Source organism: Nannobrachium achirus, assembly GCF_963921795.1.
Source record: "Nannobrachium achirus genome assembly, chromosome: 4".
Taxonomy (NCBI): domain Eukaryota; kingdom Metazoa; phylum Chordata; class Actinopteri; order Myctophiformes; family Myctophidae; genus Nannobrachium; species Nannobrachium achirus.
Genome location: NC_137813.1, coordinates 45457072 through 45601250, shown reverse-complemented (window position 1 = coordinate 45601250; position 144179 = coordinate 45457072). Strand labels below are relative to the sequence as shown.

The window sequence follows — 144179 nt, the reverse complement described above, 5'->3', positions numbered from 1 at the left end:
ATTCCGAGGGTAAATTCAGGTGTCTTATTGGTACTATTTGGTAGTAATATTTCTGTTAAAAAATAGTCTGTTTCATAATATAAAACCACTGCATCTCACTTCAATATCTTGATAAAACCGCACAGCAGCGATGCTGGTGTTATTATGATGTGTGTGTGTGTGTGTGTGTGTGTGTGTGTGTGTGTGTGTGTGTGTGTGTGTGTGTGTGTGTGTGTGTGTGTGTGTGTGTGTGTGTGTGTGTGTGTGTGTGTGTGTGTGTGTGTGTGTGTGTGTGTGTGTGTGTGTGTGTGTGTGTGCACCCACATGATGAGAGGGAATGAAAATCATTTGCTCTCGCGCACATCACGGGAGCCTTTCCCGTTTTCTTTGGACGTCATGAATTGGAATAAATGTATGTATCGGTTCTGAATCGCATCTTGGTGAAATATCTGGCAGTGGGTGATCCCTCTTTGGTGATCGATTGTATAGTGTGAAAACCACAACGATATATGACAGCCGATTTCAACAAAGACATTTAACGCTCTGATGACTCCCCCACCACTTCCATATCGTACTGTGTGTTCCTGCCTTAACTCATTCTATGTTCCTCTTAGTCCTATGCAGAAGCATTAGCCCATCACTACCACAGGAAGAGAGGCTGGAGAAGCTTATGAAGGCTTCAGCAGAGGTGAGTGTCAAGGCAGACCTACATTATCTACAGCTGCATTAGCTGCAGAAGCTTTTTTCTTTCTTTTTTTAACTCGGGACAAGCTGTTAGTGTTCAGTTGTGGTGACTGTCACATGAATGGTCATTAGAGCAATAGTTAAGTAGTTAAACAAATAAGACAGAGTTGAGTCAGTTCATGACTTTGTGATTGCTGTCATCGCAGATATTCTTACGTTGTCCTTTAAACTTAAGCACCACTTCATACATTTACACAGTAATACCATATTATAATGAACATATTGACGAGGACCAATTATATAGGTTGAAAATCGCTGAAGTGGACCTTTAAGCATACATATGTAAATTAGCCGTTAGACTTACATGATCGAAGTTTTTGTTTCTAATCTAAATTCTCACTGCACATTATTAAAATACTTAAAAATGATCTGTCCAAACCCCTAGTTGCAAATAGAGAGAACTCGTGATTCACTGCAGTCAACAACACCAAGCGCCTCATTGGAGACATTTCAAAAACAAGGTCAGTTGTTAATAGTGGTCCTCTATATACAGTACTGTACATTTGGTGGTCTTATGTAATGTATGGGCTTTATAAAGCTCATCTTTTCAACCTCATCTTTTCTGTGAAGGAGACAATATATCTGGTTTGCATTATATTTGTCCTTTCTGTGAACTAGTCGAGGACGTGCAGAAGGAATGGTGTTGTTTGTCCAGGAATATACATGATAAGATGCAAAGATGTACAGCTAGGTAAACCTCTTTTTAAAATATATACAACATAATGGTTATACATTTCTCTCCCAAAATTGCCTTAATGTTAAATGTATCTTCCTGATTGCTTGGTTTTCACTATAGTGATCCTGCGGTACAACAGTCCATGGAGCACACTCGGCAAACAATCCACAGGTATGTTGATTGTTGTTACATTTAACACTTAGTTGACATAAATGAGACAATTTAGTATTCAAAAAAGCTTTGAATAACCCATGTGTAATTCTGCATTCACATGGCGACAATATTCTGCAGGTGACAAATGGTAAATGGTGCATTTACAGTATGTAGCGCCTTTATCCAAGGCGCTTTACAGAGATTGTGCAAACCAAGGACGTTCAAAGTTATTCAGCGAGACAGAAACCTCTGATTCCACCGGCCTGGGAATACAGCAACCACCAACCAAGCCTTCCGTCAAAAGTCGGAATCACAATCGCTTTTATTTTCACATCATGGTGTAAATCACTGCATGAAAAAAAAGGGTGGACAGAGCGAGAGAGTTTACAAGGAGAAAAACTGCAACAAATTGTCAAAGGAAAATAACATGGTACAAGTTGAATATTTGCAAGTGCGAGACACCTAACCCTTAACGTAGGAGTTGTTGGAAGTGCTGGTGCGTTCAAAATATTGGCCTAAATTGCTTAGTGAATCGGGACCATAGTTTCTTTACTCTCAAAATGTGAATGCCACATAATGCTTGTATATAATGTATTTTTTTTCCATCTTATTTTTAAGGCTACAGTTGGAGAATGAATCTTGGGAAGCACTGCTGAACAAACACCGGAGTAAAGCAGAAGCATTGACAAGGTGAACATAGAAACTGTCATCAATGGATGCTATATTGCCATTTATTAGAAGAGTAGGGGCTATCCAAGCATTACATTATTCTGTGGTCTAGATGGGCTGAAGTCTTCACTAAAACATACTTAATTTGTTTAAAACACAAATCCAATCTGTCCTGAGCAGGAAAGTGAAGAATTTAGCTGTTTTCATTTGAAAGTCTAAATACGTTTTTAATGATGACCCCATAGCTTGATGCACCAATGAAATTTCGTTTTTGTTGAACATACAAACCAATCAAAGTTGAAGCTTGGCGAAAGCCATTGATTTTGAAAGCGCCATTGAAATGTAAAATTGTCTTTGGGTGATAAATGACTACATCCTCATGGGTAGCACAGGATACAGGCGTTTAATACCTGGTCAACATTTCCAAGATCAGATAAGACAATCACCACCATCTTGATAGTGATGACAGTGGAATGTCATTTGACAGTTACCATAGAAAAATTGAGGATAAAGCCCTTTGCACACAGGCGCGTTTATCCGCACGGATAAAACTGCCAATTTTTTTTTTTTAAAGAAAACAATAATTCTCTAGTCTACGACCTTGTGCACACCGGATCCAAATTAGCCGTGCGACGAGTGGCTGCGGCAGTGCGTTCTTTTCTCGATCGAACCCAGTTCGATTTGTGCGTCTTGTCGCATGCGGTAAAAAACTCATCACTCCTTTTATGACTCCTTTTGGGATCCGCAGCGCCGATTCCGCACAGCATTGCACACCAAATCCAATGCGTTTTATTCATGCAGCAAACGAAAAAAACGCAACTGTCCTGTGTGCAAAGGGCTTTACACATGAGAGAGGGATTATGTTCCTAGATATATATATATATACACACACACACACACACACACACACACACACTGTTTATTCTAATAACGATAAATATTCTCTCCTTTGCAACAGGAAAGTAGAAGAGGCTCAGGAGAGTGGTGTAGTGTTGGACTCCACCTCTGTGGTCCGATCTTCCGTATACCAGTTCGTACAGAGTAAACCAGATTACCACGACATCCTCCGCCAACAACTACCCCGTCTGCAGACTATGGAGCTGGTGGTACGTTGGAAATATCATAGAAGTTATGAGGGCAATCAGTGAGATGGATTAGGATTAGGAAGGGGGGAAAAATTAACTTAAGATTTGCTGAAAGTCTGTTGGTTTTGTGCAAAGGACATGAAAACATGAAACTCCTGCAGAAACAAAACGTCCACAGTTGTCCATTTTATTTCTAATGTTTTTTTTATACTCACTCTTTTTAATCTCAAATTGAACCTCATCCCCCAACAGATGGACTCTCAGCGTAAAATGTCACGAGAGCTTCTCTCCATCCACGACAGGGCACAGTTATTGGTGACAGAGACCAGTAGGAGATTGAGATTAGGTATGTCATTCTTCTTCTTTTTTTGACATTTGCTATGGAGTTATTTTATTACTGAGCAATGATCTGCAAGTACTGTATTAATGCATTATTTCCTTACTCAGAGGCAGAGGCAGGATTTCAAAACCAGGCATGTGACAACATCAGACATCTAGTGACAGCAACAAAGGACTCACCGCTTATAAATAAATAAATCAAGGGGAGAAAGGTTTGGGTATGTTTCTTCTTGCCCAAGTTTGTAAATAAGTATTTTATTGTATTTTATGTTAAATTTTGATTGCCTTCTATAAAAGGTATGTACATATTATTTCTTGGTTTAGTACCTTCATAATTGTATGTTGTAAACTTGTTTCAGGAGTGTCTTGAAATGGACATTGTTAAAACTGTACAGTTTTCTTTTTATATATCCATTGGTAATGCATGGCTTTGACCACCAGGTGGCAATGCCACTCTTTCCAAAACTACCATTGGCTTAACTATGTCTACTGAAATTGTGGATTAATGCTAAAATGAACTAACAGATATTTGTTTCTCAGTGCATTTGTGCATCCTGTAAATGATCAAAGAACAGATGGAGATTAACATTTTAGTGTTATATTAATAAAAAAAAAGTTAACTTTGGATTGTTGCTCAGCTATTGATAATCCATGCAAATTTCAATTATATTGATTTCATTTAACTCAATGTTCCCAAAATGTATTGCCAACAGAAATAATTGGAATATTAGAGCAGTGAGTGGTCATAAAATGTTGGTCTAAACTCTAAAGACAATTGATTAAACCTTTTTTGCAAATATGGAAAACAATATAATTCGGATGGGTAACTTCACTTGTCATTCAAGAATAACAGGAAGAGATCCTTGTGATTTCCACAGGACTTTCATATGAAACTAATATATATGTTTAGCCCTCCTATATTGATTAGAATGACCATTTTGATCAAATAAGAAACTCAGTTTTCCCAAGCCTTAAACGGTATGTACAATGCCTGATATTTTACTCCCATGGTGTCCATGGTGCTGCATCTATCCCACCCCACCAGTGTAGTGTCCCTGACCGTTCAGAGGAGGCCCCTCCCCCACAGTGACTCACTCCCATCTCTTGCATTTGACTGGGTCACTGAGGCAGAACGAAGCTTTGACATTGTGCCAGTCAAAGCTTCGCCATCAGTCGAATTCTCTTATCATTTATTCACCAAAATAATGTTTCTGCTAATTATTTTCGGTGTAGCAAGAAAATCTGATTAAGAAAGGGAAACGGCTTGGCTGTGTTCCTCTAGTCTTAAGAAAGGTGTGGGTGAGGTTTGCTTGTAATTGTATTCATGTGTTGGGGGGGGGGGGGGGGGGGGGTTGTGGGGTGACCGTGAGCATTTGAGTAAAGGAGGATGGTTCACGGCAGGAAAGATCGATTCTTATTTAGATGAAAATGAGGCTTGATGCTCGTGTGGTGAGAGGAGGGCATCTGTAGCTTACAAACTAAGAAGTTCATAGCAGCGCCCTTTAAACCAATCATTCACCATAACGCAGAGAGGTTGCTTCAATTATTGCACCCGTGTTTTCTCAGTTTTCAACTTTTTCCAGATCACAATGTTGGATAACCAATTTGATCACCTGCTGACACTATCCTTTAACTTGAAGATTATATCTTCATGTTAAAGGATAGTGTCAGCAGGTAATTTAGTGTTTATTAATAGCCTTTCATCATACATTACTATCAAAGAAGATGATCTGTGAAAAATAAAGATCCTGGTGTCCTGTGCTACTGTAGTTGTCAGTCTATTATACTTGTATGCACATGCAAAGAGCAAAGGCTGACTGTATTCTCTAGTCTTGCTCTCTCTAACTTTAGATTGATTAGCTACAGATTGTAGTAGATGGATGTGTGGAGAGTCAGCATAAAGCACTGCCAGTTTGGTCCCACTCCCGCATGCGCACCCATCATCTCTCCAATACAGCACACCAGGCTGCACCTCTCCTCCACGTCCATTCAGCTAGCCATTCGTCTTGGGAAGCTGTCTTTCTGATCTGAGTGATAAACTACAGCAGAATTGTCCACGTTCGCAGAAAAAACCAGGACACTTGTTTTCAATCTGTGCTGTCTACATTTTCATACTGAAAGACAGATGGGATGTTTCATTCATTGGCAGCTTTGGACAGAGCAATCCAATGTAACAGATGCTGTTACACATTGGCCATGCACCTTTTTCTTTTTTTTTACCTCTGATATTACTCAATAAAATTGCCATGATCTGTGTTTTATAATAGAATGAGTAATTGTCTCTTCAATATAACTCTGAAACCAAGCTAAGTGATTCATATTGTAGGCTATATCACTTTTACAAAGATACACTTTAAGCCGATGGAGTCTCAGTGAGTTTTACTTTTACGAATGACTATTATTTTAACATGAGCATCACCATAGTTGGTGACAGCTCGGATGGTAGGGCATCACCATAGTTGGTGACAGCTAGGATGGTAGGCCAACCCTATTAAAATCTGTATGGATACTAGCAGGAGCTTGTTCTATTAAAGCATTGGGTTTTAAGGCACTTCTGACGCACCATCCTGTCTAGATACAGGAAGAGTGGGCACATAGGAACAGAGGTGAGATTGGCTATTAAGAAATACATAATTGGAAAATGAATGTAAAGTACATGATTTGAGCATGCATGGTACATCATTAACGGATCCAAATTTACCCTTACACTTTTTGTCTATGCCCAAATGACTGCATATACAGGTGTAGAAATAATAGGCCTTAACTTTTTTCCCATTGATACTCACACCATGGAGACTTGAGTTCAGATATACCTATAATGTGTCACGTCCCAAAGACAAAAAAATCATTATAGTAAATCTACCCCCATTGATTGCGGATGGGGACCTAAATGCATCCGGAATCAATTGGGGTCAATTTATTGTAATGAAATTATTGTCTTAGGAATCCGACAAAAACCCGAAAATATTATTGAACTCAAGTCTCCATGGTGAGTAATCAATAGGAAAAAAGTCATTTTAGGGGTGAACTCCTTTAAGACCATTTTAACCTCAAGGTGCCCGCTCTTCCTGTTACCCTATTACACAATACATGTTACCCTACTACACAATACGCCCCCCACCCACCCTCTACTCAGTACTCACTCACTGCAAACTTTGTTTTAAAATGTGCTCCATATCCGTAACAAATCATAAAGTCCCAGGTTAGATTTGTTTTGTATTTAGACTTTTTTTTTTTTTTTTCAGTCAACCAGGTTGATGATGGCTACGAGCAGTGGCATTGCTCACCCAATTTTGGACTGATCTCGAATGCAGGAACGCTTTTGTATAAAGTTATAGCCTATTATGTTACATTTATTTTCAGGGCGTCTGGGTGAGTCCCTCTCTTGGCATTTGGAGACCGACTTTTGTGCTCCATATGTTGAGAAACCGTGACACCCCCCCTCGCCCCCCACTGTTCAAAGGAACCATGAATAACAGCCTACTAGTAACAACAGTATAATAAGGGTCGGCTTGTTGAAAAGCCCATCTTGTTTTGTTATACGTTGCAAAATAAGTTCTCGTGTGTCACTCCTGCGCCGCTCTACTCGCTATAATACTCCCTCATATTGTTAAGTAGCTGGATGATTGGGTGTCGTTTCATGGCATACTGATTAGCCCAGTGTGAGCCCACAACACGCAAGCGCATCGCTCGCTCACTGGTGTTCAATGAGCGCACACGACAACAATGGCACTCCGTGCTAGTCTGTTTTGATGGGGTAAAACCTCTCATAATAATAACACAGCCAGGCTTCATCCATCGGGCGAGGAGTTTTTTGCTTGATGGTTTCGCGTCCTGTGCAATTTTTTAGTTTGTTGCATTATTTTAATGCACGGTAATCGCTTCTTGCATAGGAATTAAGGCATCGTGCGTTTTTCTCATCCTTTTTAGTTTTGACAATGTGCTCGGCGCTCCAGTCCGCCTGCAGCAGATCCCACATTGTGTTCATGTGTGGTGGCTGCTAGCAGGCAGGCAGGCAAGCTCCGTCACTGCTGCTTTTTTTTCCTCCAGCAGCTCCATCCACTCTGCTGGCTCTGTGTGTCTCTGTGCTGTGTTAGCTGCTACAGTTAGTTAGCTCTCTCTGCTGCCTGCACGGCGGATGGCTCCCTCCATTTGACTCTGGAGAATAAAAAAGTGGGGAAAACGCAAGCCGAATGTAGAGCGCTAAAATCCGCCTCGCCGTCTTTTTCTTTAGCGCACGACGACGGGCTGGTTGTTCCGACGCTTTTATAGCTCGCCCTTTAGGGAATCGGGGGGTAGCTTTATCGAAGAAGTGTTGTGTATATGGTTTGTATAGCAGGAGGAGGAGATACTTTGGCTGGGGCTAGCTGCTACACTGGCTAGCTGTTTGTGTGTGTTCTTCGACTGAGAGAGGAGGGAAGGAAGGGGAAAGAAAAACGACGGGGCGAGTTTTTTCTTTCTTTCTTTGAAAGTGTAATGGATGACCAGATCAGGATGATGACGGGTCTCGCAGGACTCGGGGGACAATCGCAAGCCGATGTCGGAGACCCGGACTCGGTCAGGAAACAGCTCGGTCAGCCCCAGCAAGACATCGGGGATATTCTACAGCAAATAATGGCCATCACCGACGAGAGCCTGGACGAAGCACAGGCCAGGTAAGAGCAGAATGTTTCCCCCCTCTCCCTCCCCACACACACACACAGGCAGCGATCATCGCCGATCGAGCTGCTGTTTATAAGGACACAAAAAGTTTGATTGGAATATGCACAGTAACGCTACGTTACTTATATCCACACGTTACATGATAACAAGTCGATACACACTAAACGAGCCTTTAGGCTTCAACTTGTATGGATTGGACGGAGACTTAATATACTTTGAAGACATGCTTTTCTTTCTTCTGCAGTTTCTGTCCTTTGTGTCTGGCGTTTAATCTGGATTTGTATGTTTTATTTGACTCAGGCGCACCTGAGTCTGAGATTTAAATGAAAAGGAAAAAAAAGTTTGGTCTCTTATTACAATGTTATAAAGACGATTTGGACGTAGTAGTAGCGTGCTGTCGTGCAACTCCAGTGTAAGGTTTTATAATCCAGTGCATTCCAACGAAGTGTCTTTGATATTATGGACTGTGTGGAGAACTTTTGGTTGAGGCCCCTGGAAAGCCAAGCGACTCGACTTAACTTAAGATCTTTTTGAAAATGTTGACACTCCATCATAAGTAACTATGGCAACAACCTGGCAATCAGTGTTTACTATTTTGCCGGTTGTAACCGTTCATCAACACATTTTTGGTCATGCTACAAAAGCTTTGATGTATTGATAGAAGAACACAGATTTGTATGTTTACCTGCGCGTAGTAAAATGTAGACTTACTTAGGGCTGCACGATATGGACAAAATGTCATATCTCGGTATTTATGAAAACTGTATTTATTACCGTACACATTTCATATTCAATGTTTAAGTGTTGCAACAGTGAAAAAAAACTAAGCATTATTCAAAAAAATCACACCCAATGTGAAGTGAGCGGTGGTCGTGCTTGCATAACGTCTTCAGACTAGGATTTGAGTCTAGGATGTACAGGCTATGCTATACACACACATTTTGCTATGGCAAAACGCTGAGGAAAAAGGCTACAGACACACGCACAGCCACTCTTAGGAACTGTTTACCACCGCTCAAAAACATCATAGTCAATATCACTCTTGATTTTATTTTTAAGTTATATTGGGTCACTTCTACAGTTTCACTTTTATGTTGAAATTCTCTGACCGAAAGTAGACATAAAACGCCCATATATTTATTTACAAATAAATATAGACCTATGTATTTATTAACAAATAAATATAGACCTATGTATTTATTAGCAAACAAATATATGGGCGAAAATGAACTCAGTGTTCACAAAAAGCAACGATATAGGCGATATATCGCCCATATCGTTACCTTTTGCGATAGTGATATTGTGCATAGTCATACCGCGATAACTAATAGTCTATATTGTGCAGCTCAGACTTGCTAGTTACTACAACCAAGTTACCTAATTGGGTGGATGATGTGTTGGCTATCTCAAACGTCTCTTTCTATCTAATGAGCACGCGTGTGTCGATAATGTTAGTCATTGAAATGCAAATTAGATTGGTAAATTACGGTATGGATTATTATGGATGGCCTTAAATTAGGCCATATCAGCCTGGTGGTTACTGCACACGCTGACAGCAGTCATTCTCATGGCGCTCTCTCTTCACTGGTAATAATTTGCATCAGGGTTATGTTTACATATCAGGGATTCAAGAGTGCATGCATGTATAACAATAAGCCAGTGACCCACATTCATTTGCCATGTGGCTTGGAGGAGCAGAAAGGTCATCTTAAAGAGTTGAAAAAGCGTTAGTATTTTTTAACAATAGGCCAAGCGTCCACCGCAATACTGTGGCCATAGTGTGATGTGTCATTAGCTAGTGATTTTCCACCCAACATTTGACCACCTGGTTCTCTTAATTAATTCACTCCTCTTTCACTCCCTCCCTCCCTGGTGTTCATCCTTTTCATTGTGTGCTGGGTGCAATCAATTCTCCTATAATGTGTACGCGAGTGCAGCTGTCCGCAAATCGAGTTTCTATTAATGAGATGGGGGGTGGAGGGGGGTGGGTTGTGATGCTCAACTGGCAGCTTATGAACACTGGGTTATTACCTTTTTTTCTTTTTTTGATGACTTAATGGCTCTAGATTTTAAGTGAAATGTGTTCACTGTGTTTTCCCCCCCAGCCCAGCTCCTTTAGTTTTCAGTTTCTAATTAGCTTGCCTTGTGTTGCTTTTGTCTTTTTAGGGTTGGTTTTCGTGGTGTGGTATTCATGCTAAAGATGAATACCTTTACCAAGGTAGTTGTGGGCAGTGAGATATACCATATACTTTTCATGGATGCAAAGGGCAATCCTAATCTAAGGAAGCATGTGTAATAGGCTCGTAGCAGGTTATCGTATTAGTCGATTTAAACTGTACTAAAACACTACTTAAAGGTGGCAACTTTGTTGTCTTCCTCTAGTCCCGTAGTGTAGACGAGTGTGTTGAACTAGACCCCTACTCAGCATGTCTCCTCTGTGACGTGTGTTGATGTGCGCGTTGACTCTTAACTCCACGTAGTTGACGGAAGTATGCCTACCCTGGGAGTATTTAGCACATTATTGACATCTGATAGCAAAAATAGCCTTATAGACTGCCTATAAATCAAAATAAGGATGCCAGGTGTCCCCATATTTTTTGTGATAATAGTAATTCAACTGAAAGTGCCAGGCTCTGAATAGGAGTTTTATGAGTGGACAAGTAGACAGGTTTTTCCAGCCACAGCCTACAGTTGTTGGCCTTGCATTTACCAGCATCTGGCTGTGATGCTTGTTTCCCACTCAGGTCTACCCTATCGAAAAGACACAACACATGCAGGCTTGTCATGTCAGGACGGTACGCAGCCCAGGTCTACTAAAGCTAACACTATTCTAGCAGCAGTAGTTGCAGCTGGAATTGCTTAGACATCATCACATTCACAATCATCATTCTGACAATTTTGGTATCCACAGAATATTCTTCCCCTTAGTTCCGATCAACTGATAAACATGTGTGAGGTGGCTCATGAGGGAGGATGATGCCCTTGTCGTGGACTGAGCGTGGCAGTGTGCTGGGATAGGGAGTGGTGTGGGGGCGGCACAGGGACACAGTGGTGCAGCGTATACCCTACCTGCACGTCGCCCTCCCTCATCCTCTCACCCTGTCACCATATTATGTTCAGATGCTGGCCAGAGGAGTCACCGGCGCATTCGCATTGGGGCGGATCAGACGACCCCACAGAGGGAGGGGGAGCTAGGGGGGGCACGGCAGGGGGTGGCCTGCCACTCAACTTCCAGCACAGGTCAGTACAGGACCGCATGAGCACCCCCCCTCCTCCTCCTGCTCAGTCACAATCCTCCATGATGAAGGCACCCCACCCCCCCAACTCAAATCCAGCAGTTGACTGACAACATAAAACTGATATGCAAGTGGACACAAGAACAGTCCCATCACTCTAGACACATACTCGCCATAAGAAACTATCCTTACAGATATGTCAGCACACAGTCGTTATCTCAAGGCTATACAAGCTAAATATTTCTCTAAATAATAGTTCTTATACGCACCACACGCTGTGCTGGCCGCACACGACTGGACTTGATGTTGAGGTCAGGCGTAGCCTTATCATACTCATCTGTGATTGTCTGTAATGTGTTTCTGGTGATGTGTTTTGGATAGAAGACAGTCTAAAAACAGACTGAATAGACTGAACTCTTTGTATTCATTTATTCTTTCTACTCAACTTGAATTGATTGTTGTGCATGAATTCTTGTGTTCCTTTTTCAACCATGGCTCGAAATTATAACGTAATAATAAAACATTTGGATGCAGGGTTCTGCCCTTTCATGTGCTTCTTGTAACTGGTAACACTATTGATATATCCACAGAATGGCTGCCCATGCCTTTTTGTGTAGGCTTTTATAGACAGAAGTTTACAGACCACATTAGAAATACGTCATGGTTCTCTTGTAATGTGTGTTTTTTATGTGTCTATGAGTTACAACGTTACAGACTTGAGAAATTCAATGTTGCAGACTTGAGAAATGCAATTCTGTCGTGCTCTGCTGTCTTTACTATGCAGTCATTTCATTGGCGAAATTAGCTTAAATACAAGCTCACAACGTGTTGTGTTGTAAGCCTGTGGATCGGTTAATTTCGTCAAAAATATGAAGGGAGAAATGTTGTACAGTATAGACACCAGGGAGGCCCCAGTCAACTAAGTATATAGAGTATTGAGTGGTTATAGTATTACTATGTAACTCTAGGCTCAGGCATGTGCTGTAGTTGTGAAAGAGTATTTGTTTGTATGTGCATTTTGTGCGTGTGTTGCTGTGTGTGTGCCCCCCCTCCCCTCAAGTGGACAAATCGGGGCACAATGAAGGATGAATACCATCTCTTTTTGCCTTTGGGCACATTTTTACAAATTAGATTTAACCTAATGTAGTCCCATCAGTTTGCCATGAACTGGACTGTAGATTACATCTTTCTGCAAAGGACACAAAGTTAGATTACTTTTTTATTGAATGTGGAACCAGATGCACAATAATTATGTTGTACTTGTGGCTAAACATCAGCACATACTGTAGTACAACGCCCTATAACATCTCCAAATGTTTTATACGTACAAAAGTTACGTGGCAATGGTTGTGCTGTCAAAGGCATCTAGACGTTCAAATTGTCCAATGCTATTTTGTGCTCTCTTTATTATTACGTTTCCCTGTGCACTTGAACATGATGCGATATCATAAGGCTTATGCCTCATTCACATACAGAAAAGCCAAGCTAATGGTTTGCTTGTTAATTCGATGTATTCTCTATGCAAACCAGCTTTTAAAATGTCCAAGCTGGAAAAAAAGCTTGACATTTTTAAAGCTGGTTTGCATAGAGAATACATTGAATTACCAAGCAAACCATTAGCTTGGCTTCTCTCTGTGTGAATGCAGCATTAGGCTTTATATGATTGCCAAGCAAAGGCATCATTCTCAGTATTAATATATTTGTGGGAAAACTACCACATAAAATTAGGCATAGACTGTTTGAATCAACAACTACTTTTTTCCCCCTTTTTTTTAACGGACATGGAATACCTTGTAATGGAGATCTGTTTATCCTAATCCTGCTTTCCCCTCTCTCTCTCTCCCTCTCTTCTGTTCTCTTCTCTCTTGTAGGAAACATGCCCTGAACTGTCACAGAATGAAGCCAGCCCTCTTCAGTGTTCTCTGTGAGATCAAAGAGAAGACGGGTGAGTCTCTTCTTCTCTTGCGCTCTTTGTGTTCTCACAGTCTGCTCAGCTTGCCTGTCAGTGTTTTAGATACAGTGTATCAGTGGCTGCTTTGCTCCACTAATGGATTCCTTGATGCCAGGTTGATCTTTCATTGGCCTTGAAGTGAACTTTATTGATTACATATCGATCCCATTGGGTCGTAGCACTGATTTAGCTGCAGGGGATTGAAACCGAATCATCAGGTCACGCTTATCCTTCTTAATTATTCCTGTATACAGTTTTGGCCATGTCATTTTAGAAACTTGACCTATGTTAGACCTCTATCATGACTTCACACTGACAACTCGGACTAATCTTATTTGACTTAACCCCATTGAAACAGCTAGGGCTTGTAGAAAATACTGCTTTTGGTTGTTTATACAACCATGTTGAGCTGCATTATTTTCATTTTTCATTTGGGCATAGAAAACCAGATGAATTGGGAAATATAACCTGCAGTGGAGACAGAGATGGTTATGTGAAGTTCGGTCTATTTCCAGTTTAAAATGAATTCCCCCAAAATATCAAAATCCAACAAATTGTCAAATCTTCCCACACTTGTTTAAGAAACGTATGTTTTCAGGTCAACCGTACCTTGCTGACAGTGAATAGTGGACATGCACATGGTGGCAGCTGTTAAGTTTTTATGTTAATACATTGTTTAATGAACCCCGAACTATGTTGGATAATTTCTTTTGGCTAATCATTTATCGGTGATAATGCATTTTGGCATCAGTTGAATACCTCTGATCTTTTGTAGAGCAATTTGAACTTGTCTTAGTTGGAATATTCTTCTAATTACACTTATATATTGAAATTATCCAGTGAATAGTCTAATATACTGAATGTGAAGTAACATTTTAAATGAACACTTGCATAGAAGCCTTATTCAGAGTAAACTAGATGCTTATTCTTATCTTGTTAGCTATTCCAGTCAGCTAGCTGACAGATTTCTAGTATGGTTCAAAGGCAGAGGGCAGGAGTAGATGGCAGATTGATGGTTATGGTGTGAATGGGGCGGGGTTTTGGAATTCTCTCCCGCTCTCCATTCCCTTCTACATCTTTCCACTGTATCTCCTCTCGCAGCAAATCTCCCCAGTTCAAATACAATTTGAAAGTGCACCACTGGTTCCACTTGTGACCCTCCTGTCAATACATTATTATTGCTCTCCCGCGATTGGAGGAAAGTAAAGGGTAGGCTTGAGTGAGCGGGGCAGGCTACCGTGTTTCCCAGGCAACCAGTGGTCTTATTTACACTAATGCCATTCACTTTGATTTTTCACATTTACTCTCCCAGCAAATACGAGAAAGCGCCTATGAGTACACAGACCGTAGGCCAGAAGAGAGAGGGAAAAAATTATGTTAATGTCACTATCATGGTGGGTGTTTCCTTGCTTTGTGGCTGAATATGCCAGCCATAACGGCTGTGGTGTGAGGAGATCCTAGCTGCCTGCCATGTGGTACCCTCCTACTAGCAGCATCATGTATGTACCTGACATTTCTCTGCTTCCCCAGTAGACCCCCTGCAGGCTCCATTATGTGCCTCTGGAATGTGAATTGACTTCTGCTGTGCCACTCATGGAAGGCTCAATCAGTAGTATCTCTGCAGATACCCCCCCCCCCCCCCCCCCCCAGGAATACAGACTCTCAAGGCAAACACACACACACACACACACACACACACACATTGAACAAGGGATAAAAGCAACCTCGGTCTTGGGTCTACTCCTGCTGCTTCGGTCTTGTCCCCCCCCACCCCCGCCGCCCCAACTCCCCCACCCACCCCTTTGCCTCACTCCCGTTCTTGAAAGAGAAGACTTGCTCTGAACTCGGGGCTTTGATATGGTAATGTAATGGTGGCGGGGGAGTGGGGGAGGGGAGGTGAATTCCTCTGAGTGCTGCAGTTGGTTAGATTGTTTTCATTGTAAAGGAAATGTTCTGCGCAAATGCCAGCAACTCCCCCCCCCCCCCCCCCCCCCACACACACACACACACACACACTCCTTTTCCACTACTCTGCTACAGTGCTTGTGTTGTCCTGAGCTTTCACATTTTAAACGTGACCTTGATTTGCGTTGAATTTTTCAGTTTTGTTAATTCGTTGTCAAAGAATCTCCGGGAAAAAATGTGAGCCTCTGTAACTGGAGGGAGAGAGAGGCAAATGATCAAAGTTGAAGAGACAATGGCTTTGCTTCAGCTCGAGTTCTTTTCCCCCTCACTCTCATGGGTATTTGCTGTAAAAATAGCTCTTGGTGCAGTGGGACAGCTTATGCCAAAATCTTTCAAAAGCCACTGCAGTTCTTCTCAGGCAGAAGTTTTTGATTTGGTTTGGTGGCGTTCTTCTTCTTTTTTTTCTCGCTCTCTTTTTTTTAAAGGTATTTCTCCCCTTCTTTTGTCCTTGTTGACAATTTATTGGACAAATGTCCACACTGGATCTGTCAATCTACTTTTCTTCCATCATGCAACTCCACCTTTTTGGGATTTTTTCCAAATCTGATTATGATGATGAAGTGTGGTATTATGTAACCTCAAATATACCTATTGTTTCCTGACTGAAACATTCCAGGACAAGGCTTTGTTGGAATCGAGTTCAGCCAACTTAAAAACCTGAAAAAACATAAGACAGCAAGCTTTGGCAACAAACAAGAACAATTCTTGAAAGAGCTTGCTATACAAGCTTTAAATGGCTGTAATTTTTAAGGTTAGGCAAACTATAAGTAACTTGTAATTAATTGCCTTTTTCCTTAGACAGTTTTACCGTAAACAAGAAACCCAGAAAATAACACTATCACTGCATTGTCTACAAGTGAATAGTTTTGGAACTCACACATTGTTTTCCTGAACTTTATTTCCAACTGAGCATAACTTTAGTTGAATATACTCGTCGTATCCCCTGAAAAATATGCATGCCTTTTCTCACAGCCCCCCCTTTCCATCTTTTCTAAATGTTTTGTTTATGCATGTTACATATCAGTATAATATCATGGGGCATGAGACAGGGTAAATGTTTCTCCTCTATATAATTATCTGGTCGTAGTGAATGTGCACTGAACCACATGAACCCTAGCATCCCTATTTTGATGACAACATTTTACATCTACAAGCTCACTATGTATTAAAGCAAAATGCATTGTGAGCTTGTAGATCGTCTATTTTTGGTGAAGAGATTTGTTGTAGAGAGGGAAAAGGAGGGGCCATGGATGTAGCCCTGGGGGACCTCGTCAACTAAGTATAGGGTTTAAAAGGGATAAGTGAATCTTATGGGTGACTTTCTGTTTTGTCTGTCCTTAGATTTCACTTCTTGATGGAACTAAACTTGCTTTAGCCAATGGCTTTCTGTCATATAGAATGGAACCTCCTTTACATTAGCAGTAACTTTTGATTGTCATGCTTGCAAACAGAAACATTTACAAACTAGTTTTATTATAATGTTATAGTTTAGAATCAGAGGAAAATCATCATGCTTTTGCCAGAATGGAGCCCTGGGGACCCTGGTCAACAAAGTATATAACACTATTTCCCAAACAGTGTTTTGTTAAAATGCTATTTTCACTACTTTGAGTCCCGGGCAAACATCTAATTTCTTTTGGGGATTTTGAGCTAAAAGGTTTGGGAACCACTGGTACACAGGGTGAACCACTGGTACACAGGGTGAAGTGTCACTGTCTTACGGGTAGGAATAACATGGAAAAGCCCACATGCTGTGTGCTTTGACTTTTGTCCTCTTTTTACGATGTAAACAGAGTTTCAATTTAAGAACCAAATATCCCCAATTACTTGTTAAGTGAGTTGCAGCTGTAAAAAAACAACAAAAACAAGTGCTGCTAAGAGTAACATGCTGTAGTTGACATTTGCTTGTTCAAAGTCAACAAACACTCAAATTGGAAACGCCATTGAAAATCCTAATTATCATTTTAAACCCCCCACATTAGAGCCTATGTGTGAGTTTTAACAAAAGGCACCTTGGTGAAGGTTCTTTCGGTGACAAAGCTAACAAGTTGGAAACTCATGATCAATAAGAGCATGTTTCACAGCTCTGCGTTGTTAATTGCTAAACAATCTTTGCTCTACAGCAGTGGTTCTCAACCTGTGGGTCGGGACCCCCAGTGTCCCCAGATGACAATGAAGTGACAAGTTAAGGAATTTTAGTTAAAGGGGAGGACCACCCATTTTCAACATTGAACATCATCACGGTGTGATTTACAATACAAAGCCCAAAATCAGGGGGGAACTTTTTATTTATTTCCACAACAACTTTTAATTACTAAAAGAAAAAAAGAGAGAGACCATTACTGTCTAAAAAATAACCAACACACTATAGAGTAAAATGTGGTCAAACATTGGCCAAATTGTTAAATAATATAAAAAGAATAGGCAAAATGTATGAAATAGACAATCTACAAGCTCACAACGCCTCGTATGCTACTATGCATGTAGATCTGGGAATTTGACAATATTTATCTGTGGCACCGACTGGGTGGGTCCCCAGTTCGAATATGATTATTTTTTGGGGGTCGTGGGGTCACGACCTGAAAAGGTTGTGAACCACTTTGATCAACAATACTCTACTGCACCTCATCTGAGATCCATCTCGCAGACACATGACCACTTGCTTTGGTGATAATCTTCCTGAGTTTATTATAATCTCCAAATTCCATTTACTATATGTCTGTGTTGATATATGATTCTCCCCCCCCCCCGATGCCATGTCAATATTTTCGCCATTGTAAAATCATAGAGCCCTACATCACACAACAATCAGAGGCAGCCCTGACTGCTCTACATCTGGCCAAACCATTGGGATGGTCTAATTGTGGGTTGAATTGCCCATTTTATCGCCATGTATAAATACGACTTTATCTGCCCTTTACTCTATCAAAGCCAGGAGCCTCGGCCATCCTGGCTTTGATGGAGTAAAGGGCCTGAAGTCCAGTGAATGACGAGCTGTATTAAAGCATGTTAATTATTATTCATTTTCAAAGAGCTTCGTTTTGAGCTCAGGCGTAAAGTTTTATGAGTTGTTGGAAACCTCAGACTTTTATTATATAGTTTAACGAGGGGAAAGCCTGCTGTGCCTGTTAACTGAAGAGCGGTAAAAAGGTTTCAGAAGAGAAGAAAAAAAAAAGGTTTGAGACGTTACCAGCCCTGGCAGGACAGACTGAAGAAGACGAGGGTTTAGGGATGTCACGATTATGACATTTTACATGACGATTAATTGTCGCTCAAATAATTGCGATCAACGATTTAATTGTGTATTTGTCGTTGACAATTACATTTCTGTTTGGCTTTTAGGCTTTTGAAGTTGCTCATTGCAGATATGACACATTACCTAAATATACCAAGACATGACTGACATATTTGACAACTTTATATACTTAAAAAATAACATCGATAGTGGAAATAGCCGATGAAAGTGTTTGAAACTATATTGACATTTCTCAACATTATCTCAAAACGATTATGACGATTATGCTAAACAATTGCGACAGCCCTACAAGGGGTCTCGTTCCATCACGGAGGGGTCTCGAATCTAGACTCGTGGATAGAACTACAGCAAGCGCCTCTAATTTGATCAAGTGTTCCCCCATACTGTACAGAGGAGGCACACCGTCATCCACGCTTCTTCTTCTTACATGGCAAAAATCCCAGAGCGGTATATCGTCGCTGTCCGGTGGAAACCTTGTATCTCCAAGTTTCAAATGTGTAGGTTCTTTCGCAAAGTAAAGCCCTGCTTCATACAAGGCCGGCGCACAAAAGTAGTGAAAACAGCCGATCTACAAGCACACAACGCCTCGCACCGCGAGGCGTTGTGTGCTTGTAGATCGGCTGTTTTCACTAGTTTAAATCATTTTTAAAATGATAAATGTAAAACGAACGGTTTTGGACATACAAGGTTTTCACCCGACAACGACGATATATATCAGTGAGTTCATACACGTCTCTCCGTTCTATTTACATTCAATCTTTATGCAGTCCGAGCCGGGTCATTTCATTGCTTTTTGCAGGCATCTCTGTTGTGGTTTGTGGTGCCCTGCCACTCAATCCGTTTTTTTTCCCCCTCTCCTCCTTTGCAGAAGAGAATGAAAAAAGATAGAGTGGGGGGGATGGGGGGTGGTGGGGGGGCGCTGGACCGATAGAGGGAGATTGATGAGCCAGTAAGAGCAGCAGTAATTACTCGGTGTCCATTCGCGAAGCCAGATTGGCAGACGGCTAATATCACACAGACCCCTGGCCCTGACAGACACCCCTCCCCCCTCCCACAGCCCCCCCAACGCAAGCCCTCCAACTGTGGGGAGGCAGGAGCAGCACCCCAACCCTTAGCTCAGGCCTAATGGTGTGTGGGCTGACTGCTTTTCCCATGTGGCATTATTCCTGTAGGAATTGGGCCTCTGTATGTACTGTTGGGGAGGGAAATGTTGCATGGCGGTATGGTAGGGTCATGACAGTGGAATGACTTTGCTTAAGAGCACGGCATTGCGATTTTTGGATAGGATTCACCAAGTGTGGACCAAACATAATACTTTCAATAATTTGTTTACATTCTAATAAGGTATTTAGCTGACGCCCTAGTCCTAATTGTACGAAATTACTTGACGGTGCCATGGCATTGGTCCGAACCCTAACCACAGTAACTCTAACTAAATTCGGACTAATGAGATGTAGGACTAATGATCCTTCGGACTTATGGGCAGTCCCCTTACTGGACATACTAAAAAACATGCTTGGACTCACTGTTGGTGTTTTTCATATTGAATTGTGTCTTAATAATGTGTTTACAACACACACAAAATCTACTAAACTGTACAGTAAATATTTAAAGTCCCAAAGTTATTGAAATAGAATGTAAAGTAGAAAAGCATGGGAACAAGTCAAAGTGACATTCTTATTTCTTGCAGTAGCTAGCTGCACATAATTCATGTCGTACCGAGTGACCCATCAGTATGGTTCCACGATCACCCACAGAGCTGTGAAGGTCCGAGGGTTGTCGCCTCCCTCTTCATCTCACCGGCCCTCCCTCTCAGCATGTCTCTGCCGCTACACACCGCTTTGAGCTTAAAGCTTTAAAGGCGAACCAACGTCTCTTTAATTAAAGATATGTAAATGTGGCCTCAGCTGGATTGCATTAGTTTGGTGGTGGTGGTGGTGGGGGTTTAAGAGTGTCATAGCACAGCTCCTAATCCTGACTAATTAAGGATTAATTACAATTGATGGGAGCCTTCCACCCCGGTCCCAGACAGGATGTTTGGATGTTTCACACCATGCCACGCCACGCCACGGGGAGATGGAGATATCAGGGCTGGTGGGGTGAGGGGTGGGGGCCAGACACAGGCCACCCTGGGATCCAGAGCATGTTTGGGTTTTATTGAAGACACCCAGGGGTGTCGCACCAAATTCTGGGCCCTGGGTACAAGGATTCACTGTGAGGCACCCCATGAATGTTCTTCAGAGGGGATGGGGGTTTAACCCGTTTAGACTGGGAACGCATTATTACGCTTTGTTTTGTGCTTTAAAACTATTGAGAAAGAGCAGATATACAATTGCACTGCGAGCTTGTAGATCTGCTATTTTTGAAAAATCAAGAGAATATTTTTGATCTGCTATTTTAGAAAAATCTAGAGAATATTTTTGATCTGCTATTTTAGAAAAATCTAGAGAATTTGTGCAAGTCTTTGAATATATATATATTTTTTTTTTGAAAAACCCATGTTTCTATGTCAGTGGTGCTGAAACTTTTTCATGTCAAGGACCAAAATGATATGTATTTTGCCACGGATCCCCATCTCAAAACATTTAGTTCCAGGGGCCCCCAGAAGCAAAATTTGAGTTACAAATGTTCACTTAAAAAATACATATATTGAAAGATTTGCACACATTGTCACGACTTCTCAAAGTGCTGCGCTGTGAGCTTGTATATCTGCTATTTTTCAATAGCTAAAGCATAAAATAATTAAGGCCCTCCACCTTGGGCCCTGGTAACTCAGTCCCACGTTTCCCCCCCTTGTGACGCCCCTGAAGACACAGGGGGACCCCGCTCTCATTCTAAGCCTGTGGAGATCTCGGTCATTGAGCGAGTCTAGATGGATGACAGTAGGACTGACGTATTAGGGCTAGCTGCTAATCTAGAATAAGCTGTATGTCTCACGCAAAGGTGTGAACACACATACAATGCAGCCTTATCACTTGTCTGGAGGATGAGTTGCGAAGAGCTGCTGCTGTTTCTGTCAGCCTGTCTCTATGTGGCTTCTGTCATGTGTGGTTGTGTTACCTTAAGCCTTAAGGGTTCTTGCACACTTTACATTTTTGGCCGTCCAAATATGTGAATTACATGTCATTGTCAACACTAAGGGATGGGACGATATGAAAATTTAATATCACGATTATTGTGACAAAATAAATTGTGATTTACAATATTATCGCGATAATCACAATCCATTATCCTGGGCGGAACATTTGCCAAAAAATAGCAGATCTATAATCTACGAGCTTGTAGATCGGCTATTTCTTGGCAAAGACATTTGATAGAGAGGGAAAAAAAGACTATCAAGTATGTATAAGTACCTTTTACCAATTATAGAGGGTTTAAGTGGTACCGGGTATGCAACTCGGCAAATAAAAGGTCAATTGATGATCCCAGTGTATGACAAGAGGACGATATCACGATAAATGAAATCTCCACAATACGATTATCGCGAGTGTTTTTTTATCACGATAAACGATAATATCGCGTATCAGCCCATCCCTAGTCAACGCACATGCACTGTGTGGGGGAAAAACTAAAAGGTTACAGTTGTGATTATCCACGTTGTCAGACTGTGTAAATTGATGAGTCTGCCTGTCACGTTGTGCATTGAAACTACAGGACCGACGTATGCCTGGGCAATGTTTTACCACAAGAAAAGACAAAAGGGAAAGAAGGGAAAATGTTGACCCAGTCTTGGCGTGACAGAAGAGGACAACATGGGTTGGCAGTTCTCCAAAGGGAGCTGGTAATACCTCCAGACGTGTTTCACCAAACTGTCTGCACACGGAGCTGCTCAGATAGTCATTAATTCTGCATGCTTTACGGGGCTGGGAAATTAACCGAAAATATTTCAAATCAGACATTTAGAACCTCTCAACGGTTAGAGTCTAACCAAATGAATCGAATAATCGAGAAGCAGAGTTTTTTTCCCCCCATGTTCATTTTTCATCTCTTACATATCGTCGTTGTCGGGTGGAAACCTCGCATCTCCAAGTTTCAAATGTGTACGTTCTTTCGCAAAGTAATGCCCCGCTTCATCATACAAGGCCGTCACACAAAGGTAGTGAAAACAGCAGATCTACAAGCACACAACGCCTTGCGGTGCGAGGCGTTGTAATTCACATATTCACTAGTTTAAATCATTTTTAAAATGAGAAATGCAAAACGAACGTTTTTTGGACATACAAGGTTTTCACCCGACAACGACGATATGAATGAATCGATAAAAAAATAATATTGGATTTTTTTTTTTAAACTAAATTGAACAGATTGACCAATTAAGCCCTGTATTAAACAGCATGACTTCTGGTAGAATGTTCCTCACATTTGGCTTGGCACTGCGTAGGCATCAGCACCGTGTTCCTAAAATAGTTGATGGATACAGAGGATGTGTGCTGGACTTGTGCAGAGCAAAAAATCTGTCGGCCCAGCGCGCTCTCTCTCCGCTAACATCTGACTGTGTCATAATGCTTGTTCACTTGTTATAAATGTGCGCTGCTCTTCTGATCTATTGCTTAATTGCCACCTAATTTGCATAACAGTGCAAATTAACGACCTCTCAAATGAGCGTTCATTTTTCACAAAGTCTTTAGGAGCTCCTTAAGAGTCTGTGCTAATGAGCACAGGAGGCAGCTGGCCTGATGAGAGTTGGAGAGATGAGGATAGCAAGGGACTGGGGGGGGGGGTGGGTGGGGGGGGGGGGAGATCCTAACAAAACCTTATCCTCTCTCTTCCTGACTATGAAATTACACACTTCCATTTCCTCTGTCTCGGGCTTTACTTACTGCTAGCTATAGGGATGTTGATGTCTTTACAAGTTCAGGTACAGGTGCTCAACTAACCCGCAGAATACGAGTCATCTCATCTCTCTCTCTGCTAGTAGTTTGTCTTCACTCTTAAAGCTTGGTTCTCTTGCGATGCAAAAATGACATTGCCACTACTATGGCATGTGTGTTTCGGTAGATCATTTAGTTCTTGTCTAAGATTTGGTAGCCATTTCTGAATGGTTAGGCCTACTGTACTGTTTGTTGGACTAGGTGTAGGTTCAAAATACTGTATATAAATGAAGATTGTTGATCATATGTCATAATATACTTTATAATGTTTTTCTGTAAACACACATACACACACACACACACACACACACACACACACACACACACACACACACACACACACACACACACAGTGTTATACCGTTCATTTTCATTCAATATTATATTTGTTTGGGGGAAGACCATGTATAGTAATTTGAGGAAAACTTCATCTCAAGAAAGGGTTTAGCTTTAAAAAAAAAGACAACAATCTGGTGGAAGGAAGTTTGATAGTGTGCTGGATTGTTGTCGGTGAACTGACACCACACAGATAAGACGCCTCCATGTGCACATTGTGCAGTCAGCGATCCCATTTTATCAGAGCCCATCTCAGTATAAACCCAGGTGTATTCATGTGTGTGTGTGCGCGCACACGACAGACTGCTGTGTGTGGCGTACCCTAAAAAAAAAGTGGGTATGCAACAGTCACCGCGCCGGTCTCGATCTCTGCTGTTAATTAAGGGCTGATTAATGATGTGTTGGATTGAAGTGTTTGCCCAAGGTGCGAGTTCCACAATTCATGTCTTAATCAGGTCACACCGTGTTTACCCTGACTGCTCACTACTCTCTCTGTGTGTGTGTGTGCGTGCGTGTGTGCGTGTGTGCGTGCGTGCGCGCGCGCAGGAGGATGCAAGCAACAACAAGGTTGTGGGCATATAGACGTACAGATGCTGAGAATGGACATGGATTGTGCTTAATGCTTTAACCAGTGAAAAATAGCAGATATACAAGCTCACAGCGCGGCACTCGTAGATCTGCTATTTTTGGAAAAAGTCGTGAAAATGTGTGCAAATCTTTTAAATATATGTATTTTCAAAGCGAACGTTTGTAACTCAAATTTAGCTTCAGGGTGGTCCCTGGAACTAGATATTTTAAGATGCGGGTCCGTGGCCAAATAAATATAATTTTGGGGGTCCTTCACATGAAAAGGTTTGAGAACCACTGACATAGTAGTCTCTCAAGAACAGACTAACTGAGCTCCAGTTAAGTGAAAAGGACCTTTTCTTTGACGATGGCTGGCCAGATTGCTGACATAGAAACATGGGTTTTTCAAAAAACCTTAGAAGGATTCTCTTTTGAATCCTTCGCTTATAGAATCGGGTCAAAAGTCTAATTTTCACGATTTTTCAAAAATAGCAGATCTACACTGTGAGCTGATCTGCTATTTTTCAATAGTTAAAGCATAAAATAATGATACACAATAATGTGTACCCGTTCTAAATGGGTTAAGTTCACTGTCCTGTACAATAAAACATATTTGAAGTAGAATGGGTCCATAATTATTCCCAAGTCAAATTCACAGCACCCGTGTGCCAATGTCTATTGGTTAAAAGGCCATTAGCTTCATGTTCTATTTCTTTCATGGCCCTCAGAATCCTTCCTCCTTTAAGCTGCGATTTGGATGGAAACCTTAAAGTTGTCCTTCCCAAAAACAAGTGCTGAATTTTCCAGTGTTCATGACGCTGGAAAATATAATTATAAACACTATAATCAGTATCAAAAACCTAATTGTTTGATGAGATGGACATAAGTTAGTAAGTTAGTAGGAAAATCATGCTTGGTATGACCTTTTTTAGTTCCAGTCACTGTTTCCAAATTGACACAAGATATGTGAGCTGTATGGGGTATGTTTATTCACTTTATTGTTTTCAGAAAGTAGAGCACGCACAGCCGATCTGGTAATCAGATGCAGGACAGACTGAGAAGGGTAGAATCTCAATCTGTACTCTGTTAAGACTTGTTCCCTTTTGTGTTTATTGACAATCAACATATATTTTCCATCCTCAAATTTGAAAATAAAGGTAGTCACCAGGGGAGAAAATGCAACAGCAACTGTATGCACGTACTATTTTATCTTAGGTTTGTAGTCAAATGCAGTAGTGCTTGAAATGCAACTTACATCAGTTAATGTCAATACCATTTCATAAAGTTTGTCATCCAAAGTTTACAATTCATTGTTTAAAAAAAATCAAAAGCAGATGCTATTTTGCATATTGTCATTGTCGGGTTGAAACCTTGTATGTCCAAAACCGTTCGTTTTCATCATTTAAAAAGATGAACCAAACCAAACAGCACATCTACAAGCACACCGCGAGGCGTTGTGTGCTTGTAGATCTGCTGTTTTCACTACAGTTGTGCGACAGCCTTTTCTGATGAAGCAGGGCTTTACTTCGCGAAAAAACGTACACCTTTGAGACTTGGAGATACGAGGTTTCTGCCTGACAGATAGACGATATTCAGGCTAGAACAACTACCCAGAACCTGTGTGCACACTTTGTCTGAGCCTGGCACAATCTGGTCCCATACCATTGCTGCATTGTTGGGACCATGTTGATATTGTTTATTATTAGTGTGGTTGCCCCTCAGGGCTGCAGGCTGCATTTTTGTTCTGCACTACTCCTCCCACAATTGTGGTGGCACGAACTTGGGCCATATGTCAAATCAACTTCATCGGGACACCAATGCGTGCATTTTGCTAAGAGATACGTTATACTGTATATATAGTTTAATTTATATACATTTATTTATATCCATTGACTTATATGGCCATTAATTTATTAGTGAATTACTTTTCCCCTTTGACTAGAATGGGAAAATTCAAATGGTAAGATGAAATTAATTTGTGAAATTTGCGTCACGGCAACCACACTTGCAATTTCCAATTGCATCTGTCTAGTTTCATTGTGTAATTGTTTTATAATTTATGCTGTAACTTAACTGTAACTTATACATACCTGTATAACATTATGATTATCAGCATATAGCGTAACCCCAACCCCCCAAAACATGCTATGTTTATATACCCTGAGACCGGCCTGACTCGGGCCCGAGGGCACATGGAGGGAAATTCCTTCCTACCCAATCCCCTGGCTGGTCTGCTCTCTGGTTCGGTCAGAGAATCAAACCCCTAGTTCAGGCATATGGAATCTGAATCAGTGTTGTTTTTGACAGCAAAGTTTGATTTAGTTTTAGTCATCGTCTTTTGAATAAAATGTCATTTAGTTTTAGTCATAATTTAGTCACCTGAAAAGATTTAGTCTAATTTTAGTCGACTAAATATCATAAGATTTTAGGCGACTAAATCTACAGTTGATTTAGTCAACTGAAATGTATTTTGGCAGTCCTTGATGGCATAGTAATGACTGATTTTACACTTGGTTGCGTGCTGAAAATAGCCGATCTACAAGCTCACAACGCGTCGCGCTGCAACGTGGTGTGGGCTTGTAGTTCTGCTATTTTCAGCACGCAACTCCTGAGAGCAACCAAACATAAAATGACTCCCTAAAGTTTTAGTCTAGTTTTTATTTTGTTGACGAAATTGTCAATATATTTAGTCTTAGTTTTAGTCATCACAGCTTAGTTTTTATTTCGTTTTCGTCAGTGAAAAAAACGTAGACGACAAACATTTTTCGTCATAGTTTTAGTCGACAAAATCAACACTGGTCTGCTCTCTGAGAATCAAACCTCTAGTTCAGGCATATGGATCCGGATTGACCCTCTGGGTTTGAAAGTAAAGTTGCTGTATCACCTGAATTTTTTTAGGCCATCTGAAAACACACACCCAAAACTCCTTGTGTGTCTTAAGCCTGGTATTGACAAAAACAAGTTGTGCTGCTGCTATACGCGCGGTGAGCTTGTAGATTAGCTATTTGTAGCGAGCGACACGGTGCACAAACGCGAGTATGAATCAGACATCATATCATCCCACCCGCGGCCACCATTTATCTGTACAGTCGGTAGCTCACAGGAGTTGTGTGGAAAAAAACATAAATCTGATTACATCCAACCAGGCTCAGGCATGAAGTCAAACTCCACCTGTTGTCCTTGAGTAAAAGCCACCGAGTCGTCCGCAGCCACATTATTCAGACCTTCATGATCATTTATTATCAAGACAGAGGAGAGGGATTATCCCCCTGCAGTAGATCTTTGTGACTACAGGCAGACACAGTATGGTATGGATGGGTTTAATCCAAATGCTTTCATGTTGTACGCTCTCATGTTGCTAGGAGACGAGCCAAAAAACCCTTGGACACATCCGGTTTGGCTGTTGGTCGGTTCATCTTCTCTTGCGGTTACTGTTAAAGGGATATTTCACTTTTCAAACATTAAGCAACATTTTAAGCAACTTAAACACTGCCTGGGGTGCTCGCAAAAGCCAGAGTAGACGTTAAAAAGCCCCCCAAAAACGGCTTTGAAGTTGCTTCGGCATTTAGACATTTGATTTATTTTGATACATTTTAACAGACACGCCCCCTTCCTACATAAACCCATTGTAACTTAAAATTCCATTTTAGCCATGTTAGATTCATTGAAAACACCCGTCCTTGGTTCCGATGATATTGCCATTTTCCCCCCAAACTAATAATAATGAAGGAAAATACGTCCCCTCATTAGGGATGGGACGATAAGCGATATTATCGTTTATCGTGATAATAAAACACTCATGATAATCGTATCGTGGAGATTTAATTTATCGTGATATCGTCCTCCGTCATGCACTGGGATCAATTCATCTTTTATTTGCCAAGCTGCATATCCGGTACCACTTAAACCCTCTATAATTGGTAAAAGGTACTTATACTAAAAGGTTCTTATAATATACATATTTTTTTCAATCAAATGTCTTTGCCAAAAAATAGCTGATCTTCAAGCTCACAACGCGTCGTGTTGCAACGCATTGTGAGCTTGTAGATCTGCTATTTTTTGGCAAAAGTTATAATGGATAATGGATGTTGGGGATATTTTGATTATCGCGATAATATCGTACATCGCGATTTCTTTGGTCATAATAATCGTGATATGACATTTTCATATCGTCCCATCTCTACTCCTCATGCAGGACAATGTCAGCCACCAGAACCAAGAAGGGGTGTTTTCAATGAATCCATCCAACATGTTTAAAGAGTTTGAAGTTATAGGAAGGGGGCGTGTCTGTTAAAATTAATATCTAAATACTGAATCAAGAAACTGTCTGGGGTGCTCAAAAAAGCCCAAGTAGGGGGCGCCTACTGGCCTAGCGGTCCAAGCGCATACCACATAGGCTCTGATGCCTGACAGCGTGTCGTGGGTTCGAGTCCTTTGCTGCGTGTCACTCCCCATCTCTCTCCCCATTTCCTGTCAGTCTACTGTCCTATCAAATAAAGGCATAAAAGCCCCAAAAATGAAATATCCCTTTAAGCATTGGCTTAGCAATAGCGTATCTTGCCTCAGCCAGTTTAGCATAACGTTAGCTATGCTAGTTATTACCGCATGTTGGAGTGAAGCCCTTAAGATAATTTATCCCTGTATCATAGTTTCTCAAAATAACTTGGTATTCACCATTGGTTGGAACACTCACTGTTGTCAGTTTGAAAACTGCCTGCAGTGTTGCCTGGAGGATAGTTTCAACCTGTGGATTCCGAATCTGTCTCCGGTGCTCCAAAAACATTTCTCTTCTCCTAGGTACATCAAATAAACTATTTTAATTCCCTGTGAAGAGTTAACTTCTTGTTTTGAAATGGTGCAGCTGTAGTTTTTACTAGTTTAGTTTTTGTTTTTTAAGGTGGTTTGTACCCAGCTGTCTTTTTTTTGCTGACCAATGTTGTATCGTCCACCCTTGTTTATATCCATCTGGCTACGAATTTAAGGCCAATGCAGCCACAGCCAATGTGTTTACTTATCATATTCTTTAGTGGTGTGGTTGAGATTTATTTGTACAGCGATTTCTTTTCCTTCTCCCCGTGGCATATTTGCATATTTATGTGCATATTTCTATTATGAAAAACCCATCTCTCTCTGTCTCTGACCCATTCTCTTTATCTGAATTCTCTGCCTGTAATGAAAGGAAAACCTCTGATGTTTTCACAGTCCTATCTTTTTTTTCCCCCTCTCTCGCTCTCTGGCACTTCTGCACTCTGAATTCTGTATATTTCTGTAGTGCCCCTCTCTCTCTCTCTCTCTCCTCTCTTGCTTGCTCTCACACACACATCTCATGTGACTCCCTTTTTTTTCCAATTCTCCTTGGTTCTCCTTCCACCCGCTCTCTCTCTCCTTACCTTTTTTCTTCTCCTCTCTCTCTCTCTCTTTCTCTCGCTCCCTCTCTCGCTCCCTTGCTCTCTCCCAGTGAAAGGCTGAGAATACCCAAGGGAGCTGATGCAATTAAAATGCTAATCCTGTCTGTCTACAGAGAGAGGGAGAGAGGGGGGGGGGCTGACAGCATGAGGGATTGCGGCTCACATGGAGAACTCGACTGAAATGGAGAACAGAGGGGGGAGGAGGAGGGGGGGGGGGGGGGGAGTGGGAGAATAGGGGGGTGCCGGGAGGGGGGAGGGTTCTTGGGGTGGGGTGGTGGGGCAGAGACGAGAGGCCAGAGTGAAAAAGGGGATGCATGCAGGAGGAGGAGAGAGAGAGAGAGAGAGAGAGAGAGAAGACAGACCGGGACAGAGCAATGTGCTGCGAGCTGAGCGGTGATATACTGACTACGTTTAAAGGAGCATCTCTCCCGATGTGTGGAAGATATTACAGCTAATGTACAGCGCTATACGCCGTCGCTCAGGTCGTTCGCCCTCACCTAACTCCACTCCACCGTGCTCTGCTGCTGCTCCCCATGTTGTGTCTGCGCGTGGCGGCACGGCCGTGTTTTCCATATCAGTCGAGTCGTGTGTGCAGAGAAATGAGAATGATTATGTATGCAGTGGAAAACCCAGCAGGATTCCCTGAATATTTCATAGTGTGGGGCTGCTGCTTGCGCCGTCTCTCAACGCCACACACTCCTAGCCAGGATGGAGAGCAGGGTGTGCATTATGGTGTGGTTTTTAAAGAGCGGCTTCGGGATGCCGCTATGTGGGCCTTGAGCCTAATTCATACTCTGTTGAACGGCCGTGGTGTCAAACGGGGAAAAAGATGCTTAAAAAAAAAGGTTTAAGCATTTCCGTTTTTTTCGTTTTCGCTGTTAAGTATAAATTAGGCTTTAGGCTGGCTCCATAAATTTGATGTGAAGCGAATTTTCTGCATCACAATTTACAGTACAGTGTACAGTATTCCATGTTTGCTCTGTGCAGTGAAACAGCCCAGTGCCGCCGGCAAAACCCGCTTGATAAGAAATGGAAACCAAACTGGTTTGATTTAAAGCAAAACAGCCAGTTCAGGCCTGCAGGGCCTTTCTTTTCTTTTGGCCCAACGGTTGCTTGGTTGAGTAGAAGAATTCAGATTTCTTTAATGCTCTTATCCATGTCATGTGTTCTTTATTCGGTACAGTATTCTTAACTCATCATCTCAACAGTCACCGTAGCCTCTCTAGGCCCTCCTTTTAGACTGTGTGTATGAATGCAGTTGTGGGTAATCACGGCTTAATTGGAGTAATTAGAAGAATGTGAGGGCATTAGGCTACAGCTGGGGGCCATAATGAGGAGCGTGAGGGGGTGTGTGGGGGTGGTGAGAAGCCTTGAGAGGCCTCGTCACCCTCTTGGCTGTAGGTCGGGTGTCCTCCGCAGTGTATAAAAATGCGTATGAACTATGAATAAATACATAGTCTGCATGTCTCAATGGAAGATGGACCTCTTCCTCCACCACTAATGGCTCCAGGAGGAACAGGGTGGCCCCGGGATTGGCCGCGGCCGAGGACAACCCAGACTGAAGGTCTGAAAGCTCGAAAAGTCCACGCCAAAATGAGAGCGCAGCAGTGTTGATTTCGTTGACTAAAACTATGACAAACTGTTGTTTTCACTGATGAAAATGAAATAAAAACTAAGCGGTCATGACTAAAACTAAGACTAAATATATAGACAATTGGGTCAACAAAATAAAAACTAGACTAAAACGTTACGGAGGGACTAGTGGAGAAGAGAGTGATTTTGTTTGGTTGCACTCAGGTGTTGCGTGCTGAAAATAGAAGATCTACAAGCTCACAATTGTGAGCTTGTAGATCTGCTATTTTCAGCATGCAACCGAGTGTAAAATCACCCATTACGATGTCACCAAGGCCCGCCAAAATACATTTTAGTCGACTAAATCAACTGCAGATTTAGTCGCCTAAAATCGTATGATATTTAGTCGACGAAAATTAGACTAAAACTAAAACCTTTCAGGTGACTAAATTATGACTAAACCTAAAAGACATTTTATTCAAAAGACTATGACTGAAACTAAATCAAAATGTGCTGGGGAAAAACGACACTGGAGCGCAGGCATGTCACCCTGCTAGCTTTATGTGTTCGACAGGACGGCAAAACCGCTGAGGCCCCGATGAGTCTGTGAATCGTAAACTATCACCACTAGTATGTACCTATATGTGGTAAATGGGTATACTGTCAGCGACTGAGGGGTTAGAGAGAGGAGGGAGTGGTGTTGGTGGGCGCATCGGGGTCATTAGTTCAGTCGGCTGGGTCTGCTGCATTCCTGAGCCCTGAGAAGGGGGAGCAAGAGAAAAGGAATGTGACTCGGAGCGAACGAAGACCTAAGTGGAGGGAGAGAAACAGGCAAGAAAGAACAAGAAAAAAAAAAAAAAAAAAACAGCCAGCCGAGGTGGAGAAAGAAAAACTTTGAATCTTAACAGGAGACTCTGAAAAAGAGGGAAAGAGAAAGTGGACATTGTGGTACAGTTTGAACGTGAAGAATGCATACATTTCACAGCTGTTATTTGTTATAAACTACATGTTGTATTCCTTGGCTGCCATTCTCTTCTCATTGGTGGGTTTTACAGTACAGCAAAGATACTGTAAAACCCTCCTTGGTTGGCAAAGTATTTTTGAATGCGAGCAAGCACTCTCAATGGTGAACCTTTCGTTATCATCTTGAAGACAGCTCAGGTTGTTGATGGTGTGTAACCAGCAAAGCTGCTAAATAAGTAATTCACCTGACTCTGGGTTATGCCTCTTGGTCAAAGCCCAGGGGGTGTACTCAAAGGCTTTGAGTTTCCATTAGGATTAATCTCATCATCCATATTCGTCTGTCTGATTTAACTGTTTGAGATTTCATATTTTATTGATCAACGAGACTGATGAATGCTATGATGCAAAGTATCTTTTTCTCCTTCCTATTAGCTTTGTAAATAGTGAGAAAAGAAAAGAACTGGCATGAGTGAAGAAAGGGTAGTGATAACTTAAATGTCTACAGCAAAGAAAGACTTGAAACTTTTCAGCGTAGGAGTGGTTTGTGTGCAAGGTATTGTGTGTTGTGTGTGTGTGTGTGTGTGTGTGTGTGTGTGTGTGTGTGTCTGTAAGTGTAAGAGAGAGATGAGCACATGGCTGCAGGCTGACAGAGGTCTTGGTTTAATACAGTGGTGGAGTGGAGCGGCTGAAAGCTATACTTATGGCCAGCGGGGCTCATAGTGACAGCACATGCACTCCCATTACTAGTGCCATGCCTCATGTGACGCTCTCCCTGGCAGCCTGCCACTGAGGGGCCACACTGCCCTCTGCTGTTTGGAATATAACGGGAGCTAACGGTATAAACTAAGCTCATTGAGGATTCAGCCTGACTCTGCCGTGACTCAGGACAGGCGGGAACGTTGCCTGGGTTTTGACAGGTCCGCACAATTTTAGCATTGATAAGGTGTCCTCCCATGCACCCTTTTAGACTTAGAGAGCCCACAGAATTAGCCTGCTCTTTTGGTCTGAGGGCGAAGAAAGGAAGAAAAAAAGAAAAAAAAAACCTTGGCTGGCATTTCTGCTTTCAAAGTACTTTATCCACTTTAACCCTGGCATCCTTATTTTGGGCACATTTTCAAAACTTAAAACAAAGAAATAAAATCATTCACAAAGCGACGCTTCGTGAGCTTGTAGATCTGCTATTTTTGGCAATTTGTCATATGTTTTTTGGATCGGCTAAAGGCAGCATCATACTTGTAATGTCAAATGTGGTATGAAAGGTCAAAGGTGGAACGTCAGTGTCTATAACAGTGGTTCTCAAAGTGGGACTCAGGGACTCTAGGTTCCTTTTATGGGGGTCTAAATCTGTAACTTTGACAGTGTACAAATGGAAATAAATGGACCTGTGGTTCAATTTGTACACTGTCAAAGTTAAGGGGAGACCTTCAAATTTCAAAGTTTGAGAACTTTGATCTATAATATACCGTACTCATATTTAAAGCCCCTTTCCTCTCTCCTCTCCTAGTGCTAAGTATCCGAGGCGTGCAGGAGGAGGACCCCCCGGACCCTCAGATCATGCGTCTGGACAACATGCTGCTGGCAGAGGGTGTGTCGGGACCAGAGAAGGGCGGAGGCTCGGCGGCGGCGGCAGCTGCTGCAGCGGCGGCCGGGGGCTCGCCCAACGACGGCAGCATCGAGCACTCTGACTACAGGGCCAAGCTGGCCCAGATCCGCCAGATATACCACTCTGAGTTGGAGAAATACGAGCAGGTACGGAGCTTCTACAACTACATGCTATGCTATACCAGTGGTTCTCAACCTGTGGGTCCCAAAATTATTTTGGGGGGGCTCCCCAGATTAACTTAATGTGCAACGTTGTTTTCTCACTCAACAGTAAACAAACCAACATAAAGTTTAAGTGTATAGAGGCTATCTGCACATTTCTAAAGTGACAATTTAAGGACTTTTTAATACCTCTAAAATGACAATTTAAACCTTGGCCAAATTGTCTAATATTAGAGGCAGACATTGTGAAAATAACCGATCTACATGCTCACAATGCCTCTCAACACGAGGCGTTGTGAGCATGTAGATCTACAATTTTCACAATAGAACCGTGTAATACAAAATGTAATGCCTCAACACTTAGTGCTTGTCAGGGTGGGGGGTCCCAGTAAATCTGTGTATTTTTGGTAAGGTTGGTTGGTGGCTGTCTTTATTGGGTGTTATGGAAACAAATCTTATCGCACAATGTTTTTGACCAAATACCTCTATCGAAATTGTGATAATATCACAATATCGATAGATAACTAGTAAGACGCCCTAAGGGTGAGAAGCGCGTGCACATGGGCATGTTTATGCATTCGCCTGGGTGACGACAGACTGCCGTCTCATATCACAATATCAATATAATATTGATATCTTGCCCAGCCCTCCTTGTCTTCTCCATAACAAAGTCCCTCTCGCTACCTTGTCACTCCAGGCATGCAGTGAGTTCACCAACCACGTGATGAACTTGCTGAGGGAGCAGTCTCGCACACGGCCCATCTCTCCAAAGGAAATTGAGCGAATGGTGGCCATCATCCATCGCAAGTTCAGCTCCATCCAAATGCAGCTCAAGCAAAGCACCTGCGAGGCCGTCATGATCCTGCGTTCCCGCTTCCTAGATGCCAGGTTTGTCCGTGTGCCTGGATGAATGGTGGCGACGTCTGTTTCCACTGCCTGTGGGGGTTGGATCGGTAGTTTTCAAAGTGGGGTTCTCGAGTCAGATTCTTAACCACGTGAACCCTAGCGTCCCATTCGGGAACATTTTGTGAAAATGGCTACAAGCTCACAAGGCGGCGCAACACGTTATGAGCTTTTAAATCGGCTTGAGGTTTGGTGTAGAGGGCCCTCTGGAGGACCCTGGTTAATTAAGAACCTGGGGTTTAATTGGTAAATTTCCCATCATTTAATTCACTTCAACTAATTACAATACAAAAAAGCATGAGTGACTTGATACTAAAATTATTGTATAATTATGACTTTTAGACAATATTTTATAATAATACATAAAATAAACTCATCTGACAGAATCATTTTAAATGGGGGCATTGTCCTGATATTTAAAAGCAAATTAATAAAAATATTTGAAACGGGGGGGGGGGGGGAGGGGGGAAATAGAGATCATGGCCAAATGAAAGCCAAAATGCGGATCAGTGACATGAAAAGCCCCTGTTAAGCCTGATTTAGACATTGTCGTAAACCAGTGATGTAGGCAGAACCACAAGGCCTGCTATTTTGGCTCTCAAGAAACACATCTGTGTGTCTGTCAGTAATTAGAGGCAGTGCTAAAAACGCTGTCAGTTCTGCGCCACAGCTCCAAAGGATGTGAACACGTTGAGGTGGCCAAAGTTTATACAGCAGATAGCGTTTCATGCTTGTCGGTCATTTGCATCTTGTCTTTTTTTTGTTTGTCAGGCGTAAGAGACGTAACTTCAACAAGCAAGCGACGGAGGTGCTAAACGAGTACTTCTACTCCCACCTGTCCAATCCTTATCCCAGTGAGGAGGCCAAAGAGGAGCTGGCCAAAAAGTGTGCGATCACAGTCTCTCAGGTGAGCAGCACAGCCAATACACTCTGGATCACTGGTTTTTTATTATTTCCAGGGTTCCCACAGTCATGAAATTCCTGGAGATATTACTTATTTAAAAGATATTTTTGAATGTTTTGGAATTGATCAAGGGTCCTGGAAGGTCCTGGAAAAATACCTATGCATTGTCTTTGGTTATCTGAAATGACAAATTAAACATTGGCCAAATTGTCAAATATTAGAGACAGAAATTGTGAAAATAGCAGATCTACACGCTCACAACGCCTCGCAATTTTCACAATAAAACCAACCGTGTTATACAAAATTCCTCTACTCTTTGTGCTCGTCAGGGTTTCAATCTCGTCAGTCTTTCAATCTGGTGTCCCTATTTAGAGCAATTCATAGGCGAATGTTTTCTAAAATACCTGATCTCCAAGCTCACAAATAAGTGATTATATAAAATAAAATGACCTTTTCCCACTCAAAATAGTGGTCAAAACATCAGTCTAGGACACTTAATTGTTAAAGTTGTACCATGTAACTTTTTTTATAAAACAAATCTTAAAATTGTCCTAACTGTTAAATCGCTAAAGTTTTAGAACACCCACTCCGTTATTTTCAGCTTCTGAAGCCTTCTCTTTATATGTTTTCTATGATCCTGGCCGTGGACCGGATTTCGCGCAAAATTGACGTAATCTGCATCATCTGTATACGTTGTGTATACGTTGCCCAATCACATCGCCGATCATGCACACATGGTACACTACCGGCCAATCACAGCGCATCTTGAAGTGGGGTCGCCATATTTGTAGTCGCCCGTGTGTCTCTTTACTCAAAAGGTAATCTCGCCTACCAGGCAGGGTGAAGTAGTCCGTTTCTCCGGAATGCCTGAACGCACAGGAACCAGGGACCCCTCCAAAGATAGCTCTCGGCGTTGTGGAGGCAGACGCGGGGGTGTGAAGGTACGAAAAACGGGCGAAAGACGCGAACGCGACCGCGGTTTGCTATATGGCTACTGACCACTAGTTGAGAATCTTACACAGTATAGCTTTAAGTGTAAAATTGTCTACATCTGGGGCACTCGGATGGCACAGTGGTTATGTTCCTGCCCACTACAGCGGAGACTAATGGTTTGAATTAGTTTGGCCAGGCATTCCACAATAGGGGAGTCTCACTGGGCGGGGAGGGTGGTCTTTGTCACTGTACTACAGAGTCCTACTGGTTGCTCAGGGCACCTGTTAATCAGGAAGCAGAACTGTGAACAATGGCGTGTTCCCCTGCTTGCATTGCTGGGGCGGTATGGATTTTTAGTCACTGTTTATCGACAGTATGACGGTATCTCTGTATCTTCCCCAAAAAGTTGTTTTGAACGAGAAAAAAACTAAACAAAATACAGCAGTATGCATTACACAACGAATGTGTTGCGGTTATTGCACCCAGTTGAAAAGCTCCATTGAAAGCTTCTTGCAACAGCTATTGGGGATAATGGTTGCAAGTAGTTGCATGCAACAGTTTTGTTGCAAAGAGTTGCGACTAGTTGCATTGGTGTGGACTGGTCTCAAGGGAAGTTCACACCCAGCACTATAACGATAACTGTCGTCATAGTTCTGGTGTCATCCACAAAGCTAGAAAGTGTTTTTAAATAATATCTTTAGTTATAAAAATAATCGCGGATTTGAACTCGACACTGCGATATGCATTACACAACCGCGATATTGGTTATTGCACCCAGCCCTATAACCATGTAACACAAAACAACAAAGATAAAACATGAGGTCACCACTGTACAGAGAAAACCATTCTATCGACTGGGGCCGGGCAGTTTGTTTAATGCAGCAATGGCTGAGGGGACAAAACTCTGCTAAAACTAACCTTTTTCCACTTCAGGGTTCTGTATCTTCGCCCTGATGGCATGAGGTCGAAGTAGCGATACAGGGGGTGATCAGTGTAATTTGTTATTGAAAGCGTGTGATGGCATTATTGTTCATTTAAGCAGGTGTGGGAAGTCTGATGATCTTGGAAGCAAAACGGGTATTCGGGTAATACTGTAAATACTATGTGTTGGAGGTGGAAGTGACAATAGACTAGAATACATGGGGAATATGGAATTGGCATGATGACTAAATTAGCCAGTAGCTATGCCCCTCCCCTAAAAGCTTTTGTCCAATGCTAGCTTAGCAACCAGCAGCTTGCCAAGGCTGTTGCCAAGGCAAACCTTGGCAAGCAGGAAGTTATTCTAAGCTAGCATTGGACAAAAGCTTTTTGGGAGGGGCATAGCTACTGGCTAATTGGGAGGAGAAGAAGAAAAAAAGAATGTCTACATCTCATCTCTGTCTTCCTCAGGTTTCTAATTGGTTCGGCAACAAGAGAATACGCTACAAGAAGAACATTGGTAAGTTCCAGGAGGAAGCGAACCTCTACGCAGTTAAAACAGCGGTGGATGCTGCCAATGTGTCGGCGCAGGCTAGCCAGGCAAACTCTCCAGCGACGCCCAACTCAGGTACCACGTGTTCCATTAGTCTCTCATAGCCCTCCCCTTGTTATTGGACCTCAGTGCCTCTACACACACGCACACACACACACACACACACACACACACACACACACGCACACACGCACACGCACTCTCACACACAAACTCACACATTCACACGCTCAATACTTTAGTTCACCGTTTCCCAAACACTGGGACACGGACCAATTTTTATGGGTCACAAAAATCCCATTTTCTTTTCATACAAAAATAAAATGTAAATTTCACAAGATGGAAAACCTTTTGAAATGTATCATTTTATTTTTTAGAAATAAAAATAATTTGGGAATTTTATACATTTTCAAACAAAAAACAAACACAATTAAGAACATTCCATATATGAAATATAATATTAAATAAGAAGTAGTGAAAGCTGATCATCTACAAGCTCACAACGTGGCGCAAAGCGACAGGGTTGTGAGCTTGCAGATCTGCTGTTTTCACTAGTTTGGGTCCCGGGGCAAATGTCTCTTTTTGGGTCACAGGCTAAAAAAGTTTGGGAACCACTGCTTTTAGTTCATATTAGACTGATGAAACACATGTGATCAGAGTCCCTTCCTGCCCTGAGGCGACCCCACACTGCACAAGAAACTGGATCTTGCGGCCCGGCTGGCCAGCTGGCACACAACATGCATGTGTGAAGCCGGGTTGACTCATCCTATTTCATGTCACGTCAACTGACTGGCAATGAGCGATTTGCACTGGCCAACAACGTGAAGCAGAGCAGGCCTTAGTAACTATGCTAACTAGGACGATATGTGGACAAAATCAAATATCACTATTTCTTTACCAAATACCTCAATAATTGTGGGGGTGACTGTTGCTGCTTTCACAAAATATCGATGTAATGTCGATATATTGTCCTAACATGGACATAATGCATAATGTCACCACATCCTTTCTTCATGACTTTGAATGACAGCTGGGTAGCTCCAGAGCTGGGCTTAACTTTGCACCTTTTACGCCATTATTTGATATATTTGATCTGCTGTCTGTGTTCTTGCTTAATACAATTAACATAATTCCAAAGGTTCTCCTGCCTGACTGCTTTTCTTTTTACTGACCGCACAATATGTTTTGACACAATTATCTACTCTAGTTATTACAATATGGTTCTGTTGCTCAGAACTGTGATGTTTTTCAGAACCTTATCTTGGCTTCCTATTCAAAGATGTAGTGTCAACAATGAACACACCAAGATGGCAGAAATGTGCTCAAAGATTTTGTTGGCATTTTTAACCTGCTGGCCATTAAGATCACCTATTTGAGCATGATCATTCAAAATTTGACCACGATCATTCAAGACATGCAAGGAAGGATTTGATTGGTGATTTGACCCATTCGAATTGTAAACTAATCATACATTAAATGCCAAATTGTTTTTTAAATAATTGTGATATAAACACACAATTTGTATCCATTGTACTCGTCAGAGAAAGTGAAAACTAAAAAAGATTAACCAACATTGACTAAAACAGCGATTGGCTATGATTGTCTCTGTTAAAGTAGCTTACTACTATTAATGTGGTTCAGAAGAGACTTCACTCAAAGTATAGCTAACCTATTGTGCAGTCTGGGGTACCTTAAGTCTATGCTTGCATGTGAGTTTAGTAGTACATCGAACCTGTGATGTGTGTTTTGTCTCTTGGTTTGTTGTTTCCCTAAGTGTATGTTCAGAACATTGTGAATGCAGCTTGACCCATATTGATTGAACATTTTGGATGTAGCTTAGCCCATATTGATCTTCATGGATTTTACAACCAATTGCTAAAATCCATAAATAATACTTGGCCATACATTTCATTGATTACTTATCCATTTCATCCTTAGTCCATTATCCATTTAATCCTTAATAGGGATGTGTTAGATGTTAGTCAGTATCGGTCCGATACTGGGCAAAAACAATGTATCAGTTGTCGATTTAAAAATAAATACATTTTAAGTTATAATCTGACAAGATCGATTGACAAATCTAGCCTGAAACATCCCCAAAGTGTTTTAGCCACTCTTACAGTGACATGCTATAACGAGAAGTACCGTTGCAGCATATGTCACTTGATAACTGTAGCTAGTCATTAGCACAGTCGTTTGTCCTGTCAGTTGTGTGGACTGGTCTTTTAAGCTTAGAGTGGAGTAAAGCTAAACCTATTCAATGAGTGCTTTTAGGATTGACAGCAGTATTTCGGCTTATTAACAGCTTGCTTGTTGTTTTAAGAGGAAGGAAAAAAGGTATTGGATTGCCATCCGGTATTGGCAGATACTCAAGGTTGTGTTACAGAAATCAGAAATTAAAAACGGCATCCTTGGTTATTGATTGCTGTCTGTCAATCATCCTCATTGCTCATTTTGCTATGTGTAATGATGTGTCACCCTGCTTGCTATTTGTAGTGCAATGTCGGGTCTTTACATCCTCGCGCACACACAAGCTAAGAATGGTAACACGCACACAGAAGCTGATAATAGTAACACTTACACACACAAGCTGATAATGGTAACACTTACACACACAAGCTGATAATGGTAACACGCACACACAAGCTGATAATGGTAACACGCACACACACAAGCTGATAATAGTAACCTCTATTTGCTAAGTTGCAGATAGGAGCAGGTAGGTGCTCACTCAGTTTATTTTACTCATAGATGGAGCATGTTGTGATCAGTTTATGTCCACGGTTAAATCCCCATTGTCTTCCATAACTGTCAGTCAAACACCTGAGCACAATATCGACCTCTGATGATGGAGGAACTTCACCAAGTCAGTGGAGTCAACATTTGACTAGAATATTCACTCAAAACCGTCAAAATAAAAACAAAAGTGTTACTCTGCCACGAAAATTGAAATGTTGATACCTGAGTAAATGTGCTTGGTTAATCTGTGGAAATGCACTTGAAGAGTTTATGTGAGCATGTACATATTGATTGATAAGCTGGAAGGCTTCAAAATGAGACGTGCCTAATGGCTCCCGTTGGTGCCGGGAGACATTGGTGACGCATTAGTGGCTCTCAGGCATTTCATTAATCTGGGTCAGTTGGCTTTGGACCGCTTGGTTTTCATGGATGTTTTGGTTCATTATCCCAGTATTGTAAATAAGACACAGACATGATCGATATCTCATGTTGAAGCCGTGGCGGAGGTCGTGAGGTGTGACTGTATTATTGGCAATCAGTGCCCGTGACCACCGGTGACCTTTGACCCCAGGGCACCATGACATGCCTGATTGGCTGCATGTATTGCCCCACAGGGTCATCGGGGTCATATAACTTGTCTCACACAGGTGACACCTACCTTGGCCTGCGTTCACTCAACGGGGAGGGTCTCAACATGGCCCCCTCTCTGCAGCCGCAGGTACGCAACAAGGACATCTGCAGAACCTACCCCAATGCCCTCAACTCAGCCCCCCCCGGTGTCCCCGGACACTTGGCCCCTAGCATAGCACCCTCTTGCCCCGACCTCACCCCATGTGTTGCCCTTTAATTACCGTTATCCCCTTCCTGCGTTTTGTGGTTCCCTGACCCGTCTACGTCTAGCCAGTGTAGTAGTGACCCTCCGAGGAACATGGTAGCCCATCACAACTACTGGTGCATGTGTTTATCTTTCCCTTCAGACCATCTCAAAACCATTCCATCTCTGCACATTATATTTCCTCAGATATGACCACCTTTGTGTTTGTACCCTGTGTTTGTGGTGCCCTGTGCGGTGTGTTTGTGGTACTCTGCACCCTGTGTTTGTGGTACCCTGTGCCCCTTGTTTGTGGTACCCTGACATCCTTTTAGTGTGTATAGTTGCAATGTTGATTGATTGTAGATTTGTTGATATTATATTAGACTGATTATGTTTAGACTGATGATAGATTCTTGTTTACCTATGATCCTAGATTACGATGTAGATGCATTTGATGTGTTACCTAGTGTTTTCCTTGCTTACTGTAAGTTGTTCTGTTAAGAAAGTCTGCTAAATGCCACCCTAAATTGTAAATTGTACCCTGTTCTGTGTTAGTGGTACCCTGGCCTTTACGGTGTGTTCGTTGTACCCATGGCCTGTACTAGAGCTCTGCATCAGGAGCGGGATGCTGTGAGAGCTGTGGATATTATTTCGGTAGTTTTTAAATATCTTTGGGCCGGTAAGAAATTATAATAAAAAACCTTCGCCCCCCCAAAGTCCTGCACCGGCAAGCAATAAACCGGTTATAGCACACCTGACGCATGTGTGGCTTACTTTAGCTAAATATGAACACATTTATCTTATGGCTAAATACAGAAGAATTTGTCATTTCAAAACATTGTTGCATAAGGTATATATAATAACCTATTGTCAGGCAGTTGTCCAGACAAGCCCTTATCTTGCTCTCTCTCTCTCTCTCATTCTATGTTTTGGTTTGTAATGTTTTGCGGTCCCAAAGGAATCACTACAGGATATTTTGGTACTAGATGGTAATATTGCAGGATTATACTGCAGTAAACGGCACTGAAATTTACGGCGGGTGGGAGTGGCGGGCAGAAATTTATTGAGTTTTCAGAAATGAAACCATTGGGAGCGTGGGTAGGAATGGTCCGAAATTTAGCGAGAGTGGGATTAAGTAAACAACTCTGTACCCTGTGGAAGTACACTGTTTTGTAGTGTCTGGGGGAACCAGTAATCTGATGTTGTGTTTTACGGCTCAGTGTTCCCACTGATGGCTATAATATAATCCTGACCTGTCCTGTGGCCTGCTGGCTTCAAATGCAGTAATTGATTCCATGGGAATAAGAGCAGAGCAGGCAAAGTGGAGAATCATGATGTTTAGTGGGCATCCATGGTGTCAAGCAGCAGCAGCAGTGACCCGATGAGTGAAAATAGATGACTGAGCTTGCTAGTGGAGAAACCTTCACGGGGTAACGTGGATGGGCATTAATGGATGCAGCATGAGCTTTGTGGAAGCTGTCAATTCTCTGCCCAGCCAATGTCTGTGTGTATTCTGAAAGAAGACTGTATGTGGTGACCAGTGCTTTGTGTTCCAACATAAAGATGTTTAATAGTGGTAAAATGTCCTGTTTTATTTTTACCTGATAGGTGGATACCCTGCACCGTGCTACACACCTGACGGGCGGCTATGAGGAGCTGTCAGGTAGCGGCCTCTACACCCCTCACCACCTGGACGTGAGTACTAACTTGAGAGCAGTGATTCCCAGATGATTCAGTGGGTCGGGACTTTTTTCCACCCCGTTTCCTATACAAAAAATATTTTGAAATGAGATATATTTTTTTTAAGTTTCACCAAAAATGTTTCATCAATTAAAAACAATTAAAACTTTTTTCTAAAATATAAAAAAAATAAAATGAGAAAATCGAAACATTTTTATAAGTAAAAAAAAAAAAAGTTTTAGAAGTACTGAAAATAGACGATTTACAAGCGACGCGTTGTGAGCTTTATAGATCTGCTAGTTTCACTAGTTTGGGTCATGGTTAAACATCTAATTTCTCTTTCTTTGGGTCTCGAGCTAAACATTTTGGGAACCACGGCTTTAGAGTGTTCTCTTTGAGTAGTAACTTGATAACAAAGCTCTGAGACGAGCCAAGATGTCTGCCTTTGTGTGCGCTGCAGACTACAGCCTGGAAAGTTCCGTCATCAGTTGGCTTAAGTTAAAACAGCTGTCGTAATGTTACCATAGTTGGCCTGAGATAAAACAGCTGTTGTAGTATTGTTACCATAGTTACAATGTGATTTTGCACCCCGTTTTTTTTAAGACTTCCGTATCCTTCCACCAGAAATTAATTATAGCAATAACTTAATAAACTGAATGTTTTGACAGACAACCTAAGCAAGTGTTTTCTCTGTCTGTTGCTTGCAGGCTAACAACAGCTGGCAGGATGCCACCAACCCCCCGTCAGTCAGTTCTCCTCTTGGTCCTCCTGGCAGCGTCCATTCTGACACCTCTAACTGAGCTGGCACCCCTCCTTAACACTATACCACCTCGCCACCATCACCTCCACTGACCACTACCGTCTGTCCCCACCTTCTGCTGACCACCCACCTCCAGAGACTCACCAAGTTGTAATACACATCCTCATATGCACACATCTTACTGGAGTGCAGGAATGGACAACTGGACACTAGCCAGGAGGAATCTGTGCTTCGTAACTCTTTGACATGGAAGAGAAAGGGCCAGGACGGACAGATGTCAAAACAGATAACACCATCTTCGGGTTCTAATAAACCTGTTGAGTATCACTTGACCTGGCTGTGTGAGACGACCACGATGTCTGTACATTATTTGTGTATATGCACGTCTTGACTCCCCACAATGTATCCACACGACCTGCCCATGTCCTAATTGACCTCTGCTCTCTTCCCTCGGTAGAGGAGCCTGGCCCCTTTGCTCTGGAAAACCGTGTGATACCTGTACAAGGCGTTGGCATTTGATTAGAGCTCTACCGACAAGGATCACTACTAGGGAGCTCTGCTCACCTTGCTTGTACCAAAGTGCTGCCCAACTAGTTGTCACCACTTGTGTTTCTCCCAAGAACCACCACTGGCAACTAAACACCAATAACACCATTGTATCTTCCATCCTTCAATGCTTGATGTAATTGCTATGGTGGGGCTTCTCTAACGTGAATACGTATATCGATAGTTCAGATTTGCACATTATGTGCGTGCACCCCAACCAACACGAGCACACTCTCACACACACTCTCACACACAAACCTCTCCACTTTTTCCAACTCTTTTCCAGGAAAGGAAACATATGAGATCTGTCAAGCACAAACTGTTGCACCTTTATCATGGGTGCCTCTACCTGGTAACTGTAGTTATGGGAGTCACTGCTATAGCCAGTTCTGAATCTGGTCCAGACACGACACATTAGGGCTGCGGAAGGAGGGAAATGATCCTCTGTGGATGTAACTAACAGCCCTTTTCTTTGCTAACCAATAGAGGTTGTAGTAGATGGCTTGTAGACTTTACTTCTTGCTTTCTTTCAACAAGTTTTATTTGATTGTAGCTTGTTTTCTAATGCTGTTTCACCAAGAATGCACCAGCCACCAAAAAAAGAGTAGTTCAATAACAGGTTAGGGGAGAGAGAGAGAGATTCTGGGGGCAGTGGTTATATAACTGAGACAAATGTGACATGACTTTAGAAACGTGACCGTCTTCCATGCATGTAGGATTTTTAGGTGTGATAATATGGTTTTCATTTAATCTTCAAGTTTTTTAGCTTCTCTTTTTATTAACAAAAGAAAGGGTATTATGATATCAGACAGACCAAAAAAAAGGAATAAATGCATCACGCACTGCGATGATGTGTGTTTCTGCGTGTGCGCGTGTACAGTGTTCCCCGGAACGACTCAGTCAAACTGGTTGGTGCACCAATACATTTCAATGGGAATGTAGTCGACGGGTGCTTCCGCCAACCAATGAGAAACTAGACGGGGATGGATGGGGGGACTGGGATCTCCTCATAACTTGAAACCTGTAAGCTCACACAGGCCCAAGGCAACACGCTCCAACCTTCTATAGTACCAAAAATATCATGATCAACAATGTAATTATGACTCTGTCTCACTAAAGTAGGTGTGCAGCCACCTTTTTTCTGTTTGAGGAGAGGAGGGAATTCTATTTGTAACTGTGTCTTTCTGTGTGTGGTGTTGTCATTCCTCAAGTTCATTTTAATTTTGGGGGTGGGTGGGTGGGGTGTGGGTACTTTGTAGGACGATGGGTGGATTGAGGACTTGTCATATCACACCTGTGATTTGATTGTATCGTGTGCAGTTGAGCACCCATTCCGTGAGAAGGCATGTTCTCTCACATACCTATATTTGAACAGATTCTGGTCAACCAGAGTGTTTTTTTTAATTTTTTTATTTGATTTGGCCAATTGGCAAGGGCTCCTCTCTCTGTTACCAAAAAGGCAGCATTGGGTGTATTCAAATCTAAACAGGTGTACAAGACCCCCGCAGCCGATGTTCTTGGATTTCAACCCTTTGAACTATTTTATACATCCAACTATTATGTGAATAACAAAGCATTTTGATAAGATAAAGCCTTATGGAAGACTCCCAATGTAAACCCAGACTTTGTTGAAACGATGTTACAGAACAAAACTTAGGTCCATCACATGTATATCCCAGATTTAAGTATTTGTTTGCTGTTACGTACATTTCATATGGCTATATCTTACAAATAGTGTTATCACCACACCAAATTATCTTTAGCCCATTTTTCTACCAGTTGTAATGGATGTCACTGTACAGTTTGTGGAATGTTTCAGTATTTTTTTTCCCCTCTTTTATAAACCTTTTTGATGTTTTGTTTGGGTGAGATTTGTTTGGCCTTTATTGTCTCGCAGGGGTCACAATTACTCTGTTTTTATCATTCTTTTTGGATATAATTTGGGTCTTTTTGTTACATAACTGGGTTACAATATGGGGTTTACATGTATAAAATGTTTGATGCTGTGGAAAGATCAATTAGACGTTTCTCATATGCATTTGATTTGTTACTCAGTGGACTGATTATCTTACTGGTACTTTTCAATTCTTACCTTTCACTTTTGTTAATCTCTCTCCCTACCTCCATAAATACCTTGTAATTAAAATAGTTTATCAAATATTCTTAATTGCTTTTCAGGAGGGAAGTTTGTTTACAAAAGGGCCATTTGACATTAAGGCAGTAGCTGGAGCAGCCCACCATAACAGCCTGAAGGTATAGATGGCTCTTTGGTTCTCTGAGTTTGATTAGACTTCACCATGGATTCCAGTGCAAATTAAAAAAAAAATGTGTCAATCACCATGTAATTGGATATAATTGTAACGGTGCCAATACGTTTGGCACCATGAAATGAGGGGACCATGCACAAAAAGGGCTTTAGTTATAAACATCCTTCAGATCAAATGTCAGCACCGTAAGTGTACACTTTGATCAAATTATTTTCCAACATTCATGCAGTCCTAAAGAAAAGGACATAATTTTTGCAGGGATTGATTTTGTACTAAACAAATTACACATTTTTATAAGTGTCTTCAGCATTGACCGTTGTCCACTCATGACTAATTTATGCTCCATCTTACAAGATGTCGTGCCGAAAATGGCACATCTATAAGCTCAATGCATTATGCATTGCACCTGCAGCATGAATTTGTAGATCGGACATTTTTGTCATGTGACATTGTTGTATGACGAGGTATAAGTCGGGCTGTACTTATGAATGACTTCCACAGCACCAAATGTTATTTAATTACTTTGTTTTATTAGTATATTTGTATCTCCCCTCTTCTTCACTTTCCCTTGTATTTACCCCTCTCTCTACCTCTGTCTTTCCATTTCTCTTGTATATAATCCCCACTGTTTTCAGACTTGTGAGTCTGTATGAACTCCTTTTATACCTCAACTTTAGAATTGTTCTAGAAAGAGTTAAAAGGAAGAATATGACAAATTGTAGTGTTCTTATTAGAAAACTAATAAAAATGATTTAGTGTGATATTTTCTTTCTTCAGTATTTGTTTTGTTCTTACTTAGGAGCCTACCTGCATTGACTGTCCAATCAATGGCCCTCAAAGATGCCTTAATGAACAACAAACACGTTTGCTACACTGGTAGCGATGTTGAATTCATATATATATATTTTTTATGTAGGGGTGCCACGGTTCAGTCAGCCCACGGTTCGGTTCGTATCTCGTTTTTTGGCTCACGGTTTCGGTACGTTTTGGTACAGTAAAAATTGAAAATGAAAAAAAAAAAAAGAATCCAAAATGTTCAGTTAATTTTAAAGATGGGGTGCAATCATTTGTTTCCCCCCTAAAACATGATAATCAGTTATTATGATTATACTAGGAGGAAGACTTTCTCAAAAAAAGTGTACAGAAAGAGTTAAAAGTATGTTTTTATGTGGCCACACCCTAAAAAATAAAGACATTTGGTTCATTCGGTATGGGCTGTTCGGTTCGGTACAGGCCATTCGGTTCAGTATTGTGGCACCCCTAATTTTATGTGAATGTACATTTTGTCATTCAGACCAGTGTAAAACTATCCATCAGTAGTTTCATTTCAATCACTACAATCACAGGTGACAACCAAACTGATTCTTTTGTCAAAATTTGACTTATTCATTTGAAGTACTGATAGATACCTTTTATGATGCATGGCAAGTGGCAGGATTCATAATCGATATTTGTGGGGTTGAGATTGAGAATACATTAGATTAGAAATGTATAGCCCAGATTTAACCATTAACCCATTGAAACCGGGAAAGCATGTGTCACTTGAGATTTTAACCACTTTATTTTAAACTTTGGCTATTCGAAAACAGCAGATATACATTTAATAATGTGTCACTTTGTGCAGCGCTATGAGCTTGTAGAATGTGTCATATGGTCCATGGGTTAAACAAGCTCCATATGATGCAATGCAAAAAAAGTTCCTATTGTCAGTAGTACACTGATGAATGTGTTTTTTGTTTTAGCATACATTACCCAAACCGTGAGGTCACATTTGAAAACGTTTTGAATTTTCATGAAACCTGCTATGCTGGGACTGGGAGCGATCAAATATTACATTCGTTTTCATATTGAAAGCTTACTGAAATTTTACAGACCTTATTACATACAATATACATCATGATCAAAGAATGCATGCTTTCTGTTTAAATAAGCCTTCATACTGCCTTATATCAAGTCTTAAGTTATAATGCATTATGGATGTTATATTAAGATGTGCATATCTAATACATTATACATATGGGTTTCATAAGTACCAAATATGCCCCCTGAAAAAAGGTAAATTCTAAAGGTCTATTAGTGTACATGTTTCAAGTACATTTATTAAACAAAACAAATCTCAACACACTTATTCAAACTTTGGGTTGTAGATATTGACACCAAATTTAGAAGTGTCCTCCAACCATTTCAGTCCCAAAGGCTTTTGATATTCAAATGTATTTTAAAAAAAGATTTATGCACAATGTATAATATCTTAATCTAGAAAACGAGTTAAACATTGCAATAATCAAGTATCCTGAAATGACTATTTCACCAAAACAAATATTAATTTAAATTCAGTGCATGTTTATATTCTCACATTTCAGTTCATTGCAAATACAAGTATGTCAAATGGAATAGTTTAACAAGCTGTGGTAATTGCCAGACAGAATCACATTGAGGTGAAAGAGCAACACAGAGACCTCAATGAAAGGAGACACTCTTAATCACCATGGTGGATAAGAAGAAGCATAAGAAGTTATTCCTTTTCTAGAAACCTAGAGGTCATCCTAGCTTAGTCCAAATTTGCTTGTCATTTGTGTGCTGTTGCAGATAGATGCCGGTGTCTTCTGTTTTCTGGACAAAACCAATACGTTCCTGTAAAAGTAAACAGAATTAATTATGGCAAATGATATTGAAACAATATTCTGTGCCAAGCGTACTGTACTGCACACAATAATGTTATGTTCTACTATTCGTTTCCAAGCAAAATATTGTTTACCTTTAGTGACTACAAATAACACTATCATTATGAACTTTGAATGTGTGGAGAGATTGGAGTCAGGGGACCAAATTCATGAGTAACAAGATGAAAGGAAGGAATTGAGGAATGTTCCTGGTTCCTGCTGGCGCCTGGTACCAATAATATGTTTTTCTTTTGATCCGTTTCACTTTAAAAAAGGAGTAATTCTTTTTTTTAAAAAGGACATCCGAGTAATTCACACTCACCGACAACTAAAAGGAGAAACTAGATGCCGTGTGTTGAAACAAAACGTAATTTTTTTAAACATCACTTCTCTATTAACATCACTTCTCCTTCTCTTCCTGACCAAGACCATAAGTATCAATGTTAATGATGACAATGCCACCCGACATGAATAAAATAAGGAATTTTCATGTTCTAACACAAGGTTTATTGTGCAAGTCTGACCTGACTTGCACTCCTTGTACCCAATCTACCCATCCCTAATGTGTATGCGGGCATTACCTCTAACTGCGGTGCATCGTACGGGACAGTAGATGGCCCCCTCTGATTGTCCTCTGAACCTCTCCTACAAATCCAGCACAGGATACTCCTGAACGTCCTCCGCATCTCATCGTCCCGTAAGGAATAGATGATAGGGTTGACCAAAGAGTTGCATTCCGCTATCACCAAACAGTACTTCTCATATTTGACGGCGTTACCGTCTTTACCCAACACACCGTCCAGTAAGAGAACAATAAGGCCGGGAGTCCAGCAGATGATGAAGGCTCCTATACAGATGGGAACAGTAAGATGTGAGTTATTGTTGAGGTTAGGGCTGTCACGATATGACATTTTACATGACGATTAATTGTCACTCAAATAATTGGCGATTAACGATTTAATTGTGTATTTGTCGTTGATAATTACATTTCTGTTTGGCTTTTAGGCTTTGAAGTTGCATATGGTAGATATGACACACAACCTAAATATACAAATACATTACTGACATATTTGACAACTTACTGCTTAAAAAATAACATTGATAGTGTTATAATAGATCTGCTATTTCCACTATTTTTGACATGGAAACGATTATGACGATTATGAAAAATAATCACGATTATGTCAAATAATCACGATTAGACGATTATGTAATAATTGTGACAGCCCTAGTTGAGGTTTGCCATCAGTTAGTGAATCACTGACTTGAAATGAAGGACAATTCCAGCAAATTCTATGTTGATTTCAATGATTAGGCAATTACAGTTCAAATGCTGATGTTATTTGTCATCTGTTTGTTCCACTGATAATCAGCCTTCGGCTATATGAGTAAACAACCTTGGACAGGGATCATCATTTATGACGGGAATTATGTTGTAAATATGGGTGTAACACAGAAGCATCATAGACTTCATGGCATTTCTTAAGCTTCTTTCGTGGAGACATTTTATGACAGATAATGAACCAGACAAGGCAGAACAAACCCAATAGTGCAGTTGTAGGTTGAAAAACCTGTTCAAAGTAAGGAAGTGGGACACAAGCAGCTACCAGTCTGTTGAGTTTTGAATAATGCTGTGTGCTGCTTGCTCAACATTACCTGATGTCACAAGCAGAGAGGAAAGCAAGCGTGCCATCGTTGGTATGTGGCAACCAGCAAAACTCTGTGATACGTTAGGAACAACATACACTGGAACTGTTGTTGATGCTGAGCATCTGCACTGATGTCATTATACAAAAATGTGCTGTGCTCCTTACCCAGAACCATAGAGATGGTTTTCATCAGATTGACAACCGCCTGGCCACGCCAAATCTCTGTAGTGTGCCGAGAGCTTCGCTGGGCCTTGCGTCTCACGTAGATAAAGATGCGCGTGTACATGGCCACCATGACAAAGAAGGTGAGCAGGTTGAGAATTGCCCAGAAGATGAGGAATTTCCTACTGTAGAGAGGCGCAATGGTGGAGCAGTCCGTGTGATCACACTCACAGTTCCAGAAGATGGAGGGCACCAGTCCCATGGCGATGCCAGTGACCCAGATACAAATGATGAGAACCAGCACACGCCGCTTGGTCATTCGGCTGTGAAGCTGCATGGTGATGATCGTCTGGTGGCGCTCCACCGCCACAGCCAGCAGGTTGGCCACCGAGGACGTCAGGCTGATGTCAATCAGGGCCCCGCGCACAAACCACTGCTGCTTGGTGAGGTTTCTGGTCCAGGGGCCCGTGTTCAGGATCAGATTGGTGTAGGCTATGCCTGCAAACAGGTCAACTACAGCCATGTTGCCCAGTAGATAGTAGATGGGGTAGTGGAAGCGACGGTTTTTAAAGATGGCCAACATCACCATCAGATTTGCCAGGACCACTATGAGGCAAAGTGTCAGACCCACTACAAGCACCGCAAACTCCCGGGTTGTCCATCCGTCAGGGATTTTCTTATCCACCAGTTCGTAGAAGAAAGTAACATTGTGGCTGTAGTCACACACGTTCTTCCCACTACTTTCCATAGCCATGACTAGGAACAGAGAAACAGAAAAATAGTCAAACTGTAAATATTGTACACATCACATATTGTCATCAACATCGTTACTGATATTATATGAACTCATCTATTAGTAGCCATGGATATAACTCTACATTGCTTGTTTCATGATACCCTTGACTGTGTGCAATCTCTGTATACCAATTTAAATCATTTTTAGTACAATAAGCATACATTCAGAATTGAAATCAGATTTACTGTCCCATCACAGGTTTAATTAAGTAATTACCCATGGTGCAAATGGGGTACATAAAAAAGGTGTGCAATGAACTAACTCCATACAGTTTTAGTGATCAAATCTATTGCAGTCTAAGTCTAAGTATACTGTGTTAGTGCACATACTAATCTCTTTCCATCATCTACAGTTGACTAGATAAATCCCTCATTCCTAACAAGATGAAGAGATATCATAGTCCCTTGAGATTGTAATCCAAATTCTTGTTACAACATGTTTCAGAACTCATTGTTTCAGAACTCAGTGAATTTGTGTGGTCTGCCTCAACTGTGTTGCAATACTATTATTTCTGTCCAGTGCCCAGTCTGCTCTGCCCACTATTCTGGCCATGAACTTGTCAGCCACCTGCTGCGGTTCCACGGTAACGGATGTCCTTCATCATCAACGGATGTTATGTTATTATTCATGTAATGTGAAAGTTGTTTATTAAAACTTAACTTACCTCGAATTTAAGAGTCGTCTCCATCCAAAGCGACTCCTTGAAGAACTCGAAGTTTTACCAGACGATAAAATTCATTGTCCAGTTGCGGTATCATATTTTGAAGCGGTGTGTATGCGGCTCGAAAATAATCGTCTTCACTCAACTCAGCTGGTCTTCATTTGGAACCAAAGTCCGTCTGATGGGCGGAGTTGTAACTTTAGGCACTCTCTGTTATATTCTATTTGTAAAATCCATAACTCCAAAATCAAACGCGTTGATTACGATAAGGTCTGGGTCTGCACACAAGAGTATTATGAGCCTGTATTAAAGTAGAAGTATGTAAAGTAGCCAAATGGGAAAACTGTATACTACCTAAAGAAGACAAGTCAACTATGGTGTAATCACAGCCAGCACAAGGGTTTTGGTGGCCCTAAAAAAGGTGTGGCCTTGCATACGCACGCACGCACAGTCACACCGACACGCTAACAAAAGCTGGAAGGTGATAACAGAACAGGATTTAGGGGTAGCTGGCTGCCTGAGGGGAGTGCTTCAGGCTTGTAGAGGCTTTGCAAAGTTTGCATGCTGAAACACAGATATAGTAGACCAACTATGTTTGTGCTCATAAAACATAACGCCTCGGCTGCATTTCTAGGAAGCTAATGTCCCTCCATTGATCACAATATGATCTATTGTTAGGTAAAATCTTCAAAGCCTTAACTGTTTTATTACAGAAGTAACAGAACAAAATGAAAGCTCCACCGTTTCTGTTGAGGTAAGGCACCGTTTATTTATAAAGCACCTTTCTAAAACAATGATAGTCATACAGTGCAACAAAGAATACAAACTTTGTTATAGTTATTTAAAGAATTAAAGTAGGCCTAACACAAGGAACCTAGTTTTGGGGACTTGAGGGCCTTGGTCAGAAGACCTGAGCAGCAATAGTTCTGCTAGGCTAAGTAGCCTAATTTGGGGCCAGTGAAATAGTTACCCTCGAGATGTTATAGTAAACTGACAGGATTATACTATGGCCTATGGAAAACCAACAGTGACGCACCTAGTTCCTTAAACATTTGCACTAATTTCAATTAAAAATAAATCGCCTACATTTATACCTGTTTTTTACAATCAGTTTTAGTGTTATTGAACAACTTTAACAGGTTTATTTGTGTAAGGTTTTGCAGTCCTCCAGGGGGCGCGACAAACCATTTATTTCTCAGTTGTAACTTTCCTCATGTATTTTGCGAACAATATTGTGCATTTTTACTACATTCATTTGTTGTTCTCTGAACCCAACTTTCAGAACTCTAGTGACTTTTAGACATGTTTTACTTAGATTACAAAAAAATATATTTGAATGTAAAGTAATCATAGATATTAGGCTACATCACCCTGTGTCACCGCCAGGCTTGCTGCGGTACCTGAGGAAAGCCTTGGTTTCGGTTCCAAAGTCACCAGCATGCTCCGGTCTGGAGCCAGAATACTGTATCCGGTCAATTTGCACTCAATTCAGTGGTATGAGAAAACATACGTTTACATTGCCAAGCCACACACACACACACACACACACACACACACACACACACACACACACACACACACACACACGGGGTATAAAGCTTTTTGGAACAATTAGCAGTATTTCTTTTTTTTTCTCAATACTTTTTAAATATTATATTACTATTTTTTTAATGCATTTGCAGCTCTGTTTATGTGCAGTAGGTCCAGTAGTTCACACATGTTTTCAAACTCACTTTGGGTGTGTGTAATCTGTGTGGGAAGTATCAAGTAGGCCTATGTGTCTCTGATGACTTGGGCACTGCTGGGCAGGTGGTTAGAAAGTGTAGATCTGTTTATTATAACTCTATGGTTTTTGGTTTCCATCACATTTTGTGTGCCGTACACACACGCGCCGTTTCCGTATCCGCTCTCTAGACGCGGACCGGAACATCGACCAGGGAAGCTAATCGCTCCCAGTCCAGTCGACGGCTCTCTTTACGTGCCCTACGCTACTTCTGCGCGTGACGTAATCGGCAACGAGAGGTGTTCAGGATCCTTGGAAAGAAAAAGATCCCGCGCGCCCCTGACAACATATTAAACCAAGGTAAACGTTGTCGTTTCGAAAACTAATTTTTGCTAGTCATGTTGTCCGAGCGAACCGTGCGACCGGGCGGCGGTAATCCACGCTCGCGCCGGTCTAAACGGAGTGCGCCACCAAACCGAGACTCCTCATTATGATGAACGACGGCGGCCTGCTCTTTGCTAGCTAAACGAGCTAGCTTAAAAGCTACTTGGCTGTTCTCTCTTACCAAAGAGGAGACAATGATAAACAACAGTACATTGCATGTGCATATAAACACCCATTCTCTGTGTCATCAAATAGCAGGCCTGTGTACACAAGTACAACTTGTCCGACGTTACGGGACACAAAGAGGGGGTCTTAAATGCTGCTGCCTGCTAGCCTCCGTCTCGTCGACTGGCTTGTGTGTTGTGTTGTGGAGGACGGTGATGATGAAGGTTCGTTAATTTAGACATTCTTCGCTCGTCTTTTCCCAGTACTACATTAAAAAAAAAGCCGTAACGTTATTTTCCCCAACCCTGAAACAAGTGTCCATGCGACTGGTGTTGTCGACACGACGGTGTCGGGCGTGATAGTGAAGAGAGTTAGCGACGAACTCACTTCACAATGTTACGCCCGACACACCGTCACAGTGATGATGGCGCACACTCGGGATGGGACTATTTACTGAGGAGTGGAATCACTCTGAAACTGAAACCAGACAGACCAACAGCTTGGCGTTCATCTGTCGAAATGGTTGTCCAACTAACTACCCTGAGTTACCCACAACACTAAATTGAGCTTGTTGGTGCGCTTATTACACGTTACTTATAACGGGGGGTTTCAGTCCTTTTCATATCAAGGTTCATTTCATATTTATTCTGCATTTGAGCCGCGGGCCACCATTTGATCTCAGACCGCAAACTTTAGTTTGAATGTTATTTTTTGGATGAGATTTTGTCCACAATTCGTATTGTGGAATTCTTGTAAATTAAGTAATGCAGATGTTTTATAAAAATGTAACTCTTGAGAGTTTAAAATGAAATCAAATGAACCCGTAAGGGTCATTTGACTCTCAAGAGTTAAAGATCTAATAAGGGTCCATTTAGCTGGGGACCACTGGTTGAAAACCACCGTTATAACACGATTGCTCTGCCTCTGAAGTTCACTAGACAACCTTTCCCCGACCCTCTAGCATCCATTCCAGGCAATAACCCGAGCCCCAGTGGGCAGAAGTACTCGCATATTTTCCGTTTTTGGTCGATGCCTCCTTGATACAAAGTGACAATTTTGCCTACTGGTAGTTTCACACAGAGTTAAATGTTACAGTTTGTCGTAAAGGCGTACGTGACTTTGTTGTTGTGTGGCGATGGCGATATGTGTGCGACCGAACGATACTGCTGCTTGTAGACACAAAGCGATAGAGTTGAGCTCTGACTGGTATTCTCAAACAGATTACGCATAATGTTAGTCTATGTGAGCCCGCTATCTAACGTTACCTCACTTGCCCTGTTGTTGCGTCTCTCTCACTACTCGTGTTTATTCTGTGTGGCTTATTGTTTTGAAGTGGAACCATGTTATTGCTTTCGTGTTGTTAGCATTAGCCACGGTAGTACAAGTAAGATAAATGGTTCAAACATGATTTCAACATGGGTCTCACGCTCTATGTTAGCCCTGAATGCTCTATGTATATATATTTTTACATTTATTATCTTTGCTCTAGGAAAGAATTCAGGTTACTTATGGCTAAATACAAATAAAATTATCGTCTTGGACATTTTTTTCTATGTATGACAATAACAAACGTTATTAAAATAATAACTCCTTAAAAGGCTAAACACTATGCAAAGAAAACATTGCAATTAGTTTACTTTCATGCCTAAAGTGGATTGGCCAGCTAGCTTGATTTCTTACCTTTAACATTAGCCCTTATTATTTTCATAATATTGAACACAAACTGCAGAAGTTGACACAGGGTTCCCACAGTCATGAAATTCCTGGAAATATTTTTTCTCAGTACTGGAAAGTTTTGTAATTGACCAAGGGTCCTGGAAGGTCCTGGAAAAATAGCCATGCATTGTTTTTGGTTATTGATTTTGTTGACTCGCTTACTGCCACCATAAATCGACTTTGAGGGTTCCCTGCCACGATTCTCTTACCTTTTTGACGTGGGCATGTCACACGTGCGTGTCCGTGTCCGTGCGTGCAGTGCAAATTAGGTCTATTTCACTATGCAGTGCATATAGAGGTTCTAACTCTAAGCTATGTGGTTAAACTGAAGTGATATAATAATAATAATAATACATCTAACTTATATAGCGCTTTTCAAGATACTCAAAGTCGCTTTACAAATAAAATAAAATAAAACAACTTTATTAGGACAAAGATTAAAAGGATAAAATCTAAGTACGTTAGCAGGCACACAGGGAAGAAAATAAAAACTGAAAGGCGGGTGGAGAAAAGTTACACTCTAAAAACTGCTGGGTCAAAAACAACTCAACTTGGGTCATTTTTGATCCAACTCACGGGTCAAATAGGGACCGATGCCCAGTTTGGTTATTTTAACGCAAGAAATTTGGTTATGAATGTTGACCCATAATTTGGGTCAAATAAATAACCAAATTATTTGTTTAAAATGACCCAAGATTGTAGTCAATATAACCCAAGTCTTGGGTTGAGTGGGCTAAATGAATACAACCTACATATGCATGGTCTGGAGAATGTCAATGCCAATATTATCTGACATTAACATAATATCAGAAATGTTTCAGGGTTTCTTCTCAGATGATTTGTTCAAAGTTTAGTAATGTCATCATAAAAGTGCATAATTAAATATATATTCAACAATGTTGATAATACTATAATCCGAATAGTTTAGAGAAGATAAACAAAATAATCTCAAGATTACCATGAGTTCTTCTCTTTCAAACTAGCTGGGTGAGGGAGCTCAACCCTAAGCTAGCAGCCAAGCACTTACGGTTAGGATTTAGGCTGAAATACTGACAAATCAAATTCAGACATATGACTGTCAGCTTGCAGAGACAGACACATAGATATGACATATTTAGCATTTTTAGCTCCCAACAGCTTAGAAAATGTCTCTGGAAACCTAGACAAATGCTTTTCCCAGCATGCTTTGCAAACAGGTTTATGGTGCCTGTCCCCTGATTGGCCCAAAGCTAGACCACTGACCCAAGTATATGGGTTACCACTAACCCCAAAAGATATTGATGCATTCCAAGTATATGGGTTACCACTAACCCCAAAAGATATTGATGCATTCTAAATATTATCAAGGTATCCAGGCACCCCTGGGCCCTGGACTGGCATCACTGTGCAGTGTGCACCCTAGGGTGGCAAGGCACCCACTTTGCAAAATACCTGCACTAGGACAAGGACACTATGACCTCATCAGTTTTCAGGGATGACCATTGTTTGCATTTCAGACATGTTTCAGAGCTTTTTACTATGGTTAACCTAGGACTGGTGGTGTGTAGTCTAGTGTGTGGGTAATAGGCTGCCACAAATTGCCCAAAAGAAACTAAAATCGGATGCTTGTTATAAGTATGTTACATTAATTTATTTGTTCTCTCTCTCGGCCCGTCTGTCCTTTGTTGTAAATACTCATCCTGTGCTAGAGCATATTTTCCTTGTCCTTGAACATCTTTGATTGTTCTCTCTGGTTTGGTTGCCATGGTAACTACAGCCTTGGCCTAGTTGTGAATGACCTCTGAAAGATGACTTACAGTAAGTCACTTACTAGATTGAACAAAGTCTATTTTAGTATAGTGATGGGCAATATATCTTATAATGATGTGAGACTAGATATCTTCTGGGATTTGGGTTATTGTAATATTGTGATACAGGCTAGCTTGGTCTTAAAGATTGCGTTATAGAAACTAGCCCTTACCCGTTCAAAGATATGAGCTCCAAAATGATGTGCAGTGTGTGGGTTATGGGATGTGCACTGTGCATACAGTATATGAGGGATGGAAAGTAACTTTAACTGGTGCTTGCATGATAATATGTAGGAGCAGCAATGTAAGAAATACCCGTTTCGTTTAATGGCTACCCCCCCCCCCCCCATCCCCCCCCCCCCCCCCCCCCCACCCACCCGCCTGCCTGCGCACACACACACACACACACACACACACACACACACACACACACACACACAGAGAGAGCTGGTTAAACATGTTGCCTCATGCTAGATGCAGAATAGATGTGCCTCATGCTAGATGCAGAATAGATAGTAGATACACCATAAAAATGCTAATATACAGTATATGATTTGTGAAAGTGACAAACGGGCTTCACAGTTATGTTAGGTGTGTTCATATGCTAATGGTGATGCGATTTCAGATCAATTGCTCCAGCCACTGAGGAGAAACGCTGTTTCAGACAGACAAAAAAAAATTATAGTATAGATGTTATAACATTTTCTAAGCTAAATTAACAACAAATGCCTCTACACGGTTCTCAGTGTTTAAATGTCTTCTGAAACCACCTATATAGTCACCCCTAATACCTGTACCATAATATCGCCACATTATTGTTATAGATTTTGGTATTCAACAACTGCACTAGTGCTTTTGAGATATTAGGCCATTGTGTGATATGTATGATCATGTTGAGCGCTGCTAATAAGAGCAAAACATTATTCATTATTAGATCTAATGAAACCAAAGTTGCTATGTCCATGAATGTATGAGCCATACCATTATGTATTTAGGGATGTCCTAAATACCTTTTCACCAACAATCACAACATCCAAACACGAAGATGCACTGGGTAGTCTCTACGCAAGACTTGCAGGTAAAACAATATTTGGACTGGATAATCAATGCAAAAAGGGATAAACTCTCCCAGACACTAGTCACACTAGCAGTGACTGTCATAGCCAGACTATATACTAATGCAGCTAACTGCAGTATGCATTCCCACTGTGTGTTTACATGGGTGGATTGTTTAGCTGTGCTAGGCTATGACTGATTACCCCACCCAGTCACTCTACCGGAAGATTAACATTAAAATCAAATGCGCTTCTCATCAGCTCTGCATGCATACAAGGCTTGTAGCAAGGTTGAGTATGTATAATGGTCCCATAGTGTGGGACCATAACAGAATACATACATACGTACTGTAGGCATATGAAATGCAGTATAAAAACATAACATCCTCGGTGTGTAACAGTTAGTCCACTAACTACCCTAGAGGGCATACCGGTTTCCGGTTCCTGTTCAGTTTCACATTGCTTTGCTTGAATGGTGCGCCAGCAGATTTAAACCTCACATCAGGTGTCATATTTGTTTCCTGTTTAAATCTGCGGCTACAACGATCAAGAAAAGTTACGGGAAAATGAACCGGAAAGTAAACGGCTATGCCTGCTGTACTACAGTAATGCACACAAAGCCTACAAGTAACAAGTGTACTTCTGACCAAAATCTCCTAATTTGATTTTTAAAGTAATCCATTACTTAAAAAAGTAATGGATTTAGTTGAATAACACCAGTGATAATATTGGACAGTTGGTTAGACCTGTTTTATTTGATATTGTGGTGAGGGCAGATGCCATGCTTATATAAGGGCTGTAGAGTGTAGTGCTGTTTGAATTGGAAGCAATTGGAAGCACCCCCCCCCCCCCCCCACAGGCACCCCTCACCCCCCCACACCCCCCCCCCCACACACACACAGGCACCCCTCCCCCCCCCCCCCCCCACAGGCACCCCTCCTCCCCCCCCCCCCCCCCCCCCACGACCACCGCTCAGTTCACACGGGTGTGATTTTTTAAATTAATTTTAATTAACTTTAATTAATTAATTTTAATAACATTTAGATATCAGAGCCAGAGGTTAGTTTCAGAAATTTGGGGGGCAAGGACTGGTCCGAAGTTCAGAGAGGGGATTTGTCTTTTTTGACTACCATATTTATCACCCGCCCTACTATTTTCCCATCCCCTATTTATCCACATGCCGGGTGCACTCAAAACGCGCGTGTGTGTGCGCACACACACACACACACACACACACACACACACACACACACACACACACACACACACACACACACACACACAAAGTTGGCATATTGCCGGTCCCCTCTCTCTCCTGCTCAGTGTCCCTGTTGGTTTTGGCTGCGCCGGTGTGCAGATGATTAATGGGAGCGCCTTCAGACTTCCTTACTGAGTCTCATCACCGTGTGCACTTGCTGCCTCTTCCAGTGACCCCAACCCCCCAGCCTAATGCGTACCCCTCACCCTCCTCCCATCCATGACTCCCTGTCTGAAAATGCCCCCTCCCACCCGTCCAGTAACAGGGCCATCGGTTGAACCTCCTCTGAGTTGCTGAGGGTTGGATCTTTGTCACTCTGGCAGCTGCGGCATTGTCTCTGGGAAGGGTGCATATGGCACTGTCCTGGATAACAGTGTCTTGTGTCTGGCTACAGTACACTGGAGCTCTTATTGGTTTCATCGGGGAAATCAGATATGGCACAGAGCTCACTGGTCACCACATGAGTATAAACTAAAGAGAGAAGGCCTCTTTACTATCCTGATCTCTTGGGGAATATGCATAATATTGTGGAAATTGAGGAGACTTGTGTGCACTCCCAGCTTTGTGTACGTGTGTAATGTATTTTGAATTGATTGAGATTCTTGGCATGAGGTCAGTTTTCAGCTTGCCTTTGGCAGTTTGTTCACTACCTAACCATGTGTGCTGGCTTTGAGCTGTGGTTGAGATTTTGAGAAGACTAAAAGAGGCAATGAGTGAAAGGTATTTCATGACAAATTATATAAAGACAATGTCAGAAATTGACTTTTTGGCTTACCTGCCAATTCTACCTGTTTATAGAAAGTCCACCAGAAAAGCATATTCTCTTCAACAGTCAAAATAATAAATTTACTTTTTGTTTTTATTCCTTGTAAATCTTGACACATAACTATTTAATTAAGCTGGCAGGAGACCGGCAGCAAGTATCAGAGCTGTGATGTAGCTGGTGTTGTCTATGTATTTTCATTGTTATTTTAATAAACTATTCGGACTCATGACCAATCCACCCCTTATATGGTTTGCTTCAGGTGCCTGGTCCCATAGCTAATCAAATATATTGATTATAAAAAAAATCAATTATCCCAGTCTGCTATTCAACTGCATGCCGGAACACGCACAAAATGACACATTTGTGTAATAATAAATAAAAATAAGAAAATAAGAACTACCAATAGGCTTCTCATAAAAACGTCTAAATGAATGTATTCAACTTCCTTTGAAAACTATTCTTCAAAATGTGAATTAAAAAAAGGAGTGAGAGATGGGGAGAGAGACATGCAGTAATGTGCCTGTACTGCTGGACCACGGCCATGTTAAGATTATTGAACTGAACTGCAACACACACATGTTCCCCTATGATGCAGCGCAAGTTCTTTAGATCCCATAGCCTGACAGGGCATTCGAATGAACATGCTGCGCTGCCTGATTCAGACTGGACATGAACTGCCAGTTCAGTGAGTGACATCGCAACGCAGGCAGAAATAGTACTGAAGGAACTGGTGAACAAGCCAATAGAAGGAAACTGTAATGATTCGGTACACTGAAAGGAACAATATCAATTCTCATAACTAACCAGCTCACAACAGCTTGTATATCAGCTAATTTCGGCAATGAGGTTTGGCGTAGAGGGGGAAAAAGGGCAGACTAAAGGTCGTTGCACACTGCCGTGTTTTTCGTCCGAATATAGGAGCGAATTTCAGAGCACGTAAATAAAGAAATCAACCTCACGTTGTGTCAATCGTGTTTGCACCCAGCTGCCCATTTTGTATTTTCGGACAACTGGGTCCCTTGCTCTCTCTCTCTCTCCTTGCCCTGAAAAACGCATTTCGAAACGAAAAAACGCAGCAGTGCAACCAGCTTAAAGGACCAGGTCACCTCTGGGACAACCAGATCTTATTTTATTGTTGTGTGGGACACGATCAACACAATCCTGAATAATCTTTTGTGTTCAATCTGTGTTTTTAGATATGTTAGTATTTCGGGAAAATCCCAGTTGTCCTACGCCCAGTTGTCCTACTGTGTCCCAGTTGTCCTACGACCAGTTGTAGCATGCTGAAATCGGCTGAAATACTAAAATATCTAAAAACACAGATTGAACACAAAAAATAACTCAGGATTGTGTTGATCGTGTCCCACACAACAATAAAATAAGATCTGGTTGTCCCAGAGGTGACCTGGTCCTTTAAGTAGAGTGAAAGGTCTAGTTTACTAAGTATTGAGGGTTTAAGTGGTTAATGTCTGAAAATACATAACATGAATCCAATACAACGTCCTCAAGGGCTGTCAAACCAATGAAGCTATCTGTGAAATCGATGACAACGTTGATCTGCAACGCAATTTTATACAATATGTAATAGGTCCCTGCTTCATCTCTCTCTCTCAGCTAAGGGGTCCTTGGCCTGAAACAATGTTGAAGACCCCTGGAGTAGGTGAACCAGAGGTTAAATGTTTTTTGCAGCGGTTAAGCACATTACAATTCAAAGGAGCTTTATTGGCATGAGAAAACATTCATTTACATTGCCAAAGCAAGACATTACAGGACTGGGAGAAAGGGAGTGTGTGTGTGTGTGTGGGGGGGGGGGGGGGTAAATTTTCAACACATCTGTTTGTGATTGCTGTTACTTCTATAGACAGACCCTGGATTTGTGACCCTTTTGTCATGTAGCACTAGGTAGTTGTCTGTGGGGAAATCGCGCTCTTTCGAACGACCATCATTTCGACCGGAGGGTTAGCAACTCACTCCACGGAGGTTAGCGTTAGGGTGAGGGTTACAGCGACACGCTCCCGTTGTATGTTTCCTCAGTGATTTTGTGTTTTCCGAATCGAATCACTTTCAACCTGGCATCTGTATTTTATGATGAGTAGCTAAAATAACCCATCCACAAGTTAATATGTATGTAATATGTGATGTTTTGTAGAGCTTCTGTTTTTGCTATTTTTGACAGTTTGGCCATTAGAAAAGAAAATAGACCAAAATAGGGACACAAAGTTGAAAGTGTTTTAAGACATTTGCTTTACTTTGGACTGGAGTCTCCTGCCCCCTGTGAAGTTTTGGCACGTACCATCATGTTTATTGCAGGCTACTCCGCCTGACATGGGCACAATGGGTGGTCTCTCAGTCTTTTTTCCCCACCCTTTTTTTTCCTCATTTCTCACTTACCACATTTGTCCCCTTATGTCTGCATTCTTGTCCCTGCTGTCAACCATCACAATGTCCTGCTCTCTATTCTCCGAACGCTTCAGAGAAGATGGGACTTTCTTTCTGAGACATTACATCGCCAGTGTTTCAGGTGTGTGTGCTAATATTAACGCACGCTAATTAGCGTAATGAGTAATTATGCCGTGAACTGGTGTTGTTTCTGTAGACAGATGGTGTGATACTTTATGGTAAAGGGGGAAGGTAAATTACTTTCTTAACCACATGACCCCTAGCATCCCTAGTAGGCAAACATTCAGTGAAAATGGTAGTCAATTTTTGTTACTAGGACCTTGCCCGGGGGTGTGTGTACAGTATATGAATGAGAGATAGAATGTAGGAGTCGAGGAGACTCAGAAGTATTGTTGGAGAACCCAGACGTATCAGTGATGTCTTTCATCTCCAAATTTGGGCATTGTTTCAGCTTGCAGATGCTACCAGGGTTAGGGTATTTGCTACCAGGATGTCAGATATTTGGGCAAGGTTTCACCCGTTTATGCCCACATATCATCGTGTCCTGTGTCCTATACCCATATATGATGTGTATATAACACTGGGGGCTCCAGTCAACAAAGTTTATGGTTTAAGTTATGAGGAATTATGCACTCACTAATACTGTACATGTAGCCACCATTAATATCATGCAAGATTGCATTATTATGCAATCTTAATCTTAAGTGTTTGGCAACAGTAAATGGGATATTTCCAGCTTTCTTGGAAGTTTCGAGCAATGATATGGTCATGTGTCGTGTCGTGTTGCTTTTGTACGACAGACCCAAGTGTTTTTGATCTTTTTTTAATTTTTTATGTTGTGGGATGGGGGTGGCGGAAGTAAGCACTCATACCTGGCCTGATTAATACTAATTGGACTCAGAGCTAAGTGTGACTACTGACTACACACATCTGTTGTCCATTGAGTTATCAAATCGATGCACACGTGACAGGATACATCAGTCATCCCCACAAACATTAAGAGAGGGACAGCCATTGTCACAGCAGATTAGGTATCTGCCTTTTTCTATTTTGTCGCTCTTCTTGTAGCTATCTATTACTATCTTTTCACCAGAGGCATGGCAAGCAGTGTGTGGTCATGTGGTTCTAAACATAATTTGACCTGAAACCTTGGCTGTCATCTGTTTCATAGGCTAGCGCTGTAGTGCATATGACAGTGTGTGTTTCATACGAGTACAGAAGTATTGGCTATTGGGTGTCCAGCCACAACATGTAATGTGGGAGTGAGGAGTGCTGGAGATAAGGGAACACTTGGAGGAGCCAAGATCAGTCTGAGGGACGAGTGAGTGGGGGATGGAGCAGGGTGAAATAGAAGGAAGAAGGGGGTAGGGGTGCAATAGGTGTAAGAGTGAGAGCGAGAGAGAGAGGGAGTGCACAAGGGACCTCCGGGCTATTGATGCCGGGGAAAGACGGGAGGGGTGGAGAAAGAGAGAGAGAGAGAGAGCGTAACAGAGCAAGAGGGAGGGGTGTGTGAGTGTGGGCTGAGGCTCCGGTGAATAAGGAAGCGGCAGAGCCATTTTTACTGTTGAGCAACTGCATGCTGCTCTCTCTGTCCGGGGCTCAGGAGAGAGACAGAGAGAGACAACTGGAGAAAGAAAGTGAGCCACCTGGATCTCACCGGAGCCCTCTTGCCCTATCCCTCCCCCCCCCCCCCCCCTCTCTCTTATGGAGCCGGTGTCCGTTTGAGTGGGGGAGGCCCAGAGAGGAGACAGACACACAATGGAGCGAAGAGCCAGTGGCAACTGGGCTGTTGTACTGCCGAGAGGGGGAAGGGGTAGAGAGGAGAGCCGTGCTCACAGCTAACAGCCTGCCGGCGACCGGCCTCTACAGCCTCCCCACGTTCTGCCTGGATCCACTCTGTTCCCCCGGCTCCGTTCTGGGGCCTTTTCTTGTAACAACCACCAAACTAGGTTCAGACTGGGCTAAGGATTACAAAACGTGTCCCGCGCTGGATTTTCTTTTTTTTACACACTGGAGTCCTCAGTCCTGGGAGTAGCGAGATAAAAGGAATAACAAACTTCTCTTTTATTCATTTGATCCTTGTTAGTTTTGGTTTCTGTTCAGTGGAGTTCATAAATGGATTACAAGATGCATGCCAAGTCCAATGATTTGCTGGATTTTCAGAAACTGGATGCGCTCCTGGAAAAAATTGCACATTCGGTCTCTGTGAAAAGGTAATTCTTGTTTTGTAGAACTGGAATATATTGATGATGAGAACATTGACGACGGTGTAAACATAATTCACTGAGGCATATGGGGAAATGCTAGAATGAAGGCTAAATTCAAGACAAACTTCAGTCGTTGTGCTTAGGACCAACACGTTACTGGTATATTGTCAGTTTTAAATAACCCCTGAAGCATAATGATTTAACTTAAAAGTGTTCAGTGTTAGGACTGTATTGTTAGTCAGGATACTACCAGAAGCCACGAACAAGCAACCTCCTGGTGAGAGAGGAGCGTGTGTGGGAAGGGGGAAGGGGGGGTTCACAGAGGAAGGGGGTTGTGTGTGTGTGTGTTTGAGAGAGAGATGTATTGTGGCAGCAGTAGCCTCTAGGTTTTGAAACATCTCCTGTTCCTGGCAGGGCTTGGCTTGCTTACTAAGAAGCTCGAAGGAAAAATATAAAAAAAAGCGGGTTCACTCTGGCTGTTTCCTGTTACAATGTGACTGAGTCATGCTTGGTCTCTGTGTCGGGGCATGTTGTCATCCTCTGACTCACCGTTGATGTTGGCATAACCAAAATGATCTTCCATTTCACTCTGCCAACCACCCACACACATGTCCAGTTCCAAATAAGTTATGATTCCAACAGTATCAGATGATGTGTGTAATTTTTAGAGCCTGGAAGTCTGTCGGCTTCATTTCTTGGTCCAGGTCTCTCACACAGCTTTGTGGATCTTTGCCATTCGTCATGTCATGAAAGTTCAGCTCATGGTGTTAAGGCTGAAGCTAGGCATGAAGACCATTAACACAGTTAAATACAGTGTATTACTAGGAAGTGTAGGGGTGTTGTCATAGAAACTGTGGCTACCATCTCTACATTGTATTTTTGTCTGTCTTATTTTGGAGTACACTGCATAGCATGGTGATGGAAGAGTCAAATAGTGCATGCAAGCAGTTAAAGGTCGGGTTATTTGACTATTTGCCTGCAATATCAGCATTACATCCCAAAGAAGACCAAATACAGGTTTTAGGCAATGATTGATTATCATGGTCATGTGTACATCCGGTTCGGTTGTGATTGGCTTTCTTATGCAATGGAAAACTGCATTGTTCCCACTGTTAAATGTATGTCCTGTCAAGTAGTTGTCTATGCCGCTTACATTGCACTCGTGATTTTTAGTCAAAAGCGAGACATGGCATGTTAATTACATTTCAGATATTGCATAGTGAACTGCATAGTGAACAACATAGCTATCAGCACAGCACGACAATATCCTTACATCTCCCTTCATCGTGTCTAGTAAATGTGTTCATGAGTGGTGACCTGACCTGGCCTGTTCTTCACAAGTGAGCCATATAATCTCTGTCAATTTAATGGGAATGTTATCCCTACTGTGCTTGCCTTCTGTAAGATGTCATAATGTCTCCTAGGCTAATGGATGAAATTGATTGGGTAAATAGCCCCCCCTGTTCGAAGGCATGTGCGCACACACACTCAGGAGGGGCGGAAGAACAAAATTATCGCTGTGTCAGAGCAAATCAATATGTCACTTTTGTGTATTAGCAGGCAATGCAGCGTTTTTTGGAGATGCTGCTCCCTGGAGGTGGTGCTGAAGGGGGTGGCATGAAAGAGGAGAGGAGTGTTGTTCTTTGCCATGTTACTGTAGCGCAGTGGTTCCCAAACTTCTTGGCTCACGACCAAAAAAGAGAAATTAGACGTTTGCCTGGGACCCAAACTAGTGAAAACAGCAGATCTACAAGCTCACAATGCGTGGCATCACGCCATGTGAGCTTGTAGATCGGCTATTTTCAGTACTTCTTAAACAAACATTTGTTTTCTAATTGAAGCAATTTCTTCTATGTTTCTTTTATTTATTATTTAAATTACTTTGTTTTTTGTTTTTATTCGTGAAAATCTTTTTGGGCAATAGTTTTTGAAAACAAGATGATGAAAACAAAAATTAAGGGACCCATAAAAATGTGTCTGTGGCCCACAAATGGGTCCCCACCCCTGTTTGGGAAACAGTGCTGTAGTGGCATAAATTATTTATTTATTTGCTTTCAGGCAACAACAAAAAACACACCCTCACTCTGACCCTGGGAGCTTCAAGTGGAATCTGTGTGCCTGCGACCATCTTCACCCTCTTTGTACATGAATGATTTATAGTTTACTTTCAGGCGGGATACAGATGTTTCACCATCACCCCCTCTCCCCCCTTAATGTAGGGCAGGCATTGAGTGGCTATAACATAGAAACACATTTCCTGGTGTGAGCTGTCTACCCCCCTCCCAGTAACCAGAGCTACTTCCTCTTCTCCAAACATTCCACAGCAGTCTGGGGTGATCTATGTCCTGGTCAGAGGTCAACTGTTATTCCAGAGAAGGATAGAGCACATGGAGACTGGGAGAAGCTCAATTGTTAACTCTGAAGTCTGAGACACACTCTCAAGGCTAGTATGACTCACTGAAAGCGTCACTGACACGAGCAAAGTTAGGTTCAGAATTTGAAGCGTCAAATTGTCAATATTTTCAGCTGCACCGCAATTTATAATCCGAACCGCACCTACCCGAATGAAAAGAGACGTACCATAGCACACTTGCAAGCGCACTGGGACTGTAACTTATGTTAACGTATGTTATATCCCTCTGTCGTCCCATTCAGTCTTTTGCTCTCCTTTCTACTTGCACTCCAATCGGCAAAGCAGTCTTGAACTTAAACATTGGATGCTACTTTTGTAAGATGTTTCTCCTCTTCCATATTTGCCTGTTTAAAGCACTGCCATTGGCTAAATATGTGCAAAGAGGGTCAGGACTAATGTATTTTTACAGCGAGGAGTGGATTCGCTGCAGGTTGTTGCCAAAGGTCACGCCCCCCCAGTCACTGCGTCAGACCCAAGGCGGAGGTGCCGAAAGTCGGGGACGAAGATTTACTATTCTGTGTGTTTTGGTGGTCTGTGTTGTCAAAAAATAACCAAACTAGAACCGCACTCTGTCGAAGAGCCAACTTGCACAAGGAGGCCATGTAGGGCCATGTAGGGCCAGCAGAGCGCGCCATTAGGTGCGCTCACCACTGGCGTCACCAGGAATGCTGGTCCCTCTTTGGCTGTTTGCTGGTCCCTGATTGGGCTACGGGCTTAAACACACACACACTTGCATATGTACGTACGCAGTCAAATGCAGTACTTGCACGCTCTGCTGGCGCAATTAATAAATGGGACCATACTCTGAAAGACGGGTCAACAGATTTTGACTTGCCCAGTTGACACCTCCAGTGTGCCTACAGCCGTTGCAAACAATGGCTGCGTTTGATGGTGCGAGCATCTGACGCTTTCAGTGTGTCAGGACCTTCAGAGTTATAAATGAACAATGAATATTATTTTACAGTGTAGCCTTTTGATTTACAGCTGTTTGAAGCTGCTGCTGTCGACGTATGTGTTGATATTGCTCTGACATGGTCACAGTTCATCATAGCCTTAGGCTATCATATGGAATGATTTGTCATCCATGACACCTGATTGCATTTGTCATTGAATATGATGTCATCAAGAGTCGGCCTAATTTAAAACAAAGACTCTGGATAGATGCAGAACTCTCTATTCCAAGCCTGATTGTCCACTGTTCTCCAGACTATCAGTAAAAACTGTTTTTGTCAAGTAAAACCAGACCATAAGTGATTAATGGACTTGAACCCTAGCTTTCCTATTCATACGCTGCAATGTGTTGTTGAACGCTTGTAGATCTGAGATTTGGTGTAGATGGTAAAAAAGCAGACCAAGTACAGAGCCAACCCTGGTCAAGTTTAGTACAGGCTGTTTCAGGCTGTTGTGTGACAGTGAGAAAAGGCAGATGGTGTCATCATCATTATCATAAACTTGGTGAAGTGATTCATCATGAGGTCAGATTCTTGGCCAAGTGAGCTAATCATTCCAGCCTTGATAGGTTGCATTTGTGTTCAAAGAAAATAACAGTCTTCTCCTGTGTCAGGGAAAGTGGTGCAATGCTGAGATGGATATTGTACTTAACAGCACATTTTGAAGAAAGATTGCTATAGGTGGCTCACTTACATTACCGTTGTAATTCAAATAATTGTTTGTAATTGCATGCAATGTCCATCAGGTGAGAAAATCCTAAAGTAGTGTCGGTTGTATACTAGCCTAGTACAGTACTTAACAGGTTCAGTCATACACCATTGATATGTAGACAGACATGTTAATTTTTGCCACACCTCTCCACTATGCGAATTGTTGGTTTTCACATTCAAGGCCTCAGCCTGAGTGTGATTTTCTTTTGTTGGATAGTGAGAATGGTTGTTTTTGATTGACTCGATGGCCTGTCAAGATTGTCTGGTTGTTTGAAAAGACCCTCCTCTCATTTACACCTTCCATGGACCCATTACTTTAGTATCAATGACTTCCGCCATGCCACAGCGCAACGCGTAGTGAGCTTGTGCGACACCACCCGCAAGTTAGTATCAAGCCCTTTAGGAGCTGTTGTTGACCATATGGTAGCCTTGTATTTATTTACGTATGTTGAGAATTGAGGTCTGCTCTACGTATCGCTGTAGGACAGCTGTGGACCAGGCTCATATTGTTGCTAACAGCTTCTGATTGAACCCTGTGGAGGGTTTTGGTGTCTGGTCTCAACCGGGATGGTGTTTTCTGCTGGTGTTTCAGTCCGAGTGTATCAAAGGGTGCGTTCGGAAATGCGCACCGGGTGTGTGTGCTCAGTGTAGTGAGTGCCTAAACCTAACCCTAATCCTAACCTCAGTAAAACTATGCCTAACCCTAACCCTAACCTTAACCTCTGTAAAACTATGCCTAAACCTAACCATAACCCATAACCCTAACCACACCCGGTGCGCATTTACGAACGCACCCTTTGATACACTCGGACTGAATCACCAGCAGAAAACACTCTCCCGGTCTCAACCATCTGCATGATACCTTTCTCTGTTTCAAGGAGATGCTGTTGACTCAGAATGACTGCTGCGTGCTGCCGTTTCCCCATGTATTGACCTTTTGGTTTTGGTAAATATTGTCGGATTTGACTACAAACAAAGCTAAACCAAGGGCCAGCATCCTTCAGATCTTTATTGACATTCCCAGTGTTTTTAACATTACGTAATAATAATAATACGTATGTCGTATGACCTTGGCATAGGAATGTGTTCTTCACATTTGACCATGATGATGAGGCTACTTGTGACAAAACAATAGAACATCTAAGATTTTTTGGGGGTCTTTTTTTTGCCTTTCATTGTTAATGATTGGAGTGGAGTAATGACAGGAAAGGGGGAAGAGTTGGGGAGAGACGCAGCAAACGTCCGCCGAGCTCAGGAATCGAACTCTCGACACTACTAGGCCTAGTAGGTTATCAAACAAGATTTTGACATTTGACAGTAAAGCCTGATGCATATCTGCCAGAACAACAGACATGAGTTTTAGTTTGGCTGGGCTCCCTGAACCGATAAAACAGTACACAGACAAATGTCATTTCATACCTACAGTAAGTGTTCTGGAAGTTTGCTCTGACTGAAGCAGTGTGCACTACAGCCAGCAGCACTGCTGCAGCTGATGGTTAAGTCGTGTTTATGAATGGTCAGTGGTCACCACTAGATTTTGCTAACTTTTCATATGCTTCACTGGTGACAGAATGAACTTGTAGCTGGGCTGAATGAATGCGGAAATGATGTGGAGCGCTTGACCAACGTCTGACCAATCACAGTAGCCGAACTAGTAGGATAGTTGCAACATTTCGGAGTTGCCAAACACCCAAGAACAATTCTGATCCCGTCCACTTGAACCTCTGAATGACTGAATTGTAGTCTGACTTTGCTGGACCCAACCGAACTGAATACGGCTGTAGTATGCATTGGGCTTAAAACAATCTGTTCTCCATCCCCGGCCTAGACTCATGATATTTGGTCATTTTGTACAGAAAATATCTCCTTGTATATTTGTGTCAAATTAATATGTAGAAATCTATTTCTTTGCACTAATATGAGTGAGATTTAGTATAATCAGAGAAGCAATTCTGAAAACATATTTTATATACAATTGATACGCATTTTAATTACATTATAGAGACAAAATATTTTTAATTCCCAGATAATTAGGCTGGTATCCAACATCGATCTTGTCCCGCTGCTCATGTTTTTGCCTCTGACGCTAAAGGTCTGAATCTTGGTTTTAAACTATGTCATTAAGTAAACATCTGACGCTTATCATTGGCTCTGTCTGTCAACAAGATTTTGTGCCTCAGGTGATTCTCAGCCCAAACTCATTGACCATCTCTAGACAGTTTAGGCTGTCATTGTATACAGTGCAAACATGAGCCTGTGACTTAAATTAGTCTCAACGTCTTCTTGTTACCTATATGGTACTTAATTAGATCAATGGATTCATTATGTGAACCCTGCCTGTAACACTAGACGCATGTAATGATTCTTGTGATAATGAGTGGTCTAAAATTGATTGGTGTTGACTTGGCATTCATTTTATTTTTCCAAGATCTTAAAGCATAGTATGAGATGGGCAAGGTAACCCTAGCACCTGCAAGTCACCTAGGGTCATACCATGCTACTCCTGAATATGACCCTGGTGTGTTAATGAATGTTTATTATACATTCTCTTTTCAACTTTACATTTTGAGTTTTTGAAGATATACTCGGAATTTACAACCAGACCCCAGTGAATTATAAAACCTCCACCGGCTGTCAGTTAGTCAGTCTGTCCCTCACACGTCATGTCACACTTTTGCTCTACTCATATCTCCGCCACAGTTGCCCCTATCTTTGCACACACACTCCTTGGCTGCCAAACCACAACCTCCACCCCTCATTTCTCACATTTATGGACACTGCTCCTACAGATTTTGCTAAAACAGATTTCCCTAAAATCATGCAAAGCGGTACACATTATCTCTAAAGTCATGTCATCAACATGGATCTGTCCCATTTCCCATATTCCCTCCCGATTGGCTACCATTGCCTTCTAAAGTTTCTGTATGCGACCTGATGGTCTCTTATCTCCCGATTAGGGAGTCTTACTGGTCTTCCCCTGCTGTCATTCCACGTGTTGGTTTGCCCGTCATTCTCACGTCAGTCTCTGGTGTGAGTGCCTCCGGGAGGCTGTAGCAGAAATCATGTGGTGCGGTGCAAACTGCTTTTCCTCTTCTCAGAAAGTGACTCACCAAGAATGTGATTAGTCACACAGATTCATGCAGTGGTGTGTTTATCTTGTAAGGGCCTTTGCGTGGGTGTGTTTCTGTGTGTGCGACTGAGTGACTGCATTGACTTTTATTAGTAGTTTAGTTTTTTTCTTTTTACTAGTAAAAATAAATCCTATTTTTTCTTGTTATTGTTTTCAAACTCAGAATATGGAATGAGAGAATGCTAGGGTATTTTTGAACCAGTGTTCGGAAATAGTGTCTGAACCATATGCTGCACAGTACTAAAGAAAGTCCTCAGTGTTCATTTAACCGAGACTGTAAAAAGTCACCAAACACATTATGATGCAATATTTTATGCTTTAAATATCAAAAAATAGCAGATATACAAGCTCACAGCGCGGCACCGAGTGCCGCGCTGCAAGCTTGTAGATCTGCTATTTTTGAAAAATCGTGAAAATTAGAATTTTGACCCGATTCTATAAGTGTCTTTTGAATCCTTCTAAGATTTTTGGAAAAAAAAACTATGTTTCTGTGTCAGCAATCTGGCCAGCCATCGTCAAAGAAAAGGTACTTTTCACTTAACTGGAGCTCAGTTAGTCTGTTCTTGAGAGACTACTATGTCAGTGGTTCTCAAACTTTTTCATGTGAAGGACCCCCAAATGATATTTATTTGGCCACGGACCCGCATCTCAAAATATCTAGTTCCAGTGACCACCCAGAAGCAAAATTCGAGTTACAACCGTTCGCTTTGAAAATACATATATTCAAAGATTTGCACACATTTTCATGAGTTTTTCAAAAATAGCAGATCTACAAGCTCGCAGCGCGGCACTCGGTGCCGCGCTGTGAGCTTGTATATCTGCTATTTTTCACTGGTTAAAGCATTCAATCATTTCTAGGCCTAAATGGGTTAATACTGGGGATTTGACTGTGTGCAGACCGTCCCCAGGGCCTCAGTGTTCCTCACACAGACGCAATGTCCCTGCCATGTTAGCCTGAGGAGAGGACACGAGTAGGGACGGGGGTGGGCAATAATAGGCTGTGGAACAAGTTCCTCGGCAGCCAGATGACGCCAGATGACGCCAAACATTCCCATTCCCGTCCGCCCACATCCCCTAAGCCTAAACACTCCCAGGTCCTGAGACTGAGTGGGAAGACAAAGGTCCACAATAAAGAACACAGCCATCTGAGCCAAAACCCAGACCCAACCCACTTGTGAACTCACACTGACACGGAGCCGCGTGTTTAATGGGTGGTCTTTTGTGAATTAACTGTTATTTTGTCTAGTCCTTAGGCCTGAGTTATAACTGATTTCCCCCCATGGGATAATAAAGGCATCTCGTTGAGCTTGTAGATCTGCCATTTTTGTTGTGCGTCACTGACACAGCTAAGAATAAATCGGGCTTTAGAAACTCCCAGGTAACTTTCCTGTGGAAACATTTGAGGTCAAACGTGGCACTGTTTGATCTGCGTTTGTGAAATCACACGTTTCACCCAAGAAGAGTGACCTTTGAAAAATTCTCCATCGTCTGTATCATTGCCTCCCTGTAGGAAACATGTAGGTCTCTTGTTACCTTCTCATCTCAGTTGAGGAAACATGAGCGTACATATCATAATCTTTATCCAAGATGTGTCTGTTTATTGTATGATATGACTATTATTTTCTATAACTGATCAGCAAGATATGTGACTATGTATAGTTTCCACTTATTGAGTTTGTATTTCTGTGTATGTGGTGTGTAATATAGAGTTGAGTTAACTGGTATAACAAAAGCTTGATATTTGATATCAAACATCTGATATCTTGTTTGATTCAGTCCACTACTGGGACAACCAGGCCCATATACAGTATACACAAGAGTTCCTCTAGCATACAACATATAGAAGGTAGCGGAATTTTCCAGCAAAGCATGACACAACCAAATAAACAGCCTAGTTTACTTATGTTTACAACATGACACACATCCCTTGCACTGAAAGCAGGGAAGGAGTGAGTGTGCATTCATTGTGTACATTGTTAGATGTCCTACGTTACTGGCATGGAGGTTAAACATCTCCTCAGAAGGAGCTGCATGGGGGTGTATGTAGGGGGCTGTGTGGGGGGTGGGTATATAAGGGGCTTTTGGGTAGGAAGGTGATGCGAAAATTGAGGTATTTTTGGGGGGGTTATCATGAGGTCACGGGAATTTGGCTTGGACTTCAACTCACTTGTCAGTTGGGGTTGGATTATAATTGCCAGGCCTGTTGAACTCTGCGGTTGACATTTTCATGTAAAGGATCCCCAAATTGACCCCTATATGAGAAGAGATTTGTGTTTAATAACTTTAATTGTAATCATTTGAGGGAACCCCCTCAAGAACCCCAGGGGGTCCCAGGGACACCGCTGTGAGAAACACTGCTCTAAAGATGACAATTACAAAAAATATAATTTAAATCCTATATTATACAACTGCAGAATTCAAGAAAACTGAAGACTGTAGTTTGTTATTACCTAAGAACAAATTGCAGCTTAGAAAACATTGGTGAATGTCAGAAAATCCTTCTGAAAATGTGTGGGTCTTAAGAAGAAATGTCTTCTCAAGAATGGTTGCTGAATGAGGCCCATTGTTCCTATAGATAGAAAAGGATTGCCACTGTTCTACAGTCTTCATTTGGGATATTATTTGAATGGAACTTAATGTTGGATAGTAAGTGACTACATGTTATAGGGGGGAAATAACTGCATTTTCTACTAAGACATGCTGTCGTGTGTCAGACATACACACAGTAGAGAGCATTTTGTAGTTGTAGCGTAGAACAAGGATCAAAAGAAGCGCACACCCATTTTCTATTTCATGGCAGGTTCTGAAACTACAAAACGTCGCTCGGCCCACTCAGGTGGTACTGGTACCAAAAATAAACATGCAAAGTAGTTGTAGCCAAGCACAGGTAGCCATCAATGATAAGTTGTCCCCTCAATCATTTCAAACCGAAACAGACAGCCAGCTCACAGCATTGTTAGCTATGTTAATGTCTATATAACCCCCTGTTAAGTCTCTATATGTCAAAATGTATGTATGTTTGTTTATGTAGGAGAGAGCACACTGTTAATATGAGTACAGCAAAGTAAAGCAGATTTGGCCCATTAAAAGTAAACAAACATGTCGTAGTCCACTTTAATGGTCACAGACAATGACTAACCACACATCCTTCAAATAGGCAAGTTGTGTGCTTGAATATTTGTTTTATTAAAATGCCATACAGCTGATACAATCTTTTGCGGTTCAGATTATAGTAGTATCTTCATAACCAGCTTGACCCTGGGCAGATGTGGCTCGGGATGTAGGGTGGCTGTTTGGACTGTGTCTTTTCTTGGCTGACACTCTTTTACAATTTACAAGTTAGGCATTTTGCAGATATTCTTAATCCAGAGTGATTTACAGTAAGCATGGTAAATGGTAATACATAAAATCTATAGAAATGGTCATCTGGGATTATAGGTAAACACCGAACCTATTATGAGTCTAACTCTAAACAGTATAATAAATGTTTACAAAATAATCTGTACATTGAAACTATAGGATAAATAAACCTGCAAGGTCATCATGGTTGGGGCAAGTGCTAAGGTGGAGTCATAGAGGGGAGTCCTCAGATTACGGTGGAAGATTGGGTGAGAGTCTGTATTTCTAACAGTTTGGGAGCCTTAAAGCTATACTGTGTAAGTTGCTCAACTAGTGGGCAGTAGCGGTAGAGCAAACCGCGGTCGCGTCTGCTTTTTTCGGCCGTTTTTCGCCGCGGACCGGGCTTTCAGACCACCGCGTCCGCCTCGCCTCGCCGAGACCTATCCATAGAGGTCTTTCGTGTCCCTCTACGAGCCTCGGTTGGGGAGTTACATGCTAAACTCCTAGCCCAGTGTAAACACAGCAGTGTACTTCCTGAAGAGCTCGGCAGTGTATGATCTGGGCTTTGATTGGCCGGTAGGGAGACACGTGTACAGAATGATGCATATGACGTAATTTTGCCGGGAAAAACAGCCCCGGTCACGGCCACCAGGGCTCAGTAGAACACATATAAAGAAAAGGCTTTGGGAGCTGAAATGAACAGAGTGGGTGTTCTAAAACTTTAGCGATGTAATAATTAGGACAATTTTAAGATTTGTTTTATTAAAAAAGTTACATAGTATAGCTTTAAGGGAGAAGAGTCTGGGACATGTGGAACGTCCTGGATGTTTTAGGGAAGGTTCTGACAGCTTCCCTGTGATGGCTGATCTTTTCAGATTGGTGCTATTGAGGTAATCAGTTGAGTTGATTAAAAAAACACCCATTCATGCTATTCTACAAAAAACAAGCACACTCAAGCTTTCTTTATTGGTAAATGGTGCGCGGCAGCGCCTTTATCCCAAACTTAATCTCTTTACAATGTGTATTGCATTCATCCATTCACACACAGACGACATGGTGCCTTGCAAGGCACCATCCTGCTCATCAAGAGCAGTTAGGGGTTCAGTGTGTACTAGGGCAGGGGTTTTCAAAGTGGGTGACGGGGCACCCTGGGGTGCTGTGACGGCAGTCCAGGGGTGCCGCGAGATAATTCGATAATATTTGGAATTTATTTGGACACTTAAAAAAAATGTAGTATCATTTTAAACTTGAAGTACAAAGTTATTTATTTTCCAGTCAGTTCTAACCAAAATGGCTATTATCTCAACGTTTTCCTCACAAAATAATCTCTAAAATATGCTATAAATATAAGATGCTGGGAGTGAAAATTATGAATACCACTGGCAAAAACCTTGTATCTCCAAAGTTTCAAAAAGCCCTACATCATATACAAAAGTGTCACACAAGTAGTGAAAATAGCAGATCTACAAGCACACATCGCGAGGCGTTGTGTGCTTGTAGATCGGCTATTTTCACTATTTTAAATAACACAAAAAGAGACGTTTTTGGACATACAAGGTTTCCACCCGACAACGACGATAATTATAATGTAGTGGTGCCTCGGATGAAAAAAATATTTATGGGGTGCCCTGAGACAAAAAAGTTTGGGAACCCCTGTACTAGGGGAGATTGGGATCAAACCAGGAACCTTCAGTCCCCAAGTAGCCACTCTAACCCACTGAGCCACTGCCATCCCATCATTTGTTATAGCTTGTGTACGGGTAGACATGAGTAACATTGTTCTGGTTCCTCAGATATTGTAGCAACAATAATAATAATAAACGTATATACAACAACAAGGAAAAGGGAATAATCAAGAATAACAGCAGTATTAAGAAAAGAACAGTTTGTCCGTTGTTGAGCACAAGATGCTGTGTGCAAAATCAACTTGATTTCAGACAGAATAGGTCCATATAAAACAGTGATACAAAACGGACAATTCTGTCTGGTACTCAGATAGCCCGAATACCAGACTGATTTCACTCCATTAAGCCCGGATCAGTTAAAACACAAACATTGCCTTGTATGACTCTGTGTGATCCCTGTCAAGGCAATTATTAACACATTATATAGACTTCCATCAGTCTACACATACTGTAGATGTAATATTCGAAATGCATCATTATATGCCACCTGCATGGTTTTCATTTGTGCTTGTGCATTACTATAACAACACCACAAGTGGGATGTATATAGTGGAGTACAATTTGTTTTAAAAAGTGCTATTTTATTTTGTGCCAGCATGTTTGCTTGCCCATAGAGCACAACACTGGTGCTGCACATCACTGTGATCATCCCTGATCCTAGCTTATGTATGTCTGTCTGTGTGTGTACAAGCTTTATAATTGGCTTGAATTTAGTTAAAGCTTTAAAACCAAATGCTCTGTACATCATGCATTAGGATTTGCCTGTTTTAACCACGTTACATATAAGATAGCATGACATGGTTGCCACCACTCAGTGAATGTCTTCAGTTTCATATACTTATATTTTCATTTTCATATATTCTATACTCTAGTTTTAAAACTGAGGTTGGGCATTGCTAACACGTCTGTGGGCTGCTGGCTGTTTGAACCGGTTTGAATGGGAGTGGGAGGGGAGGGGGACTGTGTGAGCTTGCTGTTTATGTATGCATGTACATTCAGTTTCTCCTGAAAAGGATGTCCTTCTCCCCCACCTTTCATGTCCCAGGCATCACCCATGTGATTATGTGGGCCCCCCACCCCCTAAATCACGCCTCTGCTAGGCTGGTCATTTGAATATGAAACCCAACCGATCATAAGAGGAGCAAATTAACATCAATGGCCATGCAATGGCCATGCATATCAATGCTGGGCGGAGGCCTATACCTACTTAAGTAGGCTACTGTACCAGCTACAGCACAACTACTTTTAAACCACCGTGAGCCAGAAGCCAGTCAGTCAGCAGAATGGGAAGATGCGTTGAATGGAAAAGAGTATTTCTCTCTTGCAGCCAAGCCGGTCAGTGTAGTTAAGAGACCACTGCAGCATTATATAGTGTTTGCTGTAGTGTTTGCGCCAAGAAGTCACGTCGTCGAGGTGACCACTGGCGAGAGAAAGTTACAGTAGTACGTTTGCATGACACGCAGCGGCTGGTGGTGGAATTTACAGCTGCAAGGTAAAATTTACAATTCTGTGTTGTATGCTTTTTGATCAAATCAGATGGAATGCACAATCGCTTCTAAGCAAAGCAGTATTTTGGTATTTTTTAAAACATTTGATTGAATTTCGAATATGAAAATGGTAACGTTAGTTTGCGAGTATCTACTCTGACCATTTGTAAATTAACTCATCATGGCACTCAAAACATTGAATTCTGAGCATGTTCTCTTCTGTCTCTCTTACCTCTCTTGTAAACAAACGGGTAGTACCCAAAGTGTCTACATAATTGGGTAGATCAATTGCTAATACGTTTTGCCAAAATCTTGCGTCTAATCTGTCTGTTTGAAAAGCATCAACATTACTTCAGTATAATACAGAAGTCCTGACATCACTTCCCTTACCCTCTGGGTCACAGAGTTTGTTTTTCTCCATTCAATATCACGTCACATAACTGTTCCAAAAATAAAACTAGTCTGACTCAGACTACTCTGTCAGTTAGACTCTGTCATTTATTTAGTACCGTATCTGATCATGTCTGTGTTTGGAGAAAATTGAATTGATTATGGCCGTCTGGCGATAGCCAGAAGTAAGCTCTGTAAACGACAGTAGGAAATCACGTGATTCAATGTCCTCACTGAAGCACACATCATGCTCCCTTAAAACATTCCTGAGATTCCTTTCTGAGATTTTGTGACATTTATTAGTGGGTGTTGTGATTTAGTTCAGGGGGTCAGACGCACATTTTGGGGGCCAAATGCAGCCCCCAAAGCGGTCCAATGCAGCCACGCCCCCCCTCCCCTCCCCCTCATTGCCTGTTAATGGCCCTATCTGCTCTGTCTCTACTGCTGCTGTCTGTGACCAGCCTAGAACAATACACTGATCATTGGTGCAACTTGCGATTGGCTTAATTCAACAATCAGAGGTGTAGCCTACTCTTTGCAGGCATTGTGTGTTGCTCACATAGGAATAACACGGATAGGTAAAGGACCACCATTTTTACAGCTGAAAGTGCTGGTTTCCAGACCGAACCAAGGGATATACAGACTGTTTTTTTCCAAATCAGAAGAGCATGGTAACGTTGTGTAGTCCTTTATCATTTTTTTAAATTATAGTTTTGTTTTTACAAAGTTTCACTTACTAAATATCATGTTGAATTGTTGTTTATTGGGGCTAACAATATCCTGCCTCATACCAAATGTCATGTAGCCTGCAAGTGTAGTTTCAATAAATAAAGTAGCCATTCTTCTTGGTGATAAACACAATGTGTATACTTTAGTTATTACTGTGACAAACTACATTTTTGTTTGTTGGATGAAACAACAGAACTGACAACGCTACTGTCTCACAGAAAGAAAAGCATATTTCTGTAAGAGAATACCCATTTATGTTTGTGAATGGACTGAGGGGTCTCTACTGGAATTGTAGATTTGTGGGCAGCTCCAGTGCCCTGGTCTTGTGCCCATTTTGCCTGTGCGTCCACCTTCAGGCCTACAACTTCAACAAAACATAGACAATTATGCCAAACTCGTGTTGTGTATGGGGCTTTAAAACCAGGGTTTTCCCATTTTCCAGCTTTGAAAAGCACACACACACACACACACACACACACACACACACACACACACACACACACACACACACAGAGAAGACAGTTAAAAGCTGAGCATTTCCCCTCACCCTAAATTGTTTGCATTGACCCTGTTGTCAATGTCAACAAGATGGCATGACATGGTTGCTTGTTGCTACCAATGAATACCTTCAAAGGTCACCTAGTTCCATAAGATATATACTTTCCTATCTTCACTCTAGCTTTAAAACTGAGTTTGAACATTGCTAATGATTCTGTGAGCAGCTGAGATGGGGGATGGGGAGGGGGATGTGTGTGTGTGGGGTGGGGGAGGGGGGGGGGTCTTGTAGTATCTCCAGAGAAGAGTGGGTGGGACTGTCCACCCACAGTTTCTGGTCCTGGACATGTGCCCTGTATCTTCCCCTGAACTAAACACCCCCCTTCCAGCAATAGGTTTTTGAATGAAAGCATTAGCAGTGTAATATGCTTAATCTATGGCCGAAATGTTGTCAAATAAACATCTTGATAACAATACAACTGTCTTATTTCTTTAGTAATCTTGAAAACGAAGTACACAACATTTTATTTGTATATGAAATCATCATTTTCTGTCCCTAAATTTCAAGTGTCCCACCATTATTGTTTGGCATGCATTACATCTGTATCCCCAGATGGCCAGAATGTATTATTCATATGACATCGTCTCATTCTTTTTATTACATTATTGAAATTGACTGTATTATTCTTACTACATAAACGCAAGTAGTTTTCACTGTCTGGCACTTGCCTTGGAAAACAGCCAAGTAATGATGTGCTTAAAAACGGCAACTGCTCCCGATGAGGAGCTTGCGTGCTCGCCTACACGGACGGTGTGTGAATGTGTACATGAATGGGTGAATCAAATGCACACTGTAAAGCACTGATAAAGGCACTATGGAAATGCAGACTGTTAATATGGATTATTGACATCCAGCAGGGATGGTAATTTAGCAGGAAGAACTAATGGCTAAGCTACTGGAGTGATGAAGACTACCTTCAAATTAGCAAAACGTCCGTTAACCGGAAATGGGTTAAAATATCCTTGTGACCAAACCCTGGATCCATAGTCCCATTGTCGGGTGATTTGTGAGGTTACAGATAGGGATAGGAAAACCAGGGATATGGCAACAACAGTTACAATGTTCTGTTGCTCAGATCAGAACTCACTTTCATGTCATATGGGTATTTGATAGCTCACCATAGTCAATATTGGTACGCCATATTTGGGCGTGGTTGATCTAGAGCTCCATATGTATAGAGCCGAGGGAGACGTCTCTAGTGCTGACGTCATGCTAAGATAAAACTCCATATATGGATATATCGTGACATCATCAGTGAGATGACATGAGTATCCAGTCAAGCACTTTATAGGGTCACACCTTCACACCGTGGGTTGAGATGCAAGCAGTATTTCTTCCACTTCTCTGTCTCCACTCTTCCACTCTATAAAACATCTCTTCTCCAGGCTATAGTTGCATTCAGCCTTCAAGTTCCTTGACCAGCTCTCCCCAGGATAGACCTCAGCATCTTCTGTACGAATCAGGCTATTTGACCTTAAAACCATTTTGTGCATTATAAACTCTTAATAACATTACACTCTTATTAATCATCAGGATTGACCTCTCTGTTTAGTTACCGGACACCACTCGGGCAGGTCCTAGACTCGGACAACCAGTTGTATCAACCAGTATTTTATATTTATTTGTTTGTTGTTGTCTTTCATTTTTATTAAATAATTGTAGCTATGTGGGTTAAACTTACAATAGATTATACATTGCTCATGAGTGTTTTCCCTTCCTTACCCCAGAGAGTCCGGTGAGGAGTGCAATGGGATCAGCAGTACTCTGTCAGTGGAGTCCGTGCCAGGGCCAAGACTGAACTGGTGTCCTGCCAGCACCGCCACCCCTGCTCCAGTTCCCGCGCCGGGACCCTTGCCCACGCCCAGCCGTGCTAGCATGGGGGACGGCCTGGACGCAGCGCAGATGTCGGGCAGCAGCAGCCAGGGGCAGCAGCCCCCCGCCCAGCCCCCCAACATCGTGATCCCAGAGTACATCAACCCCAGCAGGCCCAAGCGTCAGACCAATCAGCTGCAGTTCCTGCTGAAGGTGGTGCTGAAGACTCTGTGGAAGCACCATTTCTCCTGGCCCTTTCAGTCTCCAGTTGATGCGGCCAAGCTCAACCTGCCGGTGAGTGCTTTCTCTATCTCGAAGTGTTTCTCAAACTTTCAAATTTCACGGTCTCCCCATAACTCTGACAGTGTACATTTGTACACTGTCAGAGTTACAGACTTGTATGGGTCAATTTAGACCCCCCTAAAGGAATCCACAGAGTCCCTGAAACACTGCTCTATCTGGTTCTTGGTTCACAGAACCACACAACTCAGGATTGTCAGTGTGCGGTGCACAGTATAGTCAACAGATGTGTTATTGCCTGTGTGTCCTTACTGTGCATCATTTAATCACACAATGATTTAAAATGAAGAATGCATTATAGCTGCATCATTACTTTATAAATTGTTAAAGTTAAATTATTAGAGCAGCAGTTGCTCAGGAGGTTGAGCAGGCCTTTTGATCATAGGCACAGAGTTACTGTCAAGGTGTCCTTGAGCAAGACGGTGAACCCATAACTGCTCCTTATGAGCACTTTGGTGCCGTGCTTGGTTTCCTCTGTCATCAATGTATGAATGAGTATGTGAACGTAATGGGTGAATTTTATGCTCATCGTAAAGCGCTTTGGAGAAAAGCGCTATATAAATGCACCATTTACCATTTATTGGCCTTACTTTACTGATGCATTGATAATGAACAGGTGAATGAAATGGAATCCGTTTACCCAGTTATTTTTGCATCCCCTGTGAAGGTTTTATAAATGAAACAAATCTCATCAATGAATCACAGTTGCAATCAAAATGTACAATAGAAGTTCTGCTCTAATCAGGTGTGTTTCAACAAGTTTAATTATTTCATAGTGGTCTGATGACTGGCAACAATGTTAATTTGATAGAGAGGGCTGTCTCAGTTAAGTTTTCTCCTCACATTTATGTGGCTTAATAGCACAGCTTATGGTACAACCAACTTTCAGTTTTCTTCGTCTAGTTAGACTTTAAAACCCAAATAGCATACACCTGTCTTGCATTTACATGATAAACCTTGAGAAGTCTCAGATCATCCAGGACCAGCCTAATGTTAAAACAAAACATTGTGAGGCTGTGTTTAGTTATTCTGCCAAACATAGTTGGAGCAAACTCTGGTCTATGAACAGAGTTTAAGCCAACTCTTGACTACTTTTAGATCCTGCCTAAAAGGCTTTTATGTCTTTGAATGTTTCTGTATGCCTTGATTTGCCCGTGTGAATGAAATTTATACTGAACTTGCTTTCATTCTTTTAGGACTATTACTCAATAATCAAAACGCCTATGGACATGGGAACAATCAAGAAAAGGCTTGAGAACAGCTACTACATTAATGCCCAAGAATGTATCCAAGACTTCAACGCCATGTTTACCAACTGCTACATCTACAACAAGGTATGAACTGAACTTTTAAAACCAAATCTCCACATTGTATGTCAAATAGATAGATGTTATAGATGCTGATGGGTGCTGATTCATGCACTCTGTCTCCCCCTACAGCCCGGAGATGACATAGTCTTAATGGCTGAGGCACTGGAGAAGCTTTTCCTCCAAAAGGTCTCAGAAATGCCTCAGCAAGAGACTGAAATCGTTGTCATGACGGGCAAGGGACGAGGTCGGGGCAGACGAGACGCAGGTATTGCGACACCCTCCTTCTATTAATTTGTTTAGCAGTAGCACATTTAACCCATTCAGAACGGGTACACATTATTGTGTATCATTATTTTATGCTTTAACTATTGAAAAATAGCAGATATACAAGCTCACAGCGCGGCACCGAGTGCTGCGCTGCGAGCTTGTAGATCTGCTATTTTTGAAAAATCGTGAAAATTGGAATTTTGACCCGATTCTATAAGTGTCTTTTGAATCCTTCTAAGATTTTTTTGAAAAACCTACGTTTCTATGTCAGCAATCTGGCCATCCATCGTCAAAGAAAAGGTCCTTTTCACTTAACTGGAGCTCAGTTAGTCTGTTCTTGAGAGACTAACTATGGCAGTGGTTCTCATGTGAAGGACCCCCAAAATGATATGTATTTGGCCACGGACCCCCATCTCAAAATATCTAGTTCCAGGGACCACCCAGAAGCAAAATTTGAGTTACAAACGTTCGCTTTGAAAATACATATATTCAAAGATCTGCACACATTTTCACGACTTTTTCCAAAAATAGCAGATCTACAAGCTTGTGAGCTTGTATATCTGCTATTTTTCACTGGTTAAAGCATTCAATAATTCTAGGCCTAAATGGGTTAATGTTATGCTACCGTCATTGACGAGACAGTGTTTTTCATCTTATTGTCTGCCGTGTCTTCCATCAAGGAGTGAGCTTGAAACCTGGACCCATTGTTGATTCTCCGTCCACAACGCCACACACCCGTGGCTTAATGTCCAACCTCCCGGCAGCACCGCAGGCCAGACCGGCAGCACAGCAGGCCAGAGGACCAGTGCAGGGCCCGCCTTCTCTACCTCCCCAGCCCGTCATGCAGAGCCTGCCCCCTCGCGTGCCCCCTATATTACCAAGCCATGCACCACAGCTCGGACCGCCATACTCCCTGGGCCCGTCAGACTGCACCCCTCAAGTCCCCATCATGACCTCTGTGCCTCCTCCACCCACCCAGATCAGCCATCCTCCCCCATCCATGCAGAGCACTGCCCCCATGCTGCAGGTCCCCGTAACAATGACCAAAGTGAGTGCCATTGACATTGAGCTTATTGTTCAGCATCCTGGACAACGGTTGTTCTGTTTTTTGGCATCTGATCTAATCATTTTCTTTTTGTGTTCTCCCGTCTCTCTGCTTTCTTTCGTGTTCACCTGTCTCCAGCAGAGAAAGAGCCAGAAAAGGAAAGCGGACACTACAACGCCCACAGCGAATGACCAATTAAGCGAGTCCTCTCCCGTTGAGTCAAAGTCTGGGAAGACGCTGCCCAGGCGCGAGAGCGCCGCCCGGCCCAGCAAACAGATGAAGAAGGAGGCCCCAGACTCCCAGCATCATATGGGACTGGGGGGACCAAGTGCAGGCCATAGCCCCAAGCCGCAGGATCAGCTGGGCTACTGTGCTAGCCTTGTTAAGGACATGCTCTCTAAGAAGCACGCTGCTTATGCCTGGCCCTTCTATAAACCTGTGGATGTGGCCGCTTTGGGACTGCACGATTACCACGACATCATCAAACACCCCATGGACCTCAATACCATCAAGGTGAGCAAAAGAGGACAAAATGTGCCACAGAGGCACAAAAATACAGGTCCAGGCACTCAGGTGGATTTAGAAATAAAAGTCCTTTATTTGAGCAACGGGCTAGAACATTAAAAAACACACCAAGGTGTGTTGGAAGTAGTGTTGGCCTTGTTACTTTAGAAAAGTTATATACAACATGTTACTTTTTGGTTATTAATTTACTCCTGGAGAATCTTGGACTGCTAACCAGCTCAGTTGATAGAGCATTAGCTTTTGGACCACAAGGCCATGGGTTCCCCAAAAGAATTATGTTCAGTAACATGTTTCTTTGTAAAGCAATTACTGACAACTCGTCAGGTTGGACGACCTGCATAGTTTTCCAAAGCGGTACCATGAGACTGTTCATTATTTGGGAGGGGGGGATTTTGTACCATAGCTCACTGTTGATGTTCTTGATGTGTTTGTAGGGCAAGCTGGAGAACAGGCAATATAGAGAAGCCCAGGAGTTTGCTGCTGATGTACGGTTAATGTTTTCCAACTGCTACAAGTATAATCCACCAGACCATGAGGTGGTAGCCATGGCCCGCAAACTGCAGGTAAAGTTGTTTTAACATGGATATAATTTCAGTAAGATTGCAAAGTGTTTTTCACCATCTAATTTAAACTCGTAGCTCAAATACCTTAACTTGTGCTCTGATTGTTCATCTGTGTGTATTTTCTAGGATGTTTTTGAGATGCGTTTCGCCAAGATGCCGGATGAGCCTGATACCAAACCGCTGGTCTCTGCGACCAAGTCGCTGGTCTCTGCGACCAAGTCGCTGGTCTCTGCTCCACCTCCCCCCCTGCATCACCCTGCCCCTGTCAAACCCCAGCCGCCTTTGGGCCGCGTTGCCCCGTTGCCCGTCATCGCCTCCTCCGACAGCTCCAGTGACTCGTCCTCTGAGTCCGAGTCTTCCACAGATGACTCTGAGGAAGAGAGGGCCCAGAGACTGGCAGAGCTCCAGGAGCAGGTTAGATGCTTAGATACCTATTTTTGTTGTTGTTTTGTTCATAATGTGTTTTTATTGATGTCTTTATGAAGTCACTACCCACCTAGGTCAGTGAGCATAGTGTCGTCCAGTTTTGTATTCCTTTTCTGACACCTTTTCTCCTCTCTCGACACAGCTCAAGGCTGTCCATGAGCAGCTTGCTGCACTGTCCACGCCGCAAACCAGCAAACCAAAGAGAAAAGAGAAGGAGAAGAAAGAGAAAAAGAAGGACAAGCATAAGAAGAAAGGAGCAATGCCTTGCCCGGTAGATGAGAACCTGGATCCCACATCGGTGTCCCATCTCCCTAAGAAGACAAAGAACAATAACAATGCCAACAAGGAAGTTGTTCCCAAGAAGAAGTCTAGGTTAGTCAATTCATATTACCCAACAAACACCTCAATGCAGAAGTAGGACTTCTGTACAATGCCCTGAGGTTCCATGATGGATGCTCCTGTTCATTTGTCTGTTAATTACAAAAACAATGTATTTTCTCTACAATCTGTTAAAGCTATGTTTGCATTTTCTGACCCCATAGCAAAAAGGACGTGGTGAAAAACAACCATCCGGTGAACATACAGTCTGTTCCCAGCCTGGAGGATGACCTTGGGGCGGCTGGGTCGTCGGCCTCGGGGGAAAAGTGCAAGCCAATGTCGTACGAGGAGAAGAGACAGCTAAGCCTAGACATTAACAAGCTTCCTGGAAACAAGCTGGGGCGAGTCGTGCACATCATCCAGTCCCGAGAGCCTTCGCTCAAAAACACCAACCCTGATGAGATCGAGATCGACTTCGAGACGCTGAAGCCTTCAACTCTGCGCGAACTGGAGAGATACGTGTCGTCCTGCCTCCGCAAGAAGAAGAAGGCTCCTGGTGGGTAACCGTAGAGAGAGAATGATCTATTAGAACTGGTCTCTCGCCTAGGTGTTCATTTTGTTCTTTTATGCTATTATTTCAGCCTGAACATGGTACATGATCATATGTTGCTCTTTCCTGTCTGCAGTTGTTGACAAGCCGATGGAGACCATGACTTCCTCCAAAAAGGCTGGGTCCTCCTCAGAAAGCACTGGCTCCAGCTCAGACAGTGAGCGTGAGGAGACGGGTAAGGCATAATAATCATAAACTGAAAAACAATGTACAAAGTACAGAATAAAATAGAGTGCAACAAGGTAAAACAACAACAACCATTATAAAAACTGAAAGTGAAAGCCTAGAATTAATTTTAAAACTCGCCAGCAGCCAGTGGTTCTTTGACCAGTGGAGACCTCAGAATTAATAATGAGCGAAACGGGTAACTAAATTGTTCTTCCTTTTAGGAGTGGCCCCAAAACAACAGAAGAAGAAAGGCCAGTCTGTGAAGGAAGGGAGGAAAACCCATCCAACTCACGTTCAGGGCGGTCCTCCAGCGCAGGCTGGGCCTCGCTCCCAGGCACAGGGTCTCCATCCTGGCATCCAGCTGAAGCAGCAGCATCAGCCTCCCCCCACAGCCTTCATTGCTCCCCCTGTAGCACCTCTGGAGTCTTCCCAGATGCTGGAGAACAGCTTTGACTCCCTGACGACGCACTTTGGCCCGCCCCTCATGCATCTGCCCCACCATGCTGGCAACGCCTCCTCACCTGCACCCCCTCACCCACTCAACGCTCACCCTGCCGCTGTGCCAGTGTCTCCGGAGACTCACCCCTTCCTCAACCCTGTCCTCCCTTCTCCAGGTAGGGCTCTACAGATTTGTAAGTAATCATTTAAATAGGGGTTATGTTTTTCCTATATCCCAACCATTACCATAATAACTAGATGTGGATGGTTGGATATTAATAAAACTTGGTGTGAATTATATATTTTTGGGGGTTTAAAAGCATATATGTGGACAATTGCATAGTATTTGAGGGTATGCACACTATTGAGGGCAGTCTTTCTAGTTGTTGATCGACTTCTTCTTTTTCATTCCCCATCTTTCTTTGACCACACTTTAGCCTTGCACAACGCCCTGCCCCAGCAGCCTTCTCGGCCCAGCCACAAGGCTGCAGCGCTACCTCCCAAGCCCCCCCAGCAGCAGCCAGCACCGCCTCCACCACCTCAGCAGCAGCAGCAGCAGCAGCAGCAGCAGCAGCTTCCGCCACAAATCCAACAGCAGCTGCAGCCCCAGCCATCAGGCCCTCCACAGCATCAGCTTCCCTCTCACTTGATCCACCCTCCTCAGCCTGTACGCCCGCCTCGGCCTCTGTCCCCTCCAACACTTACCCCCCAGGGCTTGCTCTCCTCCCAGCCACCCCAGATACTGCTGGAGGAGGACGAGGAGCCGGGACCCGCGTTGCCCCTAAGCCAAGTACAGCTCTACCTGCAGCAGCTCCAAGGCCGCCAGTCCCATCCGACCCAGCAGTCCCAACAACTCATGCAGACTCTCCAGGCCCAGGCACGTCAGCAGCAGCATCAGCAGCAACAGCAACAACATCAACACCAACAACAGCCGCAACAGCAGCAGCCGCAACCAAGCCAGGCTCCTCTCTTGCAGTCTGTCCAAGTGCAGTCTCAGTTATCCGCTCAGACCTCCCTGCCTCCTCCCCAACTCTCGGCCCAGTCTCAGGCTCAGCCTGCCCCGTCACATCAAGCCCCGCCCCAACCGATGCACTCGAACCCAGCCCGCCATATGCAACACACACAGCAGATGGGTTACCAGCATGGCCCAGGTCAGACCGCTCAGTCCCAGGCCACGCAACACAAGGTAACCCTGCCCACCACCAAAGCACAGCACATTATCCAGCCGCAGCAACCCTCCCCACGCCAGATCAAACCTGATCCTTATAACACTGGTAAGTTCATTTATTTTAAAATAATGGCCTTATAATTATTTGTAGCATTCACTGTGCTGTGGATGAAGCGGGCTGTAGTGTTAAGGACTTTATTTCTGATTTACAGGTCACATGAGGGAGAACCCTTCCCCTCTCATGATGCACTCCCCACAGCTACCCCAGTACCCACCTGTCAGTCACCAGTCTCCACCTCAGATCATGCAACCTAAAAAGGTGAGTAACTTTTCTTTGCGATCTGATGAGTGAAACAAATAGCAGCAGGAGGCTGCCCTAAGCGAATGAGGATGTATTGTCGGTGTCAACAAAATGCAGCACGTATCTGGAGCAATCCATTTTCTGTCACAGTACAGAGTGAGTCTTGAAAGACCAGGCTCAGAGACAGGTTGTTCTCTGGGTGGACACATTGTTAACTATCCCGTTAGCTACAGTAATGTTACCAAATTGATATTCTTGTAACTACATAACCTAGCTCTAACATTAGCAGAAAGTGTCCAGAGTGCTGCCGTTTTTGTGAGCTGCATCCTGACTCAAATCATCCTATTGATCTAAGCCGTGTCTCTAACAGAACAGAGCCTACTTCACAAAAATGAAAACTCTACTGTTACTTGGCACTTGTGACTGTATACCCTATTCAGAATCGGAGCCATGAGATTTAACCACAACTAATATATATCACCATTTGCTACCATGTGCAGCAGAGGCCCCCTCCAAGTCACGCTGTGTTGAAGGAGGAGAAGCCGCTCCCCACACCGGTGATGAGAGGAGAAGCCTTCAACCCTGCCATGAGACCGGACCATCACAAACATCCTGACAACAAGTCCTCTCTACCTGGCCACGGCCAACAGAGTGAGTAACGAGACTACTTCCTGTTTGTTCTGTTGTTCTGTGTGACAAAGTCTGTGGTCAAGAGTTTATGGAGGATGCTGAGACTGTGTGTGCTTGTGTTGTGCAGATGTGAAGTCCATGGACACCTCCCGCCCTGTCATCCGCTCCTCAGAGCCCACTGGGCCATCCCCATTACTGCAAGACAAGGAGAAGTTCAAACAAGAGCCCAAGGTGCCTGTTGCCCCCAAAAAGGTACAGGTGGGTGTTAGTCAACAGATTTCCAGACATTAGTGTATTATGTTACCTTGATTTGAAAGTTAAAACCGACTGCTGGCAAGGCAAAAAAACTAAAACATTTAGAACTGGCAACAATTAATTTCACGATATTCAGATAAAATATTATCATACTCTAGATGTGACTGTTTTACTCCACATTTGCCACCAACTGCTTTTTGCCTATTCAAAGCAGTCACTTTTGTGATTAAGTCAACACGTGATACAGGATGGATCAATGATGATTAACTCTCTTCCTCTTGTTACTGTCTCTTTTGTTACAGGACGTGAAACTAAAGAACATGGGCTCATGGGCCAGCCTGGCACAGAAGTCCACGTCGGCCCCTTCATCTGCGGGGAAGTCCTCCAATGACAGCTTTGAGCAGTTCCGCCGTGCTGCCCGGGAGAAGGAAGAGCGGGAGAAGGCGCTGAAAGCCCAGGCAGAGCAGGCAGAGAAAGACCGGCTCCGCCGAGAGCAAGAAAAACTACGGTAAATCAGCGGAAATGTTATGCAATCCGTCTTTGGAGTGATATAAACGATGTATAGTTTTAAATTGTATTAAATTGTCTGCTATTTATTGAACACTTATGCACACTTGCAAGACATTGTGTCCAGACCGTATGAGACGCGTCTAGCAGATTACCAAGCATGTTTAGGAGTAGAGCGCTCGCCAGCTCGCCAGCGTTGGCAGGTTACTGTCAGAATACAATAGTTAGATGTCAGTTATTGTCCACGACATTGCAAGCGGCGCGAAGGCCAGCGGACCTTGCCGCGCGAGTTACAAAGCCGTGGTGAATGCAATCGTTACGGCCTGGGCATGCCCACGATAAACGCATTCTATTCACCTCCTCTGCCGCGGTCCAAGTGACTACAATGGAGCGCTCCCTACCTCCGGTTCAGCCAATCACAAGCTTGGGTCCTAAACCATGTCCTTAAACAAGCTTGGTAATCCACTAGACACGTATGAGACGGTATGGCTGTAACCATTTTGATTTCACCTGGGTATTAATTCACCTTTCTGTCTTCCCAGGGGTCGGGATGAGGAGGATGTAATGGAGCCCAGCAGAAGGCTGCACGAGGAACCTCGCAGTAGGCGGCACGAGCAGCAGCAGCAGCACATCCAGGCCCCTTCGCAGCAGCAGCAGGAGCCCCCACCCGCCGCTGTCCAGCAGCCGCCCCAGCCCCCCACGCCACCTCAGGCCTCAGCACAGAGCGCACTGGACCAACAGAGGGAGCTAGCACGCCGCCGAGAGCAAGAGAGGAGGAGGAGAGAAGCGGTGAGATTTCCCTGTGTTTCTTTTAATGTTTTCATCTTGTTAGCTTCTATAGAGAATTGGGAAAGATACACAAAAAAGACAACACAACAAAGGTCATGAGCTGGCTCTGAACTCATGTACGACTCTTAATTTACACTAACATTTGACAGAAATATGTATTTTTGTCAAGTGCCATGTCCATAGGACGGAGTACAAATTAGGCAAAGATGTTTCTTGTTTTCATTCTCTCGCGTCATTTCAACCCATTTAACCCATTGCTCTTTTTCTTCCCCAGATGACGGCAACCATTGACATGAACTTCCAAAGTGACTTAATGGCTATCTTTGAAGAGAATCTCTTTTAAGGTGGCACTCAACAGAAACGTTAACTGCAAAAAAAAAAGAGAGAAAAAAGACAGGATCTTCCTCTGAAAAGAGATAGTGATCATGTACTACAGAGGGACACAGGAGTCTTATGTAGACATGTCATGGCCCTCAGAGACTGAATTAAAAAGCTGGACTGGCCCACAGTGAAGTCACGTGCGGTCATCAGCTACCAGCCCTGTGGACCAAAAGGACATGGCGACCAGGGAATACAGCAATGTACTGACTGTAACAAGAGAGAAAGGACTCCTGTTGACACAAATACTGTTGTCACATGTCTCTTAAAAAGGCGTGTGCGGGAGCAAAGCCGAACAATAATTGTAAAAGGAAAAAGACGTCCCAACAACTATGAAATGCTCTGAAAAAGTACTGACGGACTGCAGAGGTGTTGTGAAACTGCCAGATGTCTGAGGTGGTAAAGAAGACTGGTCTTTTTATGTTCTGTTCTGTTGTTTGTTTTGTTTTGTTGTACGTTGAACACATACAAGGGTGGGTTCCATGAGAGGGATAAGAAGAAGAAAAGAGGAAAACAAAAAAAAAAACTTCCATACTGTAAAACGTATTTCTCTGCAGAGAAGGTACAGTTTGCCTTACACACTATTTCCTATACAGACATTATGTTCTGTGGCCTGGGCAGACATGAGCAAACCAATAACAACCGTTAAAACCAGGAGTGGGAGCAGTGCAGATCTTTTTCATCACGTAGGATCTACTGAAAGAAGTATTTTCTTATAATACTATAACTGTTTATTTTGGATCTTTTTTTGTTTCGTTTTTATCTTCTCACCAATACACTCCGCCACCAATGTCTATGCCAAACTATCCATTATCTTTTTATGCTTAAAAAAAAAGGTCCTGGTCCCAAAACATGTAGGTAGCTAGCAAAAACTCCCCTAATATATGCATTATTGTTATTCCAGCAAGTATTTATCAAAAACAGAATCATTTGAAGTTTTTTGTATTACCTTGTCTGTTTGTGTGAAAGAGCAGGATCTTGCTGGTGGAGAGTGTGGGGAGGGGGAGTCCAGCTGTTTCTGAGCTTGAGTTAGATGTATGGTTTCATAATGACAGTAACACCATTATGTGTATTACACCTGGCGGTGGGAACACTTCTTTCATTGGCCTCTTTGCAACCAGCACCCATCTCACACTACTGAACCTGTTTATTTAAATGAAAAAGGTGACACGCTCCTTGTCCTTTGTTCCCTCAATTGGCGAGGAATTTATTCTGCTCGGAGCTGACATGACCACTTGAACCCTAGGCATCGCAATTCTGGGGGTCGAACATTCGGCGAAAATAGAAGATCTAGGATCTAGAGATTTGGTGGAGTGGGAAATGCTAGAGGATCCGGTATTGAGCCCTGGGGGACCCCAGTCAACTAAGTAGACAGGGTTTAAGTGGTTAACTGTCTTGATTTAATAGCAATATGCAAAGAGGTGAGAACAATCAAGGAGATAAAACACTGAACAACTTAATTTCCCTGTTAACAGAGACACTTCCAGTATAGTTTTCCGTACTTGTTGCAGGGATTGGGATGAGGCAATGAGTACTCGATTAGTCTTTACAACACATTTTCCTAATTTATTGAGGGCGCGCCGTTGATAGTGCAAGGATTAAAAAAACTGACAGAAGTTATAAAAATGAAAACATTAAAAAAACAAAAAGTCTTGATTTATATCATTGTTATTTCGATAATAGTGGATGCGAGTTCTGATTCTGTTATGAGACATTGTTAGGATTGGGGATTATTGAAATCTAACTTTAAACGCATCCTCTTGACTTGTCTGTTATGGTGTTTTCTCCAGTGCCTGTATTGTATTGCGATTCTAGGTGACTTATTACACTTGGGGTAGGAAGGGGTGGTGTAATATTTGATGGGGAGGGAGATTTTTGGAAGTTTGTGTACAAAGGAAAGTCAACATTTTATATTTTACCCATTATCCATAATCAGGTTTTAAATTTAGTTTTAGCTGGACTTCTATGAGTGTACACACTTGACAACTACTTTTTCATTTTGTTCAATCATGCAATTTTAGGTAGATCTGTTTCCGCATTGCCACATTAGCATTTGTGTGTAAGTCTAGGGACCCAGCATTTGTGTGTAAATCTAGGTGTGTGAATGTGTATATTTGGATGGCTGTGCGACTGTAAGTTTGTGTTTTTTGTTTGTGGTGCAGGGAGACATGTTCCCCATTGTAGATAAGCATTCGGTTGGTGAGGAGATTAAATGATGCTTCAGGAGAACTTGTTTCTCTGCTTACGTCACCTTTTTATTTCTATGAAGTCCACCATATATGAATATATATAATTTTTATTATTAGAATGGTTTAAAAAAAAAAAAAAGAAATAAGGGGTTAAAGAGAAAAACTTCATTCCTTTAAAGCCTGATTTATGCTTCGGCGAAAAGTGCTGTGCAACAAAAATATGATTTTCAACCGAAAAAAAGCAACGCGTTACAGCAATGTGACAGCTTGACAAAAGTTATGTATTTTCAACTGAAAATACTATTTGTCAATCAACACTTTGCATATAATACCTAATTTATGCTCCGTCGTACACTGTCGTATGACAAAGTACAATTTAGGCTTAAATGGGTTATGCCTTTGTTTATTTTTTCACAATAAGTGTTGGACATGTAATGTGCCATGGGTTCTACAGAGAATGTGCTGACCTGCAGCTCAGCCCAGAGTTTGCTTTATTCAGGTATTTTATTTTGTTACACTTTTTTTTTTTGGGAGGGGGGTTGTGTTCAGACATTTTCCTCGATTATTGTTTGGTATGTGAGTGGTCTATCGAGGTCTTCAATCTGTTATGATCATTGAATAAACTCATCTCTTTTATAGAAAATAAAAAAATGAAATAAATATTGTTGGTATTGTTTTTATTCATGTATCCAAAAGATAAGGATTGATGATCCATCAGCTGCTGCCGGACCAGTTTTTAAGACATTGAAAGATGTATTGATCAAGGGAATTGGCACCCGATCTATGTGAATGTTCATAAATCTGTTTATAAAACTAATCGTTTCATATTGTCCTCCTCAGGGCTGGTTTCTGCTATAAGCAATATAAGTGGTCGCTTAGGGCCACAAACACTAGGGGGCCACATCTGGTTGTGCTGGGAGTTTTGGGTATAACTGCTAAAATGCAGTTTTCTATGCATTTTGGGGAGTTTGACCCCCCAAAGATTTTTGGCCCTGGATATACAGTAGGTTTGCGCACCTGTTCGGATGAAGTATTTCTGCTTTTATGTAAATCAGGGGTCTTCGATGTTTTTCCTGCCAAGGACCCCTTAGCTGATAGAGAGATGAAGCAGAGACCCCAAGAATGCTTTCCATTCTGTCATTCAGACACATGAATGGTGCTTGCATTGTATAGCCTTGCATGGAACCTTAACATTCTGTGCAGCTCACAACCCTGTGCAGCTCACAACCCAGACTTCGTCAATGAAATTGTCAGACAGCTCTGTGCAGTTAATTTGGAGAAGTAAAAACTCCTGACTAGATACATAATTAAAAAATGTGTGACAATGTAAAATCCATCAAGCCCCAGAATGGTGAAGTAGAGCAGTGTGTTCTTCACAGCTTTCATGACATTTGACAATTCAGCACTAATTTCTTTGGCAGCGACTGACTCCCTAGTCCCTGTGTAGCATGCAGTTTAACCTGTGTAGCATGCATTGCCTCCATCAGGTGCACATATTGTAGGGGATTTAATGGATCCCCATTAGCTGACGTTGGAGCGACAGCTATAACTTTCCTGGAGTCCATATAAGAAACATACAAATATCCTATAAAAATATGTAAATACATAATTACAAATGCATAATAAAGAAGTCATTGTCTGTCTTGTTGAACCACAGTTGCTCTCCACCCTGCTTTCATTCAATACAATGTCTGTAGGTTAGGTCTCTTTGTTTTCTCATCCTGATAAGTCTGAAAATGTTTTAGTTGAGCATGGCAGTCTCCATGTTTCTTGTTAAAACCAGAGGGCACGAAAATATCAAATTAAGTTTTCAGTAGGCTACTTGCTATGCAACACTTTTAAAAACACACAGCAGAAGGAAATGTTAGAGTTTCTCAGACATATTTGGGTGTGAAGTGTGGTTTACATAGGATATTATGCAAGTAACACTGTGTGAACTTGTTACTGTAGGTTCTTTTGACAGGCTTTTTAACAGATTAAACTATCAAAATGATTAGGGCTTATCTGTGTATCACTATCATTCATTTTCATATTTCATGGTTTTTATTCAACCGCGGCCAAGAGGTGTCCCTGATTTTCATCTCCGGGAGTTCCAGCAAGAACATCAAGCCACTTTCACCCCTGGTTTTGGGGGGCCACCAAAAGAAATCTAGTTTAGGGCCATCAGAATCCTGGAACCAGCCCTGGTCCTCCTGTCTATATAGTTGTTTCCACTAGATTGACTAGAATCTACGTTGTCTGATCCAGGATTGGCGCATCTTGGAATCAAAACATACAAAATGTTCCCATTAAAATTGATTTTGCACAAGATTTTTTTATGTGAGCGTTCCACCCCAGTTCCATTCCATTTTTACATGTAGACCAAATTTGATTCTGTGAACCCACATTGATCCATGGCATGGCTCCAGAATGTTCCCCATTGAAGAAGATGACGTGGCCTCGGTGGGTGAATGTGGCCTCTGTGATCATCAGGATTAGATTCAGTGCAGCTCCAGTTTGCAGAAGAGCAGACTGCTAACATTACAAGACCTAGAGATGTAAAGGGTTCTTAGAACAGCTGTTGGTCCTTGGGGCCACTTCAGAGACTATTGGTTACATTTTATTTAACCTCTCTGGAGATTTTCAATGAAAGATTATTAGTAAAAATGATATTAATATTAATAATATGAATAATAATAACAAACAGGTTCCCAGGTAGCTTTTATGTGGGCACAGTGTTTTTCAAAGTCTTTATCATAATTTTTATCATTTTGTAAACAACTTCACTTCAGTGTGTGCCTTTTCCTTGTAGCTTGTCCGTGATTGGTCCTTTTCATGATGACGCAAGATTCTGGTGAAGTTAATCCGGAAGTAGCGTGAAGGTTGTCAACTGAACTGAACCAAGCTCTATGTTGTGAACATCATGGCAGGTGTTAAATTAGAGGTGTTTCGAGTAAGTGGGAATAATAGATGGTTAGATTATGATGGTTTCTGATAGAAGTATTGTGCGTTGTTAGTACATCTTTTAGATTTTAATCGACAGGGAATACAATAGTGTATTTCCACTTGAACTAGCCATTAGCCTTAGCTAGCCATGGTCATGATGTAACGAATCCCAAGAGCAGATTGATTCCGATTCCCAGGTTGTGATGTAACTAAGTTATCATTACCATGTTTCTTTCTCAACAGATGATGCTGTATCTGACCTTTCCAGTTGCCATGTTCTGGATCTCAAATCAAGCTGAATACTTTGAAGAATACATAGTGAAGAGAAAGGTCGGAATTCATTCAGTTCATGTCATTCCATTGGCCTTCCTGGCAACACAATGGTTTTTAGATTAGGTTGCTTATACCAGTATTAGAGCTTGTGTATAACATGTGTATTACCCTACTGTTTATTATTTTAATTAACAAATCTCTCTCTCTCCATGTATTGTCTTGTGTGTCTGTCTCTCTCTGTGGTGATGTTATGACGTCCAGAGGGAAATATTCCCTCCTGATGAGAACACGAATGTAAGTTCATTGGCCATTCTTTCCTTTTAAAATTCATAATGAATAAACCAATAAGACGCCTCAGGGCGACATGCGACGTCGCGCCAATTCTTGCCAGTGATGTACTGTATATCGACCAGTTAGTTACCCATATATGGAGTCCCCTGGTACCCATGGAGATCCATGTACTGTATATGGAGTTATGCTGCTATTGACACATGCTTACTCAGTTATGCGTTATGCGAAAGACGAAAGTCCTATGATGTCTATGACATCTGACATCATTCCCTTTTATGCCCATACATGCAGATCACTGTCTGTAGAACCAGCCGTTAGTGTGGTATCTGGTATGTGGCCTATATGGGCTCCATATATGGTCATTCCCATATGAAGTCTTGTTAGATATGGGCTTAATATTGATGACATCAGGAAACTCCATATATGGGCATAAAAGGGATTCTGTTGGTGTGACATCACAGTGAAGCCAGAGCATGATGTCAGAGCGACAAACCCATAGAACCACAGTGTCAGGCCTGACAGAGACACATACATACGGACAAGCTGTGACCGGACGTTCACATACTAAACTTGCGATCTACGGTCGCAATAATGATGTAAGCCTTGGACCCTATAAAAACCAATGTGTAGGTGTTCGAGATTTTTCATGACTCATGACTTTTTTAAATTATGTCTATGTATTTATTTGTTGCCCCGCTCCCTCCATAAATGACGGGTTATACAACTACAGGGTGTATTTCAAATTCCTGAACTTTTTTGTTGTCCATTTATTTTTTATTTTATCTGTTGCTTCATAGGTTAGTTGATTAAGATTACGTCATCTTTGTTGCAGAGGCAAGAGCTAGCGGACTTCAAAGAGCGAATGCGACGTCGCAAGGAGCAGCGGATGTTAAAAGAAATGGAGTCTGAGAACTGAGGATTACATTTAGGGTTGGGATCCGGAACCGGAGGAACCGGGGGAACCGGATCCAACATTCAGGAACTGGTTTCATCACACTGTCAGAGCTGGTATGGTGTATGACATGTGGACTTCATGTCTGCTATACAATTACTATACCGGAGGGCTGCGAACTTGGGTCCCTTTGGTCCCGGAATCGGAACCAAAGGGAACGGAATTTAATGAAATCCCAACCCTGAACATTGTGGAAGTAACAATGGAGGTCCCCAGAGAAACGCACTGGAGCGTCTGATAAAACAGAGATTGGACTGGCAGCCACTGGACTGATGCTGGTCTGGAGCATGAAGACTTCTGCAGATTCTGCACTTTGCGGTGCAACACAATATAAAAGAAAAGGCACAAGATGAATAAGAACATTTTAACTCTCAAATACCTGGAACGCGCCCGAGTCGCGTTAGATTTGAACCACTTTAACCATTATTTTATGCTTTAACTATTGAAAAATAGCAGATATACAAGCTCACAGCGCGGCACCGAGTGCCGCGCTGCGAGCTTGTAGATCTGCTATTTTTGGAAAACACTGAATAGAACTAGGTTCACATCCCAGACGTGTGTTTGTGTTCCAGGGAGGAGGAGTTTCAGTTTAATCTCTGAGACTGCTTACATTTCAGCTCTGTGGGTGTTTTGCTTTGTTCGGCTGCAATCGTGTGGGTGTCCCCCAAAATATCTGATTGCATCAGATATATTATTGTGTTGTAAATTATGTTTTGTATTGGGCACTTTCCTCTGCAGCATATAAATGCTTGTCTTTCATTAAATGTGTTGTTTGCTTTGCTTGATCTTACTTAATCATTGCATTTCAAAGGATCTGTTTATCAAAACAAACACAACCGTGACATGATTTCCTTCCAAAATATATATGTATGTATGTGTGCCATTTCATGTCATCAGATGACAACATTCAACGGGATAAAAGTTATGTGGAGGATATTGAGAAGATTAGGGCAGGCAGGTTCGTAGATCGCCTACAGATTTGTACAGTGCTTAGATACTATGGAGCGCCAGAAGTGGAAAAAGTGTTTATTTTTTTAAGTCGTGGACATGACGTAGGTTCCCATGACTTGGAAAAATAAATGACAATATTTCATTCTGGAGCTCCCTAGCTGGATGTTTTTGTGAGGAGAGGTGATCAGTCATAAATAAATCAAGAGGTGATTTTTTTACTTTTTGGTTAAAAGTAACTTCTGTCTATAAAACATTTTGAATGCCAAATCGTAACATCTACAACTAGAATTTCAAAGAAGTGTATCTATTCTGTAGAGATTGTCATTCTGCAAGGTCAGGTATATATTTTTTGAAATAAATTGTATTTCCACTTCATGGTGATGTCAAACAAGTGGCTTTCATAACGTTATTCATCTTAGGATGAATGTTACATTTAGTAATGGACTGGGTAATTCTACATTTAGTATTGCGTAAGCACATTATAGTATTTTACAATGATCATTCATTGTTGCTTCATATTAGCCTACTTTGAAGCCTTGTGTGCCTCAGTGAAGACACCGGCCCTCATGAGGAAATGAAGACAGACTTAATGAAGCAGTTTTAAGCAACAACTGACGACCGGTATCTATTCAACTGACTGGCTTTTCATTGATAAAACTGCAATGATTTCCATGTTGCCCTACATAAAATGTAAAGTCTAAAAGCAATATAAAGCCAAAAGTATCTACCTTGAAAAAAGTATGTGACAAACATTTGTTTTGGTACAAGAGCAAGAGGTCTTGACTCTTTCCCTTAGGACACTTTCAGGGAAAAATGTGATTTTAACTTGCAGTCTATGCAATACCAACATCAGCCGCTGTGCGGTAATGTTTAGCCTCAAAAGTGTCATGAATGGAATGGACTCACAGTCACACCACACAGGGGAACAAATCAACAAGGAAGTGAGAGACTCACAAGTTGTCAAGATGGCACCGAGTGGGTTGAAGGCAGTAGTTGGAGAAAGTAAGTTACCTTTTCTTTGTGACATTTAATATCCTCAAAAAATATAGAGTGACCAAAGTGACGTTTTATTCTAAACACATCGTGTATGTATCTAGCTGGGTCTATTTTGATAGCGTGTGTTTGAATAGCAAAAGGTGAATGACGTCAGTCGGTCGCTCGAGTAAATTTCTCACCCCCCAAAGATAAACTAACCGTGTTTTGGCTTGGAAATGAGCCCTGTGTGCCATGTAAAAACGGTGTAGTTGCGGATATGTGGTAGTCGTTTACATTGACCAGGGATATATTAGTTAATTATTAATACACATAGAATTGACAGAGCATAACCGAGCGTTAGCCTGCTGTTGTTGACAGGTGTCAGCTAAGGAAGTTACAGTTCACCTGCCTTGTTTGAAATGGTTGGAAACACTCTTACAGTGGTGGAAAAAGTACTCGAATGTTTTACTTCAGTAAAAGTAGCAATACTGCAATATACTGTAGAAATACTTTGTTAGTACGTCTGCAAGTCTAAATTAACTTGAGTAAAAGTACATAAGTATTGGTATCAAAATGTAATTGAAGTACCAGATGTAGAAAGTACTCATTATACAGAATTTCCCATTTCACAAGTTTTCAAATGTATAAAAATCTTTGAAAATAGCAGAATTTCAATTGGCTGAAATCATGAAATGTATAGGGCTGAAGTGGTTAATCATGTATGTTTTGTTATAATAATCAAAATCTACAAAGTAACTAGTATGAAAAGTTTTCAAATAAATGTAGTGATTTAAAAGTACTAGGTTTGGATCCGAGATGGAGTAGAAGTAAAAGTATTGGAAACGCTCAAGTAAAGTACAAAAACCTCAAAATTGTGCTTACAGTAAGTACAGTACTTATGTAAATGTTCTTACTTTACACCACTGATGAATTGAAATTTAAAGAAAATGTATACGTTGCTCAGCTGTCTCTGTTTGGGACTTGGTAGAATCTATAAATCATAGTAATGTTGTTAATACACCCACATTTCATCCTGCACAGCGATGAGCATTTGTTTTCTAATTATAACTCAGTGTGGTGACTGGTGAGTGTGACTGGTGACTAATTGTCTGCCTTGAAGCCAATCACTAAAACGATCTTAAGCTGGTCATTGTGATGCATATAGTTGCTATATAGCCTAAAATACTATTCTTATCTTTTCACCTGTTGTTGAAAGCAGAATCCTTTATTTACACCAAACTTATCCTTTTAAGTTTTAACATACAAGGAATGTGCCATGGTGATGTTGTGGGTCATCATCATTGATTGATTGATTGATTGATTGATTGATTGATTATATTATTAGACAAAAAATGGAGAACAGTACAAGTATAGTCAATACAATAGAAATGTAGTACAGTTAAACACCTTGACTAAAAGGAACATCCCAAATAAGTCCGTGTACGGTCTTTTTTACGTTGGAAGTCCTTGGTATTCAATTCATGGACATCCATCACACTAGTAAAACCACAGCTAATCATATCAAGTATTTACAGAGGACTATTTATTTGGCTGTCTAGAAACATCTACTGTATGTGTTTAAATAATCATTGAAAAATGTACTATCTTTACCATTATACATCTATCACATTAAGCTAGATGTTTATCTGAATGTTGCTAAACGTGCCAAGTAATGATGTCAAACGAGGAAATACTGTAATAACATTGGTTCCTTCCTTCCATTTCCTCATTTCTCACAATTACTTGTGTGACATACCTTGCTGCTCTCCCTCTGTCACTCTAGTGATGACATGTCAGGGGTTTTCAAGTAGAGATGTTGTACGGAGTACCATTTTCTTTCCTTCCCGATTTCGATTCCCACAACTTTGTTCGATACAGAGTACCGATCCGATACCACCAGTGTGGAATTTAGACAAATCTAGGACAGTGACTACTGACTAGTGGGGTCCAGGGACTCTCAGGGTTCCTTGAGGGGGTTCCAAATGGACCCCTTACAGGCCTGTAACTCTGAGAGTGTACAAATGGACCACTCTGACCATCTCAGAGTTATGGGGGTCATCGAAATTAAAACATTTGAGACCCACTGATCTAGGCACGAATACAAATTCCATTAATAATTGTTAAAATGCAGCTACAAGTTAGTAAAATAATAATGTAAATAGTACAGTAAGAATGAAAACAGTAGTACAACATCAACTATGAAATATCATCATTATGATTGGCAGGCATTGACACTAAGGCTTGCCCACCTGCCCCCGGCAGGTAAATAAAACGTCAGGGCAGGTGAAGTTGGCTTTCAGATTGCCCGACCGGGCAAGTGCTCATTTGAGAGGGGACACAAATGTCTATAAACACACCACAAGATATCTGTCTAAACACCTGAACGTGGCCAGTGCGCTGTGTCTTCTGGTCTGTGGAATGTAAAATAAGGGCTCTATTTAGCTATAATGTGCTGTTTTTACTGTTGCTACATTTAAAAATATAAAATAAGTGTGAAACCATAGACGTATTCAATCATAGCTAAAGTATTTGGTATTTGGATTTGGAGGTATGACATTTTAATCGCACAGCCCCAGAAAGTAAAGGAATAAGTGTTAAATTGAGCGTTAATTAAAATCGTACCTATCATTTTATAATGGACGATATACTTTTCGGGCAAGTGGGCATTACCTTCGGGCAAGTAGAACATGACCTGTACTTGCTGATGGGCAAGTGCCTCTGAGACCTTAGTGTCAACCCCTGTGATTGGTATCGGACTGACACAGAGCTTTTCCAATGTTGGAACTCTAGTTTCAAGACATAAAATGCAACTTACTATATAATACTATATTGTTGATTATATCTTTAATTGATCCACTATAGATTTTAGCATGACCTCCACAATTATACCACAAGTATTGTGCCAGTAAAATCTCATCTAATCAGAAATCAACAGGTTTAATATGTTGTATCATATTATTAAACATACATTACAAACAAGCTCAAAGCTGCAGGTCACAGCGTGTCATCAGTGTGTCATTGAAGTGAAGAACAGAGGTTGTCTGTGGGAGATAACAAACACCCAAGACCACATTCCAGATTCTCCAGATCGACGTCTTCTCCCCCTTATGGCCTATAAGTTAACTGCACAGCACACACAGTTCAAATTTTGGCTCTCTCTCAACAGATTGACTGGAGTCTGAGCTGTTAACATACAAACCAACATTGATTGGCTACATGATTCGTGTGATTAACTTACTGTAAAGGGCTGTTCACACTGAGGACTATAACCATAACTATAACTATATTGTTCACCTATTTATTTTTTTGTTACAGTCCACTTGACTTGGAACGATTTTTAAAACTATATTTTTATAGTTATAGTGCTTAGTCTGAACAGCCCTGGCCCCTTAAAAGTGCAGACAGAGCAAGGAAGCTGCAAGAACATTTAAGTGGTAAAATATGACTTGAACTCCACTGAATCCTCAGGGCCAACGCCTGCATGGATATCATTTACAAAAATAGAAAACAAATATGATCCATTGCTTATGTATTCCCACGAAGGGGAGAAACTGAGAAAGGCATTGTAAAGTTGTATGTCACTTGCTTGTTTTACTAGAGCAGTTAGAAGGGTTTCTTCCCCTCGCATTATGTATATTACTTAATCCACATTGGTCTCTTGTTCCCTCACAGAAATTCTGAATGGAGTCATTAAAAGCATCAAGAAGGATGGCGAGTGGAAGGTAAGAGTTTAAAGAATGACCTCTCCTCACTCGGATCCACTTTGTATCATTCCATTTGATGTACTTGTCTTGTTCTGTGTGTTACTCCGGTATTCATTTTGTTTGATTTACCTGTTCTGTGTTACTCAGGTCCTCATTGTGGATCACATGAGTATGCGAATTCTGTCATCTTGCTGCAAGATGTCAGACATTTTGGCAGAAGGGGTGACCAGTAAGTATGGAGGCAATCTATTGTGAAGTTGTTGCAGCATTAATAGATACAGTGCCATACTTGAAGAATCAATGCTTTATGAAGTACTGAATATTTATTTAGTCATACTGTAATAATAACTATAAACCCATTCATGCGTGATCTTCTTCTCCACATTTCATTAACCCGTTTAGATTTGAGGACGATAAAAATGCCTTCTAAATCCTAACCTAAAGGCCAGACCGCACCAATGCAACTAGTCGCAACTCCTTGCAACAAAACTGTCGTAAGGCCACCACACTGATGCAATTTCTGGCAACTGCCATTGGGGATAATGGTTGTAAGTAGTTGCATGTTGCAAGGAATTGCATTGGTGTGGACTGGCCTTTGGTTTTCAGAAAATGTTCTCTTTTTCATTAAAAAATAAATTCCTGTTGCTATATACTGTGGCAAGTGTCCTCTTTTTTGGTATAACATGTTGGGGTGGCAACAACAGAGCAGGTGACACGTTTAACCTAAACAGACTGGTGAAGAAAGCAGGCTCTGTCGTCGGGTCCTCTCTGCAGGGGGTGGAGGAAGTAACCAGTGTGCGCACAGCGAGGAAGCTGGATTCCATCTTGGAGAACTCCTCCCACCCCCTCCATCTAGAGATCACCAGTTACTGGAGTAAGAGAGGAAACGACCGCTTTACCTACCCAGGACGGAGATGTGAGAGATTAGGAAAATCTTTTGTACCGGCTGCCCTTAAGCTGTACAACGAGACACATAACGGACGCTTGAAAAGGTCTCCCTTCCTAACTTAGACTGACGGAACCTTTGCTGTATTGACATTGACCTCTAAGGAACTATTGCTGTATTGACTTTGACCCAAAAGGACCGTCCAGGAAGAGTGCTCATGTGCGTCTTGCGGTGACACGCTTCCTAGTTTCTTCTTTTTTCGCACTGATTTTTTTTTTACTTTGCACTATTAGTTTGTGTTGGTAGTTTCTGAGTATTTTTGCTTTGTTTAACAATGACAGTGAGATACTTGTTTGCACTAACTAGCATTGACTGCTATGGTCTTTTTTGCAAGACACTTTATGTATATATACTTATATATTATTCGCCCCCTCTATTGATGCACCTTCTCTTTATTGGTACTGTACTGCTCTTTTTTTTTGTTCTCTTGTTTCTTTCCCTCTTATCTATTTTTTCTTACGTCTCTGTAACTTTGTAAATAACTGTATACTGCTGTGCTACTACTGGACAACTGAATTTCCCCCTTGGGATAATAAAGGTATCTATCTATCTATCTATCTACATAGCAACATAGCATCTAAAATTAAAGGATGCTTTCTCAGTCTTAATGGGTTAATGAAAATAGGACTTCACATCTTTGAAGGATTGCGCTGTGGCCTTTGCAGTATTTAATTGAATTTCTTCTTCCACCACACAGTTGTGGAGGATATCAATAAACGCAGGGAGCCCATCTCTAGTCTGGAGGCCATTTATCTGATTACTCCAGTGGAGAAGGTGAGATGTGTTACTTTACCTGTTCACAATGTCACTATCATAACCATTATATGGGTTAATTTTTCATTTCTAAATGTTTTTTGCCTTCTATTTGAATTTCAGTCGGTCCGTGCTCTGATCAATGACTTCAAAGATACTGCCTTTACTTACAAAGCAGCACATATCTTCTTCACCGAGTGTAAGTTGTTTAATAGATTTTAATATACAGAATTATTAGCATGCACGTTTTTTGGAAAAAACATGTTTCAGCTTCTGGTGTTTATTAATGTGAATCTAAATGTTGCTGTTTTGTCTCTCGTCTGTAGCTTGTCCAGATGGTCTCTTTGCTGAACTTGGGAGATCTAGGGTTGCCAAGGTCATCAAGACTTTGAAAGAGATCAATGTTTCTTTCTTGCCATATGAGTCTCAGGTGGGTGAGGACTGAGGAGGATACTGTATATGTTTCCTACCTTTGCTCAAGCTGGTTCATTCTGTAGAGCCAGTTCCAACCAGCTGATATGAACCTCACCTCCTTCCCTCTCCCCTCAGGTATTCACCCTGGACGACCCCACCTCCATGCACTGCTTCTATAGCCCTGTTGCATCCGCAGAAAAGGGCAAAATGATGGAGAAACTGGCTGAGCAGATTGCCACTCTCTGTGACACGCTGAAGGAGTACCCTGCTATCCGCTACCGCAGGTATAGTTACCTGACATGTATATATATTCTTTATTAGCATTCCATCGTATTCACCTGCTGGGTTCAAAGTACCACAACCACCCTGTCTCCACTCTCCAGGGGCCCAGAGGAAAATGCAAAACTAGCAGAGGAGGTGTACCAGCGCCTCAATGCTCACAAAGCAGACAACCCAAGCATGGGAGAGGTGACAATCTACTTCAGTACTCCACTTCAGTATTTCGGATATATATTTTTTAATGATGTCAAGACGCATGAACAAAGTTCTTGTGGTGTGAGATCCATTTTATCTAAAGAAGTTTATTATATATTTTTTATAATACAGGTTAACTGTAACAGCCCAACTGAAATTATGCTTCTCTATGGATTTCAACGTTTATGGGAGTTTCTGGGTTTTATTTCCTGTTAATTATTTTTCTACTTGTTGGACCTTGCTCTCTGTCTTCTCTTCTTCATTTCTGTTTTTCATAGCTGACATCTTGCGTCTGAGATGAGTCTCTACAGGCATGTATTACCTTTCCCTCTTTGCCCATACCATCCTGAAATATACGTATGTCAATTGTCAACATATCGTGTAATCTTTCAGTTTTTTGTGGGCTTTTTACCTATTTCAACTCTTGCTTCTTTCTGAGCTTGTGTGATTTTCTCTTAATCTCCTTTATTCTCATCTCAAAGATGGTAACACTTATTTGTGATGCTATGTAACACACCACAGATGCATTTTGATTGCATCACAATTATATTTGTGAGAACACCCAAGATATGCTAATACAGTATACCAATACCAAGAGAAAGATGGCTGTTTTGTATTTATCGTACAATATTCCTCTTTGCTTTGGTTTCACGACAATTTGGCCAGCCTAGGTCAAAGATTCTATCCAGAGGAAACACTGCTTTGCATTATTTGATGTATTTTGTTTTACCAAAATTCTTAATTCTTAGGGTGCTGATAAAGCACGCTCACAATTACTGATTGTTGACCGTGGATTTGACCCTGTGACGCCCATCCTACACGAGTTGACCTTCCAGGCCATGGCCTACGACTTACTAGACATCCAGCAGGACATCTACCAGTGAGTCTCTACATCAGTAGTTCTCAAACCTTTTCATGTCGAGGACCCCCAGAACTTATACTTATTCGCCCCATCTGGACCCCCGTTTGAAAAGATATGCCGGGCCAGGGCCCCTCCTATAAGAGACTTTTACAGCTCTAGCAGTGATTTTCAACCATTTTAATTTCAGAGACCCCCAGTTTGACATTCATTAGGCTATGGAACCCCATGTAATATGGCATTTCAATCTCTGGGACCCCAATTTATATTGTGAAATCATTGTTAATTTAACTCTGAGAGTGTACAAATGGGCCCGTTAGGTCCATTTGGTTCCATTTGTACACTCTGAGTTACAGACCCATAAGGGTCATATGGTTCCTAAATATTATTTAGCTGGGGACCCCCTGGAACTCCCCCAAGTACCCCTGGGGGTTCCAGCACCCCACTTTCTGGGACCCAATTTGAGAACTAAATCAATCAATGCTCTAGATGATTTGACTTTTCTCATTGATGTGGCCAATAGACCAGATACATTGTGCATCAGTGCTGTGGTATATGCTGTGCCCCAAGTTCTTGTTGTTTTGTACTCCTGCCGTGACCAGGTATCAGACAACTGGGATTGGAGACTCAAAGCAGCGGGAAGTGTTACTGGATGAAGATGACGATCTGTGGGTTCAGCTGAGGCACATGCACATAGCAGATGTCAGCAAGTAAGTCTACACTTAATACTAGCACAGTTAGATGAAGCCTGTCCATGGGGTCAACCTGTCGAAACCAGTGTTGGGGAAGATGGTTTCATAAAATATATTTGTCTTTGCACAATTATGTCCAGTATTATAATATTATTACAATAATAGCTTAGCTTTGAAGATTTGTATATTGTCACTGTCAGGCGGACATCTTATGATTGTTCCTAAATTAATGCCTATTTTATAACACGTATTACAGTGTTGTGCAAAAGTTGTGAAAATAGTCGATCTACAAGCTCACAACTAGATGCACTGTGAGCTTGTAGATCTGCTATTTATGCTATTCTTGACTTAGAAGGTTTCTGCCCAACAGCAACAGTAAATATAAAATAATATCCTGGTAGAATTCCAATTGTGACAATATCTTATGTATTGAATGATTACGTTTAAAAGTCATGTTTCATACTTATAATTAAAAAGTATTGTAACTCATGATTATATAAGGATTTACCATGATGAATGATACCTCCAAAGTAACTCCCAAATGCTTTACGCTTCCTTACAGAAAAGTGACAGAACTTCTCCGCACCTTTTGTGAGAGTAAGAGGATGTCGACTGATAAAGTAAGTTAACATTATGTCCATGTTGCAGCGTGTTCACTGTCTAGTCAGTGGTAATTATGTGTTGGTCTATTTCAAACATCCACATTTGTGCTTTCGGTATCCTGTGTTTTGGTTCTGAACATGTGTATTTCTCTTCAGGCCAACATCAAAGATCTCTCTCAAATGGTAAAGAAAATGCCACAGTACCAGAAGGAGTTGAGCACGGTGAGTTCTCTTTTGGTATCTTATTATAAATGGATGATTCTTCATCTCTAGTATCACCTCATGATTCTCAGTTTAAGTGACAAGTCACCCCGAAATAACTACGTACCTACATCATAGTCCTAGTCCTTCAATGCCATTAATATTTTATTTTATTCACATTCCATTATATTTTGATTAAATGTAGTAAACTATTACTCATTACAGTGATACTGTACTAGTCCTAACCTTTACCCTTTTGGATTCACAGTACTCCACTCATCTGCATCTAGCTGATGCTTGCATGAAGAAATTCAAGGCCTCTTCTGATAAGCTTTGTGAGGTGGAACAGGTCAGTGTCACTAGACTAGATGTGTGTTTGTGGCCTTTTCTTACTGAAGACAGAGAGTCTATATTATAAGTCCTTATTCAAATGAAAGTTTTGGGAGAGTTTTGGCATTCCTATTTTGGGTATTCTATTATCATATTGTCATTATTATAGGCAAAATATTTCTAAAATATTTAAAATAATTTACAAAATGACAATTTATTTCCAAAATATGGACAGCACCGCATTGTGTGCGGTGCTCACAATGCATTGCATCATAATGTGTTGTTAGATTGTAGATCTGCTATTTAAAAAAAATATTGGACTAGGGTTTAACCCATTTATTTTGACCTGTTACACATACACAATGTTGTCACTGTATACCTTTCAAGCCGGTAACATCTCTGTAATTTTAGTTTCTGCTATGTCTAGAGCAACATCATTTTTGATTATTTATTAAGTTCAGGGTTTAGAAGCTGTTTTTAGAATCAACCTCTAAATGGCTTGAGTGGTTCAGTAGGAAGGTGGATTGGCAAGTTTCTCACAGTTTTACGTTTCTGTGAAGAAAGTGGGTGGAGTTGTGAGTTATTTTTTGTCACTTGCTTTACAAACTAGTCATTAGGGATGAAGGGGACAATATAAGCAAGGCATTGCTCAATAGGTAGGCAACCAAAGATGACAAAACAAGAAATATTTGCATTTGATATGATCAAATATTTTTGTCTCATAATTAAAGGACAACTTCATATTATAGATTGTAATTAGAGAAAAGGAGAAATGAGTGTTAGACAAAATAAGCCCATTCCCAAGGTGCACCACAATCCTTCATGGGCAGATGTGGCCTTAAAGTTGTCCTTTAAGGCCAATCCACACCAATGCAACTGCCAATGGCTGTTGCGACTTGTTGCATTGGTGCGGTCTGGCCTTTTGTAACTTAGTGGTGAAGTGGACTGCAACAACTGTAGTCATCTTGTTTTTGAATGCAAGCATAAATAGTTATGTTTCTGAGTAAAGGGTTTACAGCATAAATAATCACTTTCCATCCACTATCCTAACATGGTAACCACTAGCCACTGACTTGAGAGTGTGCACTGCTATAGCCATTATACTCATGCACTCAATCCACGCAGTATAAAGGAAAGCCATGCTAGCATCTCTATTAATAAAGTAATCTGGGTTTAAGTGGCACTGGCACAGCGTTGTGACGTTTATCAATCTTAATGGCAATATTGCATAATATATAATATTGCATTGAGACAGGATATCCTCCCGTCTTAAATGCATAGTAATGCACAGCTGTTATGTCACTAGTGAGAATAATACCTTCAGCATGACGGACTGCTGTCCAGCTCCACCATCCTGAAATCCCCCTCCATCAGCTTGAGCCTGGGGTAAAACTGTGACTCAGACCACTTCCAAGACCAAGTAAATTGTCTGGATATCACAGCCCTGCCTTTTCTTCTTCCCTCACGGTGTGTTTGGCAAATATCTGTGGGAGATTTTTTTTTAAATCTGTATCTACCATCCACTTTGAATGGAAAAATATCTGGAGAAAGAGATTTTTTTATCTGTTATCTGGCCCAGTGGGAATGGGCCTTTAGGCTTATATCAGATGAGTCACGGGCATTTTTGCATGATTGTGGTATTATAATGCGATAGACGTGTTAATGGGCTACTTGTTTGAGTGACTCTCTCCGTCCATTAATGGATCATCGGCATGTCTGAAAGCTGTCTCTATAATCATACAGGCATGTGTTGGCTCTGTGATGGACAGCCGGAGCCGGGCAGCCAGCCACAGCTCTTAACTGTCGGCTGTCCTCGTATGAATGCGCCGCTGCATTGTTCTGTGCGGCTCAGTCCAAATCTCCCTCTGTAACTGTATTAAGGATGACTCCCACCAGTTGAAGAGTTTTGATGTTAATTGGCTTAGCTTTTTGCTAGATTTATTTGGGTTGGGGATTCCTGGGAAGATTACGCACTTTTGCAGCTTTCTATTTTAGAAAGAACAACCCCCTACCCCCACACCACCCCCAGTATTTAGCCATACGCTTAGCAATACGCATAGAACTAATGTGGCCAATATTTGTCACTGGTTTTCTTTCTTAATGATGCATCATACTGTAATTTATTTATGGGGGAATGTTTTGCTTAGGCTGTACCTGTCAGACAGTATCTGCATTATATTTTGCTTAATGTAATATTTAAATAGATTTCTTTCACTTTATATTGAGATTAGATTAGATTAGAGTTTATTTGTCATTGTAACAATACAGTACAGGTACACAGGCACAGTTTCATTTGTCAACGATCAACTCATTTTCAAAGAACAGTACACATACAAGTACATTCACAGTACAACGAAATGTATTTGTGCATTTAAGGGAGCACGCTGCTGCCATACAGTACATACAGGATACCACATACATACAGGATACCACATACCACATTGGATACCACAATGAATGGCTGACCTGCATCATTAGCTGTTCTTGCAAATGATCACTGTTGTTCTTATTTTTTCCTTGCACCTAATTTCCATGATCTTGTTTGTGTAAATAAATACCTTTGGTAAGTAACTGGCTCCCAATCTCAGGACGGACACTCTAACCACAAGGCCACTGATCTGGTTTTGTACGTGGGGTAGCCATGGCTAATGGTTGACCGCTCCTGAAAATTCTTTTGTGTGTTTTCAAAAATGTAATATACTCTCCCAAACTGGAATGCCTCTTTAATGTGTCACTCTTGCCAAAACTAACAGTGAACTTTAAGACACGCTCAATGACAATGATCTACGGATGCTTTCCACAGGACTTGGCCATGGGCTCCGATGCAGAGGGAGAGGCTCTAAAAGATGCCATGAAAAGCATTGTCCCTGTGCTCCTCAACCCTGACGTCCAGGCCTATGAAAAGATCCGCATCATTCTGCTCTACATATTCCACAAGAAGAAGGGTGGGTCCTTCTCACTACAAGACTTTCTGTCTTAAACTAAAGCATGATGACTTTTTTCAATCCTGGTTGTCTTGTTGTCTATAAGCGCATATCTGTCTACTTAAAACTGCCACTGAGGACTAATTTAATGTTTTTAAAATTCTGTAGTAGAGTTCCACCAAGAGTTTTTAACCCATTTAACCAGTGAAAAATAGCAGATATACAAGCTTGCAAGCTTGTAGATCTGCTATTTTTGAAAAAGTCGTGAAAATGTGTGCAAATCTTTGAATATATGTATTTTTAAAGCGAACATTTGTAACTCCAATTTTGCTTCTGGGTGGTCCCTGGAACTAAATATTTTGAGATGGGGGTCCGTGCCCAAATACATATCATTTTGGGGGTCCTTCACATGAAAAGGTTTGAGAACCACTGACATAGTAGTCTCTCAAGAACCGACTAACTGAGCTCCAGTTAAGTGAAAAGGACCTTTTCTTTCACGGTGGCTTGCCAGATTGCTGACATAGAAACAAAGGTTTTTCAAAAAAATCTTAGAAGGATTCAAAAGACACTTATGGAATCGGGTCAAAATTCTAATTTTCACGATTTTTCAAAAATAGCAGATCTACAAGCTCGCAGCGCGGCACTCGGTGCCGCGCTGTGAGCTTGTATATCTGCTATTTTTCAATAGTTAAAGCATAAAATAATGATACACAAAATGTGTACCCGTTCTAAATGGGTTAAAGATGCAGATCTTCATGGCTAGTTCTCCATAAAGAGTGTGTGATTCTCTCCATATAGGCATCGCAGAGGAGAACCTGACAAAGCTCATCCAGCATGCCAACATACATGCTGACAGCAACATCATTACCAACCTGCAGCATCTGGGCTGTAACATCACCTCTGGGGTAAATACTCAACTGCAGTTTCTTTTGTCACATTCTCCCCTTGCTTTCAGCCTAGCATTCCTTGTGATACCGTTTATTCCCCCCCCCCCTCTCCCCCCCTTCTGTCAGGGTCCCAATACAGGGAAAACACTTCCAGAGAAGAAGGAACGCACAGAAAGCACCTACCAGCTCTCCAGATGGACACCCACCATTAAAGACGTGATGGAGGTATGCACGTCGGAGATTTAATTTGTTGTGATATCGTCCTCCGTCATGCGCTGGGTTCAATTCACCTTTTATTTGCCAAGCTGCATATCCGGTACCACTTAAACCCTCTATAACTGGTATAAGGTACTTATAATATATGTACTTGATACTGTCTTTTTTATACTCTATCAAATGTCTTTGCCAAAAAATAGCAGAGCTACAAGCTCACAATGTGTTGCAGCTTGTAGATTGGCTATTTTTTGGCAAACATTCCGCCCCAGGATGATGGATTTTGATTATCGCGGTAATGTAGTAAATCACGATAATGTCACAATAATCGTAATATGAAATTTTCATATCGTCCCATCCCTAGTTTAGACTTAGCCCTTTAGATTATTCTCATTCTGACTTAAACCTTTCCATGTGTTGCAGAACATCATTGAAGACAAACTGGACAAAAAGCAGTGGCCATTCATCTCTGAGCCTGCTCAGATCAATACAACCCAGACAGCAGTCAGGTTTGTACTATTGAGAAATTTCATTATTGTCTGAGCAATAATATAAATATACTGAAGGTAGATTAATCTATTTAGACCTGGGAACGCCTATACGTTTTTATACATTTCAAGCCGGGAACACCTTTTTAGAATGAAAACGTGAAGTTTTTTCAGAAAACTCTGGTCAGGATTTAGAAGGCGTTTTTAGAATCAGACTCGGGTCTAAATGACAAGCCATTTAAACCGTTTGGAAAGAGTAACAAATGTGTTATGTGTAAAAGGTACTTTTGAAAAAGTTCAACTTTTGGTTAACCACACAGCTAGTGGTCGTGGATTGTTGTTGTCAAAAGATTGCTTTTATTTCATCGAACTTTGAACCAAGATTTTTTTTAAAGTGAGACAGTTTTACTTTGAATAAATCCCCCCATAATCCCAAAGGTTTTCCAACATGATTGTGGCGCTTACACAAACCACTATCATGAACTTGGGAAGATCGTAAGCTGCATTTGCTAATGGACAACACTTTGTCTCCTTCCTGCTTGTCATAGTATTATTTCAGTTTAAATCTGAGGTGTTATTAATGTCAACACTGATATTCCATTATTATGACGCTAAATCTGTCATTATATGGTCAACATCTGTCATTACGTCTGTCTGCCACGTGTTTAAAATCAGTTAAGATTTTAAAATCCTTTATATAAATGTATGCATTTACATACAGATAACAGTTATCTAAATATAATGACAGCAACTGTTAACCGTATTATACTGTACAGTATGTACTGTATACAGATATAGACTATGTTTAATATTTTAGTCATGAGAACACAAACACCAGATGTTTCAGTTTTGACGCAGGACAACACACTTGGTGATTAAACAATTTCATAATAGAGATTCATTCCAGGGACTTGAGGTCCCGCAAAGAAACTTTACTTCAGAGTGAAGTGTTTCTCCATACAGATGTCTACCGGCTGTCAGTCTGTCTGTCAGTCACACTTTTACCCTACTCGTATCTCTGCCACCGTTGCCCCGATCCATGCCAAACTTTGTACACACTGTCACTCCTTGGTTGCCAAACCACAACCCCTCATTTCTCACATGGCCCTCTTCTAGTGCCACCATGAGGCAGATTCTTGCAAAATATTTTTTTTGGACACTGCTCCTACAGATTTTGCCCTAAAATCACGCAAAGCGGTTCACAGTATCTCTAAAGTCATGTCATCAACATGGATCTGTCCCATTTCCCATATTCCCTCCTGATTGGCTACCATTGCCTTCTAATGTTTGTGTATGCGACCTGACAGTCGTTTATCTCCCGATTAGGGAGTCTTACTGGTATCTATAATGAAAACATTTGGGTCGAATTCTACATACCCAACATTTTATGCAATCATCTGGCAAGAGGTATTTTATTTTCATTCACATCTGCTATAACACGTCAGGGGTCATTTGGTTAAAATCGAGTACTTTATTGTGTGTGTATTGAAGTTCTGAGTTCACCAAAATGACCTCTAACGTGTTATAACAGATGTGATTCCCTGTGATAAAATGGACTGGAGGAAATAACCAGATTTTCAGTGACGAGGTGAATGACAGTCAAGTAGGCTATTTTTAGACTAGTTTTCCACAGCTCGCTATTTCTGCACAATATTCTATTGTTGCTTTCACACTACAGGATTTAGTCATAATTGTGAAACATTTTTCATATTTTTAGATTGGGGAGGGTTCAATCCAGTTAGTGACGTGTCTTTGAACCCCCTTACTACTGGATAATTAAAGGAGCTATAGTCAACTTTTTCTTGAAAAACGGATGCTAAAATAAAAATAATGTTTCGAAAATATTTTATTAAAAAATAAGCTTCATATATGTAGCCTAGTTCCAGACCCTGAATCGCTAGCCACACCCCTTTAATTTTTTTGTTTCGAAATGTCAATTCAGGCTGAGTGTCAGGCTATCATATATGTGTTTCTATTCAAAAATGACCACAAAAAGCGTAAAATAATGATAAAATAATCATTTGGGCCATTGTCAGACCGACACTTTGTTTACATTCTAGTCTATAGACTAGGATGTAAACAAAGTGTCGGCCCTACAATGAAAAAGTTGACTATAGCTCCTTTAAATCGGTTCTGACAAGCCTCAAATAGGGAATGCCCCTGCAATTGTCGGGAGGGCGAATCAATGAGAACCTAAATTTGACAAATTATCTGTTGTGTGGTCAGCTTCAGATCTGACATTGACATTTGTCCCCACGCTTGCCTGCCATCATTATTATTTGCCCCACTTTCTTTGTAGCAGGGAAGACCAAGTTGTCTGATTGTTTTTCTTTTGTTGTTTGTATGTTTTTAAACAGCAGTGCACGATATGGCCACTGGCACAAAAATAAAAACCCGACGGAGTATCGCTCAGGTCCTCGTCTCATCATCTTTGTGATCGGTGGGGTGTCACACTCGGAGATGCGCTCTGCCTATGAGCTGACTCGAGCCACTGAAGGGAAGTGGGAGGTTCTGATCGGTAAGCAAGAGAACCCAAATAGTGAAGTCCAGATTGGTGCACATTAGGGCATTAACGACTTGTGATTTTTGCAAGTCGACTCGACTCAGTAAAAAGTTGAGTTGAAGTCGACTTTATCGTTTGATGAGGTCATCACATCACACACGACCCCCCCAATTATTTTGGGGGGTCCCCAGATGATTAACTTAATGTGAAACATTGTTTTCTCACTCAACAGTAAACAAACCAACATAAAGTTTAAGTGTATAGAGGGTATCTTCACATTTCTAAAGTGACAATATAAGGACTTTTTAATACCTCTAAAATGGCAAATTAAACATTGTCCAAATTGTCAAATATATAGAGGCAGAAATTGTGAAAATAGCCAATCTACATGCTCACAACGCATCGCGAGGCGTTGTGAGCATGTAGATCTGCTATAGAAAGTTTTTTTTTTTTTTTTCAACTTCAACTTTCTCTGGTGGTAGTCGACTTGCGACTTGTGTAATGAAGTCGACTGAGTCGACTTGTGGACCTTTCCGTTAATGCCCTAGTGCACATCCTTGTTTAAATGGAGACAAGAGAGATGATAGATTGTGCCCTGACCCTCTCTGTTCTCCTCTGCAGGCTCATCTCACGTCCTGACCCCCAACAGCTTCCTGGATGACCTGAAGAGACTGGACCAGGTGCTTGCTCCTCCTGATTGTTAGGTACAGTCCATGGGGGAGGACCACGAGCACGGGAGAGTGTTTTCTGCTGGTGATTCAGTCCGAGTGTATCAAAGGGTGCGTTCGTAAATGCGCACCGGGTGTGGTTAGGGTTAGGGGTTATGGTTAGGTTTAGGCATAGTTTTACTGAGGTTAAGGTTAGGGTTAGGGTTGGGGTTAGGCATAGTTTTACTGAGGTTAGGGTTAGGATTACCGTTAGGTTTAGGCACTCACTACACTGAGCACACACCCTAACCCTTTGATGCACTCGGAACGGAAACACCAGCAGAAAACACCATCCCCGACGAGCACACTGGGATTATGCCTCAAGTCTTTCCAATTCGACATGATTCAGCACAATCTCTGAAGTAGAAAATGAAGATGTCAGAATCAATCGTATAACCAAACTTAAGGGCAAGATATACTTTGTTGCGCGGGGTGTCGCGCAATGGAACAAGTAAAAAAAAAGTGCATTACACTGCAACACGTGAGCTAGCAAGTGTGCTGTTTTCGTTGTGCGACACTGGCGGTAATCTTTTTATTGCAATGCTTGGTGTAAAATGGTTAATGTACTGTATATACTGCTGCTGTGATTGAAATTGTATTCATAATATTTAATTTAAGCACAGAACTTTATGAAGATGATTTGATTAATGTACCGTGTAATAGCATCAAAGTTCAAATTGGTTTTTATGTTACTATAATTTTCTTTTCCTTTGTATTATACCTATTAAGAAATGTCTTAATCCCAACAGAGCTGGATAATCCTACTGCAAATCTGCAACATGAGTCAAATGTTATACATGCATACATATTGACTGTTTTAATCTTTGTTTATTCTTTATGTCTGAAGGGCTGTGTGAGAAATGTGTCTGACATCGAATGTTTGTTACCATTGAAGTGAAGGTGCCATCTTTTGATGCTCATCTTGGAACTTTCAGTCAGACTCCCAAGTCCTGTTTTATTTTAAAACAATGCACTTTTACCATGTATTTGTACAGTATGTAGGATTGGGACTGAGTGTAGTATGTTTTTTGTCATTCCTTGTTACCCCTGGTTAAAACTATAAATAAAAGAAACACTGTATAAACATGTTGTGCTTTAGTAAGTGCATTGTTTCTTAGAAGATGGGACCTTAGAACTGATGACCTCTTAGTCACTCAAAACCTCTTTACAGCATTATGACTGTAAGCTTTGCAGAAGCCTTCTTTTAGCTTATTGCAACATCAGCTTCTCCAATTCTCAAATGGGTTATTTTAAACTTTGATTAATTTCACCCACTTTCTAAGAAGGAATTCTAGGAAAGACTTAATAAAGCATAGTTGTTGAGTCGGACAAGCTGTGATGTAACTTAAATGGGAATACCACTCATTTTCAACATTGAACTTTGTCATTAATATACCTTCAATAAGAAAAAAGTCCCCCCTTCTGTGTTGCCTAGAACTGGATGATTGATTGTGGGGTTATTAAGCCAAAGAGTAAGCCAAAGAGTATCATTTAGGGGGTGAAATACTCCTTTAAACATTAATTGTCAACAGAGTAGGTCCAGAATAGATCAAACTGCAGCAGCAGTTTTCCACAGATATATACAAGTCACATGCAAGTGTTAAGTCCTGGCGGTAAGAAAAAGTACTGAACGAATCTTGTGTGTCAATTGGAACAAAATCATGTTATTACACACAGATATTGGGAAATGTGTAACAGACCAGAATAAATAATGCCAGTTTCTAAAGCAACATTTTTATAAAGGTGTTATTCGAATAATACCTGCCACCATTAATGTATATTCATTACCAGCATTGTGGTTTTACTGATCATAGCAAGACTATTGCAAGTGATTCCAGAACAGTAGAAGATAGCTCCATTTGACTTAGGGGTTTATACAGTAGGTCAGGCATGGGGAAAGTAAATTAATGACTGACCATACTGTTAGTGACATACCATCCGATGCTCATGATCAACTCCTTACAAACCTTTATAAGAAAATAAGAATTGAAATTGATGGGACGTACTATTTTTGCTCCTAGTGGAGGAATTTTCCTCACCCTCTTTGTAATGAGGCATTCAGCTTAAAAGTGTGTGATACTTTATGGTTCAGAGAATTACTTGCAGATCATTTACCATAATATGACATTAATCAACCGCATAGGCCTACAGATGAATGGTTCCTATGGCCCCGCAACCGCCACCACCAGTCCAGCCCTTTCAATTCTAGGTGGAGTATTGTGCAAACTCTACAGAAGAATAACACGAAAATAACTGGATTAAGTAAAGCTAATTATTTTGTTAATTACTTTCTCTCTCACTTATTCATAGGGGTGGCCTGCCCCCGCTGGCCCTCAAGACCTTAAATCTGGAAACGGCTGATCTGAATGACGCTAAAGGAAACTATACCGTTAGGCTTGTGTCTCTGAATACATCAACTTTGACCTGACATACGTCTGTTTGCAAAACGCCAACGTAGAGTGTAAGTGATGTCAGCATTTGCTCAGTTGAGAGCATACCTTACTACCAGTGAAAAGATCATCCCTCTCCACGCTGAGGATTATGTTTTCATCTGGGATTACAGATGGCAATATTAAGAGGGGGGCAGCAGTTCGGGTCTTAATGGCAATGGGTTAATACTAAGAGCTTAAGTCTATTTAAAGTGCTCGCAAGCTACAGTACCACCAGTACACATTTGGAGCGAAATCAAGCTGGATCACATTGTTGACCGGGCGTTGAATGTTTTGAAATCTAACGATATATCACTAACTATATATTACAAGGATTGCTATCTCAAGTTTGCTGGAGAATACTTTGTTGGACCACCTATTTTGTCTTAGTTGATGATGACAAGGACCACATCTGGAGTAGAGACAACAATGGAAGCTGACAGCGGTGTGATGGTAGGATGAGGAAGAACCTCAGTGAAGTGTTATTAGTGCATTGTTTGATGTAATTTCAAAGTCAAAGTTTTTCTGGTTTTGCTTTTTATTGCAGTTTTGTAACTGCTAAAGAAGCTAGAGAGAAATAATTTTCAGTAACACTGAAATGAGACGTGTACTTGTTTTGCATTTGATAAGTCTCATATGCTATCTCTCTTATGGTGATTGTTAACTACCAATTTCTTTTAGGTGGACTATAACATTGTGATTAATAGCAATAAATTCACCCCAATCTTATTTCCACCAGGGAACCAAAGACCAAGAGAAGATCATGACCATTATGAATTACTCTCAGCGTGGGCGCATGGAGGATCAACGTTGTACTTTGGGTGGTTCACGCAGTGCCCCTGTTACACCTGTACAAATGAGAACTGCACCCTCAGGTTGGAACAGTACTGTAGTAGTGCACATCTTTTCAAAGTGGGGGCAGAGGGGGGCCAACTGGAAAGCAGAGGAAAACAAACAAATGAGAGAAAACATTTATACACAGTATATACGGTTTTATTGTGCCAGTTTTAGCACTTTCAACCTGGTGTCCCCATCTTGGGCATTATTGTTTGTCAATATGTTCCAAAAACAGCAGATGTAGTGATGTGACACATTGATTTTGAGCTTGTAGATAAGCAATAGTGTTGTGGTGTTTGGCAAGGAACAGTTCTTGGTACACACACACATTCTGTCTAAGAACAACAACACTACATAGATAGATAGATAGATAGATAGATAGATACCTTTATTATCCCAAGGGGGAAAATTTGTTGCCCAGAGGCAGCACAGCAGTATAAGGTTATTTACAAAGTTACAGAGAAGTATGAAAAAGATAAAAAGAAAAAACAAGAACAGAGTACAGTAAGTACAGTAAGAGCAAGGTACAACAGGAAAGAGAACGAATAATATATATACATAAAGTGTCTTAAAGCACGACTATCAAAATAATACAGTGCCCATATCAAAGTGACCATAACAGTCAATGCTAGTTAGTGCAACAAGTATCTCTACATCATGTCAAACACAAGCAGAAATACAAAAAAAAACTACTAACACAACCTAATAGTGCAGTGTCCAAAGGTCAGAGCGATAAAAACAACTAGCAAAAAAGAATAAAAAAATAAATAAACAAGATCATTGCTTGTTATAGAGATTCTTCTGCTCTCCACAGGCCAGAGCAGTGAGGACTTCTTTCATACCCTGGCCAATGTCCAGAGGCATCGACTTGATGACCAACGCGTTGCACTAGCATCGCTGCCAGGGTTTGGCCAACAGGTAAGTGATTAGACAGTGTCAGGGACGTGCTGGCCATTAGGAAAAAATAATAAAAATAAAATGTCGGCCTTCGTTCCATTTTGGGTAAATCGTCACTGTCGGGCAGAAACCTCGTATCTCCAAGTTTCAAATTTTTTTTTTTTCCCAAAGCAAAGCCCTGCTTCATCCTATAAGGCCGTTGCACAAAAGTAGTGAAAACAGCAGATCTACAAGCACACAAGGCCTCGCGGTGCGAGGCGTTGTGTGCTTGTAGATCGGCTGTTTTCACTAGTTTAAATCATTTTAAAAATGATAAATACAAAACAAACGGTTTTGGACATACAAGGTTTCCAGGGCCTCTCCAACTCTTTTTCCCGGGCTGAATCAGGGGCCCAGCACGTCCCTGTTAGACAGTGTTCATCTCGAGGTTCATGTATCTTCAGAATTTGCATTATGAATGTACGTACCACTGGTATCTACTGTAAGATGTGACTTTTTATGTTCTCCTAGAGCAAAACGATGGAAAAGCATGGCAACTCTGCACCTCAGATCATTTTGACTGAGAGTACTCCAGAAGCATCAAGAAGACATACCAATCCAGTACATACTCTATCCCGTCCAGTCTCTTCCACGCCCATTCAGGTTTTGGCAGTCTACTTCAGCTCTTCTAAAATCATTGGTTCTCTAAGTGGGTTCCAGGGACCCTAAGGGGTCTTTGAGGGGATTCAAAGACCCCTTAGGGATTCCAGATTCCGCTAAATTAGCTAATGAGTATAGCATCAAGATTTGACCACTTTAACCCTATTTTATTTATACTTAGGCTATTTGAAACTATAGATATACAAGCTCACAACGCGTCGCGATACGACTCTTTGTGTGATTTGCCACTTTAAAAATTGTTTATCTTGAAAAATTGTGAAGAGTTTGGAATAATTTTGAAAGATCAGTCGGTGTGGATGATAGAAGCACTTCTCTTCTCAAGTCAAAATGAAAGCACCCTACTGCCTCCCCTGGTCAGCCGGGGCGCCTGATGGAGGGGAAAGGAACTGGTTGGAATAACGCGCTCCTTCCAAGCGCTACAGTACAACCAACTGGGGAAACTCCCCCCTGTCAGGTGATAAGAAGCGGCCGGCTCACTCCTCATGCACTGAAGGAATCATGAGCTCAGTTCGGGGCCCTACCCAGGTTGGCAGAGGGAGAGTAGTGCCCAGAATTACAGTTTAGGCATTGGCACTGGGTGAAAAATGGGTTACAAACTCGTGGGATAAAGATTTGAGAAAAAACTGAAAAACATTAGGTTTACCACAGTGAAATTAATCAGTTATACCTCTGTAAACTATTCCAGAAAAGTGGTCCAAGTCAAGATCCTGATCAGTTCTTCAGCCTCTTGTCCAACACTCAAAGTCGCCGGCTTGATGACCAGCGAGTGGCGCTTCCTTCTTTGCCGGGGCTACAGAATAAAAGCCCCTCATCAACTGCTGGAGGAGAATCAAGTTACTTGTGTTACATGGTCTCCAAAGTACAAGTTAGTATATCCCAATGTCTTGTTCACTAATAGGCCTGAAAAGCAGGTGTGTAAAGTAACTAAGGTCAAGTACTGTACTTTTTTTAAGATATTTTTATTTTCTTCAGTATTTACAATTTTCAATACTTTTACTTATACCACACAACATATCAGAGGCTGTTGTACTTTTACTCCACTACAAGTATTTGAAAACTTTGGTTACTATAGGTATTTTGTAGATTTTGATTATTATTATTACAAAACAAAACATACATTAACCACTTCAACCTATACATTTCAGCCATTAAAAAAAGAAGAAGAAAAAAAGCTGAACTACAGATATCTTGAAGATTTTCTATTTTCACATGATTTTTATAAATGTTATATGTAACGGAGGTTATCCAAACCTCCCCATCCGGCTTCGAACCCGGGTCGCCTGCGTGAAAGTCCAATATCTTAACCATCACTCCAAAGGGAAATCCCTATGGAATGAGAGCAGATACTAGACTTTTGAGGCTTCAGGCTGGGGCTGCGACTCTCTCCGCCACACTCACCCCCCTTTGACCTCCTCCTACGGGGAAGCCCGGATCCGGGTCACGGCACCAATGTAACGGAGGTGATCCGAACCTCCCCACCCGGCTTCAAACCCGGGTCTCCCGCGTGACAGTCCAATATCTTAACCATCACTCCAAAGGGAAATCCCTATGGAACGAGAGCAGATAGACTTTTGAGGCTTCAGGCTGGGGCTGCGACTCTCTCCGCCACATATATATTTAGTACCTTTATTGGAAGGATGAAACCCCTTGAGATGAATCATCTTATTTTAGATGGGGTCCTCTAAAAACATAACATTTGCAAACCTGTGAAATGGGACATTCTGCATAATGTAATTTCTTTCAGGGTTCCAGAATGGAGGAACAAAGGTGCTCCTTACCCCAAATCCAACCTTCCCAAAGAAAGGATTTGTCTGAACCCGGCTCAGAGCGTCCACGTTCAGCATCTGCGTCCTACACCTCAGATACAGTGCGGCCAAAGATCAACGATAAAACATCCCCAAAACAGGTATGTTCTCTGATATTCTCCTAGTCTGGGTGCTCTTTCCTATAGATATGTAATGACGAATTGAGTAAAGTCTAGAGCTTTTACTGTAAATTCACCTGGCTGCTTGGTATTCAATTATGTGGATTCTACATAAATTGTGCCTTTATAAAGTGCCTTTACAATGTGTATTACATTCTCACGCATGGCAGAGGAAACCATGCAAGGCACCAACCTGCTGTACTTATCGAGAGTAATCAGGGGTTCATTATAAATGCATTATCTGTATCAAACCAATTTTCACTGATATTGACCGATTTTTCACCGTTATTGATGCAATAATAATATGACCATTAATGGCTTTGGAAAAAAAAATCACCAATGAGCTCAATTTAAATATAATATATTATATAATATTATCGGACAATTTGACCCTGCATATTATCGGATATTGGCCAAATTTTAAATATTGTGCATCTGTAGTTTATGTGGTTATTAATTAGTCTTGTACATTTTGGTTTATTTGTCTGTACAATACAGGAGATATCTGCAGCTGAGCAGGACAAGTTCGTTTCATTAATGAGCCATGCCGGGCGTGGTAGAATGGATGATCAGCGCTGTGTCTTATCACCCATCACCAGCACGTCTGCAGCCAGAAACACTGAAAGAAGGCATAGTACTGTACCCACAGGTGAGTACAGATTCCTACTCCTATACCGGTAGATTAGTTAAATAAATACTAGTAAGACTCCCTAATCGGGAGATAAGCGACCGTCAGGTCGCATGCAAAAATGGGCCTGATGGTGGCGCTAAATGGGACAGATCCATGTTGATGACATGACTGTAGACATACTGTGTACCGCTTTGCGTGATTTTAGGGCAACATCTGTTGGAGCAGTGTCCAAAAATGTGTTTGAAAAAATCGGCCTGAAGGTGACGCTAAATACAGACCACTTGGACCACAGCATGTCTATTCTGGGGGGAATAGTCAAGCTCTGACACAAGGTTTGGTGTGGATGGAAAAAAAGGGTAACAGTACAGTAACTCAAGTCTGTTTCACTAAGACTAGAGGGATTAAGTGGTTAAAAAAAAAGCTTTTTCTCAATTTCCTCGGTTCTGTGAATCATCATGTAGCTATTATAGTAATATATGCCTGTATTTACCCCTCCTAGGTCCAGAGTCTGATAAGTTCTTCAGCCTCTTGGCTAACTCTCAGGGGAACCGCCTTGACGATCAGAGAGTAGCTCTCCGTACACTACCAGGGATACAGAACGGGGGGTCCACGTCAGCTACTGGAGGAAAGGATGATTTGTGTTACATGGTTTCCAAGGTCCAGGTGAGCCCCGTATCTTTCACCACGTCAGAAACCTCAGCGTAAATTTAACCCATTCAGAACGGGTACACATTATGGTGTATCATTATTTCATGATTTAACGATTGAAAAATAGCAGATATACAAGCTCACAGAGCTTGTAGATCTGCTATTTTTGAAAAATCATGAAAATTAGAATTTTGACCCGATTCTATAAGTGTCTTTTGAATCCTTCTAAGGTTTTTTGAAAAACCTATGTTTCTATGTCAGCAATCTGGCCAGCCATCTTCAAAGAAAAGGTCCTTTTCACTTAACTGGAGCTCAGTAGTCTGTTCTTGAGAGACTACTATCTACTATGCCAGTGGTTCTCAAATGTTACTCCAAACATTTCTGCAGCAATGACTTTGCATCGGCCTGTTAGATCACCATTTATTCGTCTGTCATTCAATGTTATATGAGATACTTAAATGGTTTCCTGTGGAAATAAGCTTAGTCTTTTCTAGGATCTCCTTTTAGTAGACCTTCAGTGAACTGTACCGTCATGAAACTGTACCTTTCTTATGCAAACTCCTAATAAAGTCTTCGATCAATCAATCAATCAATCAATCAATCAATCAATCAATCAATCAATCAAAGAATGACAAATTACATTTCAGGGCTCCAGGATGGATGAACAGAGATGTTCAGCACCCCATATCCTCCAGAACCTGGGCACCCCGTCAGGTCAAGCTGACCTCCCATTGAGGTCTGCCTCCTTCAACCAAATCCACACTGACCAGCCTCGGCAGGTTTGCGATGATGCAGAACATGCAGCCTATATTTATTTATTTTATTTATATTTAACGTACACCAAAAAGCGTGATCATATCACTCCTGTCTTGATGTCACTTCACTGGCTCCCGGTCGTTTTTAGAACTGATTTTACATTTATTGTAAATAACCCTTTTGGTTTTCATGGACTTTTTGCCTATATGTTGTTTTAATTATTTTTCTTGAATGCATGGTTATTTCTTGTTGTAATTATGATAGATCATCTTATTTTCCTTTGTTTTTCTTAGAAAATTCTTGTTTTTATTATCCTGTCACTTGTTGTGCAGCACTTTGTCGCTCATGTCTAGAAAGGTGCTATATAAATAAAGTTATTATTATTAGGCCTGTATTGATTTCCTTCATTTTATTTTATTTTATTTTTTAGGGTTAGGGGATAACTTTTTATTTATCGCTTTTGCAGGAAGTCTCTCAAGCTGAGCAAGACAGGTTCTATACCATGATGCGACACGCTCAACGTGGACGCATGGACGACCAACGTTGTACTTTACAGCCTAGCAGGAGCACACCGGCCACACCCAAACACAACGGTGCTGTTGGACATGCAGTACCGGCATCTAAAGGTCAGAGCCAAGCACTGGCATTTATGATCTGCTATGTACAGTATCTTCAGTAGAACCTGGCCGATATATATTGCCCACTATTTGACTTTTTGGCGACATATATATAATTGGGGTAGTTACTACCAAAACCTCCACCGTCTGTCTGTCAGTCAGTCAGTCAGTCAGTCAGTCAGTCAGTCAGTCAGTCAGTCTGTCAGTCAGTCTGTCATGTCACACTTTTCCCCAACTCATATCTCCGCCACTGTTGCCCCGATCCATGCCAAACTTTGCACACACACTCCTTGCCTGCCAATCCACAACCTCCACCCCACCAGGGACCCCCGGAGCTCCAGGGACCCCCAGGGACCCCCTTCCGCCGCTGCCAAAAAGTGCAAAAATGACCACCCAAACAGGGCTGTTCACGGGGAATTCCCTGGGACCACCAACCAGCGCCAAGACAGACGTCAACATGAATCTGTCCCATATAGGGCCACCATCAGGCCAATTTTTTCAAACACATTTTTGGACACTGCTCCTACAGATTTTGCCCTAAAATCACACAAATCGGTACACAGTATGTCTACACTCATGTCATCATCATGGATCTGTCCCATATAGCCCCACCATCAGGCCGATTTTTTCAAAAACATTTTTGGACACTGCTCCTACAGATTTTGCCGTAAAATCACGCAAATCGGTACACAGTATGTCTATACACTCATGTCATCAACATGGATCTGTCCCATATAGCGCCACCATCTGGCCGATTTTTTCAAACACATTTTTGGACACTGCTCCTACACATTTTGCCCTAAAATCACGCTGCGACCTGACGGTCGCTTATCTCCCGATTAGAGAGTCTTACTGGTATATAACATATATTACACACCACTTTTCAAAATGACTCCCCTATTATGGGCATGGCATCATATATTTTCTAAGTTTTTCAAACATTTTAAATAATGTTGTGCTGTGTTGTCAGCTTTTCTGAATAGGGCTTATATGGTTAAATATATGTTTATTTACTTGTTTGCTTGGTCATTGTATAATCAAAGTGAAATGTTATTTTTATATATTGAACTTTAATATACTGTATAAAGTTTATACTTACAGTAATACAAAAATATATATATCAAAAAGTTATTTGTGTTATTTGCTTATAACTAAACGTATTTACTTTACTTCAAAAATATCGTTCAAAACATCAATGATCTGTGGGATAGGACTCGGGATTGGACCCAACAATCTGGCATCGGTATTACTTACGTTTTCGGTGCCTCTGGCAGGATGTTCAGACACCTCATCCTCCACTCATTTACAGGTCCTGAAACTGATGACTTCTTCAGAATCCTGTCCCACAGTCAAGGCCGACGGCTGGATGATCAGCGTGTTAGCCTTCCTGCCTTGCCAGGGATAAGTGGGAGACAGCAAAATGGGAGTCATACAAAAACTGGAGCTCAGGTTAGTTAGTTACCCACAGATTATCATTTGCTGTGGTCACACGTGTTATTGCCAACTTGAAGACAATTTTCTTTTGTTTGTTTTCTGCCAGAGTCCTTCCAAGGCCTGTCCAAGGACTACCACTCTGCCTCAAATGTCGCCGTATGCAGAGTCTGGTGCCCTAAAAGCTCCACCCAGATCTGCCTCGTTCAGCCCCGACTCCAAACATCAGAAACTGCAACCTTCCCCACCCCAGGTAAATACTCCCCTTAAAATGTCGTAGTTTGGTTACTCCTATTATACCTTTTTCATTTGTATTGAACTTTTTACCAAGCATGATGACTATGCCTGGCTTAGACAATCTGTTGGCAGTCTTTCATAAATGAATAAATGCAAGAATTACTATATCAAGACTTTACAAACAACACTGAAATATTGCTTCCACACAGTTGACCTTGAGCGTCACCATGAGCGTCACACCACAACAGGTAATCTTTCCTTACATGTTGTCAGGGGATTAATAACCCATTCAGAACGGGTACACATTATTGCGTATCATTATTTTATGCTTTAACTATTGAAAAATAGCAGATATACAAGCTCACAGCGCGGCACCGAGTGCCGCGCTGTGAGCTTGTAGATCTGCTATTTTTGAACATTCGTGAAAATTAGAATTTTGACCCGATTCTTTTTTTTTATTTGTCAAAGGGACGTAAGAACACCGGTCAACCATGTGTATTCCCAGAGGTCTTCCTCACTCTGGGATCTCCAGGAGAGAGCCTGGTGGTTCCTCTGAGCCCGACTCCAGGCAGACCCCTTTCCCTCAACCTGAATCTGGTCCCAAAAGAGGGACCTAGGAATGCCCACTCCAGACCCTCCTCCCCTAACCCAGGAGCACGTACTAGGCCATGTTCTGTACCGGCAAGCCCTCACCGGGACGCACAGAGGAGCCCTCACCGGGACGCACAGAGGAGCCCTCACCGGGACGCACAGAGGAGACATGCAACCGGTCATATCAGCCCGGACCTCTACGCCATCCAAATGGCTCACGCAGCCCAGCAGCAGCAGAGGGGGACGAGTCACGGGGGAGAAAAAGGGAGGGGAGACCCAGGAAAGGGGAAGGGAAAGACGGAGCATGGGAAGGGGAAGGGGAAGGGTGGCGGAAAGAAAGACAAGAAAAGGTAGCTTCTAGGCTTTGTTGGGAATTAAAGCACAAGGGAATGACAGAAAATGCAATCGTTTGTGCTGAGCTTTACTGTTTACTGTTTTTATTATTTAACTGATTTGGTCACATACCTAACAAGACAAAAAAATCAATTACACCTTTAATCAAATGCCTTCTAAATCAGTAGTCCTTTTGAATTTCAAGATTTTTCTAAAATATACAAGCTCACAATGTGAGCTTGTATATCTGCTATTTTTGAGTAGCCAATGCAAACATGAGATGCTTTCCCGGTTTTAATTGGTTCATTCATTAATTCATTAATTTTAACATCAATTAACTGCCACCATGAGCATGTTAAAGACTCATTGTTGTGAAATGTCAATAGCTGTATGGAAATGTTCATAAATTAAGTAAATACATTTACAGTAATTCATAGTAATTGTATTTATCCAATGAAATTTGACATTTGTCATTTGTATATATACACAGTCCCTACATTATAAAACTAACAAGCTACAACAAACTGAACAAAGCATCAGAAACAAACCCTACGAGACTGGATGTTCTTTTCTTTTTTTTTGTGATTTGTATTCCCTGCTTCCATTCTTGGCCAGATATGGTTTGAAAAATATATTTTTGTGGCACTCTACTCAACTAAAAGCTGTCTAAATTACTGATTATTATTTTTTATCATTTGAAATATAGGCCACCGTACATTGACTAAACATTAAACACTTACTTTTGGATACACAGTCAAATGTAATTTGTAAAATATTATTGCACCAACAAAGCATTCATCTCATATTTCTGCAGCAAAATACACTTGTGGTAAAGGTTGTTAAAGACATCTACAATTAGACCAGGAGGGGCATCTATTGTATGAAAAACCCAGTGGCATCCATTCTTGATGCATAACATTTTTCTCCATAGTCAGAATTTATTTTGACTTTATTTCTGTATTAATATAAAATGTATTATCTTTTCCCCCCTCTGTTCTTTATGCTGATTAGCATACGATAATAAAACTTAAAAGTGGTGGTTATTTTCACTGTTAGCTTGGCTGGTGATGGTACAGTAGTACTCTCCAACCTTGTAAAAGGCAAAGTACATCACATGCTCACAAATGTTCCCCACCCGCTGTCAGTACATAATATATCCAGTAGGGGTTATGAGACACTGAATAACTAATGCTCATCTCTGTGCTAATGCAACAGTAGGCCTACATGTACTATGATCCATACTATAGCTTGTAATAAAAGCTGGGATATTTAACATTTACCAACAAACTGACTGCTTTTCATAAATATGTTTCTTTAATTTGTAGTTACATTTGGTTTTTCTTATTTCTTACAAGAATCAACCTTGGTTTAGGAGAAGGGTTTCTACATGACTCTATATGCCACTGTTTCTCAACGTCAAGACTGGGGACCAGCATGGGTCCAAATGGACCCTTTAAGCCTCTATCAGAGTCCAAGGTGAAGAGCTATCACCTCACCGCAGTGTAGTTCTCTAGCTATCAACTAAAAATGAAGTGGTGAATCTTTATTCTATGTGTTCTAGAGCTATGAAATCTGTGTTCTAGATCTATCCACGAGTTTCCAACGCCCCATAGTGCATTGCGCAGACGCTGTACCGAGCTTCCGGTGCCGCAGCCGAGTGTGATTTACAAGCTCACAACAGGCTGCATCTGCGACACGACGTGAGCTTGTATGTCTGCTGTTAAACCGGAAGTGTGGTGCAAACAGGTCCAAATAATCTCCAGTAAACTCCCGCGGAAACAGGTGGATACATTCTGTGTTCTAGATCTATACTTTCTATGTGCTTTAGTTCTATATTTTTATGACTACCGATGTAGTCATGTGTGGGTGATTATGACTGGTGGCCCCCTTGTTCTGAATGAATGAATGAATGATTTTGTCTGGAGAGCCAAATTGTCATGTGAAGCTTGACCAATTCTGGACTGCTAGCACTTCACCTTGGACTATGATAGAGGCTTAAGGGTCATGTTTGTAAGTTATCAAATGGGGGTCTGTGGGCTAATGCATATCAAAGTGGGGGTGCTTGTGTGCTAAAGGAAGATGCTGGTGCAGAAAGCACAAACGAGCTGGCCAGATGTACAGTATGCAGAATCAGGATGACTGGAGACGCCGATAGAGGGCTCATCTGACGTAGAGAGAGAAGTCCTCTGTGGAGCAGATGAGAGTCAGGACAGTGGAAGTACATCCATCAGTCTTGTTCATTCAGTTTCCAGCACAACCTGACTAGGACGCACCCTCTTTAGGCCTTTGCAGTACTCATTGTCAGCAGGCACTATCAATGTACGATGTTAGTGGTTCTCAACCGTTTCAGGCTGTGATCTCCCAATATAATCATATTTGAACTGGGGACCCCCACAAAATAATCATATTTGAACTGGGGACGCCCCAGACTAATCATTTGAACTAGGGAATGTACAAGCACTTGTAATTAGTCCGATAAATATAAGGCAGAGGTTGGACAAAATTGTATTATTTAGTTTTTCAACTGATTCTGTCAGGAAATTAGGTGTACTAGCCAGGATAAAAAATCTACCCTGATCTGCTCATGGCTAATACCCACAGTGGCCAAATCAAGTTGGGCTCCCATCGACTTTCTATACGGGAGGAAAATACCCAGAAAAAGAATCTTCTTTACGTAGGATGTGAGGGGTTCAGGGGTCTACTTAGGGGATTGTCATGATGCTGAATCCATTGCAAGCATTTGTTTTGCACAAAAAGGTGATGACTCATCACTTTTCGTCACTAAACCATCGTTTTCTGGGGCTATTTTTAGCCCAAGGAATGTTTTTTGTGCAAAACAAATGCTTGCAATGGATTCAGCATCATGACAAACCCCTAGTTAAACCCCTCACATCCTACTTAAAGCATTTCTCCTGTATAGAAAGTTGATGGGAGCCCAACTTGATTTGGCCACTGTGGGTATTTGCCATGAGCAAATATACTGGCTAGTAGACCTAATTTCCTGTCAGAATCAGTTGAAAAACAAAATAATACAATTTTGTCCAACCTGAGTGTATTCTTTTCCTAGATTTACTAGACTAAATGTAGGAGTTGAGGCATTACTGTACATTTAGTTTGACTCGGTTCCACAGATAAACACGAGGCGTCGTGAGCATGTAGATCTGCTATTTTCCAAAAAATGTGCTTCTTTCTTATATTTTTGGACCAGTTTTTATGGTGTAGTTTATTGATTACTTTTGATGCAATAAGGGTATTTTTTAGGTATTAAAAAGGGCTCAAATTGTCACTTCACTGTCATCTGGGGACCCCTGGTTGAGAACCACTGTAGGCCTACTATGACATCAGTAGGCCTAGCAGACCTATAGTTGTACCCATTGTCAGAGTACCTGCTGTGCCTGCTGTGAGAATCCTTAGTGCAGTACCAGTTATCATAGTACTTGGAGTCCAATCTATGATGTCATAGACTGGCCTTCAAGTGCTCTGATACGTCTATATATATATTTCCTAAAGAATTGGGAATGACTGATGTCATATTTATGACGCGTGATTTCTGTCAGCTTGGCTTCAAAACTGATCACACAGATTGGCTTTAGTCGAGGAGAATAGATGCCCTTAGAGAGAGTGATAGAAATAAAGACCCGATATTGTGCCAGCTGTAGTCACATCATAAACATTCCTGTATCATAAAGGTCAGATCAGATCACTGGTTGAGGTAGTTTAAGAAATGGCATCCCCCAGCAATCTCCTGTCTGAAGAGGACTTTCTGTGTTCTATCTGTCTGGATGTGTTCACTGATCCAGTCAGCACTACATGTGGACACAACTACTGCCAAACCTGTATCTCACGTTACTGGGACACTAATGATGTGTGTCAGTGTCCGCTATGTTCAAACATCTTGAGGACAGCCGTGGCTCAGCTGGAGAAGACACTCAGTAAAGACGAAGCTGTGTGATGTTGAGGAGTTGAGAAGATTCCACAAATATGTGGAGGGGTAACTTATACCCTGATACAGCAATCCCTGTTTCATGACTCTCATCCTATCTGAGGATGGAAAACAAGTGAATATTTGGCCCTGTGTCTTAGGAAGACAAAGCTTCTCCTCAGGTAGGTTTTATTATGACGTTAACGGAAACACAGACTGGGAGTTAGGGAGTGGCCAGAGAGTCCATCAAAGGAAGAAAGACATAAATCTGAGCCCTGACTACGGATACTGGACTATATTGTTGAATTGGAAATGTGAAAGTTGCTGCTACTGGTGCTTCTGTCCTCCAGGTCCAGAAAGTGTGGGTGTTTGTGGATTATGAGGATGGTCTGGTCTCCTTTTATGATGTGCAATCCAGAGTTCATCTCTACTCTTTCACCGTCTGCACCTTCATTGAGAAACTCTATCCATACTTCAGTCCTAATCTTAATTATAATGGTCAAAACTCTGATCATCATCCCTATTCCCTCCTGTCAACATGGGTACTGATCTTGGTTGGCATGAAGGGAACATGTCCGCCAACTTCAAAAATAAGTAAAACATTTATGTTTTTCACTTTGAGACTTTTGTCACAGATTCAGCAAGCTACAGGAAGAGAGCCTTCGACACTATTCTAGCCTTCGACACTATTCTATTCTTCATGGCCTATTCCTCAACTCGAGACACATCACATGATTGGCACATCTCCTCTTGGTGCTGGAGGTCTTCCCAGACACCTTTGAGGGCCTCAACAGGGTGTTCTGCAAGGTGCCTCAGTGTCGGCAAGATCTGCGGGCCTAAATGCAGGCTTTAGGATTGGTTCCTGTCATGCTAGTATTTGCGGTTGTGACCAGATGGGGATCCTGGATTGAAGCTGTCCAGTACCTTGCAGAGAACCTGGACATTTTATGCGACTTCATACCCTCTTTGCCATCGTCCTCTAAGGCTGTTTGTGACCTGAGAAGGCTACTAGAAGAGAAGGGAATAGAGTAAAAGCCCATGCAATATTTATTGTTGAGCACAGCACCAAGATCATGACCACCACCTCACCAACCTGCAGGGGACATCAAACCCCTCTGCTGCTACTATCTATGGTCAACTGGATACATGTTGTTTGAATATGGCTACAGTACAGGGGCTGAGGACTGGCATCCTGGGACCAAAGAGCAGCTGTTGGGAGCTGGATGAGAATGAGTGTGATGCCTGATACGTACTCCAATCTACAATTCATATTATTCATTTGAAATTGGTGTAGTTTGTGCAAGTTATACTCTTGTGGAGATCCGTGGTCCACAAACCAGCAAACCAAATAAATATACCAGACAGTATGTGACATTGCAGTGATTGCACAGTACCTGTTCAACAGCCTGCAACTCTCCAACACATGTGCATGTGTATTTCTTTCCTATTCTTTTCCATTAGAGCATCTGCATTTGCTTCTTTCTTTTTTTGGGAAGAATGTGACAAGTAAAGGCTCTAAACAGAGTCCAGGGTGAAGAGCTATTCACTTCACTGCGTTGTAGTTTCCTAGCTATTACCTAGGCTTTGTTATGTATTTTTAGGTGATAGCTAGAAAACTACTCCTCGGTGAAGTGAATAGCTCTTCACCCTGGAGGCTTTAGGCAGTTTAGGGCAATCTGTAAGGAGTTAAACTCCAGTAGGTGGCGGTAATGCAACACTAATGCAAGCTAGATGTAAGCTGCCGGTGAAATCCACAGTGGAAGAAGAAAAAGACAACACACGCTGAGGAAATTAGCCATAGCATGCTAGCAGTTGGCTTGCCAACTTTACAGTCATTTAGTGTGTTTATTGTGTCGTGTCGTAGGGGGAAAACATGATTACAGTCAATGGAAAAGCGAGCGTCATGTTTGTAAGTTGTTTCATGTAAAACTTGGTTTGCTACGTACCTGTTACAATGTAGTTACGGTTAGTTACAGCGTCTTTAACGTTAAGGTAACGTTTAGCGAGCTAGCATGGCTAACTCGTATCGTTCATTAAAGTTGGGTTTTTATTTTGGCTCACAGTCACACACTCTTAGACAAGTAATCACATTAGTGCCAAATATCGTACAGATCTTGAGCTAAACTAACAGACAGTTATTATGTGTTGTTTTGCTTGTGCGCCATTAACATGGCGATGTGTTTGTGCCCTCCTCCCCACACAGGAGGAAGATGATCTTCCATATGAAGAGGAGATCATCAGGAACCCATACTCTGTCAAGTGTTGGATGAGATACATAGAGTTCAAACAGAATGGAACTAAAGCCACCCTGAACATGATCTACGAGCGGGCCCTCAAGGAGCTGCCTGGAAGGTAGGTACACATCATGTGACCGCTGGTTATCATGGCACTGATGGAATGGAAGTATTCATAACTAATTCATAGCCATAGGTTGCACTTAAGTATAAGTAGAAATACTATTACTTACTGGTGGAAGTCCCATATTCAAAATGTATACTTGAGTAAAAGCAGAAAAGTATTGGCATCAACATATAGCCTCGTTGTGTGAGTAGGGCTGAAGTGGTTAGTCTAGGTTTTGTAATCATAATAACAATCTACAAAGTAATTAAAGTTTTCATAAAATAGTAGTAGAAGTAAAAGTATTAAACATTCTAAATACTGAAGAAAGTCAAAATCCCAGTCAAATTTGCACTAAGTAAGTAACTAAGTACAGTACATCTTAGTTACTTTACACCACTGGGTTATGGATACACTCTGGCCACAAACATCAGTGTCTACTTTGTCAAAATGTCATGTCTGTACTTGGATTTTAAAAAGAAAGGGTTGTCACTTATAGTTCATATTGCAGGTATTTGCAGACACTTGTAAAAAGGTCACAGACATTTGACAAACACAATTAATAGCTGTCGCCAACATAACTGTTCATGTACAATGCAAGAGGGCAGCATTATGTTATAAGGTGGTTGAATAGTTGTGAACATGTTATTAGCAATTGAGCAACAATGATTTGCTCACTCTTTCCCTTTCTTTTTCTTTTATTTATACAGTTACAAGCTTTGGTACAACTACTTGAGAGAAAGACGGAAACAAGTGAAAGGGAAATGCATCACAGAGCCTGCATACGAGGAGATCAACAACTGCCATGAAAGAGCCCTGGTGTTCATGCATAAGGTGAGGTGATGCTCCTCAACTCCAGTTTAGAAGAACTTAATGGTGCAGTAGACAAAATACATTATATCTGGTCCGTGCATCTAACAAGTCTGTCTTCCCCCAATATTAGATGCCGAGAATATGGCTTGATTACTGCCAGTTCCTGGTGTCTCAGTGCAAAATCACCCGGAGCCGGCGAACGTTTGACCGTGCTCTCAGAGCACTTCCGGTCACCCAGCATTTCCGCATCTGGCCCCTGTACCTCCGCTTTGCCAGGAATTTGCCTCTGCCGGAGACGGCTATCCGTGTCTATCGCAGATACCTCAAGGTAAAGGAATGCTCAGCCCCAGATGTGTCTGTTATGTTTAGTTGGACACACGATAATGACAGTCATACACAGAGTTCACTCAATTGCATCTAATGAAAATGTATTCGATGTCGTTGTTTTAAAGATTTATTTTTGGCATTTTATTCTTCATTCAGATAGTCAGTGTGGGAAACCTCGGGTAGAGGGAGAGGAAAGGCGTGTGAAATCCGCACACTAACTAGTTGAAGCACCAAGCACCCCAATATCTCACATGCCCCACCATGAGGCGCCGCCAACATGAGGTTGCTAAGGCCAATTTGTGTATACATGCAACCTGGTCGCTTATCTCCTGATTAAGGAGTCTTACTGGTAATAATACACTTTATTTGTATAGCACCTATCATGACATGAAATGCAGCTCAAAGTGCTTTGATTTCATGTCATGAAAGGTGCTATACAAGGGACGAGAGGTAGATTTGAGAAAACCCAGTTGTGTAGGTGTGTATGCTTATGAGAGTGTTATGTGTATCATGTTGTGTGGTTATTGTGGAAGCTGAATAGAAGCCCCCAGGCATTGTCATCATGATATGTTTTGGCCTAACCATAGCAAAATACAGCCTATCCTTGTATCCTGTTGAACACTAAAGTTGTTGTTGTGAGTGAGACATGTAATGCATTCAACTGTGGTAATGCAAGTTGAAAATGCTTTGAGACAGTTGTGTATTACTTTAAGTCATTATGTTGAGACATTGTTCCATGCCTTCCATAGTTGTGTCCGGAGAATGCAGAGGAGTACATAGACTACCTACATTCTATTGGACGCTTGGATGAAGCTGCTGTGCGACTAGGAGCAGTTGTCAATGATGAAAGCTTTGTGTCTAAAGAGGGAAAGTCCAACTACCAGGTAATATTCCAATCCCATGACAAGTTATGCACGAAAGCGGAACAGCCCATTATTAACGGTATTGCTCTTTGTTCATAAATCTCTTGTGATAGTTGTGGCACGAGTTATGCGACCTGATCTCCCAGAACCCTGATAAAGTCACCTCGCTGAATGTAGGGGCGATCATCCGAGGAGGCCTCACACGCTTCACAGACCAACTTGGCAAACTTTGGTGCTCTCTGGCTGATTATTACATCCGCAGTGGGCACTTTGAGAAGGTGGGTGTGCTTTGAATTAGTATTCAGTCCATAAGCACATGATGCAGTTAGGTTTAATTAAAGTGAAATGATGTACTCCATCAGGCTTTTAATTATGCATCCCTAAATTTCATTTGAATTATTTAAATAATGTATTCTCTCTTTTCAGGCCCGTGATGTGTATGAAGAGGCCATTCTGACTGTGGTGACAGTAAGGGACTTCACCCAAGTGTTTGATAGCTATGCCCAGTTTGAGGAAAGCATGATCGCTGCCAAAATGGAGACCACATCTGAAGTTGGGCAGGATGACGATGGTATATGGGGAATGCGTTTACAAAATGAGAAGCAAAGTTATTTGCATACAGTTCTTTTTACCCTGGTGCTGGTCGTTTTTTAACCTTTGCTTCCTCTTTTGTTTCCAGAGGACATAGACCTGGAACTCAGGTTGGCTCGTTTTGAGCAGTTGATAACCCGGCGGCCACTGCTGTTGAACAGCGTCCTACTGCGGCAGAATCCTCATAATGTTCATGAGTGGCATAAGAGGGTGAAGCTGTATGAGGGCAATGCAAGACAAGTGAGTTTCATGTCGATCATCAAGTAGTCTGTTTCAACCTGACAAGACTTTCTAATATGCGTCTGCTTGTGCAATACTAATTCTTTGGCCAAAATGTTACTTGCAGATCATCAATACGTATACGGAGGCGGTGCAGACTATCGATCCAATAAAAGCCACCGGGAAACCTCATTCCCTCTGGGTTTCATTTGCTAAATTCTACGAGGAAAATGAACAACTGGATGATGTAAGTCAAAGGTGTCATCCCGCTGTGACACTACTAACTACTGTATGAGGACAAAAGTTAGATTTTCTTCTCGAATCTGTTTGTAATTTATTTTTCTTCTTGTTGGTTTTTGTCCTTTTCTTCCTTTGCCACTCAGGCTCGGACCATCTTTGAAAAGGCCACCAAGGTCAACTACAAGGGTGTGGATGACCTGGCGGGGGTCTGGTGTGAATATGGAGAGATGGAGCTACGCCATGAGAACTATGACCAGGCACTCCGCATACTGAGAGTGAGACAACTGCACACTAGAGCCTCATTATTTTATTTTATTTGTAATATTGATGATAAGCACCAAGTTGTTCTTTACCTGTCTGTGATGGCAGTAAGATGTAAACCATTTAAAAATGTTTTAATCCAGAAAGCTACAGCTATCCCATCCAAGAAGGCAGAGTACTTTGACGTGTCCGAGCCAGTTCAGAACAGAGTCTACAAATCCCTCAAGGTTTGGTCCATGCTGGCTGATCTGGAGGAGAGTCTCGGAACTTTCCAGGTATGTTAAAGAGCTGTTTGTTTTAATTCTAAAAAACGAAGGACGTTTTGTGGGAACTGCCTCAGTTTATTACCACTCCCCACTACTTACATAGTTACGCTTTTTAGCCCGGGATGTCACGGTTGATCACTGTATCCAACTTTGACGTTCAGGTGACGGTTTCCAAATAAAATTAATAAATACAAATGTTAATTTGATAACGATTTTCATCCATATCAGCTGATCCTTTGCTGTACACAGATTTTGTCTAATGCCTGCTTTTTATTTTCCCTTTCCTCCTCAGTCTACGAAGGCAGTCTATGACCGTATTATTGACCTCCGCATTGCCACACCACAGATCATCATCAATTATGCCATGTTCCTGGAAGAACACACTTACTTTGAGGAGAGTTTCAAAGTAATTTTACCCATATTTCACTACTACATAAGTAGGGCTGTCACGATATGACATTTTACATGACGATTAATTGTCACTCAAATAATTGGCGATTAACGATTTAATTGTGTTTTTGTCGTTGACAATTATATTTCTGTTTGGCTTTTAGGTTTTGAAGTTGTACATGGTAGATATGACACATAACCTAAATATACAAAGAAATTACTGACATATTTGACAACTTACTACTTAATTTAAAAAATAACTTTGAGACGCGTTGTGAGCTTGTAGATCGGCTATTTCCACTATTTCGGACATTTTTCAACATTCACGATTATGACGATTATGACAAAATAATTGCGATAATGTCAAATAATCACAATTAGACGATTATGTAATAATTGTGACAGCCCTATACACAAGTCAATCTTGTATCTCATTGTGCCGTGTCGATTCCTGTCAAAACACCACCAACTAACCAACTGCATTGCCCCTGTTTATTCATTTCAACTCTCTTTAGGCATATGAGCGTGGCATCGCTCTCTTCAAGTGGCCCAATGTTTATGACATCTGGAACACATACCTCACCAAGTTCATTGACCGCTACGGAGGCAAGAAGTTGGAGAGAGCTCGAGATCTGTTTGAGCAAGCTTTGGATGGCTGCCCTGCCAAGTTTGCCAAGAGTAAGTTGCTTTGTTGAAATGTCTTGGCGGTACCAGCCAAGTTGGTTATGTTCAGCCTGTATATTTATGTAATATATTCCATAGCTGAGGCTGAAATACTTTGTCTTATGCTACATGTTGTTTTTTTTAAATTAGGATACTGGATTCCTATAATTTATAATTAAATGTACTAAAGCCTTGTTGTGTCATTGTTTTTGCTTTCTAGCCATTTACCTGTTGTACGCCAAACTGGAAGAGGAGTATGGCTTGGCTCGACATGCCATGGCAGTCTATGAAAGGGCAACACAGGCAGTGGAGCCTGGTGAACAACATCATATGTTTAACATTTACATCAAGAGAGCTGCAGAAATCTATGGAGTTACTTACACCAGAGCCATTTATCAGAAGGCCATTGAGGTACGCAGCCACAGTTTAGTTCTGCGGACTCTTGTGTGCGTAACGCTGATTCTGATATTTGCATTCATAACCTGGTTCAGAAGTAGTCAACCACCTTAACCACATTGTGAACCATCATCACAATATTCGCATGTAAGTCTAATTGTCTTTTATAAGTGGTATCAGGTTCTAACAGTTCTGTTCTTCCAGGTCCTTCCAGATGAGCATGCCAGGGACATGTGCCAGCGTTTTGCTGACATGGAGAGTAAGCTGGGTGAGATTGACCGGGGCAGAGCAATCTACTCCTACTGCTCCCAGATCTGTGATCCTAGGGTGAGTTATCCATGATGACAGGAATATAGGCATGAACCCATATTGGTAATGACAAGGTCACACTTAGTCATAATTAATTCTCACTTTACATTAAATACTATATACTGTATATGCCTACATTTGTCCAATATATTCATGATTGGGCTGTCTTTTCTTTCAGACCACCGCCACTTTCTGGCAGAACTGGAAGGAATTTGAGATCCGCCATGGAAATGAGGACACCATCAGAGAGATGCTGAGGATCAAGCGTAGTGTCCAGGCAACATACAACACACAGGTCAACTTTATGTCAGCCCAGATGATGAAGGCCACTACCAGCTCCACAGGCACTGGTAAGACAAAGGCTGCCAGCTCAGTAGCATCATGAATAGTGTCTTTCAGTATGGACATGCATAAATGTTATTACAACCTGGCCTTATTGGGACTGATATGTCTATCAGAAGGCCACTCTAAGCTTGGGTCCCAAACACCAAGCTTTAATGTATGTTGATTATGTAGCACACGTGTGCACATTTTTGGTTTGTCTTTGCTTAAAGTATCTTGTTTGTGTGCAGTTTCAGACCTCATGCCAGGCCAGATGGGGGTCGATGACATGAAGATGCTTGAACAGCAGGCACAACGACTTGCTGCTGAAGCTGAAAAAGACAAGCCCAAGCCGAAAGAAAAGATTCTCTTTGTCAGGTTTGTAGTTGATGCTCCCTCCACCCATATCATTGCTCAAAGTACAGCTACAGATTTGCTGGTGTTCCTGTCTTTTTATTATTTTGTTGTTGAGCTTCATTGTTGTTGTTTTTTGTCATCGCATAAAATAAACTTTATTTGCAATAGAAAATTAATCTGAACAAGCAATACCCCTTTAAAAAATGTGGCTTAACCTGTGTTATCTCTGTATGTTGACTCGTGCAGGAGTGACACTTCTCACAGTGAGCTAGCTGAGCTTGCCAAACAAGCCAATCCTGATGAGATTGACATTGATGATGACGACGACGATGAGGACGAAGATGATGATGGACAAGGGCCAGAGGGTGAGTGGTGAACACAATGACGGATTAAAGAAATGAATAAAAGAAATGTTCTTAAGTGAAAATGTGCTCATTGTCTTTTGTTCTTCCATCCACAGAGGTGCACCTTGAACAGAAGAGTGTCCCAACAGCTGTATTCGGAGGCCTTAAAGAAGAAGGTGTTAAAGAACAAGACTAAATGTGGAAATTCTGTAACTTGTTGGTATAACCACACGTACACTCAACTGAAATGTTTTACTGTCTTAGTCAAAGGACTCTATTTGTTTTCAAACCCGTGTAAATTACTATATTTTCCACTATTTCTGTAGGTGATGCTGTATTTGTACACAATAAATAACCACGACATTAGTAAAAGAGTTAGACTTTCTTGGTACTGTGGTAAGCATTACTCTTTTTACTTTTTGTATTGTAGACATGGAAACATTTATGTCTGTATTGACTTTGGCCACAAGGTGTCAACGTTTCTCAATTTTTAAGTAGACCGCACAGTTCT

At 41.6% G+C, this 144179-nt stretch overlaps 6 protein-coding genes across 9 annotated transcripts; 5 read left to right on the top strand and 1 right to left on the bottom strand.

The window, feature by feature from the left end:
- Positions 1-7474: 7474 nt before the first annotated feature.
- Positions 7475-46119, top strand: pbx4 (pre-B-cell leukemia transcription factor 4). 2 transcript variants are annotated; one of them, XM_080724236.1, is made up of 9 exons: positions 7475-8300; positions 13415-13488; positions 33937-34181; positions 34894-35084; positions 35871-36006; positions 38326-38482; positions 41761-41864; positions 43569-43655; positions 44348-46119. In XM_080724236.1, exons 1-9 carry the CDS (start codon positions 8122-8124, stop codon positions 44438-44440), a joined length of 1266 nt encoding a protein of 421 aa, XP_080580362.1. In that variant the 5' UTR covers positions 7475-8121; the 3' UTR covers positions 44441-46119. The 2 variants fall into 2 exon arrangements, with proteins under 2 accessions (XP_080580362.1, XP_080580363.1); XM_080724237.1 differs by lacking the exon at positions 41761-41864.
- A 2710-nt stretch (positions 46120-48829) lies between these two features.
- lpar2a (lysophosphatidic acid receptor 2a) lies at positions 48830-53482 on the bottom strand. The gene is made up of 4 exons (XM_080724393.1): positions 53148-53482; positions 51691-52443; positions 50458-50723; positions 48830-49847 (listed from the first exon to the last, which is right to left on the bottom strand). The coding sequence occupies exons 2-4, from the start codon at positions 52439-52441 to the stop codon at positions 49755-49757; spliced, it is 1110 nt and encodes a 369-aa protein (XP_080580519.1). The 5' UTR covers positions 52442-52443; positions 53148-53482; the 3' UTR covers positions 48830-49754.
- A 1665-nt stretch (positions 53483-55147) lies between these two features.
- Positions 55148-96582, top strand: brd4 (bromodomain containing 4). Of its 3 annotated transcripts, none has more exons than XM_080724507.1 (19): positions 55148-55227; positions 83723-84101; positions 85304-85441; positions 85547-85682; positions 86365-86732; positions 86868-87242; positions 87689-87817; positions 87944-88231; positions 88386-88615; positions 88786-89117; positions 89248-89346; positions 89561-89953; positions 90215-91051; positions 91158-91264; positions 91750-91897; positions 92004-92134; positions 92434-92639; positions 93181-93427; positions 93702-96582. In XM_080724507.1, exons 2-19 carry the CDS (start codon positions 83871-83873, stop codon positions 93768-93770), a joined length of 4464 nt encoding a protein of 1487 aa, XP_080580633.1. In that variant the 5' UTR covers positions 55148-55227; positions 83723-83870; the 3' UTR covers positions 93771-96582. The 3 variants fall into 3 exon arrangements, with proteins under 3 accessions (XP_080580633.1, XP_080580634.1, XP_080580632.1); XM_080724508.1 differs by having other exon boundaries at positions 91747-91897; positions 92004-92128; XM_080724506.1 differs by having other exon boundaries at positions 91747-91897.
- Positions 96583-98848: 2266 nt separating this feature from the next.
- On the top strand, positions 98849-100838 carry pet100 (PET100 cytochrome c oxidase chaperone). Its single transcript, XM_080723709.1, has 4 exons — positions 98849-98926; positions 99163-99249; positions 99454-99486; positions 100316-100838. The coding sequence occupies exons 1-4, from the start codon at positions 98897-98899 to the stop codon at positions 100397-100399; spliced, it is 234 nt and encodes a 77-aa protein (XP_080579835.1). The 5' UTR covers positions 98849-98896; the 3' UTR covers positions 100400-100838.
- A 1449-nt stretch (positions 100839-102287) lies between these two features.
- Positions 102288-120136, top strand: stxbp2 (syntaxin binding protein 2). Its single transcript, XM_080723990.1, has 19 exons — positions 102288-102388; positions 106034-106083; positions 106213-106294; positions 107709-107785; positions 107888-107963; positions 108091-108194; positions 108314-108462; positions 108562-108646; positions 109402-109532; positions 110114-110221; positions 110766-110823; positions 110962-111027; positions 111275-111355; positions 114140-114281; positions 115059-115165; positions 115274-115372; positions 115784-115869; positions 118206-118366; positions 118973-120136. The coding sequence occupies exons 1-19, from the start codon at positions 102352-102354 to the stop codon at positions 119053-119055; spliced, it is 1782 nt and encodes a 593-aa protein (XP_080580116.1). The 5' UTR covers positions 102288-102351; the 3' UTR covers positions 119056-120136.
- A 16606-nt stretch (positions 120137-136742) lies between these two features.
- On the top strand, positions 136743-143909 carry xab2 (XPA binding protein 2). The gene is made up of 19 exons (XM_080724173.1): positions 136743-136880; positions 137175-137323; positions 138019-138142; positions 138252-138449; positions 139198-139332; positions 139425-139589; positions 139738-139882; positions 139991-140142; positions 140249-140368; positions 140505-140636; positions 140766-140897; positions 141181-141294; positions 141794-141956; positions 142162-142352; positions 142542-142664; positions 142825-142996; positions 143219-143345; positions 143571-143689; positions 143785-143909. The coding sequence occupies exons 1-19, from the start codon at positions 136845-136847 to the stop codon at positions 143862-143864; spliced, it is 2577 nt and encodes an 858-aa protein (XP_080580299.1). The 5' UTR covers positions 136743-136844; the 3' UTR covers positions 143865-143909.
- Positions 143910-144179: the final 270 nt, after the last annotated feature.

What these genes read in the sequence shown, in the direction of transcription:
- pbx4 (XM_080724236.1), top strand. Translation starts at nt 8,122, where the DNA reads ATGGATGACCAGATCAGGATGATGACGGGTCTCGCAGGACTCGGGGGA. An exon ending in AGTTGGAGAAATACGAGCAG is followed by an intron (nt 34,182 to 34,893) that starts GTACGGAGCTTC and finishes TTGTCACTCCAG; the next exon opens with GCATGCAGTGAGTTCACCAA. An exon ending in TCCAGCGACGCCCAACTCAG is followed by an intron (nt 38,483 to 41,760) that starts GTACCACGTGTT and finishes ATTGCCCCACAG; the next exon opens with GGTCATCGGGGTCATATAAC.
- brd4 (XM_080724506.1), top strand. Translation starts at nt 83,871, where the DNA reads ATGGGGGACGGCCTGGACGCAGCGCAGATGTCGGGCAGCAGCAGCCAG. An exon ending in TCCCCGTAACAATGACCAAA is followed by an intron (nt 86,733 to 86,867) that starts GTGAGTGCCATT and finishes ACCTGTCTCCAG; the next exon opens with CAGAGAAAGAGCCAGAAAAG. An exon ending in ACCTGGCCACGGCCAACAGA is followed by an intron (nt 91,898 to 92,003) that starts GTGAGTAACGAG and finishes TGTGTTGTGCAG; the next exon opens with ATGTGAAGTCCATGGACACC.
- pet100 (XM_080723709.1), top strand. Translation starts at nt 98,897, where the DNA reads ATGGCAGGTGTTAAATTAGAGGTGTTTCGA. An exon ending in TTAAATTAGAGGTGTTTCGA is followed by an intron (nt 98,927 to 99,162) that starts GTAAGTGGGAAT and finishes CTTTCTCAACAG; the next exon opens with ATGATGCTGTATCTGACCTT. An exon ending in AATACATAGTGAAGAGAAAG is followed by an intron (nt 99,250 to 99,453) that starts GTCGGAATTCAT and finishes TATGACGTCCAG; the next exon opens with AGGGAAATATTCCCTCCTGA.
- stxbp2 (XM_080723990.1), top strand. Translation starts at nt 102,352, where the DNA reads ATGGCACCGAGTGGGTTGAAGGCAGTAGTTGGAGAAA. An exon ending in AGAAGGATGGCGAGTGGAAG is followed by an intron (nt 106,084 to 106,212) that starts GTAAGAGTTTAA and finishes TGTGTTACTCAG; the next exon opens with GTCCTCATTGTGGATCACAT. An exon ending in CCATTAAAGACGTGATGGAG is followed by an intron (nt 115,373 to 115,783) that starts GTATGCACGTCG and finishes CATGTGTTGCAG; the next exon opens with AACATCATTGAAGACAAACT.
- lpar2a (XM_080724393.1), bottom strand. Translation starts at nt 52,441, where the DNA reads ATGGCTATGGAAAGTAGTGGGAAGAACGTGTGTGACTACAGCCACAAT. An exon ending in AACCATCTCTATGGTTCTGG is followed by an intron (nt 50,724 to 51,690) that starts GTAAGGAGCACA and finishes CCATCTGTATAG; the next exon opens with GAGCCTTCATCATCTGCTGG. An exon ending in ACGATGCACCGCAGTTAGAG is followed by an intron (nt 49,848 to 50,457) that starts GTAATGCCCGCA and finishes TTACTTTTACAG; the next exon opens with GAACGTATTGGTTTTGTCCA.
- xab2 (XM_080724173.1), top strand. Translation starts at nt 136,845, where the DNA reads ATGATTACAGTCAATGGAAAAGCGAGCGTCATGTTT. An exon ending in AGGCACTCCGCATACTGAGA is followed by an intron (nt 140,637 to 140,765) that starts GTGAGACAACTG and finishes GTTTTAATCCAG; the next exon opens with AAAGCTACAGCTATCCCATC. An exon ending in CCCTGCCAAGTTTGCCAAGA is followed by an intron (nt 141,957 to 142,161) that starts GTAAGTTGCTTT and finishes TTTGCTTTCTAG; the next exon opens with CCATTTACCTGTTGTACGCC.